General features: G+C 35.4%; 4 protein-coding genes across 4 annotated transcripts; 3 read left to right on the top strand and 1 right to left on the bottom strand.

Moving 5' to 3' along the window:
* Positions 1-37382: 37382 nt before the first annotated feature.
* On the bottom strand, positions 37383-81706 carry LOC149797080 (putative ATP-dependent RNA helicase DDX10). Its single transcript, XM_089961754.1, has 19 exons — positions 81515-81706; positions 75929-75989; positions 73452-73582; positions 71269-71427; positions 70165-70285; positions 67708-67822; positions 64850-64946; positions 63311-63415; positions 61722-61884; positions 59651-59735; positions 56715-56816; positions 54853-54940; positions 53987-54075; positions 46688-47354; positions 45131-45250; positions 43684-43845; positions 40239-40295; positions 39427-39587; positions 37383-37664 (listed from the first exon to the last, which is right to left on the bottom strand). Exons 1-19 carry the CDS (start codon positions 81674-81676, stop codon positions 37451-37453), a joined length of 2859 nt encoding a protein of 952 aa, XP_089817880.1. The 5' UTR covers positions 81677-81706; the 3' UTR covers positions 37383-37450.
* A 2679-nt stretch (positions 81707-84385) lies between these two features.
* LOC149797081 (lambda-crystallin-like) lies at positions 84386-91541 on the top strand. The gene is made up of 6 exons (XM_089961755.1): positions 84386-84532; positions 85344-85578; positions 85849-86010; positions 89432-89626; positions 90488-90593; positions 91046-91541. The coding sequence occupies exons 1-6, from the start codon at positions 84489-84491 to the stop codon at positions 91279-91281; spliced, it is 978 nt and encodes a 325-aa protein (XP_089817881.1). The 5' UTR covers positions 84386-84488; the 3' UTR covers positions 91282-91541.
* Positions 91542-98843: 7302 nt separating this feature from the next.
* Positions 98844-109233, top strand: LOC149797082 (lambda-crystallin-like). Its single transcript, XM_089961756.1, has 6 exons — positions 98844-98999; positions 100382-100616; positions 100874-101035; positions 105455-105649; positions 108194-108299; positions 108679-109233. The coding sequence occupies exons 1-6, from the start codon at positions 98956-98958 to the stop codon at positions 108924-108926; spliced, it is 990 nt and encodes a 329-aa protein (XP_089817882.1). The 5' UTR covers positions 98844-98955; the 3' UTR covers positions 108927-109233.
* A 19890-nt stretch (positions 109234-129123) lies between these two features.
* On the top strand, positions 129124-131637 carry LOC149797083 (uncharacterized). Its single transcript, XM_089961757.1, has one exon. It carries the CDS (start codon positions 129765-129767, stop codon positions 130674-130676), a length of 912 nt encoding a protein of 303 aa, XP_089817883.1. The 5' UTR covers positions 129124-129764; the 3' UTR covers positions 130677-131637.
* Positions 131638-133135: the final 1498 nt, after the last annotated feature.

A 133135-nucleotide genomic window follows, 5' to 3' on the forward strand; every position in this document is an offset into this window, starting at 1 on the left:
ATTCAATAACAAAAGGAATGATATCTTCATTTCTGTTTTTGATTTTACATTGTAAAGATTCAAGTTGTGTAAGAGAAGATACTTTATGGAAAGCAGTATTATTGATGTAATTAGGGTAATTTCTATTTAAAAAATGCTGACCTAACTCTGTCAAAGATGATTTAAAAACAGAGTCATCCGAAATAATCCTTCTATATCTTTTTGCTTGACTATATGGTATCCCATGTTTACATGATTTATGATGGCATGAAGAATATTCATCATACATATGAATATTCGTGTTTTTAACATGAACCACGGTAGTGATGTCATTATTTTCATTTTTCACGACCTCTACGTCCAAAAATATGTTACGTTAGTTTTAGACACATTGAATGTAAATTTTATTGTTGGATGTAATTTGTTTGAATTGTCTATACAATAATAAAGGTCTTCTAATGAATAACTCCAAATCATAAAGATATCGTCTAAATATATTACACAAACATCTGGTTTTAAGAGGCATTTATTTAGAAAATCATTTTCTAATTTTCCATAAATAAAGATGCATAAGCAGGTGCCATAGGACTACCCATTGCTGTTCCCATTTTTATAAAATCATGTCCCCTGTTTACAATTAGCAAAGAATATTTTTATATTATTCTAATTTGCAGAATAACTTAATAAGTGAAAATATAAACTAATTTCATAAAAATAAGTTTACTAATCCTTTAAAAATGAAACTTCATTTTTAGATTAATTCTAAATATATAATGATAAATTATTTATAAAATACTTGATAGTAAGTATTACGCACACCATAAGTTTTTATTATATAAATTGCGTTCTGATGTAGTATTTATCATTCGTCAATAATATATCAAGATTTAATATATATATATATATATATATATATATATATATATATATATATATATATATATATATATATATATATATATATATATATATATATATATATATATATATATATATATATATAACACATGATTCTATTGTTAGAAATCGGTATAATAATGGTGTAAGTCATATCAGTGTAATAAAAACGTGCCACTTGACCTTAACTGTCAAACTTCCTTTATATAGTGGAATGGTTGAAAATGGCAAAGATATTAAGACAAGTGATACAGTGTAAATGTGCATGTCGTTTCAGGAAGTTTGAAATGTTTTGGTGATCTGCCAATAGATTGCTATATTTTTCTTTCGTTGGCAAAGTGAAGACATTATAAAAGACAAAACGTCTCGCGATTTGAGCGTACGTATTTAAACGAACTTGTGTTTCCATTTTCTATTTAAATCAAACTTTGCATAAATTGGTCATATGATTGCTTTATTGTATGCAATCTGGTAGTTTAATGTGCTAGATATTCTCTTTTCTTAGATTCACACGGTGAATTACTCATTTAGATTATTGTTTTTTTTATTGTCTACATAACAATTCCCTCTACCAGAAAATATACATTTTGTCATCATGAAATATGATGACGAACATTTTCTCATACTTGTGTTACTAACAGGATTGTGGGTGGGGGCTAATTAAAAATATGTACGTTCCCAATTTGGCATGTAGGTCAGCGTTTTTGCTGTTTTTGTTTTGTTTTCCTTTTTAAAAATATATTAAATAACTTATTCACATATTTTCTATTTGCTTAAATCTTGATATACCATCATTACATTTCGGAAGGTAGGTTTTTACTTTTCAAGGATTTCTTCAGTATCACTGTCTAAAGTTCAATAAAACATGAATTGATGTAATTTCTACAAACGTACAAAACTGTTTTCTTAATCCCTGGAGATTATCTCCCAAAAGAGTGAAGAAATGTGCTATTTGACCCTTTTTCAATCGTGATTATTTAAGAAAAACCCTTATATGAAAGTAATTACTCCTCAGCGATTGGCTGATGAAGTGGACTTGAAATTACCTATAGAAGATATTCAACTGATAAATGTTTATTCTTGAAAACTTCTCGGGGTATGTAAAGGTGAAAGTCCACATTAGTATATTCAGATTGATCAACTACAATTACTGTGATAAAATGCCTAGTTTCATATAATCCATCGAATATTCTAAATCTACTCTTTATTACCTAGATTCAACTTCCTGTTGACCACAGGTGTATAAGTGGAATAACTCATGAAAATCGGACATTGAGTGAATAAACAAACACCCAAAAACGAGCATTCAGATTGGCGTTAAACGCTTACTTCACAACTCCTTATAATAACATGTACAGGACATTTGATTGACTCTCTATTCATGAGGAAACAAGGGCCGGATAGAAATGAAGCAACCCATTGCTGGAAATATTTCTTTCACAGCTTTATATATCATATTCTAAAATCACTGTAATTCCCAGATATGCATGTCCGTGATATCGAAGATTTTTACTGGCACATACTCTAAGTTACCGGATATCAGTTATAGATTATATTATATAGCACTGTATCAAATTATCTTTGTCTATTCACCAAACAGTCAAATAAACATCTTAACCGAGTAAAATTCAAATGCCATTAGTTATATTTTACATATTGTTTCTTTCTCAGACAAACGATGTCGCCGACTAATATTAATTCAAAGGTGAACAGATCTAATTTAATCATCGCTTCCTTGATAAACAATCAACAGAGCAGTCACAGACTTCCCAACTGTTTAAACACTATAGTCACAGAACACAGGACAAAAGAAGTGTGAAAGCTCGTCTCCAGAATATGAAGAAAGAAAAAAGGAAAAAAGAAAAAAGCACCAACTCTGTGATTGCCTAAGGGTTTGTACTATATATTAGTCCGTCAAACCACGTTTGTAAGCTATATCATGTTGCTGTGTGTCAGCACATTATACTTTTGAACACAATGTGTGAATATAAGGTCCAAATTAAGAAACAAAAGATACTTAGCTCAGTTATATACTCATCCTCAAGGACTTTTGGGGACTTGATCCTCCAAGACTTTTGGGGTGAATTGAATATATACAACTTCATCATACGATTTCACCAAAAATGCCAGTCGATTAAGTGTTACATATTTTCGAGGTAGTAAGTCTGCTTGTTGTCAAAAAAGATTTTTTTTTTATAAAAAAAAACTGTAGAGTGGAACAAAATACGGTTGTTGGGTGACATTCGGCTGCATAGTGTTGTAAAGAATAAGTGATTTTTTTATGAATAAATAGTTATAGAGGGAAAAACTAAATCATGGAAAGTTAATACAAATATTACAGTAGCAGCAAATGCAGACACATTTAATAATCAGGTATATCAATGTGGTTTTTTTGTTACAATTTATTATACTTACTATGATTGTCTTAATATTAAATTCCACACATACATAGCAGCCACGTTAATTTTCAAAGGGAAAAAATGTCCGTTAAAAAGCCATTCCAATTACAGGGTCCCTGATATATCTATCTATCTATCTATCTATCTATCTATCTATCTATCTATCTATATATATATATATATATATATATATATATATATATATATATATATATATATATATATATATATATAAAAGTAATTTTTCAGTGAATATCAAAATTAGACTTACCCCTTAATGATCCTATCAAGGCTACAAATATTACTATAAATGTTGTCATTGCGGATAATCCTGACATTGTCCGCTTATTTTGATCTTGTCTGAGTCGACATTATTAAAAAACGACTGAACATTCAAAGCAGGTTGAATGGCTCTTTAAAACTGGCCGATTACGAACTTGAAAACACCGCTGTGATCTGGTTAAAATTAGACCTGTATAATTGACATTGGTCTTCCTTTCTCGTTCATTATATGCTTGATTGCCTAACAATCCCCTTGAGCTTTCTTTCTTATTGTTGTCATAAAACTGTAAAAGAATGTTTGTAGATCTTTATTTCAGTCAGTAGGAGAAGAAGCTTCGAGTTCTTGTTACGTTGATTATTAAATTATGCTTGTATTTTAGTATAGGTAAATGACAGGAATTCCTTTTACAGCCTTCAAATATTCTTCCTCAAATTAAGAATTTCAATATCTGTCTTATTCCTTGCTTTGGACCCATATATATTTCACTGAATGTTAAAGTAGGCATTATGGAGTGAAATTTCCCGATTTCTTCTGAAAACGATATTTTATCTCTGAGAAAACTCTGAGGATTTCCTCACGTTTTAGAAATTTCAAGAATAAAAAAACTCGAGGGTTTTCAATATTAATAAAATCATGTTATTTTTCAGTCTTCGGGCAATATCTACGTCTTATAAAAACGAAATTATTGCTATAAATATCCTTAGCTCGATAATGGGAAATCTCTTTTTAATGAATACTTTGCGATATTTAGTGAAACTAGAAGTTAGTTTCATTGATGCCCGGTCGGCAGAGCATACATCAATCTTGTTCTATTTTCATTGCGGGGGTGGGGGTGGGAAATAAACGTTGTATACGTAACAGCTCATTTCAACAATAGAGGTGTACGCTGAAACTATAGTACACAATGTAAACACATTCTAGCTCATGTTAATGAGTTATTTTTCAAGGAAAGGACGGCTAAAATGTAACAGAATGAAATAAACTAAAATAACAAGTACAGTAATTGAAACAATTTTTTTATAAATATATCTGTCTTATTCTCTATTTTATCCGTGTTAATTCTAACTTCTTATCCACCCCATTCCTTCAAATATACATTCCTTGATATGGTTATATCAAGCATTTTTTTGTAAATACTCAGAATGAATGAAGACGTTTTATGTGTGATAATGAACCAACTATAATAAAAATAATAATAACAACTATAATAATAATAATAATAATAATAATAATGCAAAACACATTCCGCGCTCGCCTGATTTGTCCCGTCCTTACATACACGATCTGTCCCGCGAGCGAAGTCCCCAGAGGTAAGACTATGTTGTATCTCATAACTCATCTTTTAATAGTGTGTTTATGATTACAGAATGTGGATCTCAATAGTTTCATAGTTATGACTCAGGATTTAGGTCCCTAGGGGTAGGGGTGGACCCAGGAGTCAATATTAATTGCAACGGTGCGTATGCTTTTTCATGCATAGCATTCACATATGGTTATAGGATAGGAACACCAAATGTTTTAAAGTTATGCCCAAATCGAGTTCCTATTTTAAAACAGACCCAGGGATCAAAGTCAGTTGCGTATCTCAATTCGTGTTTTCACGTCCAGTACGTCTGTATACAGTTCCAGAGTGTGAATATAAATATCCTTCTAAGTTGTAACATGGGAACCACATCTGTATGCCCACAGAACCCGACCCATGTGTCACATTCAAACCCCTCTCACATGTGGTTGAACACGACCCATGGTTTTCGTTCGGAGCTCCTCTGACATGTGTTGACATTTGAGACCGTACATACGAACACATATAAATGTGGGAGCTAATTTAAATTTCAAAACCGTAGAGGACATAAACAGACTTCCCCCAATTATATGTTAATCCATGTCTTTTCTAGAATAACAAAACATATCATCATCATCATCATCATCATCATCATCATCATCATCCATACAGAGATAAATGCATATAAAGATCTGTGCAGACATAGTACAAATATATTCATATGAAAGCTGAAAGGGTGCGGGGTAGTGCAAAGAGATTATATGATTATAGTGAATTACTTGTAAACAACACATTTTCAGTGTTTAATTGTATTAATAGTATAGCACAGTTTCGTATTTCTTTAAGTTTTTCTTTGTTTATTTGCTTTGTATTTTTTCAATTTTTGTGTGGAGGAGTGTGTCGTTATTCAAACAGTATGGCGATCGTTGGCATAATTTCTCGATATATGTATTAGTTCTATTTAAAGTTGATCCTATCGTTCTACAAAGCAAAGGCCCTTAACGACCTGTATTCCTTAGTGTACTGCAAAGATCTATAGTTCATACATTGTTATTTTGTAAAGGAATCGGGTTACCGCGAGAAATAATTTAGTGCGCATGAATGGGAGCTATTCGTTATCAGTGGTGAAAAATAAAATAGGTTTCACTGTCACATAATGAATAACTAAACACAAATATCTCATGTCTTGGTCCAGATATGTAACAAACTTCCACGCAACTGCTAACTGTAATACTGGTTTTAAAAAAAATGCGTAGTGGAGCAGAAAGATTGGTAAAGATGAAGCATTACTTGATTGTCAGTTTAATTTTTATTGTTACCATTCTTATGAAAATTAGCAATCTTTACCTCAATATCAGTCCGTATCAACCTCTGAATTCGATACTGGAACGCCATCTATATTTTAAAGACATTGAAACCTCTTAATGTATTATAACATTGTTAAATGGTTGTTTAATTGTATGCATGCATGCATGTATGTATGTATGTATGTATGTATATATATATATATATATATATATATATATATATATATATATATATATATATATATATATATATGTGTGTGTGTGTGTGTGTGTGTGTGTGTGTGTGTGTTAGTAGGTAGGTAGATAGACAGACATGCGTCCAACTTCTCTATCTTGTTACTATTACTGCTGCTTTTATTGTTGTTGTTATTGCTATTATTATTATTATTATTATTATTAGTATACGTCTGCAAATCCTCTTGATGGTAATCTGTTGTTTATATCTTCAAGTAGATTGTACTCGAGATGTGTACGCTTCAAATTTTTAGTGCCCTCGATCGGCATGATCTCTGTGTGCATCTGTTTCAAAGTTCTCACATCAGGTCAAAGGAACTTATGTCCGTGATATACGTTATGGACTACCCGTCCACCAGTATTACACCTGATCTCAGGTGCCGTGCCTTGAAATCTGTATGATGGATGTTGAAATTCTATAGGATTTTCGCCTTGTTGCTTTCAGTCGCTTCTCTGCTTTGTGAATCAACCACTTGCGTATGCATCTATGCCATTATTTCTTAATGTGTAGGGAAAGAGGTAGCTAATAACACCCATTTTTATACTCGTGCTTAGCTAGCTTGTTGTACTCACCGATCAGGTGATTGATAGTCTCATTTGTTTCCCTGCATATTCTGTACAGTCTTTAGATGTCTTGATTTTGTACACTTGTTTCCGCATTGTTGACCATGAGTGTCTGATCCTGTGCTGATATTATAAATCTTTCTGTTTCGTACATCAGCTCTCCCAGTTGAAACCACATCCAGGTTGTTGTTCTGTGTTCAGATGACACTATTGGCTTGTTGATCTATTTTTGTTGAAGTTAGTCATCGTCATCGTTCTCGTGGTAGTAGTAGTAATAGTAGTAGTAGTAGCATTATCACGATCAATCTTAGCATCATTTTCACCTATATCGCCCGCTTGAGGTAGTGCGATATTCTCATTTCAAAGTATTCCTAAACACCAGGCCAGGAATCGATTAGAGATTCCATTTAAAGCCCTAAGGTCGCTGTGTTTTTTAAAATAAACTTCAAAATTCTTCCAATCTAATTAAAGTTTGGAAGAAAGGAAATTAATTGTTTTAAAAAAACTACTTGACATTAACCGTTCATAAAATAATGAAGATATTGTTTAAATGACATCCAAAAATTCAGGTTAGAATTAAGAGGTTCGACCTCTTAAGTCAGTCAACAAAGTCGCTCGTAATACCGTTCTTTTTTGGGAGTGCTCTAAATGTAGTGATGTGACACGTTTGACAAATTCAGGCAGTGAATATTCTAATAACAACAACATTTGTACGTGACGGACAAATGTATTCGAGAGAGAATGAAGAGAGGCAGGTCGGCTTTTTATAAGCAGATCTAAGAAGAAAAAAACGTGCATGAGATACAAATAAGACTTGTGTAAATATTGATGATCAGCTGGGACTCTGAAAATACTTTGAAAGGGCGAATTTGGGATGAAGACAAACAAAGCTGTTTCAGATTTCCAAATTAATTGATAAGCATTACGACGCGGACTTGCAAAATATAATGTACGTCATTTAAGTCTTTGAAGAACAAATACTCTTAAATTCTAGGACGAATACTGCATCATATCAAACGCAAAATGAGAATAGCTTATCATATAAGGATGACATGTCGTATCCAAGACAGTGCGGTATCAGCTTCTTAATGTTCAAAATGGTGACGTCATCAAACCTTGTTGTTCAAGCTTTCGACTAAAATCAGTTGATCCATGTATGTCGCCGATCAACATCGCTATAATTCGTACGCATGTGCAAAATGGGCGTGTTTCTAAGCTCAAGGGAGGAAATGCATGGCTCATTTTGTGATGAAACGTCGATATTATCTTGTTTTGATGGCATCCAATGATATTTCTAACCAATATCTTTCAAGATTCAGTATTATTGAGATGATTTGTCATATGCGACGTTTTGCACTTAACAGCAGCATTTGGGCTTTAACTGTATCTCCGACTGAAACTCAAAATCGCCTAAGAATAATTGTGGCTGGTGAAAATCAAAGGCATTCATAAACATGAAAATAAACAAACACATTTTGGCGAGAAACTCAAAGTCGCCAAGGTTCTATTTGACCTTTTTGCTTACCTTTGATGTCAAAATTAAATTTTGCGTTTAATGTTCTGAAACAGGTGGACAAGCGTATACGATATTCAGGATATATGCATAAAAATTAGAAAGCAATGTAGATTGTACTGCCATTTATTTGTAAGCACATTTCAAGACCTCCCCAACCCCATAAAATAAAATTACAAAAAACAACAAAAAATGAGATATTTATCAAGACAGAGGCATAAATAAATTAGCTACCAAAAGAATATGTATTATACTAATATGAACAATATATTAAAACGACTGAGTCTATTGTGCACTTGCTCCGATAATAACATCGAATGTTAAAATAACATTTTCTCTACTATCTATATTACACTTATCAGGCCACTTCTTTCTTTGATGACTTTATGCCATGTCCTGCCCTTGCAATGTTATGCTGAACCTCTCCAGTTTCATCATCCGAACTTTGGCACATTTCTTTGTTTGCCTCATTGTCCTTGGAATATATTTCTACTAAATTGTCATTTTTAGAGTCTGATAACAAGACCTGTAAGTACCTGATGTATTCAATGGCACATCTCAACGTTTCGACTTTACTTATTCTCTTTTCTTTCTTTTCAATAGGCAGATGCTGTTTTAACCTGGCGTATCCTTCGTTGACGCATCGGACACGCTCCCTTTCCCGCTCGTTCCGTTTCCGGATAAAAGCCGGCTCCATGTGGCCGGCCCCGTACAGTGGCGGAAGGGGGATCATGCACAACGTCGAAAAGGGGTCGACCTTCTGCCGCTGACTCTTGGTGACAGTCTCATAACGATCGCCGTCTACAGGAGGGGATGTATTCTGGATGCACCGCTTGAATGGGTACACTTCGCAGTCCTGGGGGATTCCGAGATCTTCGCAGGTAGGGGATGATATCGGGGAGGGATTCAAGTCACGGAAATTCATGCACTCGTAGCGATACATTGCTGTCTGCTGGGGCATGCATGCCTGTTAAATAAAAAAAATAAAACAATAGTTTTAAAAAAAAGGATAACTAGTATATCTTGTCAACATAATCCTAATAAAATGAATCATTTCACAAGGATCTACACTGCTTTCATCAGTTGTCTTTTCTTTAATGACCTAGTCTTAAAAGAAAGAAAAGCAGAAGGGGCCATAAACTTATACCAAACATAAAACTAAACACGAATGACGTTAGTAACATGAGAAATTATATATATATATATATATATATATATATATATATATATATATATATATATATATATATATATATATATATATATATATGTGTGTGTGTGTGTGTGTGTGTGTGTGTGTGTTTATGAAGAAAATAAATATATCGTAGTAAAATCAAAAGATATTTATAGTTATTTGTCATCGGAATGTTTTGAAATTACTAGTAGCATACTCTTTTTATTCTTAATATATATATATATATATATATATATATATATATATATATATATATATATATATATATATGTTAACAATAAAAAGAGTTAATATATATATTAACAATAAAAAGAGTATGCTTCTAGTAATTTCAAAGCATTCCAATGATAAATAACTATAAGTATCTTTTGATTTTGCTACGATAAATTTCTTTTCTTCATAAACATTATAGAGAACAAAGATAAATAACTGAAAAGAGGAAGAAGAAGAAGAATGCATAACATGAATGCTGATAAGCAAGAAATGTGATTGACCCAGTAGCTACGTAGTTTTGGGAAATTTATATTTATTTATTTGCGTACATAAGCATCATTTAACGCATTATAAATAACAAAGAAATAAGTTCATTTATCCATTCGTTTCAAGTAGATAGTTTGCCGAAATATGCTTACATTTTCTATTTTTCAAACAACGCGTTATATTGAGAGTACCAAACGAAAACCAGGTATTAATCTTCTGAATTTCCTGCTCTGCTAATTATATATTTTCAAACAACGCGTTATATTGAGAATATCAAACGAAAAGCAGGTATTAATCTTCTGAATTTCCTGCTCTGCTAATTATATGTTTTAAAACAACGCGTTATATAGAGACTACCATACGAAAGCAGGTATTAATCTTCTGAATCTCCTGTTCTGCTATTATATACATGTGTATCAGGCATTTGCAACCTACGGCCTACGACCTGTTTTTGTCCTGTTATTTATATATTGGATGTGGCTTTAAAAATCACCTATCCAACTCATGCCCTGGAGGAAACTTCCACATGCCTGATGTATATGGAAAAAAAACAACAGTTGAATAGATTGATGAACAGATACTTCATTTAATAATAGCCAAAAAATGGTAATATTTATACATCATTTGCAACATTAGTCTTTCTTGTCGAAAGGCAGTGATAATTGGCAAAGAATGTTATGTGTTTCCGTTACTTCTCCATTTAGCAATATTGATTTGGATTTGTTAATTGTAGAAAATAAGAAATCATGAATAAATAAAATGAGAAAATGATGGTAAAGAAAAAAGAAAGCAACTCAGAAAATATTGATAATGTATTGCAACCAAATATGTAAGACAATGATATTAGTTTTAAAATTGGTGTTTGCAAAAACAAAATAACAAAAACATTTAACGTACCCTTCACAATTAATCTTGAATTTCACGTATTCCACAGTGTCTCACCAGACTGTCACTTTTCTTGACTATTTCAAACTTTCTCGCAGAAATGACTTCCTTATAGCCAGAATATATATATCTACAGCATGGATCATTGCATGAATTAGACGTGTATTGCCACCAACTTGAAGAAAATCCTCTGGCGCAAACGTCCTCCTATTTTCAAGTATTATTAAAGAAGCTTCTTTTTACGACAAGTAGTCATCCAATGGGCCGCTCGTGTCTCCTAATCCGATTTCACAAACTGGACAAAGTGACGAAGGCTGCCGAATGTGCAGATAAGTCTTTGAGTAAACAGACTCGCATTTCGAGTGGAATTAGCAGCAGGGGCAGATAATCCTCCATTATTATAAGTCTATTAGAAGATTCTACGGCCATAGAAAGTCTGCGTTTTGACAATTAGCGGGCAATATGATGTAAATAGACATGCCATAATTATTGTTGTGTGAAAACAAGCTTTTGTTGCATTTGCATTTGTATCATATTTTATTCAGTTTTGCACACTTACGCGCGATAACATACACCTTTGCAACAACAAAAATATATTTTATTTTCAATTTGAGTTGCTTACTTTAATCTATTTAGAACCATAACAGTGACGACGGATATTAAAAATATCGGGTGTTGTATTACAGATGATGCCTTCATTTTTTATTTCAGTGTCTGACACAGGTCATCAAATATATATTTTTTATTTATTAAATTAAAAGTCTAAATGAATTTTGCTGAATTTCATATCAATTGCTGAAACAATTAAGAGTCATGTGATTTTTTTTTCTTCTAAATTTAATACAGTTCTGCAAAATATATGTCACCTGCATAAACGTTTGCAACAAAAATCACGTGCTACATATAAACTTTTCAGTAGAATAAAAATAGAATTTTCAGTTGCAAATCTTATGTTCTGTCAATGGTATTTTGTCTTCTCTTTTCCATGTCATACGTTTCTACTTAGGACGTGTTATAGGTTTTTTTTGTATCATATTGATTGTGTATTTTTGGGGGGGGAGCGGGGCAACAGACAGATGCGCACCCTCCCCCATTTTCAAAACATTAAAAAAGTGTTTTCATGTGTAGATGTGTCCCCCTTAGGTGTTTTGCATGTAAACTTTTTTCCAAAAAGAATTTGGATCAAAATATTTTAGTTAAAAACCTGATTTTTGGTGGGGTATTTTTTTTTTCCTAGTGTTCTCTACATGGAGGTTCATCCGATGTTGGATTCAATCTCTTATTCGGAATCCCTTCCCTTATTTGTTCAAGTGATCTTTGCCAAGGATCTCCTATATCATGTGTGTGTTATGTGTATATTGCTATATTGTTTTTGTGCTATAGATTTTTGTTTAAGTACTGCATTATTTCCAAATTTTTCCTCCCAGTTGTCTTTTGTTTTCATTGGATGGAGATATGAGGTAGGGGCTCCAGCCCGCATTTGGAGGTACCCTCCCCTAATGGACGCTGAACCGAAGACATCCTCCCCCATCTGTCCACCCTATGTGACGTCATGCTACTACAGGACTTTTGTTTATTTGTATTACCTGTCCACATGCCATCATAATACCTATTATATAATATATGACCTGTGCTAATACGTTTCTGTCAAAATTCCCATCGAGGAAGAGTATGTTGTTCCTCCGGTAATTTTCTCTCTTGCAAATTTCCTTAGTTATGTTTAATCTCTTCAATTTTTCTGCTCGCACACTGTCTTATCACGTAGTATTTGGTATAAATTGCCCTTTTGCACAGCGGGCATTTAGGCATTAAATTTATCACGTGTCTACTTGGAGCCACTTCCCCCGTCAGCCATGCATTATGCAAGTATTTATAAATCAGACTTTGGTTCTTTAACGATTTAATTTTGGACCAATGCCCCCCTACTCTAGGCCAGTTAATTCCACAGTTCTCTTGTTCCACTTTACATTTAATATTTTTTTGTGACATCCTCTCTTATCCATTCATAAGTGTCCTTTTTAGGCTTATCAAATAATTCATTTTTATCCCTACTTTTGGTTAAAAGTTCTTTAAAAGCTCTAAATTTCCTAGGTACTTCTAATTTTTGTCATGAGTTGATTATATTTATATATATCTGGTCGGTTTCTTAGAGCGAAACAAAGCCAGTATGTATACAGAACTTCCCATGGTGTCATTGGTTCTGTATTTAGTGTTTTAAATCCGTTGAAAATATTTGAAACTTTTTAAAATAATGGGTTTGGTAGTTCTAAACCTCTTTTATTTATTCTATATGTTTCTTTTAATATGTAGTGGGTTTTAAAACCCCAAATAAAAATTTATTATTTCATTCTCTATTTTACGTAGCATTTTATTTTCTATATCTATCGATTTTAATGTATAATTAATATTAGAATATAAGTAAGTTTTGGACACTTGGGCCCACTCCATTATGCATAGGGGCGTTGGTGTCCAGATATCTATAATTTCTTTGATTTTTTAAAACATATTCTTGTAGTTATCTATCTCATTGTTTTTGCCAAAACACACTCCTAGTGCTTTGACTCTATCCTGCACTAGGTGTGGTACGATTCCCTTGTGGTTCCCGCGCCAGTTTCCTATTTTGAGAATTTCTGTTTTATAGCGATTTATTTTTGACATAGAGGCTTTCCCAAATCTGTTGAATTCTTCCTCTACGTATTTAAAAGATCTGCTTTCTTGAGGTTATATTTTTGTACAGGATTTCAGTCCAATTTAGGAAATCTTTTCCAAATCTAAATTTTTCTAGAACGTTTTGTATATAGTTGTGTTCTAATCTGTCAAAAGCTTTTTCTTGGTCGAAAAGTACCATGTCATCTTTCTGACCAGTTTCATTTATATAATCAATTACTGTCTTTCTGTTTAAATATTATTTTGGATATCCCTACCTTCCCCCCACAAGTTTGATTTATATTTATGATTTCTCCTAGTCCCTTTTTTACCCTATTAGATACGATCCTGCTTAGGATTTTGTAATCTATGTTTAGTAGGGAAATGGGCCTCCAATTTTTTAGGTCTTCCCTATCTCCCTTCCCTTTATATGTTATGGTAATTATACTCTCCCTCATGGTTTTTGACATTGTGCCTTTCTTTAATAAAATGTTATTATATAAAAATTCAAGGATCGGCGATATCTCACCTTGGAATTTTTTTGGTAGAATTCCGCGGTGTGTCCATCCCCTCCTGGAGATTTCCCTTTTGCTAATTTATATTTATTTACCTTCATGGAATATTTTATATACGTTTGACAGAATTTTAACAGCGTTACCTCTTTACCTTCACTCTATTTGGACTTTATGTTTGCGTTTATTTATAAGTGTTTATCTTCCTAAAGGTTTTTTGGATTATTTACTTTATTTATATTCCAACTTTTACATTTTACCATGTAATAATTTATGTTTATGGTTATTTGGAAGGTTTATATTCACGAAAAGATGTTTACAATTCTTTATATTAATATTGTTAAAACATCGCCTTTAATCGACACCATGCAGCCATTATTAGACTCATGTGCGGTCAAGCCCTAACCAATGCATGCTATTTTTTTAAAAGACTAGGAGGGTGTAAGTATGAAACATAGTTTTCAAATTTAAAGAATGACTTAGAATTGATAACCTAATGTAAGCTGATATACATAGAAAAATACGGTTTGCTGTGTGCACATATTTACTGGAACAAAATGGAATTATTAACGCCGAAGGATTCCAAATCTTTCCAGAGTGCTTTCCAAACGTTTATACAGGGTAAACGGTGTGTGGTTTTTTTCCGCTAATGGTCGATTGCTTAGGATATAAATTAAATGTCAAATGCCTACCAAAAGGATATTTCTTTTGTTTTTCTAGACCGGAAACAAAACACTGTACTCAGCCAATCGACACTTCATATGTTTGTATAAGGGTGACGTCATACATTTGCACTCGTCATACACGTCAAAACCGAATTGATAGGTTCAAATTTTCATTTAGAAAATTTTACTGATGATTAATATACTCAGATTCTACGTGAAGAAATTAATTGGGGGGCCTTTGGGGTGTTTGGGGCGTTCTTATTGGCTTTTTTCTTTTTTGTTATTTCTTTTCTTTTTTGTTTTTTGTTATTGCTTTGTTTTTTGAAACTTGATTAATAGGCTTTCAAATGATGAGATGCGTCTTTATGGATGTGACTGTTTGGAATCTTGAAACTTTGCATTTTTTTGAAATAAATCAGTATGATGCGGTAATAAAAGAGCTGTACTGACAAGGAGATGCAAATTATTTAGATAAGGCTGAGGTGTTATCACTCTTACGTATCCTGACAATAGAAACTGAAGAAAAGCTGGGTTCGATGTTTACAACATTGACATATGTCATTGTGAAAATTGAGTGAAAACATGTTCTGAATTTTTTTTAACTAGTTTATATTTTTGAGTTAACTTTAAGCTTTGGATTTTTACTCCTGGTGATTAATTTAAATTAGAGTGCGAGAAAATATATTTAAAATAAAGAAAACCGAAACATTCATGTCATGCTATACGTCCGTATTGTATGTACACCTTCATGACTTTCGCTGGTAAATTAGACTTTGAAACAATGAAGTACATTTCAATTACTCATTGTGTTGCGCATTGAACTTACACTTACACTGAGAATACATATTGTATTATATGTATTGCTTGGTCATTTTGGTGACATGACCGTTATTTTCATAGTGTTAACTTAACATGACACCTATTAATGTTAGCACTCTTTGGAGTTACATTTTAGGGTCTGTCAGATTTTTCTAAACGTTTTCTCGATTTTTCGCTTACATCCATGTCGTCCTTTTTATACAATACTAGTAACTCGTTAATGTTATTATTACGTAGCCGTCACAAGTTATTTGCCCAGCGACAAACAAGAAAAAAATCAAACTTCGCATAATCTCCCTGCTGCCGTCAAATATGGATCGAAAGACTAAGTGTAAACACGCTACGTGCATAATCACATTCATAATGGATGAATTAACGGCAACATGACAGAATATCTTAGAATTTAAGCTACTGTGTAACCAGATCTTTCTCTTGAATAGTTGCAGAAGAAACACGGAATTCCAGTCACTCAGAAACATACACAGAGCCAACAGATGGGCAAAATGAACAAAATACTACCTATGAGGTCACAGAGGTTAACTCATAACTTCAAACAAGAAGAAAAGAAAAATAAGCTGTAAAGCGTATTGTGGGTATTATATAATTACAAAATGTACTCTTAAAACTATGCACATAATGAAATGTCAAATGTCGGAGAAAATCAGGTATACTTAATTCAGAATCGTCATACAAACCAGTTATTGCAAGCTAAGCTTGTCTGAAGCAAAACATGATGCGGTAATGTTTATGTACCTGATGCGATCTCTTTAACTATTGTTGGCTGGTGTCTTAATATAGCGAGAATTTATGAACAAATTTATTATTATTATTATTATTATTATTATTATTCAACTTAGAATCCTAGTAACACGACTTTTCAACTCTGCTGGTTAGTTCACAATGCGATTTCTCTGAAAAAAGGTGAGGATGATTGGCAGATGAGTGATACATCTTTTTAAAAACATATTATTTCTAAACAATAGTTACTTATGAAGAGTGCGGTATAATTGGGTCTTATAAGCCCGAGTAGCCTGAACTAGGCCGATAAATCAGCCCCTCACCGTTGATGATATTGATTTTCGGGTTGGGGGCTGATATTACCTATTCATTTAAAGCTGCATATATTTGCAGAATTTTGGCCGCACACATCGGTGTACATTTTATACACTTACCGGTATTTCTCCTGGCTGTGGAGCTATCGGCCTCTAAAGTTTTCTTTTTGATGACATGTACATTATATTTCCTGAGCAAATCATATGTATGGTGACTTGTAAATTCACGCGGAATAGCACAACCATCTATCCTGTGGCCATTTTGAATTTCGCGCTACACATGGCTGTTACCAATTAGCGGTATGTGTCTAAAGTGTAAGCAGCTTTGTTCCGGTATGATGTGCATGCACCAAAATTGCACATTTTAATAAACAGGTGACATCAGACTGACAATATCGTCGATCAGTATCAACACAATTTTTTTTATTTTTGGTTGGGGGGGGGGGGGGTGATTTATCGGACTATGCCGGAACCACCGTGTCGATATGGGCTGAGCAGACGACGAGGTCCATATCATCCCGACGGTTCATGCCCTGGTTCGAGGCACTCCATACTCATTTTTATAAAGTACTTAATAAATAGTCCCATTAGTTTAACGGCGTTGCTGTGCGTCACTAAATAAAGATATTGAAAATACTTGAGTAAAAGAAGTCACTTCTTCCTTATATGACCAAAACTACTTCTGACTACGACTAAATATATGCTGATATAACCACCAGATGCCGATAAAGAATGCAGAACTTTCTACCTCACACCAATGGTGGAAAATAAGTAGATCTAGCTCTCATCGAAATAAAATTGACTATCATGCAAATAAAATTGTTTATCATCCAAATAAAATTGTATATCTTCCAAATAAAATTGTGTATCCTCCAAATAAAACTATCATACAAATAAAACTGTCCTTCATACAAATACAACTATTATACAAATAAAACTGCTCCGGTGGCCTAGTGGTTAGAGCGTCCGCCTCGGATGCGGGAGGTCGTGGGTTTGATCCCCGGCCGAATCATACGAAAGACTTACAAAACTGGTACTAGCAGCTGCCTCGCTTTGCGCTCAGTACTAAGAGGTTAGTGTTAGGACTGGTCGGCCTGGTGTCAGGATAATGTGACTGGGTGGGACATCGTGCTACATGTCTGCGGCATGATGCCCCAGTACTAAACGTCACTATAAACTGCCACACTGCAGACATCGTAGCGATATGACTGAAAAATTGTTAAAGCTACGTTAAAAATCAAAATCGCACACACACACACATCATACAAATAAAACTATCTATCATACAAATAACACTGTCTATCATACAAATAACACTATCTATCATACAAATAACACTGTCTATCATTCAAATTAAACAGTCTATCAGACAAATAAAACTGTCTAGGAGACAAATAATATTGTCTATCATACAAATAACACTGTATATCATACGAATAACATTTTCTATCATATGAATATAATTGTCTATCATACAAATAAAACTGTCTATCAAACATATAGCACTATCATCCAATAAAACTATCATACAAAAAAATTGTCTATCATAAAAATAAAACTATTATAGAAGCAAAACCGTCTATCATAAAAAAACTATCATACAAATAAAACCGTATATCATACAAATAAATCAATCATACAAATAAAACTGGCTATCTTACAAATAAAATTGTCTATGATACTAATAAAACTGTCTATCATACAAATAAAACTATCAAAAAATAACACTGTCTATCATACAAAACAACTATTATGCACAAAAAAAACTGTCTATCATACAAATAAGACTGTCTGTCATACAAGTAACACTGTCCATCATCCAAATAAAATTGTCTATCATACAAATAAAACTAATACAAATAAAACTGTATATCATACAAATAAAACTGTCCATCGTACAAATAAAACTCTCATACAAATACAACTATCATACAAATAAAATCGTCTGTCATAACACATAAACTATCATACAAATAAAACTGTCTATCATACAAATAAAACTGTCATACAAATAAGACTATCATACAAATGAAACTGTCTATCATGCAAATAAAACTGTCTGTCATACAAATAAGATCATCATACAAATAAAACTGTCTGTCATACAAATAAGATCATCATACAAATAAAACTGTCTAACATGCAAATAAAACTGTCTGTCATACAAATAAGATCATCATACAAATGAAACTGTCTGTCATACAAATAAGATCATCATACAAATGAAACTGTCTGTCATACAAATAAGATCATCATACAAATAAAACTGTCTAACATACAAGTAAGATCATCATACGAATGAAACTGTCTAACATACAAATAAAACTGTCTCTCATCTAAAATAAAACTGTCTATCAAGCAAATAAATATATCATACAAATAAAAGTGTCTATCATATAAATCAAACTATCATGCAAAAAAAAAATGTTTATCTTACAAATAAAATTGCCTATCATACAAATGAAACTGTCTATCCTGCAAATAAAACTGCCTATCATACTAATAAAACTGTCTATCATACAAATAAAACCGTCTATTGTACAAATAACAGTTTATCATGTTAATAAAACTATCATACAAGTAAAACTGTCTCTCATCTAAAATAAAACTGTCTATCATACAATTAAAATTATCATACAAATGAAACTGTCTATCATACGAATAAAACTGTCTATCATGCAAAATAAAACTGTATATCATACAAATAAAACTATAATACAAATAAAACTGTCTATTATGCAAACAAAACTGTCTATCAACCAATTAAAACTAACATACTAATAAAAACTATCATACAAATAAAAATGTCTATCATACAAATAAAACTATCATACAAAAGACTGTATATTATACAAATAAAACTATCATACAAATAAAACTGTCTATCATCCAATTAAAACTGTCTATCATACTAATAAAACTATCATACGAATATATATATATATATATATATATATATATATATATATATATATATATATATATATATATATATATATATATACACATATAATATACAAATCTATTATACAAATAAAACTGTCTATGATACAAACAAAACTGCCTATCATACAAATAAAACTGTCTAAAGAACAAATTTAATAAATAAAACATATATGTAACTGATGATTTAAATTGCAAGGTTCAAAAATGGAAAATAAATATGATTCGTACAAATACTGAAAATGGACGGCTAGTGATCGCAAGTTGCTGGTGTTAGTACTAGAGAGAGAGAAAAATGAGAGAGAGAGAGAGAGAGAGAGAGAGAGAGAAAGAGAGAGAGAGAGAGAGAGAAAGAAGCTGACCTTTGATCCAGTGTTGCGAATTTGCAGTCAACAATACTTTCAGGTAAACTCTGCACTTTACATCCACTCTGAATGGCATTTTTTATCCTTCATTTGGAATTTAATCCAACACAAACTGCTCCAGAATGAATCTTTATCCTTTATTGAGGTATTATCCAAGACTGATGGACCACAATTTCAAATTTACCCGCCACCATGACGGAATCAAAGGGGCAATCCTAACGATATTGTAACATTAGTCTGAATTTTTCGGCTCATCTTTTTATGATGATATCTACAGTTTGTATTGGTGTATTGTGTCGTTGTTTCCAAATATTAATCTTTCATTATGTTCCATTGGCTGCATGACATTACATACTCTCCAACAAAATTGCGTTCAGTGTTGAACGAAAAATCACCCAGTGTGCGCGTGCGCCTCCATAGTTGTAAAGTAGCATATATTACTGCACGGTGTTCAGGGTTCATTCGTTAGTGGAACGGCTTGTTATAAGTATGTCATAAGAATAGTAGTGAAAAATATTGGGTCATCCTTGGTTTGGCGTATAGTACCCTCGCAAGCTTTGGCATTTGCCGTCACGTAACTTCGAGTCTAATATTTTTCAATACCGAGTTAATAACCTAGACCTATCGCCTTCCTCATAAAGACTATCGTTTTATGCAATGAACGATCTTTACTTTCATTCACCCAGTATGCCCTGCAACGCGATGTGCGTGACGTAACGTCATTTGATAATATAGACCCGTCTGTATCTGATTTTGGAGTAGATGCTATACTAAAAATAGACCAATACGGTATGTATCGCAGAATAGTTGATATCATATTTAATTTTTTGAGAGTATCTTAACACCGAGTGTAAGTGCTTTACATGATTCGGTAAAATTTGGTTCGAATTAAAAGGCACCTACCAGGGGTATTGAAAAAGTTCCTAATATGATTGTGCTGTATAAGAAGAGTTCTATATTAGTACTCAAGTGCATCCTCTCAATGTACTCCCCATGCACCTCTACATATTTTTCAGCCCGATAATCCAATTATTAAATTGCCATTTTGTATTCAATATTTGCTAAATTGTTCAAACCAATGAAAACTATACTATCAACCGCATGGTGGCTTTCAAATCGTTTGCCTATCAACGAATCTTTGATAGCAGGATTCAGTCAAAGCTAACTTAGAGTTAAATCTGGACTGTATGTAGGATGTGGCAGTGTTCGGATGCTATGCTCCCAAATGAAGCATACCACCATGGCGGATTTAAATGCCGCTGCTGTGATCTTGAGAAGATGGATATTTGGCGAGTAGCTCTTTGCCTAGTTTAACCCTAGTCTGTATTTTTTTTTCAGGCATCAACAAATGCGGATCCATCTTGCACAATATATTTGAGCATCAATGCTTATTCAACGTATGAGAAGAAACAAAACAACTAATGAATTAATACAAATGATAACGGAAATATCTTCCATTGTGACTCGAACGTCTTCATCAATTGATCCCTTTACAGCAGCCACGTCCTGTAATAACAGTCCCCCACAAAAGTCAGCCAGAATTTGGGTCATCCACCATGGATTTGCAACCATTTCTAAAACTACGAAATCACCGCGAAATTGTGGGATATGACAGAGAATAGAATACATAAACTTCTTCCAAGTCGGCCTTGATATCCGATAGACAGTACCATAAGAGCGCCCGGATTTTAAAGTATGATCCTTGCACAGAAGTAGAATTATTCTTCTAATCCAAAATGTTTACGTCACTTTCATCGACCTTTGTAACGTCACAAGCAGGTGTCTGGCATTCTGCATATTTAGTTGCAGATCATTTTTATATGGAACGCTATTTTGCCTATCGATCGACATTAAATTTATTGACAAGTTCAAAGAAACAAAACAGTTATAACAAAATATTCAGGACATTCCAAATGTTCTTCGTAATCTGGGTTTTGCTGATGATGGCAGCTGGAATTAAAAAGTAAAAAGCAATTAAAAGCCAAAAATAAAAACGTAAGCAATTACTAAGCGCATTATAATGTTTAATAGGACACTGTCAATCACAATATAACAGCGTCATCGTATTTGCAAATTCAAGTTACTAAGCGTATTCGTGACATTCAATTTTCGACGCATATACCTGTTTTGCTACTACAAAATATTCACATGGACACATATAGTATGCTCAAAATTAACAAATGTATTCTGAAAACAGTTGTGGTGAAATAAAACAAAAAATATTTTAATTATTTTTCCAAAATATTCAATAGATAAATAGATATTTTGTTTACATACGGAAATGGTATATTTTGTTTAAATCTCGTCCCAAATATTCGGTAGTAAGTTTCCGGATACACCGTTGTATTTACATCAGTCAGGAGCGAGTACATCGGATGTTAACTATACAGAAAAAAAGTATGGAATATTACGAAAAAGCCCACTCGCATCCATTATAAGTATATCTTTAATTTGTAGACTTTTTGTAATGTTTTATATCCTTATTATCAGTCGTCTTTTTGTTATTGCCTTTGGCTTTTCGTTAGATCGACTTCATTCCTCTACTAATGCTTAGAAAGAAGCTTTGTTCACAGTTAATAAATCTTCTCCTGGTCATTGTCAAACTTGCATGTGTCCTTAAAATGACATTGAAAGTGAAATTTATAACTAAATATAAAAAGTACATCACAACACAGACAAAAGTGAAAAATTCCATCAAAGTCTGTTATGAACTTCTGGAGATATTTAAGTTTTAACTTTGGTCCGTCTAATTAATGTTCCAGAGTTTTGATGACATCATAAAAGAGATTAACGATTCTGAACGTAGTACAATAATTTCTTATAATAAAAAATTAAAGGTAACTTTGTTTCAATTTTTCATAAAAAGGTTTGGATGATCATGTACTACATTGATATAGTTATATGAATTATTTTCGCAGCACCCGACATTGAAATTCAACTGATTTAAATACAATTACAATTTCGTCAACTCTCAATTTGATACTTGAATGATTTTTTTCATATATCCCTGGACGCGTTTGAAATGTTATGATGACTAAAGTATATTAAAATCATAGATTTTTCTCGCTCGTTTGCCGACACACCGCAATTTGTTTTTAAAAACTAAACTGGGACTCATATTTTTGTTCAATAAGTTAAATAATATGTTTTCTCATTTACAAGGTGTTTATTTCAAGATGAATATAAAAGACTGTAGCAGAAAATTTTAAATAGCTTATGTAAACATTCCACATCTATGACGTCATCAAAATCAGGACAAGGGAACAACTTTTGGATGAGTTGTCTCCTCTAAATAAAATCGTTAAACGCTCGTGACAACACAACTTTACATATTTTGAAGAAACGTTCACCGTTGTTTTATGCTCTGGTGTCTTTTCACTTTATAATGTTTGTTTGTTAATCTTTTTGTCACTTTAAGTTCAAATAGATTATATCGTATTTTCTTTATTTCCAGTTATCAAAATCTGTTTTCTCAAAGAATTATGTCAATAATATTTCCATCTTTTTTCTACATGGATTCTGTCCTGCAAATTATCAGATATTTTTTAATAATAATAATAATAATAATAATAATAATAATAATAATAATAATAATTAATAATTAATAATTAATAATAATTGATTGTTCAAGAGTACAGTGAAAAATCATGTTCAAAAATGTTATTTGGACGCCTCGCTGAGAAACAAATAACTTATAAATATGAAAATAAAATGAGAAAAGTTTCTAGTAATATCTTTTCAGAAGAATAATATTTCTGTCAAACTAAAATCTGAATTCCTCAGACGGAAAGAAAACTTGGCACTACTTCAGAGTATATTCCTGTAGCCATCAAACAGTTAACTGTAATACACTGGCATTAACGAAATTGGCTTTAGCAACCGTTACTTTGTAAGAAATGCAGATAAATAAGGAAAACAATAAAAGGGCTAAAATTTAAAATATAACCGTTTTGCTGGACTTAAATTTAAAGACAGCGTTGACCAACAACCTCAATTTCAACTTCAAACTAAACTGAAAAATTTAGGATTTGTACTTAAAAATTAGAAGTTTAATAATGAGGAGTATAAAGCATTTAATGCTATTAAGAGGTACCATCAAATTCTAAACGTGGAAAAGTTTTAATTTCCATACAAGATTATTAGCTGAACCATCGGTGTGAGTGTATATGAACATTGCAATGAAATCCTAGTGTTAGATCCTTGTAGCTTTAGAGTTTGTATTCAACCTTACAAAGAAAACAACATGATTAAGGTTTTTTCCCCTTTTATTTTGGTTACATTTGTGCATGTCCCTCTCCCAATCGTGCCAGCACGAAGGATTGTGTGTCATGGTTCTCATCCACGATGAAAGGGAGGATCACCTGCAGTATAAAATCAGGCGATGTCATGGGTTTAAATCCGAACCGGAAGTACAAAGAACTCTCGAGTGACAGGAAAGTATGTTAAGTTTAGTATGTGTTGGCTCTGTGGTTAGGACATTGGATTTGTGACCATAAGGGCCCGTTTCAATTCCTGACTGAGTTCTAATTCCACAATCAGATCGACCTGGATCGACTATCGTGGAGTATCATTGGCCTCAGCATGATAACATCTTCCTGCAGTGCTATAAAACTAAAAACAAAACTTTGTCTCTCAAAACTTTTCATTACAAAACGTTTAATACAACACGAAAAGCGTGGTCATAAGAAAACCGCTAGCAAAAGTCACTTTCGTTACAATATTACCTATGTTTGATGTTACACCTTATGTATTTTACGTCACACCCTGTATAAGAATAAAATTAGAGTACTCCGAATATAAATTTTGAGTCCCTGGCCCTGGGTTATAATTCAAATATTTAATTCATCCATGCGTCTGGAATGAGCTGTTCACCCACCCTTCATATGCGTTCCGAATGAGCTGTTCACCCACCCTTCATATGCGTCCCGAATGAGCTGTTAACCCACCCTTCATATGCGTCCCGAATGAGCTGTTAACCCACCCTTCATATGCGTCCCGAATGAGCTGTTCACCCACCCTTCATCCCTTCAGAGACATTATCATTTCACCCTTTTTTGGAAAAGGGGCTTAAATAGCCTCGTCAGTCCCATTCCTTTATTTCGCAACTTTCTCTTCTACACGTTGAAATCTGCATGTCCTTTTCTTCGCTATGCTCCAATTCCATATTTATAGTTCTATTTTTACTTTTCAATTGATAATAAACGTCACTTTAACCTTTGTCGTTTTCCTGAACGTACTTGTTCGTTTTATCTATAGCTGTTGAGGCTCTCTGATTGCTCTCGGCGTAGAGATTAGTTCGCCAAACCATTAAAATATTAAACAATTATTGGTTTTGGAATTACGGTTAAGACCAAACACAAATGTGTTTCCGCTTCAAGAGGCCAGGTGCGATGACAAGAAATGATTCAATTAACTGTTAATTGAACAAATTACAAGCTTAATCGATTGTATTGGACTTCATTTAGACAACTATAAAGAGACCGTGAGGTATATAGTTAATACGCTTCGAAACGAAAAAAGTAAAGCTTTATTGGCTTAAAGAAGAATCCACGGGAACGAAAACATTCTCTTTTAGAATGAACAGTTACGTTACCCCCAAAAATTGTAGTTACATGTTATTATGTGACTTTTATCAATGGAGTTAGAAACACAGAATATCCTCTCTCTCTCTCTCTCTCTCTCTCTCTCTCTCTCTCTCTCTCAATAAGATACGGAATTACAGATAAAAATAAATACAATTGATCGCCACCGATATTCAGAAAAAAGAAAGCTGTTTAAACTTTCCGAAAAAACAGTGGTGGATTAAGTCTGAAATCTGGAAGTAGAAATGGCTAATTACAAGAAAACACTGCGTGAATCACTTACTTGAATGCTGTTGATGTTGTTGTTATAGGATTTAATGCCATTTTGCAGCACAAAATAGAATATACATGGCTGCCAGTAGAAATGGCGGAGGAAGAACCCGGGGAAAACCCGGAATGAACCACCGACCCACGAAGCTACTGGCAAACTTTTTCACATATCCACATTGGCCGTACCCGAGACTCGAACCCACGCAGACAGAGGTGAGCTGGCAGTGATTCGTAACGGCGAGCGCTTTAGACCACTCGGCCATTCGGGACCCCTGCTTGAATTAGCCGAGTAACACGAGAACGAAGCCTAAAAATGCAAACTGATAGGAGTCTATATTTATCACTAAATCCTATATTATTAATCTAAAATCTATGAAGGAAAATTGCAATGACTGAATCAAAACCAAACCTTTTTAGGAAATAAACCGTATATTTTCTGCCATTTTATGATTCAGACGTCATGATGCTGATCCATATCACACTGAACATTGAGCAGTCATGTCCTAGCTAGAGAATGCACGAACCAGCTAGTATGTATTACATGCTGAAAAAAATAATAATAAAAGAAGCTAACACTGGAATTACTACCAGAAATAAAATGGAAGCTATAATAATATTGTTCCATGATAGCGATTTTACTGGCTAAAACAGAAATTGAAAGATGAACGTTTGCCTAGTAGCTTTTGAGCATACATTGTTACAACGAAGCAGCTGTCAAAATAATGGGTGACATTGTAAAGATCATTGTATATCAGGACAATGAATACTGCAAGATATAAATACTTGCAATTTTCTTATGTTGTGATAATATATATATATATATATATATATATATATATATATATATATATATATATATATATATATATATATATATATGAGTTAGCTTGAAAATATGAGAATTATTTGTATGTATGTATGTATGTATGTATGTATGTATGTATGTATGTATGTATGTATGTATGTGTGTGTGTGTGTATATATGTATGCATGTATGTATGCATGTATTATGTATGTATGTATGTATGTATGTGATAACTGACAGATGGATATGTAGAATGACGAATATTATAAGATCACGCCTTATGGCAGGCGTTTCAAATAAACCCGATTGGGTCAAGTGCTTACAGTCTTCTAGGAGTTCAACACGATGTTTAGGATGGAAATACAGGTACCTGAGTATTTATTTTACCAACTCAGCTGTGTTACAATCCAGACATTACAATGCAAGATACACGTTTGTTTCTCTTCTTTCCAGAATGGTTTTGATAACGGTACAAGATATTTAGTTTTAATTTTTTTTTTTTAATTATTAACAATGAGGTTAATTCAGTGATTTGGATTTTAACGTAGCTTTAACATTTGTTCACTCTTATCGCCACTATATTTGCAGTGTGTCAATCTATAGTTTTTTCATTATTTGCAATGAGGTTCACTCACTAGTGTCATCCTTAACGAAATATGATTTACAGTGATATTAATTCACTAATATATTCGGCAAGAAAAGATGAAAATTATTTATTCGTGCTATAAGGCAGAAGTGTTTCATTTGGGCTGAAAACATTCAATTCAAATTATTCCTCTCTGGAAATACAAAGTGCTCTATAATATTCTTAAAAAGAGACATTAACTTGGAATTGTAGTGAATTCAAACAAGGAAGCCTTGGATTACACTACTGTGATTCAAGAAAAGACTGTTGGCCCATCGTTACAATTCAGGACATTGGTACGTTAATACATTAGAGACTACATGCCACTACAAGCACATCAACACCTTCAGCGTTGGAAATTAATTGGAATATCAATAAAGTTTATTGAGAACATTATTCATTAGGGCTTGTCTTAGTAATTCTAGGATTATTTGGGATTTAATTCTCAATGTAATTTCTTTTTGCATTTTTGCTTTGCATTCTATAGCAGTAAATTATTTTTCTGAATTTTGCAAAGTTTGTTGCTTCTCACTCTTTTCTATTATTTGAAAAAAGACCATATAATCGTAATAGTTTATTTACATGTCAATTTACATAATTATTTGCAAACAACGTTGAGAACATTGATAAAAACAACTGATATTGATTGCAGAGATTATAGACGACACTGCTTGACGTAACCTTAAAGACAAAAGTGTTAACAACAATGACGGTGAACATGGAGTATATAGGTGAATTACCTAATGGCAATTGCCTTTGTTTCCATTGAAGACCATTCGCCAAATGAACTAGACCCAGACTATATGCATAAAGTATATTACATGATTTCCCTTTGTTAAGCTATAAAATAAACTGACATGTATAATTTAGTTTGCAAATTGCCTTCTATTAGAAATGAAATATATTAAATAGAGCCATACTAATTGTTATGAAACTGATGAAACTTTCCCTTTACGTTGAATCATAGAACCCATGTATTTTGCATTCAATACACATTTTCCACTTCACCCTTATCGTACCCCATACATTAAAATTGTACTGATAATGTTTTCACGAATGCGTCTAGTCATGCATATTGTCGATAATAGCATTGCTAAACTTGTAATTTGTGACACAGTTACAAATAGCCGACAGACTGCTTTTTGTCCAGAAGCTATGTCTGGAGTTAACGACGGTAATTTGTTTTACTTGCTGTTTGTCATGTTAAATACGCACTGAATAATGTATAGCTCATGGGAAATATCGCAATTGAAAAAGGGATTACAGAAAAGTATCTTACTAAGAAAGAGCATCACGGCCAAGTGGATTGATTTAGACAGGTCGGGAGAAGAATTGACACGAAGATGCCATGGTTGCGAACTTTGTAGTTTTTAAATAAGAATTTCGTTTTTCGATCGTGAATATAAACGCAGGTTATAAAATATCTAGTAGATAAAACAATAAAAAGCTTTCGGACTATTATTACGTCGTCTTACGTACTAAAGTTAATCCTTCCGCACAAACCTGTAGTAGCCTACCGGAGACCAAAAAACCTCAAGGACATCCTAGTCAGGGTGAAGCAAACGCTAGTCACTAATCAAGACTACCCTAGTCAATCTGGTCCTTGTAGCGATAAAAGGTGCAAAACCTATCAACATATGATAGAGGCCAGGGCATTTTCTAGCACAGTGACATGAGAAAAACTAAACATACACGGGCCAAACAAAACGTGCAAAACAGAGAATGTAATTTATCTCATCACATGCAAGATCTGTAGCCTTCAGGATGTTGGAGAAACTGAAAAGCTACACAAAAGGATCAACCTTCATAGATCTGACTGGATGACAAAGAAGCTATACAGAAGCCCGGTCACAGAACACTTCTCCTCCCCTGGGCACACTTTCAGTGATATAACTCCTATAGCAATTGCTCACAACCCCAAATGGAGTTCCGAAACTAGGAAAGAAAAGGAATCTTACTGGATACGCCGCCTTAGAACATTGAAACCATGCGGTTTAAACCAAAACTAGAAAAAGACAACCAAGCACAAATAAAATTATATTCTGCAGCCGACACATTTTCTTTTAAATAATTCCCTATATTTGCTTAATCGCCTATAATTACTACTATAACAATGACATATCCAGGATATAATTTGTGCTTACATAAATTTATATAAAACAACAGATGTCGTTATAGCTTATAGATTTCTAGATCAATAAAAATATTTTCCAACATAACACATTAAAAGGTTTAATTCCTGTAGAAACAGCCACGTAACGTTTTGCAAACACAACGTTTTTGTGTTTTATTTGTTTGTCTTGTCCATGTTTTGTATTTGCCTTTGCAAAAGACTAATTAAGAGTTGAAAGTGCTTAGGCTAGTTAGATACTGGTTTTGTACTGTTGGTTGTCAGTTTATTGTACACACACACACACACACACACACACACACACACACACACACACACATATATATATATATATATATATATATATATATATATATATATATATATATATATATATATATATATATATATATATATCCATCTGCCTGGGTAAATGTAAATATAAAAAAAGTTACAGATAGTCAAGATGGTGGCCATTTTGTTGGCTAATACTTTTCATTAAGGTCCAACTCGAGACCAAAAAACCTCATCTGATTAAAACCACATGTCAAAATGACTTTCTGTTTAAGAGGAAAAGCGAAAAGAAGACCTTCAAGATGGCCACGTAGTACAACACGTCCTATTAGCACCATTTTAGTTCAGAATCAACGAAAAAGTATGAGGTCTTTTAGAAAACTACATGCTGATATGAACAGTGCTTCAGGACAAGTGATGCCTTTAAGTTTTAAAACCTAGCCAATGTGGCAGACACATCAGACATCAGAACGGCACCATTTTCGTTTAGGACTAGCTAGACATCGTAAAGTCTTATAGTGCAAAACCTCATCTCAATATGACGTTCCGTTCAGGTTAGTATATAACACGATTTCCAAGATGGCTGGTGTGGCGGCTATTTGGAACTCATGTTAACACGTCCATCCATTCAGGATAAGTAAAGATAACAATATTTTCAATATTAGCACTGTGTGGCGGCCATATTGGATGTCACATAGGAACCATATTCGTTTTAGACCAATTGGACATTATAAGACGTCTTTTGGTAAATACCCCACGCAACTTTATCTTTCTCTTCAAGTGCAGTTGTGATAACAAGATTTTTAAGCTGGCTATCCTATCGGCCATATCGGATGTCAGATTGGCACCATTTTTATCTGGGACCAGCTAGACCTCGTACGAAGTGTTTGAGTGATAACACCATGTTGACATAACCATCCATGTAAGAGAAGCAGCAACAACATTTTCAAAATGTCATTGTGGTGCAGTATTGCACGTCCGATCGGTACCATTATATTTTAGGACGAACTAAACGTCCCTACACGCAGTTCAATGAAAACCCGGTGTTGATATGCCACTCCATTCCAGAGGAGTAGCAATGACAAGATTTTGAAGATGGTTGCCATATTGGTGAAATCGGCACCATTTTTCATTTAGGACCAACTGTATTATGTCATGAATGTGTGTGTGTAAAATTACATGGCAATCCTCCAAGTAGTTGGGGAGGATCAACTTTGATTTGTGCTAAAAGACGATCAGACGACGGACGAATGACCATCTCATGGCGTTTTGTGGTCTACGATTGGTAGAACTAAAGTGCATCAGCTTTTATTTAGAGAACTCTAAATGTACTTGCATCTCTCTTTAACTAATAAGCTCGCAATCATTAAATCTCAAGACCAACATTGTGATTAAAGCGCTATTTTTCTATCTATGGACGCAAGAGGGAGAGATAGAGAAAGAGATAGATCCGGGAACTGGAAATGTGAACCATTTAAACCATAAGACTGTGCATGTGCTTGTGTGTTGTTGTTGGTTTTTTTTGTTTGTTTTTATTTGAATTTTAATGTAGCGATACACAATTTTAGTCATATCGCTACGATATCTGCAGTGTTGCTGCTTATAGTAATGTCTAGCACTGGGGCGAACGATAAGAATGAAATTAAGTCTGAATATTGGAAACTTGAGAATCAAGCTCGCATTTTTCCAAGACGTTGAGCATGAACTTCATGTTACATGTTTAACAAAAGTAGACTAGATGACATGGCTTCCGGTCAATGTCTTCAGTTAAACAGTTTTTATCCTCCAGTTCGTTAAAAAAGAAAAAATACGGACGGAGGAGTAGTTACGCTTATCAGTGTAACGACAAATAAGCGGCCTCGATTTAGTTCATAAGATTACATAATCTTTAGTTAGAAATAATTTACCATTGAAATAGACTGCTTGTCTGCCTTTAATACATATCCCCAAATAATCAATTAGGTAACAGATTATGGCCAATCTTGGTTAGAACCGTCAATGTAGTGTTACGTAAATTTATTTTAATGTATATTTGATTTAATTTAATTGTCTGTCTGTAAGTTTCATTTTATTTATTTTAATTTCATTACATGTCAATGTAATGTAATTTTGTTTACTATGAATTTGATATTTTCCAGAAAATTCAGTTTGACCTGAATCTTTTCATAAATACCTAATAATAGAAACAGTCTCTATTTCTAACCTAGTTCCTGGTCTTGATTGAGGGTCAAGTAAACAACTTTTTATTATTTTATTCTCGAGTAAAATGATTGGTTTTTATCAAGGTTGTACCAGGAGTATGTGATTTTGTATATGTAAACAACCTCTATTTCGCAATTCTGGGTTTTCCGAAGTTGCACAGTAGTCAGGTTCTATACCGATGTCTATAGAGATATTTCTCAGTTGGGGCTTTTTATTTACACTGGAAAGTGTGTATTTGTGACCAGTTTGGGAATTACATTTTAATTTTTATTCCGATTATTTGCATTCTAAAGGATAAATCCTTTTCCTGGAAATATTTGAGTGCTCATACAGAGATTCTTGGGCAAAGATATTTATTCAAATTTTATTCCAATTGAAACACCGGAATATTATTTTCTGTGATTCACAAAGGACTATACACATCAGCTTTATACTTACTACAGTATACGTCATCGCCTTCCATCTTGGATTTTTCGTCGGGACACGAACTTGAATTTATTAGAACATTTCATTACTAGGACTTCTAAACTTTAATTCGTGGATTATTCTTGGATTAATTTTGGATTTGATTTTTAAAACCGTAAGTTCTTATTTTGTCATTTTTTACATTGTTCTTTTTCCAGGGAAATAAATTATTTCAAAGCTTTTGTTTTTACTCTTTCTTTTATTACTGTTTATTCGAGCCTAAACATGTAACATAAGAGTAGCTATGAATTCCTCCTCAAGAGTTCTGTTAGTGGGAGATTAAGAAAATAAACCAAAACCCCAACTATATTTTTCAAAATCGTAGTTCTAGAGTCTTACAGACCACAAATAAACACAATTTCCCCAATGCTATCACAGAATCAGCTAGAGTGAAACATAACTCCTCAGCTGGTTCAACACAATATGTTATCAACACTATCGAAGTGGGTACAAAAGCCTTTGACCGTATTGCCAGTGATCACTAAAAGTGGGTACAAATGCCCTTGACCGTATTATTTGTGATCATAGAAATAGTACAAGTGCATTTGACCATACAATCAGTGATGATTGAATGGCTTTTGTTCAATCAATTTTGCAATTAAACTTAATAGTTATTTCGAACGAAATCTTTGGAATCATGGACTCATAAGAATGCATAAAAAGACTATAATAAACTAAATGATCAAATCAATAGCTTAAGTTGGATCATCCATTCCAAAGAAATGGGTCATGATAAGACCAGACAACTAAATATGGTACAATTCGGCTATCAAGATTGAACGTGTAAAAGGCTATTCGTACCAACAAATAAACAGACTGAAATAAACATATTTTCAAAAAAATAAATAAAGTTAATAATATCAAAAACAAGGCTCAAAATATATTTTATTTTAACTTAGATGCAAACCTAAAATTCTTAAATATAAACAATCCCAGACATCTTTGGAGAATCACTGGATATTTCATCACATGATTGGCATCAAAGAACCATATACCACCTCTACAAATTTCAAATAAATACTATTTGCACATGAAAACACTGAAAACTCTTAACCTAAACTCCTTATTTGTGTCAATATCGACGATCACGAGATTTAAATGAAGACAGTTACATGATGTTCTGTGACGATGACTGGTGACCCTTTCGACATTAGGGCATTAAAGCCGCTATTAATTCTTCGAGGTTCGAGATGATATAAAAATGTAGTTGTCATTGAAACAATAGTTGACCCGAGGTAATTTGTCGTCAGATGTTGAACATGTCCCTCAGTCTCTACTCGAGTCCTACTCTACTTGTTCAATAGATCTCTAAAAAAGAAAACCATGTCAATGTCATGGAAATTAGCCTATATACGTTGTACGTGTCTTTGCCAACCATGCCAATTTCATGGGAATTAGCCAATGTACGTTGTATGTGTCCTTACACACCATGCCAATTTCATGGAAATTAGCCCATGTACGTTATATTTGTCTTTGAAAAAGGTAACGAAAGCATGGTACCAAACACTAGACCTATCTTACGCAAAAGCTACAATGGCAGACTGAAAGGATTGTTTATAAATTTTCGCATAACGTATTTAATGCAGATAGCCATTCTTATAAGAATCAAACAGGCTCCTTATTGTTTCAACTAACTGAGATTTACCATACTCTATGTCGGGCAAGAGAAAGAAACAGGGTGGAAGGCCTTGACGCAGTATATAACTACTGCTTAAAGAACCAGTCGGTGGTATACGGAACTATATGCATCTGACTTTTCAAAGAACCACAACGTTAATTACTTCGCATAGGACAGTATGGGCAGCGTGAGTAAACACCAATTTACGTATTTCGCGCTCGGGAAGTCGTACGCATTTATCTGATACAGGGTAGAGCATCTCAGCGGTAGCTTTCGAGCATACATCTGGGTACTCCTGAGCATGCAAACGCAAAGGCACAACTCGACCAAGGACTGATGAACAAAAACCGAAAAAGAAAGTATTGTTAGCGCATAAAATAAGACAGCCCACGACGAAGAAATCCCAGTTTCGATTCGAAAGTACCTTGAAGAGCTCAGATACTCATGATACATTAAGTCGTAGCGCTTGGGCTGAGGGTTGGGATGGGTATGGGGGGGTATACGCGCAGGAATTTTAAAAGTGACAGCTACGAAGGTTTAACAACGAACTTCTTATGGTGGACGACGGCAAGGCGCTAGGCACCAACGTAGGTGTTAATTCGACATGGATCCCGAACACCGCTGGTGATGACGGTGCTAGCAGGACTACAACACCACAACTGCAGCCAGGGAAGCATGAATAGGTCGGTTTTGAAACGCACTCTAAAATGTACTTCCACCACAAGCTGAAAGCATCAAAAGAAGCCAAGACCATCAAGCCAAGACATCAATAGTTGTAACAAGTGCTGTGTAGGGGCTTGTGGCGTCTGGTTTATCCGCTCTTGAACAGCAAGCACCATGGCCCGTGCTGTAATTGCTCGAATGTTAGCGTGGAAAGCAGTAAGGATCATAACGTCGAGAAACAATAGATGCTCGGCCAGCAAGCCATCTACAATCTAGAGATTATAAGAAGAAATGAAACAACTGCGCCATCAATTTTTTTGCAGTCCCGCTAATGCCTTTTCTACTCGAATTCCAAGCAACCCAACCCATGGCTGTAGATGCTTCTTCCCTCATTCTTTTATTCTTCTGCGATAAGATTTTGGTGCAAGGACGAAGGGAAGTAGTGTCTGTAAACAAGCACAAAATGGGACTGCTTATAATAAATCGCGCTTATAATAAACTCAAGCGCCGTTAGAATAAAACGAGGATGGTACACTGTTCGCGAAAACTTACTCTCAAGTCCTCGTCTACTGTTCCATCCCCTGGCGTACCATATGATCCTTCATTTGACCCTGTCGTTTATTCTCTAGGGCGATGTGGTTATCAAGTTCTGTAAGCTTACTACATTGCGTTTGAAGTTGAGACCCAGGATCTCTGTCAGGTGACTGTATTCCATGATCTCCAATCCTAATGCAATGAGCTCATTTTCTGTTATTAATAATAACATCATATTCAAATATTTTCTTGGTTACTGAAAAATCAGTTCATTTATGACCAATTATCTGAAAATGTACTTTCCGCATAAAGTTAAATAACAAGTTGCACACTGGATCAGACTCCAGGGTTACATAAATATTCTTCCTCAAACAATCTTATGACCAAATTGCTCACGTAAAATCACCAGATCGGTAATAGCACAGTGAAACCTTTTCACACCGACATTCCTTGAGACCGAATGAACTTCTTGGTTTAGAATATTACTGGTTTACCATGGATTTCTATTTCCACACAGGAATGAAATGCGATTATACATCCTCCTATGTAATATATGTTTATATCCAATATAATAGTTAGTCAATAATAATTAGGATCTTATTACGTCTGTTGTGTTTTTATAACACTCTTAATCGCTTTAGAATGTTAAAAGATCCTTGGCTGTTTACATGCTCTAATGAAAGCTCAGTTTATTTGGGTTCCATTTAGTGTAAAATTAAGATTTGGGACCAAATAAAGAATAAAGCAGTTTTGGTTTACTGAGTTATAGTTTATGGAAAAGGAGGAAAAGTCACTGCCAGAAATATTAAAATTTTTAAGGGGATATAAGGTTTTTTCTGTACTTTCTATGGTTATAATATCTACACAATATCATTCATATACTAGATAATATGCCTTGTTAACAGGAAAGAAAACTTATCTTCTTTCATTTAAAAGAAAAATATGCAAGTGGTATATTCAATATGCAGTGTACATGTATATAATCTCTATGTGTCGGTGTGTGTGTGTTTATATATATATATATATATATATATATATATATATATATATATATATATATATAGACATAGACATACACACATCATTTTGCAATTGAGTAAAGATTTACTAAAGAATCTGTGTATTGACATTGGGAGTGAATTCCTGAGAATCCTCACATCCATGCCGGGTGTATCTAATACAAAAATGCAGTTCTAAAACTATTGCTGCTGTTCACAATCTTTTGGGAAATCATTATCACACTTCTTTTAATGAGCAACACTTCATACTGATTAAGTTAAACATGAAAATTGGCTTACAACATTCAATAATTTCTGAGTGCATGGATTGAGCAGGGAATAGGCTAAGGGAAATGATGAGACAACAAAGGGTAAATGAAACATTTAAAGTTACTTACAGCAGATCCAGCCTTATAAGGCTTTACTTATCATTGCAACAAACCATAATATTGATTTTATCTTCCATCCCTCTATCCTTGTTGGCAGGTTTTCTTTGCCAGTTTTATCAATTTATGCTTGAAGAGCTGGGGAGGGAGGAAGAGAGATCTGGATCAGTCAAGGAAAACCTGACATGCAGACTGATCAACCGAAGACTGCATTTTTCTTCTTTATCTCTGGTCTTTGTATGTTTGTCAGTTTTACCATCAGAGGTCCACAGAGAGAGAGAGAGATCCAGATTCACTAGGGTAAAACTGACATTTGGACTGACCACATACGAGAGATAAAGGCCTTCAGGCACATAATTACTTAACACCGACCTACGTTAGATCTTTCTTATAGGTTATATAAATGGAAACAAAACAAAGCATCAAACAGATTACAGTACATTTGTGCCACCTAGACAAGGAATTTTTGGTACAGCTCACTTGTATACCCAAATGATTGCAACTTTGTATCCATGGCACCATGTAGGGAAATCCTATAGAAACTGTACACTTACCATTATAATAACTTGAATTCTTCTAGACTGGTATAAGTTGAAGTTCAAGGTTTTCAACCAGCTAATAATCTTTGTTATCTCTCACCCAAAAAATTTCAATAAATTTCTGTCAATTATGGCATGATGAAAGGAGTGAGAGAGAGAAAAAGGAGCAAAGAGGAATTCCATGAAACTGTGTAACATATTTAACTTATTCCTGTACAAGACCATAAATATTCCAGAGCAAGGTGATATAAATGAAAAACAAAGTAAAACCAAAATATATCCTTTTTTATATGTTTCAATCAACATAATCGCTAAAGATAACAATTAAGTCATTAAATATCATCTCTTTCCCTGAAGAAGTCTCAGTGCAATTGCCTCATCAGTCTGCAGGTCAGGCCCTGTGTCCTCCATCATATCCTCCTCTTCCTTGTCATCTGAATCTTCCTCCTCCACCTCCCAGACACCAGGTTCTCTATCAATGTTCTTCTCTACATTCCCGCCTTCATCATTGTCCTTCTCATGCCTAGATATCTTCCTCTTCTTTGCTTGAGGTCTAAAATAAGGCAAAAACGGAACAAATTCTGCTGCAAAGTGGACTAGTTTTCAAGGGAGGAGCCATCTGGCTGTGAGAAACATGAAGTCAACTAGACCTGAAATCAATTATCTGGCCTCTACTAATTTAGACAAAAAGTTCCGGAAACTCCTCATCAAACTTAGTCCTGCAGATTTTGCAGAAATCAAATCATTGTCTTTACTAAATTGTTTCTTTTTTCTTTTGCATTGAAAATGGGTAGCCATGTTTAAATGCAGATTAAAATCATCATTTATTGAAATGTTTTTCATTCATGAATGCTCCCTGTCATTTTTTTCTAACAATTTGATTTATGTTGTGTCAATTTCATATTTCTCAAACTAAAGAGTATGTTTCAAGAAAGCAAAGAGAAGGTTTGTCTATCATTAACATTTTATTTTACAATTCAATCGGACTAACCAATTTTGTGAAAAACTGAATCACCCTGAAAATAACTGTTTATCATATATCATGCAAATGAATTTCTATCTTTATTTCTTTCTAAATGTATAACTAAACAGTTATTAATTCATCGATACCATAGTGAAAGAAAATCAAAGGCAAATACTGGAAATGAGACTGACACAGTGGCAAGACTATGATACAATGTCACAGCCCTCATGTGATGACATTTTTGTCAACTAATGAAATTAATTGTTTCATTTAGTATTGTTTGGTAATGTAGCCAAGCAAAAGTGACATAATACTAGTAAGTGGATATTACATCTTTCATTACTTGTGTTTTCGACCAACTGAAAAAAGACTTTACATACGTGAAGTACAAAAATATTATTAGCTTTGGGTGTAGATGCATGCACATGGAAGATCATATGACTATTAATTCAGCCGTCCAATCTGGGTGATTACTGCATACACATTTATAACTCAGGTCCGACTGCAGACAATTTAGACACTGATCAGCCAATGCATAATGGAAATCTTCAAACTCAAGTTTATAGTTATGTTTCGGAGATTAAAAATATAAGCTTTAAATATAATTTATTTAACATTAATTGTGCAAAATACCATATTTACCTGCATAAAAGTCAAGTGCAACTGTAAGCTGCACACACTCAGATCTGCCATTGCATAATGCATCTGGAGTTCAGGTCTCTGTTGTTTGTTCAGCATCGTGCAAGGGTCTGGGTCTGTGCAGTTGGCAGCTGCACTTGACTTAAATGCAAATATATATAGGTTGTTGTACAATCAATGTAAACAAAGTAGATTTAAGGCTAATCATTTTAATCTCGGGGCCCCAAGTGGTCGAGTGGTCTAAAGCGCTCTCCGTTACGGATCACTGCCATCTCACCTCTGTCTGCGTGGGTTCGAGTCTAGGATTCAGCCAATGTGGTATGTGAGAAAGCTTGCCAGTAGCTTCTCGTGGGTCGGTGGTTCTTCCGGGGGTTTTCCAGGGTTCTTTCCCCACCATTAATACTGGCTGCCATACATAGCCTATCATGTGCTGAAAAATGGCATTAATCCCCACAACAACAACAACAACATTTTAATCTCCTAAACATAATTTAAAACTTGAAATTGTAAATCTTTTTACTGGCCAATAAAAATGTTAGTTAAACCATGTGATCAAATCTATGCAAGGGCCAGCATTAACACTGCCACCAGAAGCCAGCAGGCTCTTTACCACTTTACACTGCACAATAATTAATGTTACCAATCTAAGTTAGCCAAAACGGAAACCGGAGCTAGTACAATACTCTGGTGAAATTAACAGGCCAGCACTTACTCCTGATTCTCCTCATCCTCTGTGGAATTTTCTGAAGCCTCATCTCCACTCTTTTCAGGACCATAAATTTCATCTGGGTCAGGGATAAAGTCCAGCGGATTAACCTCACTCTCCTCCCCTCCCAAAACCACTTCATCCCCCTCATCCTCTTCCTGTTCATCCTGAAAACCAATGTAAATATAAATGATGAGTTCAGATATTAAAATATGAGATTTCAAGGTTAATAAAAAGAGATTTCCATGGAATGCTATGTCTCAACTGCTTGTTTAATGAATGATTGGGGCACCTATTGTTATATATTATAGTTCAATTTACCAGATATACTCACTTAGAAGTGCAAAGAACATAGACCCTGATGTGCCATTGCTTAAAGCACTGACAGATCAGATTATATTTCTAATGATTACTCCTAATAAACTGCAAAGACCAAGAACAGGTGGAACATTAAGAAATGGCAAGTCTGTGTCTGTAGTTGGACTCAACACTTAGCATATTTGGTAGCCACATTTCCATTTTGACAAAGGAATAATACCTCCTCTCAGTATTAATAACACAAATGCAAGTAAATTCTGCTTGCAAATGTTTGCAGCCTATACGGAATATAAAGTTCATAAAAAAATTAACAGCATTCAAGTGTATACTTTTATATTTTTATCCCAAAATTAAATTAAGTATTTGATATTAAAGTAACTACAAAGAAACAGCAACTTTGACTGTGATGACAAAGCATATGATGTATAAACATTGACATTTCTGCTAGAATTCAACTTTCATCACCACCCACTGACTGAATTAAATCTAGTCTCACTGACCTCTCGATTCTGTTGCATCTTTGCTCTTCTTTCCTGCTTTTTCTTTAGTCTCTCTTCCTAAAGATAATGAAATGATAGGCATCAACACATTGTAATCATACATTAAAGAAATCGGACATTTTCAATTAACAAAAAAAGCTTATTTGCTTTCATTATTTACAGTTGATCGGTAGTGGACCACAAACCAGAAACCTAATATATATATATATATATATATATATATAGATATATGTTATGCTGCAGAAAGCAAGGTCAGGAGGACCTTCAATCAAGAGGCTCAATTCCTTTCAAAAAATAAAGTTGTGGAAAACAGAGATTGAACTCAATCAAGGTTTCATTAACATAGAGCTGTATGAAAGATCCTGGTGAAATCAAATAATCCATTGTAAAGTTAAGTGGTGGAAACAAAACTTAAGTTGACAGGGAGCAATCTGGGGCAATAACTCTCCCGATGACAACACAGAAGACTTGAAATCGAATTTAGTCTAAGTCTAATCAATATAAAGGTACACCCCACATTTGTTGTTGTTTAAATTTCAAAATTTCCAGAGAGAGTTATCTTGCAGAAACAAAACTGATGATCACCAGTTCAACAGCTGGTTGATCAGGATGACAATATAATTACCATAGATTCCACAATATAATTACCATAGATTCCACAATATTTTTATAGCAGTCTCCATATTCAAATTTAAGTTGTTTGTACAACTGGATATTATGGGTGACAAAAGTATACAGTGTTGCATCTCTGTTAGCCTCTAAGCGGGTCAGTGATCATTCAAAAAGTAGGTCATATGTTGGTTAGCAAAGTAAATACTGGTACAAGTACAAGACTTATTCTTAAACCTAACATGACACAAAAGTACCTGTGTGAAACCAAACAACTTACCTACAATTATATCCATCAATTACTAGTGTATTTGTCTTTGAAACATACAGTCAATTTCTTGCAACAAAGTTCATAGGATAAAAATATAAATAAAAACAATGAAGCATTAGTTCTAAAAAACTGTCAAATGGAAACACCTTACTATCCTTCTTGCTCTTCCAGTTTCTATTTACTTTTCTGAAGTCAAATATCTCATATGAAGGGCCCTCCCGCATCATCGACATCAGTCTGTTTAAAGTTCAGAAATAAGTCTGTTTTTTGCTTGTGACAACATCAATTTGAAGTCCCTTGCACAATCTCCTGCTTGCAAAGGCTTAATTGGGGTAATTTTGGCAGGTGTCAACAAATTGGAATACACAGGTTTATGATGGACATCAATAAGTTTCCACAGGACATTGAAATTGCCTCTTGTATACATCTGATCACACCCTCTGTCAGGCATCCCCATCCATTAATGCTCTGCTTATTCTCAGATATCTTTGCAATAGTTATGCGCAAGCACCACAATTTTATTTTTTCCCATTAGGGTTACTAAGACTTTTATAACTTACAGTAAAGGAGTTGCTATGAAGGTAATCTGCATAGAAAACCTATGATTTACTTTCCCACTATGAGCTTTACAAAATCATATACAACTGCATCAAAAGCCTTCATAATAAAAGCAATCAGATGAAAAAATCAATACTCAAGATTTCTGTCATCTTGCAGCAGCAGCTGGTGGCTGGTCTTTTCCCAGGACAGTCCTTTGAGACTGGTAAAAATGTATTGAACAGTAAAACCTGAATTAAACAACCTCAGCTATAAGTGACCAACTGTCAATTATGACCAATATCATTGTACAAACTCATTTTCAGTATGTAGATGCAATGTCACATGACCACATTTTAAACACGAGTAGCGGCATAGTATTTATTTTAGCACAATATGTATATAAACACTGCTATTAATGACCACACCATAAAGTCTAATATAGGGGCCCCAAGAGGCCAAGTGGTCTAAAGCACTCATCTTAACCAAACAATGCCATGTCACCTGTGTCCATGTTGGTTTGAGTCTTGGGATTGACCAATGTGGGTATGTGAGAAAGCTTCCAGCTGCTTCCCATGGGAAGTGGTTCTTACTGGAGATTTCCCAGGTTCTTCCTCTGCCAGTTAAACTGGCTGCCACATTTAGCCTATCTTGAGCTGTTGAATGCCATTAAACCCCAAAACATCAATAATAGCAAAACAATCAGCTATAAACAATACAGCCCGTCATTGATCATTGGTAACCATGACTGATAAGTAGAACCTGAAAATAGGGTGCAGATTGTTCTGAGAGCCACAAAAAAGCAAAATATTTGAGTTTGGCTACTGTTTTCATTTGATTATATGGTGAAGTTGTATACTGAAAACAATAAACCTGACTATATATTTGTCAATGCCACTGTAGTGCCACAGTCATCAAAATACCTATTATAGTTAATCATTCCATCTTTAACAGATTAGTAATCACTGACATATAGCTGAAAGGTTCCTTCTGTCTCTTGTCAAAACCATTACTGTAATGCAATGGATGCTGCCTGATATCATTTGGCTGAGGAGTTAAAATACATAATCATGATGCAAATGATGTCATGTTTCGCATTTATTCAGATACTTGATTTTTCTGGTTCAGTTAATTTTTATTGTTATCGTAAAGGTCTGGTTTTTGGTTCAGTTAATTTTATTGTTATCATAAAGGTCTGGGTTCTGGTACAGTTAATTTTATTGTTATCGTAAAGGTCTGGGTTCTGGTACACTTAATTTTATTGTTATCGTAAAGGTCTGGGTTTTGGTACAGTTAATTTTATTGTTATCGTAAAGGTCTGGGTTCTGGTTCCGTTAATTTTTGTGTTATCGTAAATGTCTGGGTTCTGGTTCAGTTAATTTTATTGTTATTTCTAAAGGTCTGGGTTCTTTGTCACTTTTTTGAAGGGAATCTTATAAAACTGTTACCTCCTGGTGAAAATATAGCAAAAACTACAATATTTTTGGACAAACTTAAAACAATAAAAAAAGATTCTGTCCTAACCTTTAATGTATAATGGGGTGAGCTGGCAAGCCCCAGCACAAACACTTTCAATTAATTTCTTATATGATTTGTATTTAAACTGACTTTAACAACATGAGAAGAAATACAACTGTGTTTCCAAAGAAATCTTGTTCTCATTCTTTTTATGACCAGATCATTCATAAATAGACAGAATGATGTGATGTGATTTACACCCTGCTTTATCATAGAAACCAAACTGTGACACCATGTTATGTAGTAACAAACCTTGTTGTCAAACAGCACTCAATAAGTAACTGACAACGCACTTGATCATCCCTCCCAATGCTTTTATAAGTGATGCTAGTGATACACACTAAAAGCTCATCCGAACATGCTTGTTTTTTCTCCACGTCTTCATCATCTCCACCTTAATGACCATCCCAATGACATGCCCTTTCCTCAGCCATGTCAGAAATTGGTCACAATCAATAATGAAAATAAGTGAGAGGCTAAAGAACTGGATTCCCTTATACACCAGGGTACCTTATGTTTCTTCTTAATCTTTTCTCTGAACAGCTGCTTGTCAACCCAATCTTCCTCCTTCATCCTCCTCCGGGCCACCTCAATATCTATACCTCCCACTGCCTCCTCATCACCCACTATGTTCCTGCTGGCCTGTGGTGTCTTCAGTCTGTCATGAATGGCCTAAAGGTGAAAGGTATTTTAGAAAATTGTACTTTATATCATGTTTCTTACAATGCATTTTTTATGGAACTATTTTGTTGTATCGAAATACCAAGTAACAAAATCCATTGGGGTGTGTGGGAGCTAAAACATATTAGTTTTTCTTTACTATTAGTCTCTCTTTCTTATATCCAGATAAAAACAAGGACTTTTTAATAAGAAGTCAGGCATATTTTTATCAAAATGAAAAATATATAATTTTCTAATATAATCTCCTAACTTGGACAGATAATCTTAAACAATCTAACATTGAATAAAAACTCAGTAAAATAAAGACTAGAAATCTGTCCATAAAACAGAGATGCTGCAAACTAAAATGGTTTTTAAAAAAAAGGGTTCAAGCTCTTTGGTGAACCATCCCATCAGAACTTCTTGAAGATATACACCTATGAAGGTCACAATTATGTTATGTACATGTCTGCTGAGCAAAGCCAAGTCCATCAAAAGTTGCAGAGTTTATTGTTACTGTTTTGTTTCAACATAATTGACTTTATCATGGCCAAGAAATGTGAGATAAGTGCCTACATTGTTCCGAAGCTGCACAGTACTTTGCTCATGCATTAAAGATTTTAAGATGGTATGACAAATGAATAGATGGATGGACAGGCATGACTGAAGCCATATACCCTAGCCAATCATGGCAGGGACAGCGAAAGATGGTGGTTAGATTCAGCAATAACTAAAGTTTTGCTCTACAAGATGGAGGCTAGATAAAGCAATAGCTACAGGTTTGCTCTACACATTGAGGAAACAATTAAAAGATCAAATTCTATCCTGTGCTATAGAATATGCTGATATGATTATTTTGACATTACTCAACACTGATTAGTCCATGGATAAGCTCAACCTTCTATAGTTTACTTTTGCAGGGTAAAACAAAATATATTTACTAATGGGTTGGAAATGCTTGGTTTCCTTGTAATAATATTCATGCCAAAATTTGTCCTTGATATTTAAAGAACAGAATTCATTTCACTCCTAAACATTTTTAGTGTTGATGCACAAACAACTTCAGTCAGAAGTTCTTTCCAGTCATCGATTCCACGTACACCAACAATCTGTCACGATGATCTAAAAAGTGTGTTGACACCCTTCCAGCTTGGATAAGACACACACACACATATATATATATATATATAGCCTAGTTTGTGCAGTAGTAACATTCTTACTTTTTACCTAAGTAGTCTCAGGTTTAATACCTGAGCCGTAGCATGCAATAGATGGTTTATATCTAGATACGACTCACCTCACCCTCCTCATCAAATACTACTTTCTTATTCACTTTCAAGTTCTTTTTCTTAACTTTCTTCGCAATAGCTGCTTTAGTAAGTGCCTTCTGTTTATCTCTCTTGTGCCGATCTTCAACCTGCAAAAGTAAAAATAAGTAAAAATCGATCTCAATTTGGAGACAACTATTCCATGTGATTCATTAATTGGTGATTAACAGCACATTAACACAAACAAGATTACATTGTGCTGACTGCGAGTCCATCACGCTAACTTCTACAGTTCTGTTTACTTTATATTCTATGTATTTATATATCTCTGCAAATTCAGGAATGCTACAATTACAGCACAACAAGTTTTAGTCATATTTTAAAGTCTTATAACAATTCCATAACATTTTAAGACTTTTACGTGTATTTAATATTTTATTTGTGATTCTTCCAATGTTAATTTTATTCCTTACTTAATAACTTCATTTTAATTGCTGCTGCACAAATGAAGTTCTGTCTTCATTTGTTTCCTTTAAGAAACAGTATTAAGAAAATGGATAAATTTAACTAAATATATTTCTTTGCCACTTTCTTATCCTTTTGTTGATGACTGTTAGAAACTGCATAAACTCGAGTAAAAAAAATGCCCGTTCTTTATATATTTTTGTAGGGAAAACCCACATGACCATAAATTGTATTATTATACTCAGGTGACTTTGATTGCATTCCATCATAAACTTAATGCTAGGTGCACATTTCTTTGTGGCAGATTTGATCCTGTGATAGAGCAACAAGTGGGTTGGGGGTGTCATTTTTTTAATGATCTTTTTTTTTGCAGCACTTACATTCTGAAGGTTATTTCATGTTAAAGCAATAAAGATTCAAGTTCCTTGTGACACCATTGTCACACCACACTAGTCATTCTAGGCTGATCCAAGAGAGTAAATCAAATGGATACACTACTTGTTACGAGTTCAACTCCTTAACCACAGTGGCCTGAATTGAAACATGACACTTAATGGAGGATGGGCCAATTTTACGACAAGCTCTCATTTGGTCAGTTTTGTCCAAAACGTGTCTGAGAAGACAGCATGATGGACAGATAAATCAAGAAACAGGCAAAGATTTAGATGGACAGTGTACTACAATATTGCAGACTTTTATTAAAAATGTAAACAAAATGAAAACTTAGATTGATAATATCTGATTATTATAATCAGATAACTGTAAATATGAAAACAAGAAAACTGAAGGTTAAGTTTAAGCATAAATTGCATTTAAACTTTACTATTATAATGCTGAAGAAAACAAAATAGACCTAAATATTCGGGTGTAAATTCTTCAGCCTATTTGTCACTCACTTCATCTAAAATTATGCCAATGTTCATTTATTTCGACAAGCAGCTGCAAATTTCAAGAACAATATTGGTTTAAAAAATATTCTCACAATGCTGGGTTTCAATAATGATGATTTAACTGAACATAAATTTATTCTTTTTTCTGACTATTAAGAAATAATGTTAAAGTAAAACTTATTATAGTTTCACAGTGCCATAAAATAGGACTGTTACCATGATGATCATTACCTGAGAATCATCTGTTTCTGACTCTATATCAACATTGCTCTTTTTCACAGTGAAGAGTTCCTCTTCATCTTCATCCACATCAAATTTAAAAGTTCCTGTTCCTGTATTTTGTGCTGATACATCTTTTCTACCATCAAGTGTATTACTTCCTGCTGTTATTTTTGAAGTCCTAAATTCTTGAAAATGACCTGAATCACTGGTGTTTGAATCACCCCTATCTGAATCATCCCCATCTGAGTCACCCATGTCTGAATCATCCCCATATGAATCAGATGCATCCTCACTAAAGTCTGAATCACTTTCTTGCACAAAAGAACCTTTTCTCTTTATGGAGTCTGACAACTGTTTAACACTTTGTTTCTGTTTAAATTTGGCTGGTCTATTTTGACTCTGCTTTGCCCCTGTTAGCCCCTGTTCAATCCAAAGATTCTCTGACTCAGACCCAGACTCACTGTGTTCAGACTGAGACCCAGTCTCACTGTCTGTTACTTCCTCTTCATTTTCCTCCTCCTCTTCATCCTCCTTCTCTGAGTCTGAATGAATCCTCTTCAACCTGCTTTCCCTTTCACTATCCCTGGTGCCATTCTTATTTGTTTCTTTTTCTGCCAGTCGCTTCTGTTCTCTCTTGAGGAATCTAACCTTTGGTGCCACTGCCAAACCTAGTGACCTATTTGAAAAAAATGAGACACAATAAATGTCAAAAATGAGTAAACTTACACTATACCTTTATATGAAAAGTGCAATGCCAACATTATATCACAAAAGCTTTTAGCTGGCCTAAACTATTATAAATTACCAAAATTAAATGTAACATTCACACATTACTTGGGGCCCCAAGTGGCTGAGTGGTCTAAAGCGCTCACTGTTATAGATTACTGCCATCTCACCTGTCTGCGTGGGTTCGAGTCTCAGATTCGATAAATGTAGGTATGTGAGAAAGCTTGCCATAGCTTCCTGTGAGTTGGTGGTTCTTTCTGGGGTTTTCCCAGCTTCTTCTTCCACCGATTATACTGGCTGCCATGTATAGCCTATCTTGTGCTGCATCAAACCCTATGACAACAACAACAACAACACACATTCCTTATTAAGCACATACCCCTCTCTTTGCTTATATACAAATATCCATATGTCATCATACCTGCTTGATTCATGGTGATGGAGGGAACTGCTATAACCTGCCTTGAAAATCATGATTCTATTCAAAATTACCACAATACATGCCCAGGTGTCTAGTTACAATTTAGCTTTGTGGATTAAATTGTTGCATGTAATTTTACAGTGAATGCACATTGAGTCTGAAATGAACCTCAAAAGTGTAAAGTTCCCAACATAGACAATGGGTGATTACTCTTCTGTGTAAAGACAAAGGATGTAAATATTGTGTATAACACTGTTGGCATGCACTTATTTTTATGAGCTTTAACTCTACCTCAAAAATAAATTTTAAGCATGTACTATTAAATCAAATTTGCTCAAAATACTTAAAACCGCAAATATGTGGACAGGATATTGATGCCTACACCGTGGCAATTTAGATTCAAATCCTGAGTATTATCACTCATGCTTAACAAAAAAAAAGTAGGTTTCAGTGATCCACTTTAGAAATGGAGTTGGTAACTGATCATGATTTACCTCTTCATCAACTTTTACATTTCCACCACATGTCACTAAAAAAATCAACAAATAAGATAATCAAATCCAAAAAATACCTAGGAACAAGGTGCATGGGTGTATTCATTAATAGGTGGTATCCCTAACCATTGTTCTTGATTGTGGCATTATGGGTGATATACATATACTCTAAGAAACATTTTTGCCATGATCACAGACATATTAAAGATATCAGTAAGTCACAGGTACATATGGAGATGGGAATGGGGTTACTAGAAGTACTGGGCTCATTAAGATAACCACTTTGCCACAATCAGTCATGCAGATAAGTAGAAAAAGCAATGACTTAAAGTTTCTAAAATATGAAATACAAACTAAAGTGACCAAGCTGTGAGATAATACTGCCATGTTTATTTAGATACACAACCTCACTGAATTGTACTATTGGAGAATTGACAATAATTGAGTTATAAGAACTTAACAAAAATGTATATTTTAAACTGCATGTATACATTTATATACACACAGATATAAACACACTTATACACATTAGAGTGATATGAAAACAGTCAATTCTTAATGGCAATACAACATAAAGAACAAATTTCTTCCCAATCTAACAAAACTCTGGTCAATTTCAGGAGTGAGAGTTCTTTTAATTTTTTAAAAAAATCATCCTGTGTCAATAGTAATAATGATTTTGATAATAATAATAACAATAACAAAAATAATAATAACAGCTTTTTAAATAATATATAGTCTGAAGATCTCTTATTTAGGGGTATATGTGCATTTACAAAACAATTCATTAAAAAATGCAATTTTTTGTAAAAATTATGTTAACTTTTTCCAATAATACTTACCTGATCATATTACATTAAGATAACTTTTTCTGCTACCTCTGAATTAAACCCTCCAAGAAAGACTAAATACATTTTCGTTCTTAAAAATTATATAGACAAAGGGAAACAATTCTTACAGGTTAACTTCCCTTTCTACCTGCTGGGTGGCAACCACTATACTCAGATGTGCCAGTTTTTACTTAAATGCATGCATTATGGGGAGGGTGGGAGAGATTATTGGAGAAATATTTTTCTAGATAATTTTTGCTTTCTCCTTCAAAAACATGACATGATCACATTAGGAGAACAGGACACTGAGCGCCCTACTTTTGTGCACCCAGTAGGATCATGCACTACTATGAAAAGGATGACGTTTTCTGAATGATAGTTTACCACAACAAAAGACAATCTGTTTATAATGTGAGGGTGATCCAAGTGGGATTCTGCACTTAATTATTCCCTCACCATCAAAGGTCTTCCCAGCAAATATAGTGAAAGTGAATAATTTATGTCCAAGTCTAAGGCGATGTTTTATAACTCGGAGTGGTCACTGTTTGCGCAGTTACCACTAACCCAACAAGAATCAGGTCTCTCCTCAGCAGGGCTAAGTCATGCAAATGGAAACCTGAGAAGGCAGAATGGGTGTGACAGTCAAATGATTCCACTATGTCCCGCATTAAGACATTACAATCAAGGCCAGGCTCATTTAAGTCACTCATCTTTTAAGAGCTGAAATCTTCATTAGCATACCTGATCCTACGAGAGCTCATAGTACACTAATTTAATAACTCCCTTTAACAACTCTGTGGGGCTATGTATTGCCTTCCTGCTTTCTAACTGTAGGAAGTCTTTTACAGTTGATATCTCACATAATATCTTTGGGTAGATGCAGGTTCCTGCAGTTCTGATTCTCTCGACAATCCATCAAGGAGAATGAACAAAAAACTAGTGCTGGTTCACTAGGAGAAGGAATGACTCATTAATGTTGATTCCCTAGTGACAGCAACCTGTTCTTAGGAAGTGGGTGTGAGTGATGGTGTATTGTTGATGATTGATGGGAGGTCTGGGGAAGGAGAAGCTCTGTTCCACTCTATTCCCTCCCTGACTGCCTGCAAAAATAGTGGTATATTACTGCCTACAATACAGTTCACTAAGAGAAACAAGAAGAACCCATTACTGTTGAGAACAACCACGGCAAATTCTCTGGTAACAACTGTACTTTCACATCTACATTCCACAAAAGTGTCATGCAGAGGTAAGAAACTGCTCTGGAAGTTAAAGGGCAATGCTTGTGCCTCTTGCCCTAATTCAAAACCCTAACAGAAGTGGCCAACTGAAAGGGAGGGAGTGCATAGAAAAACATCAATGACCATAAGTGACATTTTCAGCCAGAAGAAACCATTACAGATGTGCAAATTCAAGGAGGGACGAAGTCAACACAATGTTATTACTCCAACATGTTGTTAAAGACTTATCTGTGCACTTTATTAACATCTTGATAAAGTATATCTTTGTACATGACCTTTTACCAGGGGGAGAAAGTTGCATGTTAGAAAATCTTGTATTACTGGAATCACGAATGCTGCAAGTGATGTCCAACTATTTTTAAATATTGTAGCAAGATTCTGAATGATGAACTGTTATCATCATCTACATACACCAAGTCACTGATGCTTTAGGTAGAACTGACTGAAGGTGGAGGATGGCATTAAGACAGAGATAAAATTGCTGCTATGATCAAAATTTTGTCTGTTCCACTGTCAGATCAGCATGTTCTGGCATTTCTATCTCATTACCTTTATCAGTGGGAAATGATGATGAAGTATCATCAGCATGCATCATCATTTTGCCCGTTGGATATGAATTTCATAGGAATAGTCAGTCCGGTTGATCGGTTATTGGCGTGACAGATCAGAGGTAAGATACTACTGATCATTATACACACAATTAGCTTGTTCATCAGGCTGGACCAATTATTGTACAAAAAAGACAATATATACCTTACAGTCCAGCCAGCTTGCAGAATGGTTGATATGACTGGCTGGTTATGCAGTCTGACTGGGCAGCCAGCTTGCCAGATTGAGATAACAGACTCCTGATCACTGTAACAATACAGTCATACAGCTGGACTGGTTGGTTGACACTTGAAACAGCATACCAAAGACAATTAAGCATTGCAGTCGGTCTGGCTGTTGTGGTATGGTCAGTACAGACAAATGACAAAAGTCCTTATTTAAGGGTCATTTATGTAAGAAGTACAGCAAAATCATAAGGGTTGGCAGGTCTGTACAGAGAGGCAACAATTTTTTCAGCGGCTTATAAACATTTATGTCTTGCGATAGGAATACATAAATGGTACCACTGTAAAGACAAATCTGTGTCAATGAAAATATGCTCATAAACTAGTTTAGTCTCACATAGGTGATTATACAAGTAAACCAAACAGTAAGTTAATGATAAATTTCATGGTATTCAATTAAAATATTAAGATAAGCATTTAAAGAGTAATATGTGTTCTGTTGTTTATTCAATGTCATGTTGTTAAATATTATGCTTTGAATAAATGTAATATTATGTCACATTTCAGGGAAAGCCACATGTATGTAACAATATTTTTACAGGTGTTAAAAACTAAAAACTTTAATGTACAGTTTTATGGTCTGCCTTATGGAAATAAATATGAATAAAAAATGTGCTTTGTCTGTGATTAGACCAGATTAATTTAACGAAAGATCAAGACAGTTCACTGAGCAGTTTGGCTAGCAAACCATTTACCTGTATCTTCATTGAAATAGAGGTATCATTTTACCTGAACTAACACGTCACATGATATACTTTATCTAAAATTGACTCCAAAAAGCCAGAATTTCTCACTTTTTGACCAATAGAGTTAATACTCTGTCAAAAATCATAATTTACATCAATATTTAAATGCCATACATTGACTGTATTTCAGATAATGTGACTCAAGTCCAGGCACCTTAGAGTTGATTTGGGTCAGTATCTAGCTTAAGGTGTACATTCATATTTGAATATTTTGCTACTTCCAAAATTACATAGTCACTATAAAATATCTTAAAACACTCAAGAGGTGTTCAAGTTCCATCAAACACTCTTGCTGGGCCTATGCACTCAGAAAATATGTGAATATTACAATATAACTGAGATTTGGTCCACTGACAAGATTCAGGTGTAGTAAACATCAGCAAGATCAAAGCCTTCAATGTGCTCATCATCAAAACTATTGTAAACAATTTCCATCCATTTTCATCACAATTGTTCCCTTTCTTCTTTGTGTATATCTACAAGATCAGAATTCCCATATCTTCAATTTAGATTCATCAAATGACAAGTCTGCCATTTCTGATGTTCTTAAGTGACCTTGAAGATAAACATTTATTGATTGGAAAACTCCTATTTCTTGCCAACAACCTATCTAAAAGTCTGAATGTATCTAAATGGTATCCAAATAATCATACTACAAAATAATTATTTACAAATGGGGGACCCTTGGAACTGACCAATCAGAGAATACAACATCAAACAAAGCATATATGTGACACAAGTCAACCGGTCTGCAGTGTTGGGGGAATAACTCCTGGACAGCTTTGCCATCAGCAGTGTTGAAAGGGTTAACAACATGAAATGAGATACTAATTATCAGCCTATTCATTTTGTCAACGTACTCCAAAAAAAAATCCATCCAACTATCATGACAGCAACTATTGCTCTAGTTGCTGAATAAATTAAGTCAAAGGATTATCTCTAGTTCATATTTAGGTTAATTAAGATCTGTACGTTCTTCTACGGAATGCCTTGAGTGGTTCCTATCAATCACTCATGGGTGTTTCACTCTGCAGTTTGACAGACAGTACATGTAACTTGATTTCTGGTCAGTCTAAATAATCGTTAGAGCAAAGGAGTCGAGCCCATGCTAAGGCTTATGGTACTTCATAAAGTGAAAGCACAACACTTTCATGTTCATGTTAAGCACATGTAGAAATAAAATAAAATAATGTCACTCTACTAAACCAGTTTCATTTCCTTGAGACCAATGTATAACTGGGCATGTTGCTTTCGTGGAAAATGCATGGTGGTTGGCAAACTTAAAATATTTCTTTTACCTATACTGTTACCCTATATACTCATTTATAAGTGGATTCCAGCTGCAAACAACATTGATCCTGATCTGCCATTGCATAATGTACCAACAGATCAGGGTCTCTGCTGTTTGCTCTACTGAATTCTCCCAACAAACTATATAGACCCAAATCTGCAAACATATTATGTAATGGATGATCTGGGTATGTGTATTTTGCTGTTGCACTTGACTTGTATGTGAGCAAAGATGGTATTTTTCAATTGTTCTGTTGCTGAACAGCCTTTGTTTAAAAGTTAGCAATATGGCTCAAAGATTTAGTTATCATTAACAGTAAAAGCACTTGATGCATTTTGTAATGTACAAGTACAAACAGTTCTCATCAACTTCATCTTTTCCTAACAATGTCACATTATAATATGAAAACCAGCCATACTATGTGAAAAAAATTAACATAAAGATAACTACTAAACAATGCTTATAAGTAGGAGATATCAAAACAAATTGCTTGGTGCATTTTTCACACTTCTTTCAAATTTTGCAAGATAATGTTTATATTCGAGAGTAATAATATTATTAACTTTATTAAAAGTTTAACACGTTCCAATGGAAAGGTCCCAATTTTGGAGTGTTGCCTATATTAGAAGAATAATGATATGCATTTCTACACATATATATCAGACATTAATTTAGGTACAATCACATTAATAATAACTTAACTGCCAACATGCCTACTAAAGTTCTTACCTGGCAAATTCTTCTATATTCAAGTCAAGTACTTTGAAGACGGCCTTGTTGCTCATTAAAAAAATTGAGCGGAGGTAGGAAACAAAAGCCTAAAAATCAAGGATACATGTTATCACATAAGAAGATTTTTTAGTAGCATAATCTTTATCAATCATATTTCTCTAAAAAAATGGTTTGAAAATTGTTCTGTATAATTTTTAATGTTTAATTCAATACAGAACCATAACTTAGAAAATCAGTGAAGGTATTTAGAGATTAAAAATGGACTGACACTGCTTTACGCATAAATAGTAAACAACTCTGAACAATTATTTAGTGGTCATTATTTTATCTAATAAATATAAGATATAACATGGGGGATTTCAATTCAAACATTTGCTGGGGCAAAAAGAAAGACATTAAACCTAATGGAAAAGCTTGAGGGTTTAAGTTCTTTCTTGAGGAAGAGTTTTAACTTTGCAAAAAGCAAGTTATTCTTATATTACAAATCACCTGATAAAAAATAATTATGAAATTTGTACCAAAAGAGTTTTCTCAAACGCTCACAACAAAATATTGTTTTCTTCAATGTGCCTGTTGTTGTTGGACTAAAGAATCACAAACCTAGGCATTACCTTGTAATAAATAATTTAGAAATACTTAAAATCAATTGAGTTTGAAATTAAAGCTATGCAAATAAAATGTAATAACTGTACCAGATAGTTTCATTATAATGAATTTACTCAACACTAATGCAGTGTTAAATATATAAAGCATTGACTCAATCTCAACCCAATTCATCTGACAATCAATTTATTTGACAATTAGATTTACACACAATTAACAAACTTAGAATGTATTATTTGTAATTATTTTGCCACATTTACCCTTTGTGCCATTTCCTTCAAGGATGGGTCCGCAGCACAGTTTGCCTCCAGTTTTGGTTGAATGCTTTGTAACTTCTTGGAATTCACTCTGCAAGACACAAAAATTAAAATTCTCAGAATACTTTAATTTCTACACTGCTTGACAACATTTATGAAGATACAGAGACAAGTCCTCACAAGCAGACAATGTGATCTTAAGCAGCAAGAATACCATGAAATAATTTATCTTGATTCAGTCACAGTGATTTTGACCTCTGACCTTTTGACCCCAAAATCAATAGGTTTCTTCCTTACCTCAAATCCACAAAGTCTGGTAACTGTAAATGATTGACAGTTTGGTTATTGTGAGAAAAACATTTTTATTGTTTTGGTCACAGTAATCTTGGCCTTTAATTTCCCCAAATAAGCTTTACCTAAGTTTATATATGTAGATGGCAGACAATTTAAGCTACAGCGTGGAAACAAAATTGATAACAAACAGAAAGTCCAAAGAAACTCACAGCATCATATGCTCTGCCTTGTGTCAGATGTGGGAAAACCAAGCTTCTTATTTTAGTCACAGTGACCCTGACACCTAACATTTACACCCTAAAATCAATAGGTTTCTTTCATACTGTAGGTGCCAGCCATCCACAAAGTGCGGTACAGGTCTATTATGTTCAATTTATGTTAATGGACTTATTTAATGTCCACAAAGATTAGTAACTGCTTATGGTGAACATCTTAATTTTTTTGTTCAGAAATGAAATTGGCAACAGATTGATGGATTATTGAGGGCCAGATAGATGGCTGGAAAACACTGTAACTTAATATGCTCTGTATAAAGACCACTGTTACTCTTTCCTATACAGAGATTGTGTGGTTGACATTTTGAATCCTTGGAATTTTTTAACACAATAGCAACAGCTTCTTTCAGATTCAAAGTGTAAGTAATCCAAAAAACTTTGGTGATGGTACATAGTCAAAAACTGAAATTCTGTGTAGAAACCAATATTTTCTCTTTCATTCAATGACCTTGACCTTTGAATCCCAAAAGCAATAGGCTTCTTTCTTACCACAAGAGCAAACCAAACAAAATGTTTGGTCCATGTCTGTGATTAAGAACTAATATTACTGTCAAATATTGTTCTTCTTTCAGTCAGTGGACTTGGCCTTTGACCTTTTGAACCTCAAATAAATAGGTCAATATGCCTCTTCCTTCCCCATGTGCAAACCATCCACCAGCAAGTTTGGACCAGGTATGTGAAGCAGAACTAATATTATTATGCATGCCATCTTTCTTGTTTCAGTCACAGTAACCTTTGCCTTGACATGCTAAACCCAAAAAGACTGAGTTCTTCCTTATCCAAGGTGTAATATGTCACTGTACATGGCAAAGAACTCCAGTTATTGTGCAGGAACCATTTCTCTTCTTTCAATAACAGTAAACTTCACTTTTGACCATAAAAACAATCTTTCCTCAAGTACAATCCATCCAGAGAAAAAAACAGTAGCCAAAGATGGAGGAGAACTTGAGTTATTGCATGGAAACCATATTTCTTCTTTCAGTCAAATGATCTTCATCTTTGACATTTTCAACCCAAAATCCATATGGTTCTTCCTTACCCTAAATGCAAGCCATCAAAAAAAGTTTATTAACTGTAAGATGTGGAAAACTTGAGATTTTGTGCAAAACAAAAATTGGTGACAGACAGATGGACAATGTTATAAAATAATTCACTCTGCCTATTTAGAATTTCTGGAACTGAATAAAAATAAAATCAACTACTTTATTTTTCTGAACTTGAATGTCTCCTGTATCATAAATGATGTTAAAAAAGGACTATTTAAAGTGAAAAAAAAAATGTAAAATGCAAGTTTACTTTATCTTATCTATTGGTATTTTTTTGGCCTTCAACTGTTCTACCATGGCCTCTTCCTCTGACGGGAGTAATACAAGCAAAGACTCTCCATCCGTTTCATATCTGTGAAGAAAAGATAATGAAATTAAATACTATTGTCAAAAGAAATAAACTATATTGTAAGACTAAACCTGGCTACATCCAAACTAAACTACATTTATGATACAAAAAAGGTATGAAATCACTGCAAATATGTCTGCCATGCTTGCGAGAGGCTGTGAATCAAATAAATATAACACGAACGTAATTTAATTTTTACAAAGGGACACCATAACTAACTGTTATCAAAATTCACTAACAATAAAAATCAACTTTAACAAAAATGTTTCTTATATTTTTCTACATCCATTTCAGTTTATTTTCTTTGCAATGTTAAATATCCAATTAGTTACTCCCTGTTATGCACACATGGGAATCTTCTGGATCCATTTGTTTTTAATATTCATTCCTCGTAATTGTTGAGTTTTGGCAAATAAAGTAAAAATTATTTTGACTGGTCATATTTCTGCCAACAAAGTGGTCACTAAAGACAGGTGGTCTGTCATAGAGTTTTCAAGTTCAAAATTCAACTTCAATGAAGGAAACTAATTTTTTTCTAACAAAATGTGTTTCTTCGAAAATACTTACCCAATCATAATCCCTTCGGAGAACTACCTTGTAAATTGAAAAGTCCCAGGTTAAAACTTTACACCTAGAAAGCTAACAGATATCTATAAACCTAAATGGCAGTTAGAGTGATTTTGCCTTGCTACTGGGATTGGCACCAAATCCCATGAAATCAACAGTCATGACTGCAGCGGAAAACAAGACCTCTATATGGATGTAACTAAGGGAAAGCAGGGAGGGAGTATGTGTATTATGATTGGGTAAGTATTATTGAAGCTGCTCCTGAAAAAAGGGAAAAATGTTCCCTCCCGCAAATCCTGCTGAAGTCATGAAGCTGATGAATGACCTAGAAAAGTTAACATTTTGCACAACAGGTAAAGGTTCATCGCAAATGAATTGAGCCTTTTAGGATAAAAGATCTCTGTTAATACAGGAACTGTGTACTCAGCTCTCCATCCCACTGCACAGAGAATAGTTTTGCTCACATGCAATGTTTGTGGCAACTGTCCTAACTTTGTGAGCCGATATGCGAAACAAATTCATTGGTGTGTATTTAGTCTAATATGCAGAACAGATATCCCATTTTACTGAGGACAAAAGTGTCCATTATGATACACCATCCTTGTCCTATCTGAATGCAAAATCTCCCTTGATACAAAGATCTCCCTCAATACAATGGTTCAGTCTTCATGAATACCACTTCTGAGCTCGCAGTGGGTCCTGTAGATGACCTTGAGATGAAGCATCCATAATAGACTGGAATTATTAACAATATTTGATTCCCCATGAATGATAGCCTGCTCTTGGCAACAAATGCAGGGGGATTCATGAGTGATACTGATCCATCTTCAAAACCTAAGGTTTTGGATAAGTATATACATTTGGTCATTCCAATCAAAGCATCAATTATCCAAGCCTTTTGGATCAAGGACTGGTGAGACTAAGGTTGGGATTTTGGCACCCCATCTTGTCATCAAATGGTCAATCGTAGGTCGATCCAACCGAGTATCTACTGAATGAAATCTGAAGGATTAAGAGACCATTCCATCTGCATAAGTTCCTTTCCATTTATTGACAAATTTGGATATTTAACAACGGCTTGATGCAACCATATCAAATAATAAGTTAAACAAATGCCTTGTCTATTTTATTTGCATTACTTATGAAATGCTGAGTATCCTTTTTGTGGGACTTCATTTCTATTTTGTGTATATCCAACAAAGGTGAGTCCTGGCTGAAACACTAAACTGGTAAACAGACTCAATTTTTTCCCTCATGTTTTTTGCATCTTGGTTTTGGAAAAATCTGCACTCAACATGCAGACTCTACTTGACAACTGTGGTTACACATATCTGAGTTTAATACACCACTGTTCATTGAGAGGCCCGAGTGGCCGAGTGGTCTAAAGCGCTCACCATTCCGGATCACTGCCATCTCACCTCTGTCTGCGTGGGTTTGAGTCTAAGGCACAGCTAGTGTAGGTATGTGGGAAAACATGCCAATAGCTTCTCGTGGGTCGGTGGTTCTTCCCTGGGTTTTCCAGGGTTCTTCCTCCACCAGTTATACTGGCCGCCATGTATAGCCTATCTTGTGCTGAAAAATGGCATTAAACCCTAGAACAACAACAACAACAACCATTGTTCATTGCAATGCTGAAACTCACATTTTAAAAAAACTCATAATTGCTGGTCACATTTAGCAGGTGGTCAATCATGCCATTACAATTATATAACAGAATCACTCTGTTCATCACAATTCTCATCAAAAATGCTGCTAAAAAATTACATTTCTTTCAATACTATAATTTGTAAATGTATTTAAAAAGCACAGAATCCTACGTTTTTCACAGATGCATCATTAAAAGTTTGATCTTTTTCATTCATAATTTGCAGCACCCATGAAATGTATGAAATTGCGATCTCATGAATAAAAGTGAATGCGTCACAATTATAATTAGAGTTAGCTTAAGGTAAAGGAATTTCAGTTAGAGTATAACATTATTACATTAAAACCTGTCTTGAATGAGCACTGCTATGAGAGACCACCTGTCTTGATAGACTAGGTTCTCCATGTACAGCTTTATTGATTATACAGTGTTATGACCTGTTATGAGAGACCACATGTCTTGAGAGACCATTATCTTTTGGCAAAATAGGTAGTCTTTCAAGGCAGGTTTTACAGTAATCTTTTATGATCTGTAAGCTATCCACATTATCCTAATAACAATGATAATTTTAGCACTTGGATTACTACATCAAAATGCAACAAAAAAAATGACATAGTACTCCTACCTTGCTGTTCTGCCAGCCCTGTGGATATAGGTGTTTGCATCCTCTGGGCAGTCAAGCTGCAGCACCCAGTTCACAGCAGGAAAATCTGTTGGAAATAGAATAGGTTTTACAATAAAAATAAAGAAATAAAAAAATAAAATATGATGCAATTACTGCTGATACTTGTTTGTAAATCGAGTCAAACTTCAAACAACAAAGACTCCCACTATCACATAATGCACTGGCAGATCAGTCTTTTTGTTGTTCATTATATTAATTGCTCCCAGCAAACTGCATAGACAATAATAATCATTTGAAAAACTAATAAACTTACCAAAAATGTTCAACTTGACTTCAATAATTTCCCAACAATTTCAGTGTTCACATCGTAATTAAGTCACAATAAGTTGTTAATTTTTGCAGCAAATATACTATACTTCTCACTTTTCATAACAGATCTGTAAAATAAACACCCAAGTACATCAACTATATACAAATAATCCCATACATTCACCTGTGTGCAAATTTTGACAGAGGGCTACATCTGTTCTCTCATGCAAGAAATCTTTCTTCTTATGGTAATTAACTGCACTTTTTCCAGATGCCTTCTGAGCTTCAATTTTTTCATATGCTGCTTCTTTTGTAGGTGTTATTCCAAACTCTTCCAACCATGATTACCGTAATTCAGATCTTTCTTGCAGAGGTCACAAAATGCAAGTTCTCTAGCGTTCAGTTTTGTTATAACTGAGCAACTAAATTTCCATCAACTTTTCGCTCCAGCCATTCCCATTTCCGAATGTTTTTTTAATCCTTTATCTACACTTTTCGTGTCATGGTCTCTCTCAACAACTCAGGAGGCCATGGTTTGCAAGCATGCCTCTTCTTTCCATTGCCATCAGTTTCCATTATACCAAGATTCATTGGATGAATGTACACTTTTGACCAATCAGAATAATCATTATGAGAGTCATGTGCTAACCAATTTATGGAACAAATAATTTACAAGGGTCGTTGTGGAATGGGACTGGATAGACCATTTATTTAAAACTAGATCGGAGATATAAAAAAAAGACTACGTCAAGAAAATTCTAATTCAAGTTAGGAGAAAAGTGGAATTCTGCTTTAAAATGGAGAAAAATCCTGTATATGGACTCAACTTGTAAGCGAGTATCAATGGTACCCTTTGACCAAGTAATACATTTTTGAAAATAAAAGTCCAATGGATCTTTACTTCAGGAAAAAGGAAAATGCTCAACCTACTCATTTACATTTTTAATTCTTGAAAACTCTGATTTTTTATAACTTGTCTCATTCAGTATAGTGTGAAAATTTCATGACAATTAAGCAGATGAATATGATATATATTAACTGCAGAGTTGTATTTACGGTTGTTTCCAGGCAAGGTAGCTTTAAAAAAATATATGCCAGCGTACTCTGATTGCTCTAACAGTTTAATATGACAATAATACAAAATTCTACATTGCATCTGTGGGTAATTAATCCACAATGAAAGTACCTTCTCTGGGTCTTAAGAACGTTTTACTGAAACAGCCCTTATTGTATCATGGAAAAAGTACTTTTTCAGCAAATCATATTTAAATCAAAATTTATGGAACCCTCAAAGGCACATGTTTGCATAAATAATTTGTTACCTTTCTGCAGTGAAGTGATTAAATCCAACTGCATGGTCATGAATCCAGACTCACCTCAACATGGGAGCATCAGGCATAAGTTATCATATATTAAACAGATATGCTTCTTCTTAAATACAACACGTCAAAGTCATACATTTCCTGTACTTAGTTTTCAGTTTTCTCTAGTTCAAACAATTCCACTGACCAGGTTTCTCATCTAAATGTATACAAATATATATTCACTCTTCTACACCCATATCCATGCAAATGTATATCCACCACGCTACACCTATGAATATAACTATCCTGCTACACCCATATGCATGCAAATATATATCCTGCCTGCTGCACTCCATATATGCCTTTCAAAAACTTAAAACAAAACTTAAACAGTGATGACAACTCCATGTGAGAAAATGAAGAAGTAGAGCACAAGAATTCTTCTACATTATACCCACCCAAACCCCTGGCAGCTATGTCTGTGGCAAACAAAACAGAATGCTGCTTCCAGACAAACTGGTTGTAGACTGCTACCCTTTTCAACTGGTTCATCCCTCCATGTAGAGCCAGAACTGGGATCCCTGGCCGCAGTCTGCAAAATGCCTCATGTACATACCTCACCTGAAAATACAGTACTGCCTCAATTATCAAAGCTCTCCACATTCAGGTTGCTGCTTTATCCAATCCAATAATACACCAATGTAAATATTAAAAGATCCTTTTCAAACATGCAACCAGCTTATAAGTCTTTAAATAAATATATATGATCAATAAAACAAGTAATGTTTTTTTATATATACAATAAACCAATATGTGCCTGCCCTGTTTTATAGACAAGGCATACTCTGGAAAGCACAGACTAAGAAACCAGTTTTCTGCATCTGAACCACTCTCTTTCCTATGGTGACCCTGACCATTAACCCAGCATATGTAACTTGCTTATTTTACGTATTAGAAAATCATCCAAAAAATGAGTGTCATTAAGACACTGTATTGAAATTTATTTTACAGAGACAATTTCCTTTTTCTAGACCCAGAACTAAAATGATTTATTCTTGCTCTAAATGTAAGACTTGAACATAATTTATTCAAGATACATGGTAAAGAACTAAAATTCTTGCTTTCTAATAATACAAACCATTTGCAATGTTTGGTCAAGGTACAAGGGTTAGAACTAAATTTACAGCTCAGAAACATTTGTATTAAAACAAAAAGGACCCTAACCTTTAGACTCCAAATTTCACAGATTTTTTTTCCTTACTGTAAATACAAGCAATATATAAATCTCATAAAGACAAATAGTCTAAAACTAAAACTGCATCATGATGGCTTCATAATGAATCATCCCAAAAATGTACTAAATCATCAAGGGGTATAGCAAGTATAAGCTGTATGAATTTTGTTTAACAAAAACATTAATGTACATTTTCTATTGACCCCAGGGTCAAAGGGCAAGTGAGCACGTTGCATAATGAATGGTCTTAGCTTCCTAATGATTCACCCAAAATATTAGCAAAGTTCATTAAGGGTTTAGGAAACATATGCAAAAAAAAAAAAAATCTTCATACATATTTTCTATGACCATGACCTTGACCGCAAGGATAAAGAGGTGAGCAAGCATGTCACAGAATTATCTGTATTAGCTTCATAATTATTCATGTAGAGTATAATGGAAATCTAGGAAGGGATTTAGGAAATATATGCAAATGAAATACTTTAAGCAAACACTGTGACTGTAGAGACAATAAAGATGGTGGAAAAGTTATTGCTAGGTCTTGCTTTCAAATCACATGGGCTTAACAAAATCAAAAATACCTTTGCATCCCAAGTAAAATTACAAGAACAACAGTCTTAGGGGAAAAATCATCGCTACTTACAGTGCTGAAATGAGTAATTACCATTAGGAGCAAAAGGCAAACTGGAGGGCATTGATGGCAGAAAAGAAAGCAACCAGGAAAGAAGTGAGTTACATGTCTAATGAAAATGAGGCACATTGTATTTTAAACTAGCTATAGCACAAAAAGATGTATGTAAAGCTGGTACCTACTTGTTTACAGCTCATAAGGAAAACAAGAACTTTGCTTTTTAGATGATTCCTGATAAAGGACCACAGGAAGCTCAGTTTTTCATGCAGCTCACAGACCACATAGCTCTGAAAAAATTAAATTAAATACATTATGTTCCAGACAAATACCTGCAGTATTAGATTTATTTCAAACTTATTTAAAATAACTACATAGTTTTAGCTAACTTATCTTTAGGAAGAACATTTAAATTTTACTGAGAAATGCTACTTGAAATTACACCACCAACACCCATCCTGGTTATGGTCCTAGAAATAACTTGCCTAAGATTCTTTTTTGTCAAAATCGAAGTCCAAGTCATTACTTCTCTCTGGCAACAGAAAATGCTTTGCATTTTAAATTTTCAACAATGTTCTCCTTCTTTATCAATAAAAGTTCATTTACAATTGCTAAAGCTCTATTCCTTGCACAGCTGTATTTGATGGCTATTTTAGAGTCAGGGAACATTTTCAAAGACAACATGATCTGTAATTGTAGATTATGTTCTATAATAAATTCAGTAAAAAAAGTTTCTGCATTCATAATGCCAGCATCTAAGTTGGAGAATTCTTTGTAGGCTTAAAGAACAAAGTAATTTTTTGATGCAAACTTTGCAATGCAGCTAAATCCTTGTGTTTCTCGGAGGAAACATATTTCTTGCAATTGTCCGCTCCAGGCAACTTGATCATTTGCATCCTGAATTTCACTTAAATTGTAGTTACATCCATCTGTTAATTTTTTTTCTTCTCATGGATGTTATTGTTTCATCTTTCAATTCTTCCCCCCCCCCCCCCCCCCGGCCAAATGTTGTTCAGCTGGAATAAAATACAGTCAGTCAGTTAACCAGAACCACGCATACCTTTTTTATATAGCCTTACTCCTCCAGGTCCTCATAGAAGATATTCTGAATAGCGCAAGACAGATTATTATCTTTATCTATATTGTGGTTAAATTTTTCTTCATGATTTTTTATTGTAATGATCATTTATAAACGACATATTACATAACTAATTTTGTCCATGATCATAGGTTTTCTATTTTGGGATAGTGATAATGAACCTGCCTACAGTTTTGGGGTATTTTTCCATTGGTATGATTGAGTACTACAACATGTCACATGGGGATGAATTGTGAGACAAAGTCATAACAGACTTGTGGACATGTATATGAGGAAATAAATGAACTATTATTCTTATTCCTATTTTTTCACGGTTTTAATTGTATTTTCAGTCTGCAGACGCATTTAATGTCATGTTTAGATTTATTTTGAGATGAATTATCTAAATCATTTATTGGAATTACAAAGTGCTCATATGACTTTTTGACTTAAATAATATTTTGAGAATATTGTAAATTCAATCAAAACAAGTTCTTAACAATGCCTTTTTCTGTTACTTAGTTTAAGATGATTGAGTCGTAACACTAGTTACTTTTGAAACAATTTTCAGATTTTACACTTTCACTGATGACTGCATGTTTATGTATAGTTCAAAGAGGTAATGGAGATTATCTTCTAGAGATACCTGCTCCAGATTTGTAGGTGTGCTGTGTTGTGCATTCTCATGTACTGACACGTACATTGGATTCTTCAAACTCAGACGGGCCAGATCCTTCACTGACCTAAAAAGACAGAAGAATACACATACACGTACAACTGTCCATAACTTTTTCTGTACTCCCTGCTTTTTCATAACCCTTTATAACTACTTCCCTAAATATCATATACTTTATTTCACTCACATATAATCAACATTAATAAAGATGCAGCAGTCTAAGATATGGTGAGGGTTTGTCGAGACTTACCATAAAAAATGTTTTTGTTTACCCCTATGTTTCTCCATTATTTAATTAATCAATATCTTTTCCAATCCAAAGACTAAAAATTTCCAGACCTTGCCTTAAGAGCTTCAAATCCAATGAGCAGTCATATTACTGGTTTCCAACAAAGACAGCTGTAATGTAAAACATTTATAATAAGACATTTTCACAATTGTTTAGAGTCATTTTTCAGGACATTTTCAAGGCCTGGGAAGACAACTTTCAAATTTTAGACCTTTTCCAGCCTTCCAGACCTGCATGAACCCTGTTATTGTGAACACTGTAAATAAATCCCATGGAAAGTGTACACATATTACGATGACCCAGGTTCTTGTATCTTACTTGGTGTAAGTTCATGTTCAAGGACTTCATCCAATTCAAATTCTTTTCTCTCCTCAGATTTCCATTTATTTTTGTCCCTATGTATAAGAGAGAAAGATAAACGAAAAAGAAGAGGGGATTTTGATTTAATTATGTGCCATGTTTAATCCATTTAGAAAACGGGGATCATTAAGATTTGTTCTCATTATTTTCATATCTCAAACATGATTAATAAGTGGAAATTCATCAGTGATCATTCCTAATACTGAAACCATATTTATATATAAGTATATTATATTTATGCACCATGGGTGATCACAACCTTATATTCCAACAGTACTGATATATGAAATTGATTTGTACCAACACTCAATTATTTAAATCCCCTTTAACCAAATCATTGGTTTATCCAAACTAAATGCATGATCTCAAAAATACTGTACCATTTTAAGTATTTGTTTTAATTGTCATTTCTCATTTGCATCATTTTCAAAAATCCTGCACAAGTCTTTGGCATCTACTGCAATACATGCTCAACCAACCTAACTTGAAACATCAACTCCTGCAAGGGACTGCAACTCTACTGGTAAAAAGGAATGTCCAGCAATCCAAGAAAAGACCCTCCACACTCTTTAACTGGCAAATAGTGAAAATATCTGATATTCTTGAGATTTTCAAGGTGGCCACCATGGCAGCCATAATGGTCTTAAAATTGCTATCATTTTCATTTAGGACAAACTACCTATCATAATAAATATTTTGCATTCCGGCGTAGCAATAGCAAGATTTTCAAGCTGACCATCATAGTGGGCATATTGGATGTAATATCAGCACCATTTTCATTTAGGACAAATTTGATATCATAAGGAATCTTGTGATGAAAACAGCATGTTAATCCGACAAACCATTTCAAGATGGCCATCATAATTATTTATTTAGGACCAATTTGATTATCATATGAAATCTTCATAAGAAAACCACATGCTGATATGATATTCCATTAAGCAGGATTCACAATAGCAAGCTTTTCAATATGACTGCCGAAAAGGTCACACTGGATTAACATCTGCACTATTTTTCATTAGGACCAAGTAGGCATAATGAGAAAAACTGGTGCTGATATATTATCATCCATCCAGAAAAGTAGTGAAACGAAAATTTTCAATCGCAGTCAGATCGGCATCATTTTCATTTACAACTATCTAGACATCAATAAGGATTATCTAGACATCATTTAGGAATATCTGGACATTATGACTATCTAGACATCATTTAGGACTATCTAGACATTAGGACTATCTAGACATTAGGACTATCTAGACATCATTTAGGACTATCTAGACATCATTAAGAAGTCTTCAGTTGAAAACCCATATTGATTTGACCATAAGTTCAGGAAAAGTAGCAACAACAAAATTTTCAAGACAGATATTTAGTGGTCATAGTGGATGTCCAAACAGAACCGTTTTCATTCAGAACCAACTAGACTTCATAAGAAATATTTTGCTGAATACCCCATATCATTATGACTTTCTATTTAGAAGGAATATCAATACAAAGATCTTTTAGAAGGCTGCCACAGTTGCCATACAGGTGGACAGATTGGCACAATTTTCATTTGTGACTAAATAGGCATCACAAGAAGTCTTATGGTGGTACAACTTTATGTTTAGAAGTAAAGACAGCAGGATTATGAAAATGGCTGCTATGGTGACTATACCAGACTAATAGATCAGCACCAATTTCATTCATGACCAACTAGACATCGTAAGGTCTTTTGGTTAAAACCACATGTTGATCTAACCATCCATAAAGGAGGAATAGCAATAACAAGAATTTTAAAATGGCTTACATGTTGGATATAAGATCTGAATCATTTCATTTAGAGATTATAGCAAGTCTTTTAATGTAAACCCCATGTTGCTATGACCGTCCATTCAGAAGCGCAACGATAACAAGATTTTCAAGATGGCCACTGTGCTGCCCATACCAGATGCCTAAGAAGAACATTTTTCATTTGGAAATAAGACCTTGGGAAGAACGTACAAGCCTTTGTGGCAATCCTATTAAGATTTTCTGGTCTATTACCAGCAGTGCTATAGAAAGTATCCTATTAACAGTTTTAAAATATTGTCTTGTCTTTAAAACCTAAATGGATGATGCAGCAAGTTTAATTACATGAACTAATAAAACTTGTGAACTAAGGAACTTTTATATTCCTGTAAAACATTTGCGTCCAAACCTTGTCTGTGTTGCTGAGAAAAGGAGAGTCTGTCTTTCTGAAGGAAGGTTCTCAATGATGGCATTCATCGTCTGGGCGAAACCCAAGTCCAAAATTCTATCTGCTTCATCTAAAACTGAAAATCAAAAAACAAAGTAACATTCTAATATCAGTATGTAAGACAAGTGAAAGACAATACCAATTATATTTCACAACATAATAAGGAAAACTGCATGGCCCAGGGTTTACCACTGTAATATAAATTGTATGAGTAAATAACTTACTGGTATGTCTTCCAAGTATCTTGTGAAAACAACTTCTTATAAGAATTAAAAAATTATAATATGTGATAATATTAATGGGAGAACTTAATTACATCAAATAGCCACCTAAAAACATATGCAGGGTTTTAAACATTTCTGCTAAAAATATTTAAAGAATCAAACAAGACAAACTCTCAATCAGACTTTCTACAACCACCCTGGTAATAAAATCACTTTTCCTAAGTAATACAAATGATTGTATTACAATGTTTTTACTTTATTTCTGGTCATTAATAACATTCCAATTTTTGTTTTAGAAAGAGAAAACCTTTGCTGCAGATGACAGATAAATTTATGAAGATTCCTTCATAGACAAACCAAATTTGCATATTATTATGGACAAAAATCATTGTTGGTTCCTGTATAGCAACACTATCAGCACTTTATTCAACTGTATCATGCAGAGGAAATGATAGCAAAGTATCTTTCCCAAGGACACAAATAAGGCAACTGAATCAGCCTGGCCTGGACAAGTATCAAGCCTGCAATGTATGTATTCAGAGCATGAGAATAAGAAGGTATGCATCTAATTTAAATACAAATTTCCTGGTTAAACGGCAGAATTACAATGAAATTTTAGACACTGTGCAAGGTGTGCCACATACTGAATTAAAAAACAAACAATATACCCACCAGTTCCTTTACTAAAAGCTAAACTAATCACAGGAATACCATTGTTGTTTTGAAATATAGTCATTGTTCATCAACCTACAAATCTCTGCAACTATGGAACTACAGCCCTCACTCACTCACTATAAGACATTTCATTATAACATGAATCCTGTTATAAGGCAAGTATGGTCATGAATCCCATACCATTAGGTAGTAATTAGTCCTACAATGTAAGACATAGCACATGTTGGTTTTGTTTAAATAACGGCCTTGTATAGCGTGTTCAAATGTCGTTGATATCAGTGTCAAGGTCTTACCTGCATGACTAGGTGGTAATATAATTATAGGTTACTACATTTGTATGGGAAAATATGAACGAGTTTTTTCGAAAAATACTGCATGACTTTGTGAAGTGCAGTATTTTTCAACAAGAATAAAAAGAGTCCAAATTTTCCCATCCAAATGCAGCAATCTTTTTATTATAAGTTCATTCTGTTTAACTAGCTAAGGCTTCATAATAAAAGACCATCAGACTTGCAATTTTGGATTCTGAAAGCAACCCAAGCCAGTCCAAGATAGCAGTCTCAGTGTGTTCTTGGGAGAGGTAGTTAGATCCTATTTCCTCCACGTGTCTGAGATTGCCAATGTGTTAAAAATGCAAAAAAAAAGCAACCAATATACTGTTCGTTAATTATTGTAATGGTATTTTATAAAATAAAATCTACAAAAATAATTTAGAACTAAATATATATTAATCAAACTCCAATATATCCTAGCTACAGAAAAATGCATAATACAAAACTTATTCAGATGTATGAAATTAAGAACAAAACGACAAGGGTTTCTGTTATACTAAATGCTCAGACCACATTGATGGTAGGCATTCAAAGATAAAAAAAAATTAGTCAAACCTGTCAACAGCAATGACTGGTGGAAAAGCTCAAAGTGGCCTTTGTTGACAGGTGACCTCTGAAGGCAGGTTCAGCACTCAAACATGGTTCATGAAAAATGCATGTACTACGTACCAAATAGCATAAGAATTATTTGTAGTAGTATCATTATTATTATTATTTTGCAAGTATTATTATCAGTACTAGTAGTATGCTATCAAGATATATGTATTTTGTGTAGCTATTTAGCAAACCCAAAACTTAAAAAGATAATGAAATACAAAGATCCCCACAAGATTGGAGTATCCTCACTCTAATCCTTCAGGTACATTGCATCATCATTAATTCTACTATGATTGTCATCTGCGTCAAAGTTGCCTTACTCATCAAACAAATTAAGTTTAATCTGCATGCTTAGAGTGGTCACTGTAATATGCTCCAGTGACCATGGAAAGCATGGTGAAACCACTTCTTGGTTAAGTACCACATGGCCACTTACTGCCAAAGACAGGTAGCCTCTGATTACATGACATTTATATAGAAAATTTGCTGGGTGGAAATCAGAATGAACATTGTGACCAGGTGACCACTGAACTTAGGTGACAATTAGGACAGCCTTGACTGCACATTTAAATGACAACATATCAAGTTACCCAGAATTTTAAGTGAATCTGCCGTGAAACAAGCCGTTTCATCCATATGCTGCAGAAGTCGTCCTGGAGTACAGATTACAATGTTGGTTCGATGGATCCTCTCTGATTCTTCTTGTAATTTCTAAAATCAGTTGTAAAAAAATCAAATTAACTACCAAAAAGAACCAGGCATGTAGTATAAATCAAAAGTTAGCATAAATAAATTCATGAAAGAGTCTTTAAGTAATATGACCTAATCTACATGCTGACTCAGAAAGCCACTGGCAAATTTACTTATGATCTTATACGGAACAACAAGATTGACTAATTTGAAGCCCTCGAAAATACCAGGTTTATAATATTTTTCTTCTCAAACACATCTTTTTAAAATCAGACGTAACAAATTAAGTGGACCAGTTTGGTCAAGTAAATATAACAAACAACTAATTTATGATAGATTTTGTAACTGTGTTAGGTAAAAATGTCTTTAAATCTATATCGAGGCAAAATCTATGAACCTTTTAATAACTTCCTCTACTTCAAAACTCTTCAACTGAGAACAATGTTTTTTTTCTCTTTTGAATTATTTCATATCTAAATTTTTTATTGAAGTAAATCAGGGCATCTCGCTTATTACTTACAACTACATCAAGAATAGGAATTTCACAATCTGATTAAAATCAGATCTCCACTGTTTTATACGGAAATCTGACAGCGACCTCTTAGGGGTCATGTTCTGGCAACCTATGTTATTACCATAATAATTTTATCAGCCAAGCAGATGAAGTCTTATATCTTTGCATTTGGAGACTGAGTAGTGTGGATGAAGAGCATGATTTTTTTGTACAGACTGATTTGATTCACTTTCAGATTTTTGAAAGCTGCATTTCCATTGGCTAATTCAAAGGTCACCAGAATTTGACCCTTAAGCGGTCGTCATCAGATCTTCACATAGAACAGTGGAAGAGGAGATCTGATTTTAAACAGATTGAGGAACTTTAATGTTGTGCACAAATCATAGCATATTTAAAGCAAAACCTCATTTATATCAACTGGCTGTGGTATAGTAAGAATGTACAACTACAATGATTTGAAAAAGAACACTCAACGTCCTTGATTAATTACCTTCCCTCCAATTACCAAACCAGCAGAAAAATCATGGAATCGTCCAATCTTGCGTAACACTTCAAATATTTGATAGGCCAACTCCCTGGTGGGTGAGATGATGAGGGCGCCAAGACCATCCAGCTGACTCCATTTCAGCTGGTATAGTTGCTCCAGGACCTAAAAAATAGGTGAGGGTTTTCTTCTTCAACTTTATCATACAATATCATTGTTCTAACATGTAACAAACCAGTTTCATACTTTTGATACCAGCTGGAATTTTACACCTTTTAATGACCTTGAGGTTTTAAGACTTTGGGATGAAAGTAAAAAAGCATTACTTTGCTTTTTGTGAATTGTTTGCATACAAATTGTTTACCGAGGGAAATAATGATAGGACATGTTGCTACTGTCAGAATGACCCAGTTTAATAATTTGATTTACCTCCATTACAGAGTAGCTGCAGAGTTTATCATTTTTCTTGCCATGCATGTCCACCAGCCACTTTCAGGAAGCATAGTAACTCTTAAATCTAACATAACGTTTATACCAGTATACCTAGAAAAATGCTTGCTACACCATCATGATATTAACAAAAACTTTGTACAATTTATATCATTTATTCATATAAAAACCATCAAGTATCACACATACTTAAATAGGTACTAAAAGCAAATTTTAAAGTAAACTATTCTTCTCCAAGAATACTTACTGAATCACACTACATCAGAAATATTAACCTGCTACGTCACAAATCCAGCCATACTAAATGTTGAAAATCATCCTTTTCTATCTAATTAAACAAAGAGCAATAACTCTTGCATATCACACACACACACACACACACAACGTATTGCTAGTTTAGCGGAGTGAGATATTAATGAGGATGCTCACATGGCAGGATGGTTGGGAGGGTTTTAAAGTAATGTAATTGGGTAGGTATTCTTGAAGAATAATAATTTATCTAAACATTTGCTTTCTCCTTCAAATACTTTCCCAAATCACATGACATTAAGGGAATAGATAATAGAAGGAAGGAATGCTAAGCATACAACCTCTACCTTGGGTGTCCTTCTAAAGAATGATGACTGGGTTCCCCCAAAAAATGATGACCCCTTCTCTTAATTATACATGCCGCACAGCCTAGGGTCACTTGATCTGTGACCCATACATATGGTTAAAAAGATAATTACTGAAATCAGCTTGACTCTGTCCTTTGACCTTTTTAACAATTCTTACGCTAGAAATGTTTCTCTTCCTCAGTTAAACTTATGTGCCATATCTGAAAATTGTGCAATAAAAAAGATTATAATGTATGGCCACTTCATCCCATGACTTAAACCGTTGATGATTTGGTTAAATATCCCCATGGATGATCAGTGTAACCTGGTGAATCTAGTTCAAAAATCTTATTCACTGACACATTATGCAAGGGATTTTGCAACTATCACTGTGACTGCTGCAAACTTCCAATAGATATTTTATATCCAATGGCAATCTTCCTTGAAATTTCTCAGGACACAGATCCATAGAAACAATATATATATATATATAGACACTACCAAATCCATGCACTTTAACCAATGACCACTCACCTCATATTGACCCAAAGTTTCCTTATAACCTTGTCCTTTAAACCTTTTAGCCATTAATCTATATGGCAAACAAATTTCATGACACATAAAGTAATTAAGAATGTAACTTTTGCACATATAGTACCTCTTAAATCTTTGTGACAATCAAGCATTTTAGTGTTAAACTAATACAAACCCTCTTATTTATCTACACAGGCTGACAAGAACCCTGGCAAGTTGGAATTCTGAATAAAAAGAAACCGAGAGATGCCCTTCTGACTCTAATGCCATTCCATGCTGCTTCTAAGCAATCAAAAGTGTATCTTTTATCAGATCATTAAAGCGGCTCATATAAGCTTTTAATTTCATTATTAAATCCTCATTTATCATTAATATTCTATTTTTTCAAATCACAGTGACATTTTTTTTTATTCTATTAAAAATATAACAATGTCTCTAGCCATGTATCTCCATAATCTAAACCATTTCATTCAGTGCCGAAGATGCCCCTGAAATATCTCTCAAAATATTTCTTGCCATGACAATTCATTGCATCAAAAATAAATTGAAAACCATAGAACTAACATGAGGCCATGCACAAAGTCCCAGAAAATAAACAAATATGCTTACTGGTATCACAAAAGCCAAAGTTTTCCCTGACCCAGTTTTGGCAGCTCCCAGGATGTCATTGCCCTGAATTGCCAATCCTATTGCTTCTCTCTGAATGTCTGTTGGGGTCTCGTACTTGGCATACTTCAGACCTAAAATATTCACAACAGCAAAGTATACATTGTGAATTGCAAACTTTGTGTAAGTTAACCTGTTAACCCAGGAAACAGAGCTTCAGATGGTACACAACAGGCATAGGACAAATATCCCTGAGCTTCTAAAAAATTCTGGATGATCCAGAAACATTTTGTTACATGATCATGAATGACCAAGGCATTTAGGTGGCTGACTTCTAATAATAACTTATTGTTGTTGGTGTATGTAATAAAGAACATGTAAATGAATTAAATGCAATATTGTTGTAGTTTCAACAATAAAATCAAATTCAATTGTAATCTTTATTCAGAAAACTGACTAAAACAAAAAAACAGGAACAATTTAGTTCTAAGAGTCAAGTAATAATAATAAACAGGAATCATTCATTATTTGCAGGTGCATTAATTACCACATATGTACTGAACCTATCATGAGATCATTTCATGTTGAAAATAAAATATGGCACATTTATTTCACTTCTTTTTTTACAATGGCAAACAAAAAGCCTCAAATTTTGGGGTAATTCCAATAAAACAGAATGACGAAGAATTGCATGGAAATATACAAAGAATGCATTCTTTTCCTATGTAATTATGTAATTGAACAAAAATGTTTTATTTTACCACATGATGAAATATATTCTTTATTAACACTGGAAAAAATGTTCTATGCATAATATACAAAACTTGCTTCTGAATTAATGCAGTGAAGATTAAATTCATTTATCTTCCCACCACTCCTTTTGTAGGTTCATCTCAGTTTTAGTCAAATTCATTGGCTGCTATCACAGTGATATTACAAATATCAGCAATTTGAGAAAACTATTTCAGATGATTGAGTTTGTTGCAAAAATTACATTTCTGACATTTTGTGAATTATTTTACCCTATTTGAACACAAAATTCTGAGTTTTGCAACACATCCAGTTTTTCACACTGCTGTCAAGATAGTAGAAGAGACATAACTGCATAAAGAAGCACTTGGTGATGAGGCTGTCAGGATAGTGTGACTGGGTAGGACATCAGGCTACATGTCTGCGGCATGATGTCCCAGTGCTACACATCACTATAAACTGCCACACTGCAGACATTGTAGCGACATGACTGAAAATGTTATAAAGCTGCATTAAAAATTCCAATACAAACACAATAAAAATGAATATTACATCCTTCATACAGATCTGGAATAAAAACACACCCAATCTTTTACTCAGCAGCAATCTGCATAAATAATGTCTAACGTTAGGTTAATAGATACATGTGCAGACATGGATGCCAAAATAATAAATCAAACTTCGGCCAGAGCAAGCTGAACAGAACAAAAAACACCCCACAATATTGGGATTCAGGCAAATATCTAAATAAAAGTTATCTAGGTCTGAGAATTCAATGAACATACTCATCTCCACATTCAAGAATTCATCACACTGAGTATTAAGTACAGTTAATGAACAAGGACAAAGTATTTGGTTATTCTCAGATAAATATGCTGTTTTATACTGACTGGCACATAGCATAATCACTGCATTCAATTTCCTGCTATATCAAGTAACAATCATTAATATTAACAAAGCTGTATCTTATAACTTATACAACTGATATCAAACACCATAATCAGATGCTTACAGTAGGACTTTTTAAAATTTATCAATGATATATTTTAATTGATTTACTTGCTAGTAAAAGCCTTTTACCAACTACACCTGGTGAGACTGCGTTGTGGCAGACCTGCAGTTACAGTATGGCCTGGCAATGTGTTACATGCAGATTCTAATGCATACAACATAGTGCCATTAGTCATGACACACAACTGCTGCTCCAGTGACAATAATAAAGACAAAAAACTGTAACCTTTCGTTGCTTGTTCATTATAAGTTATTTATCACACATGTTTGATAAAATACACTTGAATGAGTCTCTATTCAAAGATGATGTTGTCAAATAAAAACTGGCCTCCTTCAAAATTGAAATCCCAAAAATAAAATGTCAGATGGGGGAAGTTGGTGAAAATCTGGAAGAAGCCTGTGAGAGGGTATTATAAATTACAGACAAAGCAATAATAAATTTCACGGTTTCCACATTTTTTTCCTGCAGTGATTAATTCTACAAAACTAAAACTGCTCTTATTCGATTTCCTAGGTTTTATCCAAAGCCAATTTTCAAAACCAATCCTTCAATGAACTCTTAAAAAAATTAAAAACATGACTACCATCTTAACTAGGTTACAAAGCGAGTCCAAGCACAAACAATGGAGACCCAAATCTGTCAGCACATTATGCAACAGCAGATCTGGGTCTGTACAGTACAGTGTGATCAATCTTGACAAAAAGTACAGAATACCAACCATCTAAAGTCTTCTTGGACAGTGGTAAATCAGTAAAATTCTTGATTTCTGATGAAACAATCTGAAAGAGAAAATATCCCACATAAATAACAAAACTGACTCAAAGATAATATGTAGGGAGTTTATGAAATAATTTTGGAGATTGAGCAACAAGATGAAACGTTAGTATCCTTGAGTTCTACTCCAAACAAGATGAATCATCCAGTATCTCTGAGTTCTACTCCAAACAAGATGATTCATCCAGTATCTTTGAGTTCTGCTCCAAACAAGATGAATCATCCAGTATCTCTGAGTTCTACTCCAAACAAGATGAATCATCCAGTATCTCTGAGTTCTACTCCAAACAAGATGAATCATCCTGTATCTCTGAGTTCTACTCCAAACAAGATGAATCATCCAGTATCTCTGAGTTCTACTCCAAACAAGATGTTCATCCAGTCAACAAACCTGTTATGTCACCATTTTCTACAGATTTATTATGTCAATCCTGATTCCAGATGATGATTTAATGTTGAGACTATCTTAAGTCTGTACATCTAGCAATAAATAAATTTAATGTTGAGAATGTCTTAAGTCTGTACATCCAGAATAAATAAATTTAATGTTGAGAATGTCTTAAGTCTGTACAGCCAGCAATAAATAAATTTAATGTTGACTGTCTTAAGTCTGTACATCCAGCAACAAATAAATTTAATGTTGAGACTGTCTTAAGTCTGTACACCCAGCAATAAATAATTTTAATACTGAGATTGTCTTAAGTCTGTACATCCAGCAATAAATAAATTTAATGTTGAGACTGTCTTAAGTCTGTACATCCAGCAATAAATAAATTTAATGTTGAGACTGTCTTAAGTCTGTACATCCAGCAATAAATAAATTTAATGTTGAGACTGTCTTAAGTCTGTACATCCAGCAATAAATAAATTTAATGTTGAGACTGTCTTAAGTCTGTACATCCAGCAATAAATAAATTTAATGTTGAAACTGTACATTCAGCAATAAATAAATTTAATGTTGAGACTGTCTTAAGTCTGTACATCCTGCAATAAATAAATTTAATGTTGAGACTGTCTTAAGTCTGTACATCCAGCAATAAATAAATTTAATGTTGAGACTGTCTTAAGTCTGTACATTCAGCAATAAATAAATTTAATGTTGAGACTGTCTTAAGTCTGTACATCCAGCAATAAATAAATTTGACCAATTCTTGAGCACACAATACATGTCATCAAACCTTCAGCTGGACTGTATTTCAACCCTGAATAATAAATAGGCCACTTACGAAAGAAATCTGAAAACTGTGTGCTAGAGATGGTATTACCAAAAGTACTTTGCATTATTAGCAACACAAAATATAGCATTGGCCTAGTCTTTAACAATAGAGAGAGAGAGAGAGAGAGAGAACAGATGTACTATTATGACTATTTGGTCTTAAACTACATGTAAGTAACAGAAAACAGCGAAAACCAGTTTTGTAAAATTCAACAAATAATTTACTTCCCTATAATTTAAAAGTGAAAATTACCCCTGGACTAAAAGAACCAAAATCTGCTTTGGAAATTTTATTTAATATTTGTTTACTAAAAAATAGACTGTAGTATGGTGTGTTGCTTGAAGATGAAATAAAAAAAAAAGTTAAAGGAATATTGATTTGTGTTTCTTGTCTCAGTTTCTTCAAAAATGTTTTGATCTGAACTGCAACTAAGCTAACTAAACAATAAATTAATATTGAAAGAAAGTGCAATCTTTTCCTTGATTCCTTCTAGATGCACACAAAATTAAAGAATGGCGTTGTAAAGGCACTGAGAATTGCAATAGTTGTGACATCACATCAAAATTATCACAGTTATCAACTTCAATAATTTTTCATTCATTTATTATACTACTATTTCACAATGAATGAACATTAGTGGTCTGATGACATATTTGTGACACAACAGTACACTCATTATTTCCTAGATTACTGCAACAGATAAAAAAAAGTATTGTTATTGGGACTGCATGTTTAAGTGCTGGAACTTTAACTTTTCTTATGAAAGCAGTCCTGGTCTTTCAAAATCCTGTGAAGAGCTCTGTATGTAACAGGGATGATCAAATCCCGTAGGCAAACATCCATGACTATTCATTTTCAAAGTCAGACATTAGGTAGAATTTTCCAAGACAATACTCTAGGACAAGTCATTAATTTTCAGACTTTAAACAATTATCTAATTTTATGTTGCCTTCTGGGCATAATGCAGTAAGTAGTCATTGATAACTGTCTCATATACACAAGTTCTAATACTGTTTGAGTGATTATTGGGCAAAGTGAACAAATTAACAGCCAATCAAAGTGCTTAAAAGACAAAAAAATCAGTATTATTAATTAGTTGTGTTTAAACCTTGTTTAATTGTTTGCTCCACACAGATACCCATGAGCAGATAGCCCTTTGATATCAATACCCTTAAATTAATGCATTGAAATTAATGAATGCCAGTTTGCTTACATACATGACAAGTGTCAATTTCTTTTATGAACTGAATTTAAATGACAGAAAGTAGTCTTTAAATATTTTATAACTGATTAAAGTGGAGATCAACTTTAACACATGATATATCACTGGTTGCCAAAGAAATTATGGTTTTATGCTAAAGAAGCAATCTGTGTTTGGATTTAAATAACAAAATGTATGTTACGATCACTTTAGTTTGTTGTTATGACCACTTTAATATGTTGTTATGATCACTTTAGTACAAGTAGTTGTCAGCTGATTTGAAATTTTCAATTTGGATAAATGGAGTTTACTAAATAATTCTCACAAAGACCATCAAGAGGATAGTTCAGACAAGGAAACTCCAAGAAAGTGGAAGGATAAAACAAAATGCTGCCCAGTCTAATGTAACTCTTTGTACAAAAGTACACAAGCTAGACACTCTGGTAACAAAAACAAATGGAAAACATGATACAACTAAGAGAAAAATAAATCTTCATCCACACTGGCTAGATAATTATCAATAACTTGAATTCATTGACTCAGATGGAAGGGTATTTTGCAGTTATTACAAATAATAGCAGTGGTCTTACTACCAGGCAAAATGGGCAATTAAGTCACCTAAAAAAAGTTAAACTTCATGTTCTGTTAGAAAAGCCAAAAATGACATTCGTCCTGTGAATTTTCAGTTGTAAATTGAGTGACCAAAGTTTGTGACATTTAAGATGCTCTTTTGACCCAGCAAGGTAGTTCAATGTAGTTCCAATATTGTGTAGTAGGGCCAAGCGAAATGTATGGCATACATCAATAGCTGGTGATGATATGAATGGTACAGACATTCATACTCTGGCGCATTCACATGCGTATTCTATAGTAGCTCCTTGACCATAAACCCTTTCCATAGCAAATTATCAATGCCCAGTTTCCCTAAATTGTTAATTGATGATGAAAATACACCAACCTGTGCCTCAGAACTTAAACATCAATATGTAAATAAGAATTTGTGCTTTAAGAATAGAAGAAAAATGTTTTAACTTTTTAGGGTGACTAACTGCAGTGTCTGCATTATTTTCATCATAAAATCAGTTTGAATGTATATGAACCTTCATGAGACAATAATCGCAGACGACGCTGTATCTAGGAAGTATTTCAGTAAACTGTCAGTTTTTTTAAAATCATTGTTCAAATAAATCAAGGAAAATATAAAATTCAAAAATCTTAATTTGTTTGCTGCACAAGGGTAGATTCTGCCTGACAGCCTGCCAGAACTGCTAAATATTGGTGCTATATGGGTTAAATGAGAAGTTCTCCTTAAACCTGACATTACAGAAATGGCAGAATGCATACTGATTTCCATCTGAACTAGATTCAAAACCACACAAATTTCCAGTTTTCATCCATTATTTATTTTTGTATCGTATTCTGGATATTTAGATTTTGGTGGTTTAGCACTGGAAAATAACTTATATTTTAATATCACAACAATCATTAAATACCAAAGATTTACATCTCTAAACGTGCAAATAATTACAGATGGAAGACATAATCTTACAAGAAACAGTTTTATTTTCATTTCATGTAATTCTTACCATTATCAAACCAAATTTATAAAAAACAAATCGGTTAATATAAGTTCAATATCAAGATTCACTAAAGACTGACTGAAAAGTTACTATTAAAGTAAAATTTACTTTTTATGACACAGAAAATAATACAAAAATGTTTACATAAGAAATAATATACAGGATGCTGCTTTAGTTATGAAATATATAAAATTATGTTTCATGTAAATTTCTACAAATTATAATAACAAAAGAAGCACCTTGGAACATCACTAATGGCAGATCCACATCAAACTTTATAACATTGTATGCCATTCTAAACAGTTTTACACCGCTCCGCTGGCCTAGTGGCTAGAGCATTCACCTCGACTGCGGGAGGTCATGGGTTCGAACCCCAGCCGAGTCATACCACAAACTTACAAAAATGGTACTAACAGCTGCCTCTCTAGGTGCTCAGCATTAAGAGGTTAGTGTTAGGACTGGTCAGCCTGGCTGTCAGGATAATGTGACTGGGTGGGATATCATGATACATGTCTGCAGCATGATGCCCCAGTGCTAGACATCACTATAAACTGCCACACTGCAGACATCGTAGCAATATGACTGAAAAATTGTTAAAGCTACATTAAAAATGCTAATCACACACACACTAAACAGTTATACATATGGCTAACACATATTGAGTAGCAGACTGAATGCTTATTACAGCAAAAAGTTGATTACTTTGTCAGAATAGTGATGAAAATTTTTATGAGGCATTACAGATTTGACAAAGAGAATTACTAAACTGCAGTGTTTTTTCATGGTATGTATCTTTGTTTCATTTAACAAAATGAGAATTATAGCATTTTCAACAAATGTTTATGTTTGTGCGACTCGATGCTGATCAGTGTAAACAAAGTTTTGTTTGTGTGATGTAAATTAGAGATGCGTTCTCTCAAGAACATTGCATCAAAATAGGAGAGCATCAAATTAGAGTTTGAGATGAAATATACTAAACTGGAAGCAAGGTGTAAACAAAAATTAGAAAAACATTTGAATAATAGTTTTGAGCACCAAATTTAAGGGTGATGCGAGACATCCTTTGCCTGAGAAGCAAAGCCTTCACAGCTAGAGTATTCATATTGCCTTTCTGTATCAGTCTGTATGCTTGATGTCAGTAGTTTTCATTACTGCTCTGATTGCCACATTGCTGAATAATATTTACAACACCAATCATGGGATCAACTTGACTACTTTACTGGGCAACCAGAAAAAATTGCAGTTCAACCATTTCAAAAGTTGACTGACCTGGGACAACAATTAAATTTTCAAAAATTGTAAATCCCTCATGTTTTCCTTCTATTACGTGTTTTTAAGCTACATCACCTCGAGCAAAGTACAAGTACTATATTTATTGACCGAATTAAGTACAATAATGAACAATTAGTAATATTTAAGTCTATAAACTGAAAGATATCCGGTTTTCCCCAGACTTCTTGTATGTGACACGACTTCCGAAAACTAGTATAACCCCGAAAACAGGTGCATTACTTGTATATAACAAATGCTACCTGATTATATCGTGCTTTTAAGGATAAAATTTCCTCATCAACAATCTGCCATGATTTCTTCTTTGATTGATATAGTTGTTTCTTCTGAGCTTTTCCTTTGTTTCCGCGATAATTATTGCCTTTTTTAAAATTGTTGTGTCTACCTCGTGCCGTCTGCTTCATTTTCGAGACCTACCGAATATGAGAGTCTGGTATTACAATCTAGTCTGGTTCCCGATCCGTGTACAGATACAAAACATACATGGTCAAACTTGAGACAACCGGGTCATTGTAATCACTCCTGCTTATGAAGATAGTATAATGCCATGCCCTCTCTCTCTCTCTCTCTCTCTCTCTCTCTGGACATATTTCGCGGGTCATTAAACGTTATTTACTACAATTTTTTTAAAAGAACAAATATTTATAGAAGAAACCTAATTAAGTTGGTGAAAGGTTTTAATTAAATAGACGATACTGGTAGGCCGAAGTAAGAAACGAACAAAACGAAACGAAATAAAAATGTACATAGGCCGACTATATAATCCGATCGGAATCAATACTACAACACAATACGAAACGAAATGGTACTTACTTTTTAAGGAAAGTACAGGATACGTGTGTGTGTGTGTGTGTGTGTGTGTGTGTGTGTGAACAGTATTTTTAAGGAAAGTATGTGTGTGATGTTTGTTTGGGTGCCTGACCAAGCACATATATGTTCTTTTTTAATGCCGTTTTCGAACATTGTGTTATTGTATTAAGGCACAGACGTATGTACGTATGCTTGCATATGTGTGGGACTTATATGTATGTATGTACTGGACATATAGGCTTCTAAACGTATCATACATTTGTTAGAAGAAAAAACCTTTTTAAAACTATTGTCGCAGTTGCCTTATTAAGTTGGGCCGAATATTCTTTCGAGTTTGGCCAAATTGTCTTCCAAGTTGGGCCGAATGATCCTATTTTCGGTCTAAGATGGGCCGAATTGTCTGCTAACCATAACACAATACGTTTAGTTCGTACCGGTTTATAACATAGTCGTTGCGGTTCGTTCCGGTTTTGTTATGGTTTATTGTGGCTCGTATTCGTCAGGTTATTCAGCCTAATCGATGTAAATTAGTTAATATGTGTGCCCAAAAATTTTCATTAAATCTAAAACCTCACTGTATTAATAATCCTTATTTATTATATGCAAGTGAAAGATATAAATTCAAAATCTTCAAGTTGACATAGAAACTATGTACACTATGGTGAATTGTATGCCTGACAGCGTAAAACAGCCTCCAGAATGTTAGAATATATTTAATTTACAAAATAAAAAACAAAACAAAAACAACAAAAAAGAATTATCTGAAATCTTGAGGGTTGTTCTTGTCAAACTATCATAACGCAAATGCACATTTTTTATATTTATGCATCTTTTCAGTTGTTTTTAACATTCGATATATCAAGACAGTGATGTGCATTATATTATATAACATATAACATAATGACACTAATGTATATGAATGGAAGATAAACCAACGCAAATACAGACGATTGTATACATGAACAACATAAAATTTAATTAAACTTCAATCATGTTCTTGTAAAAATAACAGACATGATCGCATATTATCTTAACACTGAATATCCTAATATTGAGTTTAAACACATATAACACATACATGTCATAGCTGCATGTCCCAACTTTGTCAAATGATAGAATTATGCATGTAACTGTTATTTGAGATATTAATTGTATCAAACATCTCCTTTCAAGAATCAAAAATTGTACAAAGCACGAATTCAGCTGAACCAAGTGGACAAAAAAAACATATAAAATAATGCATACTTTTATTCTCTATTCAGTTATTTTTGTACTCAATACCGTTATCACACTAGTGATCAACTGTTGGCATGAACTAATCTCCATAGGTCAGGTTATGAACTGTTAGTAAGATGCAACACAGTGGATACATCTGGTACGATTGCTCTGTGAGATAGATATCTTGCTTGCGAAAAAAAAAATATATATGATTTCACGCAGGCCCACGCGCAGAAATATGTATCCGTGGGTATGCCTGTATGTATGTATGCATGCATGCAAAGGACACACAAGGAATTTTGACGCTTGCTGATGATGCATTTTTTTACGGACAAGTGTAACTAGTGAAGCCGGACGTTTAATTACAAAAGAGTGTGTGTGTGTGTGTGTGTGTGTGTGAAAATTGGTAGTTATATGTTAACAAACCAAACTTTTATTTAAAACAAAAAATATGTATACTAAGAAGTTAATTCTGTGCTAAATCAAAATCTGCTTAAAAGCTGCATAGCTATGCAAGATTTAGACAGCATCATTTATTTTCATTCCTGTTTGTGTGTGTGTGTACAATGTATTTGTGTGTCTGTTCGCGAGCGCGCGCTCATGTGTGAATATATATGTTTAAGGCTATTTAAGGCTACAGAGGAGATACGCACGTTTGTAAAAGATTGGATTTCACAGAAAACAATGACCAGGGACGACCTATCATATGAAAAATGCAACAAAAATAATGAATATTTTTTTTAACCAGATCATTATCATTTCTACGATAAATCAAGATGCATTTAATTTAATAATAAAAAACAACACAACAACAGATTTGATATAAATCATGACTATTAAATTAAAGATAGTTTTCTCCATTTAGTTCTATAAAACTACATATTTCGGGGTGGATAAGTACATTTGCAGCCGGGGTTTATGGGTGGTCCAGTGGTGTAAAATGATCACCTTTACAGTTACTTAATATCTCACCCTTGTCCGCCTGGGTTAGAGATTCGATCTCAATCAACACGGGTGTGTGAGAAAGCTTGCCAGTAGCTTTGCATGGGTCGTTGGTTCTTCCTCCACCAGCTATACTGGTAGCTATTTATGGCCTATCATGTGCTGATAAAGCCAACAACTACATTTGCAGCCCTCTACATTCACCGCTCTTAACTCAATACAGTGCATACGCGGTCACGAAACAAGATGGAAGCTAAACTAAAGACGGAAATAGTGGGCGTTGTAGGAAGGTATTTGCTGAAACTTTTGCAGTGAAAATCGTCCTCGTTTATTTATCATTTCGGAACTGTGTTCATGAAGCTAGACCATTTATACTGTAAAGGCTTTTTTCTCAAGTACCTTCGCATTCTCAACATAGCCTTGTTACGTGGTATCGGCACAGGAACTAGTGCCGTCAAAAAAGAATCTAACACGAGCTATCTGCGTCAGTTACTGTTCTGCTAACACGGTGTGCGATTTCAGTAGACCTAACGGAACATAAGATTGTGGTTGTTGTATAATACCAAAAAGAGTTGTTTGTGTTTTGAACTTTGGACCAAAACCTAAGATTTTCATAAACAAATATATTTACATATGCACCGAAAAAAAAATTGTTGTTTGCTGTGGAATAGAGTAGGTTGTGGAAAATAAGGTGATCTTTTAAGTCTGAACGTATACTGTGAATTCAATAAGCGTGTTTATGTATGTATGCATGTATGTATGCATGTATGTATGTATGTATGTATGTATGCATGCATGTATGTATGTCTTGGTTTTTCAACCGATTTAAAATAAACGAAACTTCATGTATTTTTATGTCCATTGTAAAGCAATTTCAGCAACCTATTCGCCGAGTTCTCTACAGTTCAGACCATGTCATCACAATGTGTTCCTTGATGTGGACGAGATTAAATAATTCAAATGAAGCCATCTTTGACAGGCGATTTGTACTGTAGCTCTATGATACGACAGGGATATAAACCCAGGACCACATTGATGTAAAGCAAGCAAATTACCACTCCGCTATCAGTATTCCAATGAATCAATCTTCCTTTATTGTAGCGGCCTGATAGGTAGAAGCTGGGCCATGCTTTTCGCAGCAGCTGGTTATCAGGTGAGGATATATGACACAGATCCGTCCAGAATGTCCCAGGCCTTAGAAGAGATCAAACTTCAGCTGCAGGATCTCGATAAAAGAGGATTGCTTCGTGGTGAGCTGACAGCTGACGAGCAGATTTCTCATATTTCAACCGCTGCAACACTAGAGGAATGTGTCAATGATTCCTTCTACATACAGGTATATTTACATGAATCTGATCTTTTGAGCCCAATACCAGTCCGCGTCAGTGTCGAAAGTAATCATGGGTCACGCACTCTGCAGCAGTGTTGCGTCTCAGTCTGAATGGATATTGTTTTTTAATATTTTTGATGTCGCATGTGTCTTGTTACGGACACTGATAAACTCGGACATTCCTCTACATGACTTGTGAACCAATAAATGTGTATTACTAATTCCATATATGTTAGCTTTACAGTACTTAGACTCGTTGCCACTGTATATTTGTAGGAGAATGTTCCGGAAGATGCTGAGTTGAAGAAGAAAGTCCACGCAGAGCTTGACAAATACATCCGAAGTAACGCCATTTTGGCTTCATCTACATCTGCCATCCTTCCCTCAATTATCTCGGAAGGCCTCGCCCACAGGAATCGTTTCATCGTTGTTCATCCGGTCAGTATTAAAAGGAATTCACCAACCATTTTGCACTTTGATAGATGGCCCTAGACACGTTGTCATAGACTGGTCTTATTTAGAAACAACGCATGACTAAATCATTATGAAAGCGACAGGTTTCACTTTAATATTGAACTTAATTTTTATTTAATTTATTGCGATAACAATCGCGCTTTGAAATTATATATGTGGATGTAGGAAAATACATCACATAAAACTGTTACCTAGAAATATATGTTAAATGACTTAAGATAATAATTTTGAACTCATATTCGAACGTACACGAACCATCAATTATAGATAAGTAGTAGATAACAATCTCTACTTTCAAATATACGGCATGATATTTCGGCGATAATGATCATCGCATTCAAATAATACAGTACGATATTTTTGGCGATATTTTGTATTGCTTGCAGCTCACTATAAATATTTAATCTGCACTGCATCACTGACAATACTCAACAAATCTAGATTTCAAGGATAATTTCTGGATAGCTATAGCACTGGACAACAAATTTTTACAAAAGTCATGTTACTGAAATAAAATTAGTCAATTCTTATCAATTTTTATGTGCTGAACACGAATATGACAGTCAAATTGCAAAATTGGCTCTAGTTTTTTTGTAATCTGCAAGAAATTAATGTTTACATAACGAAATGCATTTCAATAGTAAAAGGTCAACTGTAATAGCCTACCTATAAAAAATCAAGTCATTGACTACATCTTAGATTTCTTCGCCTGTCTCTTGTACAGCTGTTCGGGAGCATCTCTGAGGAGTGTCCAGCAGTAGTCAGCCAGCATTGTAGTGGACCATTTTCCCTGGTATCTTTGTTCCATTGTTGCGATATCTTGATGAAAACGTTCGCCGTGTTCATCACTAACAATACCACAGTTGCTAGGAAAGAAATCCAAATGGGAATGAAGGAAGTGAATCTTTAGAGACATATTGCAGCCAAGTTTCTTATACTTCATCAACATGTCTTCTACTAGTTCCTTATAGTTTTCTGCCCTAACATTTCCGAGGAAGTTTGTAGAAACTAGGCGAAAAGCATTCCATGCTTGTTTCGCGTCACCTTCCAGCAAGTTGTTGAACCGGTCATCTTTGAAAAGCTCTCGAATCTGAGGACCCACAAAAACTCCCTCTTTAATCTTTGCTTCGCTGAGTCGAGGGAATTTTTCATGCAGGTATCGGAATGCTGGCAAAGTCCGGTCAATGGCTTTCACGAAGTTTTTCATCAAACCTAGTTTGATGTGAAGGGGTGGTAGCAAGATTTTCTGAGCCTCAACCAGAGCTGGGTGTTGGATATTCTTCTCTCCAATGGCTACATTCTGCCTGTGAGTCCATTCCTTCCTCATGTAGTGCATTTCCCTTGCTCGGCTATCCCACTCGCATAAGAAACACATGTATTTTGTATATCCTTGCTGCAGTCCCATTAAAAGGGCAACTACCTTCAAATCACCACAGAGGTGCCAGCTGTACTTGTTATACTCAATGGAATTCAGTAGCTGCCTTAAGTTATCGTATGTCTCTTTCATGTGGACAGCATACGCTACTGGAATAGATGGAAGAATGTTTCCATTGTGCAAAAGCACAGCCTTGAGACTCAGTTTCGAAGAGTCCACAAATAGTCTCCATTCTTGTGGGTCATGAGTGATTTTTAAAGCATTCATGAGGCCCTCAATATCGGAACAGAATATCAGATTACTTTCCTTTCTGAAGAAAGGCTCCAATTGCTGGTGGCGCTTTCGATATGCAGTAATTGTGACATCTTCTTCTAGAAGATTCCATTGTTGGAGTCTTGATCCTAGCAATTCTGCCTTGTTCTTTGATAAGTCCAAATCACGAATCAGGTCATTTAGTTCTTCCTGTGTTATTCTGTGTGGGGTTGATGATGCACCACAGTGAAAATCTGGATCACTGCATGCTGATGGACCAGGAGAAGAACAGGTCGACTCACCTTTGTCTTCGTCAGATGAATCAAGAGAATATTCTGCTGGAGGTTCTGGAATAGGAAGTCCCTCACCATGTGGAACTGGTCTCAATGCAGACGGAATGTTTGGGTAGACTATTCTCGACTTCTTTCGCTTCGTTATTCCGCCGGAAAGAGGAGGAACCAAGCAGAAGTAACAGTCATTTAGGTGGTTGCTTGGCTCTCTCCACACCATTGGGACTGCAAACGGCATTGATGACCTTTTGCAATTCAACCACTGTGAAAGCTGTGTTGTACATGTAGCACAGCATATATGCGGAGCCCAAGGCTTGTCTTGGTCACCAACCTTGCATCCGAAGTAAAGATGATATGCCTTCTTCACTTGAGAATTGATACTTTTCTTCTGGTTGGCAAATGTTACTTCCCCACAAATATAGCAAAAATTGTCCGCGGTATTAACACACTTTCGAGGCATTACTGTTCTTTATTGTACGTAAATGGATAAAATAATAAGTTTTATGTAACAGTAGCTTGAACTGTCTCGCACAACGTCTAAAATATTTTAAATGCTGAACCTATCTGATTGGGCTTTATATAGTACACTGCTTACGTCAGCTTCAGCAGCCGCCTGGCATTAGTATAATAGGCCTACACATGTATAGTACACTGCTGACGTCAACTTACTTCAGCAGCCGCATGGCATTAGTATTGCATTGCATCAGAAAATGATGCAATCAACTGTGGATGATGTGAGCATGATGGTATTATGCAATGTTACATCATTATTCCGGATGTTGCTGCAGTCCTACTGGAGAAATTTACACAGTGAAACATAGAAAATGAGGTATATGAATATCTTCAAAACGAGAGCCAATACAAATTTTTCACGGTTATATTCGTGTTCGGCACACCAAAATACTACAGATTAGGGCCTTTTCAAGTCAGTAATGATTTCACTGTTGACCAGTGTAGTTAGTTAACATAAGTTATCACTAGGTCATGACATACGGACATGCTTTTACTATTGAGATATATTCATTCTCTCTCTCTCTCTCTCTCTCTCTCTCTCTCTCTCTCAAAGAAAAGACAAAAAAGCATTGTTTACGGTACGGTTAACGATTTTGGAGTTAATTTTAAATGTAAAACTGTGTACACTGTTGAGATGCATAGATGTGAGTGGAATGTCTTTCCCAATCTGTGATAAGTGTCCCAATCCCATGCTTTGGTTAAGAAGAGACTTTATCACAGTCCTAAAATCCAACATTATTTTTATTCATTCAGACTTAAGTGATAGCCATACAACGTTTGGGATCATATTATTTTTGTATTGCTATTTCGCTCAATTTTAATAATATGGATATGTTATAGTATCGTGTATGAGATTAAGTTTGAGTGCTATTTTTTTTAGAAAGTTTCAAGAATACTTTGATTTTAGCCGCCAATGTTAAACGTACAATCTCTTTCCATGGCACGAATCCACCAGACCAATCCCCCATTCTATGCCCCTATGGTAGAGCTATGTTCAGCCCCTTGGACAGACCCTGATGTCATGGAGACCACACGAGCCCTGATGAAGGAGATCGGACAGCAGCCAGTAACTATCAATAAGGAGACAGATGGGTTTGTGCTGAATAGGTTACAGTACGCCATTCTGGGTGAAGGCTGGAGGCTTATCAGGGTAAAAACTGATTAACAACTCCATACCATTTTGTTGAAATATATTTCTTAGACTACAACACTTCTTCATATTTCAATATTTTAGGACAGTTTGCATAAGCCTGCCTATTGATGGAGCGTCATGGACTCAGACTCGCTTTGTCCGTTAAATCTTCCTTTCTCGGAGGATAACTTAAGTACTACAAACGCATACCTTCTCCCAAAGTTACGGATAAGTTCTTCTTGACAAGCAAAGTTAACTCGTGAAAGATGGAAAATTATTTCTGCACAGCTAATTCTTCGTCACAGACCTTGACCAATGGTTGTGGACAGTTTGCACGCGGTGAAATGCGAAAGCCTACCAAATTTGGGATCAAAAGGCCAATGGTCAAGATTAATGACTGTGTACTTTCACTAACGTATGTGGACGATTAGCATGCAGAATAATAAATTAGTCTATTGATTTTGGGGTCAACGGGTTAAAGGATCAAAGAAAAAGATTCTTGACAAAACGTTCTTTATGGCTTGCGCTTACGGTCTTAAAGAAACTAATATATTACGCTATATAAATGTCAGAGGCAAGGATCCGTCATTTTAAGTCTAATAAGACACTAATTGTTATGCACAATACATTTGTTCAAGACCTTATACCTTGACCAAAGGTCGGGTCATTGAGACTTGCTTGTCGATTGTCTCTTGAGTCAACACACCCTAATACTGCCCATATAAAGAAGTATTCAGTAAGAGGAGGGTTGGATGAAGTGATGTAGATTCGATTCGTCACATTAGGTCCTTAAAAAACAATAATTCGGTCGTTAATGTCGACAACTGGTGTTATGCATTAGAAGTCTTCACGGTCATCATTTGCTTATTTTCGTTTCAGGATAACGTGATCAGTGTCGAAGATTTTGATGTTGTGATGAAGCACGGTCTGGGAAGGAGATATGCCTTCATGGGGCCTTTCGAGACAGCCTATCTGAATTCAGAAGGTATGCTTAAGAAATTTACCTGATTTAGACAAATTTCAAGATGTCAAGAACTTTATTTAAGTTGTCTTTCTCCTATGTTATTTCCTTTTTACATGTTGTCATTTTTACGTTATGATCTCTTATCATTTATTTTGTCAACTATAAGACAAAATAATCAAGTTGGGAGAAAGATTCAGCAAACGAAAGAAATTACAAGTTCAACTTTTAATCATAATGATTTTGTAAAGACAAATATCTTGTGTATTTATAGAAGAAAAAAGAAAACACTGAGATCTTTAATTTTGATTTTCTTACATACAGTTAGAAACATAGGATAGTGGGAGAAATAACCAGAATGTATGAACTCGAAAGTTTGCTGTCTTTCGATAATCAACAAAAAGAAAATATTAAAGCATGTCTAGCGTGTTTTCAAAATTTTATTTTCTATTTTCATATATTTTGAACCTTTTTAGGCTGGAAGGTATACTCAGAACGCTACGCTGACATGATTTACCGGATCCAGAGGTCGTTTGGAGAGCCGGAGAAGATGGTAGGCCCTACTTTGGACAAGATCCAGAGTGAATGTGACAAGATGGTTCCCATGGAGAAACTGCAAGAGAGACGTCAATGGAGGGATAGGAGACTGACCGCTTTGGCCAAATTAATCAAAGACATGGAGGAGGAGGATAAACAAGCAGAAGGACAATGAACTTAGTCATGGTTTTAGTAAACGATTTGAAGCGTTATATGATGTGATAATTTGTTTCCAGCAAGTCATCTAAAACTACGCTTTAAACTTTGAGAGTAATAAATCAATGTTCACATGAATCATTTCTGGTAAAACTGATTAAGATGCAAATGAAGGGAAAAAGTAATATATGTAGCCACAGATAAATCTTATAACTGCGAGTGCTCTTGTATGTGTCGAGTGTCTTGAAGGTCCAGTCATTAAAAACAAAACTATCTCGACTTTCTCTATTTTGTATACGATGTATTCACATGGTGTATTATTATTATTATTATTATTATTCATGAAAGACATCTCTGGAGAAAGTGATCTAAAACGTGGACATGAGGACGAGTAAAATCAACACAGTAGTCGTATCACTATGGGGCTTTGGAGTTTTCTTACCGATCTAGGTCAAAGCTTTCTATACCAAATGCCTTTCCCTTAAATCACACTAGTGTAATTTACATTCGTGAACGCGCGGTGAGTCTATCGTGATTGTAACCCGCTGTAAGCCTCAAGCGACGTTACTACAGAGATGCCGCAGTTGGGCCAATACTCTTAAAAACATGCTGGCAGACTGATTAATATATACTAGCAAACATGCAAACATTTACTCGATTTTCACTGCCTGTAAATCAGGTACCTGTTATGGTTCACTAACGCCTCGGTTCCATATCTGCACAGGAAGTCGTTGGTGGTTTTCCATTTCCGCCAGCACTATTTCCAATTCACTCATGCTAATCGTTTTATCCTTAATAGCAATTTAGTATAATTTATTAATCGTCTTGAGATTATTGTGTGCTGCCACGAAAAGTTTTAACTTCTATTGGTGAATGTAATCGTATCGAAATTATTTTAGCAGCGCCACCATTCTCAGAGGTCACTATTGATATGGCTCCAACAGCGATTCCGATTTAATAGTTGCCGTTGACGTAATAGTTGCAATATCATCCAGTTGGAGATCATATGGCGCCCGTAGATTAACAAGCAGGAGCCGGTATGGGGGCTAACGGGAAATCAGGCTGTAAGCAGTTTTCTTCCATAAGAGAGTAACTTCAATTTGGTTTGGGCTGATTTTACATCGTCTTCACACGAATGTTTTCTTCAATATTATTACAACAATCATCGATTTCTCCATCGTTACCATTGGTGCGTGGTTTTAGAAACCTATAGAATTAAGAATTAGAAGAATATTGTACAACGACAGAAAGAAGCAGAAGTATTTACTCAACAAGAAAAAGAAGAGGAAAGAAAGAAAGAAGATGAAAGTGCAGAAAGTGGTGGGGATAGAAGGAAGGGAGTGAAAATAAAAGGCTGTGTGCTGCAGGCCATTTGTGGAGAGTTAAAGTATACGGGACAAATTCTTTAGCTCATCCAAAGAGAAAGAGACTTTCACGTGCCAGTATTACAACATCCAACCACATCGTCACTCTGATGCCAATAGCAGTACTAATACTACCACTACTTAGAAAAATTAGTAACATGAAGAATAGGTGTGTGTGTGTGTGTGTGTGTGTGTGTGTGTGTGTGTGTGTGTGATTTGGATTTTTAACGTAGTTTTAACAATTTTCAGTCATATCGCTACGATGTCTGCAGTGTGACAGTTTATAGTGATGTCTAGCACTGGGGCATCATGCCGTAGACATGTAGGCCGACCAGTCCTAACACTAACCTCTTAATGCTGAGCGCCAAGCGCGGAAGCTGTTAGTACCATTTTTGTAAGTCTTTGGTACATCTCGACCGGGGATCGAACCCACGACTCCCGCATCCGAGGCGGACGCTCTAACCACTAGGCCACCGGGGCGGTCTATGAAGAATAGGACGTAGCCGTGGAAAGGGTTTGAGACAGTTGTTACTAATGATGTCAAGTCCGTAAGTTTAGAAAAACACCCTACAGTCTTTTTCAGGGCTATGTATAATCGCGTAGAATAGAGAAACTACCCAATGATAGCATAATCAAGTAAAGCGTAAATCACTTTCCCCATAATTGAATTGTGTGTGTGTGTGTGTGAGAGAGTGTGGTTAAATATCTTATACATACCGCATAAAAGAATGCCCTTTCTCATGACAGACATAGCAAGTATCTTGATTTGTATCTCGAGAGTAGTACGTATTTTTATCTGAAGTATACCGTCTAATGATACTCTGTAAGCCGCTGACCGGCCATGCGACCCTCCAAGACGTATTATGTTGTCCGAAAAATGATTGTCGTCAAAAGGTTTCATGAGATAAAGCAAAGGTGGTGCGTCCCTTGGGCCATCGAAAATGTAATCATGCGGCCCTCGGGTTGGTTTGAGTTTGAAACCCCTGGTCTAAACGTTGAAGGATCATATACTCTTAGGGTGAGAAGCTCTCTGCATGTATAGGTAGCGAGTGTGTGCAAAACATAGCCAGATCAAATATTGGAATCAGGATGAAACGATCACACTTTATTGGGAAGAATCCAGTAGAAGTAACCATGAAGCTATGACTTTTGATGTCACCTCATAAGGTAAATGACGTGCTAACCTAAGTACATGCAGGTGTTTTCGAAGATGACATGACAACTTCTGCAACAAGACCAGGAGAGTCGAGATTCAGCAAAAAAGAAAGTCTTTAATTAGCTCCAGAAGATTATTATCACATTTGAGGGGCGCAAAACTTTACTTGAAGAAAACTTGGAACCACAGCGTATACCTTCACGGTGAAATTGAAATAGTTCAAGCCTCATGAATGAACCCAGTTAAAGCAATTAGAGGCAAATCAACCTTCTCAATCCCTAAACTCCTAGGTGCTATAAAGAATAGACAAAAATAAGTAAAATAGTCTCACACTTCGCAAGAGTGAGCAGCAATTCCAACCATACTACCAAATTCCATAATCAACTGAACGGGGTAGAACACAAATTTTCCCAATTGTTTACAGATAGGGAAGCCACATAAGCCCCTTAAATATACATTTCACCATTAAAGAATGGAGACAGGCTATTAGCCGGAAAAAAACCCACCTCTTCTTGGGAGGACACTTTATTATATAAAATCTATATCAAAAAGCTCTCCAGAAAAAATACAGAACTGGCGAGTTTGGATCTGCTGAATGCGATCTGGAAATCCCAGTAAATTGGAAACAAACAATACTTATCCTTGTCCCGAAACCCGTTCAGACCAATATCGCTCTCCAACAATATTTGCAAAATCATGCATACAACGATTAATAAAAGACAAAAGCATCATCTAGATCAAAGGATAAAAGTATAAATTCAAGAATCAAAGCGGGTTTCGCAATAAAAAGTCCACATTAGACCAATTCGCTTGGAATGAAGCATAAACTGGGCTTCAACGAAAAGAAGAGCTGTGACCGTAACTTAATCGCGGTTTTCACGATCTTGAAAAAATCTACGATCTCATATGGACAAAAAGCTTAATTGCTAAGTTAAGCCACTATCGGTTAAGAGACCGTAACTGCAGATGGATAACCAACTTTCTAACAGGTCAATAATTAAAACAAGAGCGGAAGACCAACTCTCAGACAGTTATGAACTCGAAAATGAGACACCTCAGGGCAGTGTTCAGAGCCCCATCCTGTTCAATATCAAGACCAACGTTCTGGAACAGTCGCTAGACCAGTCACTTCTGGAACTATCGCAGTTCGCGGACGAGAGCGGAATCTTGAGAGCGGGGAACGAATTCAGTGAAGCTGTAGTGGGCGGGCAGCAAGCGAGACCAGATAGGATTGGTCGATGGGCTCATAGAATTGTCTTTAGACTAGCTCCCCAAAATCCACAGGAGTACTATTTACATCAAAATACAAACTACGGAGTGAATATCCAGCATTATACTTAAATAAACACAAAATTTAAGTTTGAAAAATTGCAGGGAATGCTATTTGAGTTCGTGAGAAGATGTAACTAGGACCTTATGAAAACCGATAGGGGAATGGATCAGGGAATCCTTCTCACTCTATATCGAACATTAATTCAATCAAAAATAGAGTGTGTATCAGTTTTACACCTTGGCTCACCCCAACCTGTTAAGGAAACTGGACATTATCCAGTATTAGGCTCTAGTTATCTGCACCTGAGCGCGGGGGGGGGGGGGAGAGCTACAAGTCCATTTAATCAGCCACCCCTCAAATTAAGGCGAGATGAGCTTTTTCTGAGGTATGCAACAAAAATATCATTCCATAAGATGTGGCACTCTACCAGGTCTGTCATCGAGAGATGCAACAAACCCTTTCGGTGTCAAATGGTCCCGAACCGACAAGGGCGAAATAGATTAATGAGTTGCTGAAAGAACTAGGGATCCCAAATATCCAGGCAGAGCATGCAAAATACCCTGACCATTCCGCATGGACATGCCAAACTAAGAAAATATATCTAAATGCACTAACATACCGGACAAAACATGAACAACCTATAGAAATAAGGGCTAGGATCCTCTCTCAGATGGACACTAAATAAAGAGGATTTACCGAAATTTTTACAGATGATTCAAAATGTTCTGATCCAGGATGCAGTACCGGAAGAGGGTATCACACTGGTGGCGAGACTGCTTGATAATTGCACCATGTATACAATTGACCTCTGGGCAATAAACGAAGCACTTAAACGGAATCAAAATACCCAGACAACGAGGGCAGTTATAATTAGCGGTTCCCTCAACGTTCTGTGCTCCCTTGAATCATGCAATTCCTTTAGCAGATATAATATTTCAAGTCAATCTAACACAGTGAACCTTGGAAACCATTTTTTAATTTTTTTTAAATCTCATTCGATAATCAGTAGAATACATTTTTTCCAACGATCATTTAAACAGTTTCTGGGACACCTATAAAAAAATTTAGCCGCGTGTTAGGTTCCTCATACTCTGATCAAATATTGTGTCGTATTGCAGTATACTGAAATTATTAGGTTTTAATTGAAAATGGAATTCGTTTGATAAAAGTATTTTATAAATTGCTCAAACTTGTGTGGTTATGCCTAACGCATGGTATTCAAGAATGCTGTGAGATTTTATAAATGTGTTAAGAGGATCGTTCTCGTAAAATTACCAATGAAAGCTAAATCTTAAATTTGAAACATAATTTGTATGAACAATAGCAATAACTTTTTTTACAACTGGGATCGATTAAGATATCCTTTCTCGGAGAAAATTATTTTCCATTAACTGTGTCCTTGATTAAAGTAGGCTAAATTTAAATACATATGTCGGAGGTATTTAAAAAAAAATTAGCATATTTTTGTACCAATAATTCTTAGAAGGTAGAGTCTTCTGATCTCTTTTCCCATCGTTTTATTTATAGAGAAAGAATTTATAAGCTTTCATCTTAATATATTATGATGGTACATCAAAATTTCAAAAAGCCATCCTAAGTTCATTGCATTATGCTTAGATAATACACAATAGCAAACAGACATTTAAAAAAATTTTTTAAAAAAATTTAAATTTTAAAAATGATCGAACAACCTCGACGAATTTACTGGTATAAAACGCGCGAGTAAGATGGATCCAATTTTATATTTTTAATTCAGTATTTATCGAGAAACAATTTTATAGTGTATTACCATTAAATGATTATCGTATATACTCGTTTATAAGTCGAGTCTCACTGAAAACTGCACAAATACGGATCTGTTGCCCAATTATGCACAGGTAGATATGAGTCTGTGCAGTTTGTTAGGAGTAATCAATAGAATAAATATGATAGACTCTGATCTCATGGCGCATTATGTGAAAGAAAAGCAGTGTCTCTGTTGTTTGCAGTTGAACTCTGTTATGAATAAGGATAAACCAAAAGGCACTAAACTTCTTTTTTTATTGCTTTTTGTTTTATTGCAATTTGTATTTATCTACAGTAAGAAAAATATAAATGAAACGTACTTGTTTTCTCAAATAAGAAAGAAAAATATGAATTAAAAGCTGTACATGTACGTTAAAACTAAATATATATATACTGAGCATCAATCTGTCAAATGTTTAATTTTCCACAAAAGTTGCTCTCTCTCTCTTTCTCTCTCTCTCTCTCTCTCAAGACTAGTAGGTAGATGGATACATAAAGACAATTTCATTTGAAGTCACTAATTTCATTAGAAAAGTTTCCAACCAAAAACGTGAGTTTACTTGCAGATATGTGAATCTCGCCCTTCTTAGATCCATCCATCCATCCATCCATCCTTCATACATACATACATACATATATACATACATATATACATAAGTACATACATACAACTTTCTCTTGCTCGTATAATTTTATCCACAAGCTGTACAGAGAAAAAGGGAAATACGTAAATAAAATTATATATTTGTATGTACATATGTATGTGTATATATATATATATATATATATATATATATATATATATATATATATATATATATATATATATATATATACATGCCTTGTGGCAGCATAGTGCATGCCCTCTTACTGGCCTTGTGGCAGCATAGCGCATACCCTCTTACTGGCCTTGTGGTAGCAAAATGTACACCCTCTTACTGGCCTTGTGGCAGCAAAGTGCATACCCTCTTACATGCCTTGTGGCAGCAAAGTGCATACACTCTTCCTGGCATTGGGCACCAAAATTCATACCCTCTTACTTGCCTTGTGGCAGCAAAGTGCATACCCTCTTACAGGCCTTGTGACAGCAAAATGCATATCTTCTTACTGGCCTTTGGGCAGCAAAGTGCATACCCTCTTCTGACCTTGTGGCACCAAAATGCATACCCTTTTATAGGCCTTGTGGCAGCAAAATGCATACCCTCTTACATGCCTAGTGGCAGCAAAATGTATGCTCTCTTACTGGCTTTGTAGCAGCAGCATGAATACCCTCTGACTGGCCTTGTGGCAGCAAAAATATATACCCTCCTACAGGCCTTGCAGCAGCAGAATGTGTACACTCTTATTCGCCTTGTGTCAGCAAGATGCATGCCCTCTTACTTGCCTCGTGGCAGCATACTGCATACCCTCTTACTGGCCTTGTGACAGCAAAATGCATACCCTCTTACTGGCATGGTGTCAGCAAAATGTACACCCTCTTACTGACCTTGTGGCAGCAAAATGCATACCCTCTTTCTAGCCTTGTGGCAGCATACTGCATTCCCTCTTACTGGCGTTGTGACAGCAAAATGCATACCCTCTTACAGGCCTCATGGCAGCAAAATGCATGCCCTCTTACTGGCTTTGTGGCAGCAAAATGCATACCCTCTTACTGGCCTTGTGGCAGCAAAGTGCACAACCTCTTACTGGCCTTGTGGCAGCAAAATGCATACCATCTTACTGGCCTTGTGGCAGCAAACGGCATAACTTCTTAATGGCCTTGTGGCAGCAAAGTACATATCCTTTTACTGGCCTTGTGGCAGCAAAATGCATACCCCCTTACTGACCTTGTTGCAGCAAAGTGCATAACCTCTTACTGGCCCTGTGGCAGCAAAATGCACTACCTCTTACTGGCCTTGTGGCAGCAAAATGCACTACCTCTTACTGGCTTTGTGGCAGCATAGTGCATACCCTCTTACTGGCCATAGTATTAGACAAAATAGGAGAAGCTGAACGTCAAACTAGTCTTCTCCCTTGTTTGTACTTGAGTTTGCATAATTCACGTGGGTAAGCATATTTGTGCAGTTCCAAATATTCAACGTCCTTCACTCGCGATAGTGCATACTACCAGATAAGATGGAAGCACAAATTAAGACGGGAAAAGTGGGCCTTGTTGGAAGGTATTTGCTTCATTCTTTTCCGTGTTAAGGATTCCATTTGTTCATTTGTTATGTCAGAATTGTTTGAACAATGCTAAACCTCTTGTACATCTTATCCTTGTCCTCCCTTTCTATATATTTTCATCACATTATACACATAGCCTTGTTGAGTGGTATCGACATGGGAACTATGTACCGTGATAAAGCACACAGCCTTATTGAGTGGCATCAACATGGGAACTATGTACTGTGATAAAGAAGTATAAAATGAGTTTCTGCGCCATTTACTTTTCAAGCAACATGGTGTACTATTTTAAAATAAAATGACACGTGAGAAATTATTCCATGTAATTTTGATATAAGTATGTGTCCGATTAGTACAGTGTCATTGCAGCATATTACATTTGCACTTCGTAAATATTTACATTTCAAAATTTCGTTCATACGTTTGTACATGTATTGGGTCGATGTACCATAGAATAACCTTGACATGAATATATTATCCGCTTGCGACAAACGTCTAAGGAACCAAGACTGCTGTTACTTTTCCGTATGATGCATACACGTAGTTTATGTTTCGAACATTGTTATAAACAGAGGTATTAATGCATTATGCACCAAAAATGGCATGCATTTGGGAACAAAATTGAGTTTATTACTATGTTGATTTTTACACAAGACTCAGCGTTACGTCATAAACTCAACCAATAAGTCAAATTAAATACATTTTAGAAAAATAAATCCAGAATCGTAGGTGCTTGAATTGCAAACAAATCTTTTTCGTGATATGTATGTCGCCACGGTAACACGCTCACTTTGTACCTCTCCAGAATCAATGTCGATTCCTGATCATGAATGGTTCAAGGTTATGTGGGCAACCATCCAATATTAGCGGTTTCCACTTAGTCCCCCCGTAAATTAAGATTTAAAATGTAAAGAACGCTTTGATAGATCAGCTGTAAGTGAGATTTAAGCATTAATTCTTTGTTTTTAGGCCTATGCGTTCCCAGATTACGTCTATAGCGCACGCGTAAGTTTGTCATCGGTGGCAGATGCGATTTAACCGACTCTCCAGTTTCGTTCACCTCAAAGACCACCAAACACGAGAATCTTGTCCGACAGCATAAATTGTTGGAAATAGCTGTTTGAACCGAAGTAAAATAAACTGTACTTATATATTTTACTTCGATTGTATGACAAGTTCTACAAATTTATATCTGACAACATTTCGAAATGCAGTCCTTGATGTGGAGGTGACTGACGAATCCGGAGAGAACAGTCTAATTTTTATACTCTTGTACGTGTTGAATGCAGGGACGATAAACAGGGACGCATTGGTATAAATCGAGCATGTTACTTCTTCACTATCCATGTTCAAATCAATCAGTCTTCGTTCATTCTAGCGGCCTGATAGGCCGAAGCTGGGCTATGCTCTTCGTCTCAGCTGGCTATCAGGTGAGGATATATGACGTAGATCCATCCAGAACGACCCAAGCTTTAGAAGAGATCAAACTTCAGTTACAAGATCTGGAAAAAAGAGGACTCCTTCGTGGTCAGCTGACGGTTGACGAGCAGTTTTCTCATATCTCAACCGCTGCAACACCAGAGGAATGTGTCAAAGATGCCTTTTACATCCAGGTAAGTTCCGAGGAATTGAATCTATTAAGCCCAGTTCCACTCCGCGTCAAGATCTATAATCCTTCCAATTCAAGAACTCTGCAACAGTGCCTCCTTTTAATGGAGCTGAATATTTTTAACGGCGCATGTGTCACGGTACGATCATTTGCACGCGGTCACGCTTCACAACTTGCGTCCCCATTAGTGTTATGACTACTCATTACCGATAAATATAATGTTTACAATACTTACACAAGTTGGCACTGTATTATTTGTAGGAGAGTGTCCCTGAAGAGGTGGAGCTGAAGAAGAAAGTTCACCTAGAGCTTGACAAATACATTGGAAGTAACACCATTTTGGCCTCCTCCACCTCTGCCATCCTTCCATCAATTATCTCAGAGGCCCTCGTCCACAGGAATCGCTTCATTGTTGTTCATCCGGTTAGTATTATGTAAATGAACTTGTCTTTTACTAGTTGACAGCTGAAGTGTTTATCATAGACTAATCACATCTAGAAACAACGTATAACAAATAATTAATAGTTATTTTCTCCATGAGGAGTTTAATAACAACATAGTGATATGGTACAGACACGATAATGACAAGTACATGACATACAATAAGGTATGTAAATCACAAACACATGCATACATAAACAAGGATACAAATTTGTGTGTTTGATTAGTATACCATACCAGCGTCACCCGACAAGGAATGGTTCCGGCCATATGGCGACCGCTACAGTCTCCCATCATAGTGAGAAAGGCAATATTGTCATCCCTTACAGGAGTGATTGTCAGACTTTCATTTTTCGAGATAATTGAGTATAATTCCAAATTAGCGAAGATAGCTTCAAGTAAGTTAGACGGTGCTGTTAATCAACTCAATCCCTTTTTGAAGCCCAGATGCTGAGTATACAGAAACGTTAGCATTTTCGCTTAGTACCATTATTAAATCCACTACATAAACATTTGTCAAAATAGTTTGTACAAAATAGGTAGCAAAGATACAGCCCTGTAGTTGTCAGGGTCTTTTCGCACTTTGCCTTAATAGATAGGTACACTTATGCCGACTTTCCAGTCACATGTTAAATACGTTTCTTTTCAGTATCGTGTTGAATACATTTGAATAGATTTGTAATAATTTCTATCAGTTCCTGCCACTATGCCATATATGTTCATTCTGTACACCATCAACCCCCAGCGCTTACCTAACTTAAGTTAATTTATGGATGTTGTTTTTTGTCTGCGAAGGCAAACTTTTCATTACAAATGCTTCTTTGGGATCGGCTTCTTATACAATGAAAAGCTATAGAATGAATGGGTGTGTATGTATTTTAATACTCTGCATATAAGTTCGCTATCCCTTGTGGACTGCGTGATCGTTCTCCTTCACATTTTAGTCTTTAGTGCAAATGAGCGGCCTAAAAATCACCATTCACAATTTTGGGTGCTGAGGAAATAAATCATGACTTCTTGATCACCACCTTCAACATGGCAGTAACAGTTACAACCAGCGAATTCATAGGATAAAGAAGCCCTGGGTCACAGTATACATACTCGAGCATTGTGATGTGAGGAGAAAACTGAAGAGGAAGAGAGGAGACATTGAAGGAGCAGAAAAACACATGGAGATCAAGAAGTGCTTAAAGTGAGTGAAGGAAAGCTAGTTAGAGGACCAGTGTAAGGAAATCAAGAAAAACCCGAACAACGGTAAAAATGCATACCAGTTGGTAAAATACCTGACTGCATAGAAACGGGCGATCTATCACGATCTAGGACAAGGCTGGTAAGAGTCTCACAGAAGACCAAGCTATTCTTAACAGATGGACGGATTACTGTTCTGAGCATTACAATCAGGAAACGTCTGGAGAGAAAGCTGTACTAAATATCCCGCTGAACAAAAATTAGGTTGACCACCCGATCCTCAGGGAATAAGTAGAGACTGTAATACAGGCACTAAAGAAACGGAAGTCAGAAGGGACTGATAATTTACCGGCTGATCTTTTCCAAGCAGGAAGAACTCCGTGATAGATGTCCTCACAACAATTTTCAACAAGCTCTGGCAAACAAGAGAACGGCCCACATGGATCCAGTCACTGATCGCTCTCCCTAAGAAAGGGAATCTGCAGCTGTGGCAGAACTACCGAACAATCGGCCTCATCAATCACCCAAGCAAGATATTGCTTAAGATCATCCTCAGCATACTGAAACCTGAACCAGAGCACACCATTGCTGAATAACAGGCTAATTTCAGAGCAGGACGTTACACTGTTTAACATATCTTCAATCTCTGTGAAAAGTATATGCTGCTTCAACACGACCTCTATCATGTCTGTATTTACTTCAAGAAGGCATTCGATAAGGTATGGCATGCAGCCTTGTGAGCCACAATGCGGATATACAACATAAACGCAAAACTAATCAGCACCATAAAAATCTGTATGACAAGGCGACTAGCACAGTTATCGTCAATGTCAATATTGGAGATTGGTTCAAAACCACAGTCGGAGTCCGACAGGTGTGGTTCCTCTTACCCACTCTCTTGATCATTTACCTGGAGAAGATCATGTCCGATGCCTTGGAAGACCATGCGAACAGTATTGGTGTTGTAAGCAGAACGATCGCCAGCCTGAGTTCGCTGATTATATTGTTGGCTTAGCAGGGGATAAACCGGAACTGAAAAACTTAGTGAACCGTCTCCATCAAGCATCACTAAAGTGTGGGATAGAGATCAGTGCTCAAAAGACCAAGCTGATGACATAAAACCCGAGTGGCATCAAAATGGAAGGAAGATTGAACGGAGAGAAACTGGACTCAGTGAAAAGTTTCAAGTATCTAGGTGCTATCGCCTCTGATGAAGGTTCCAAACCTGAGTTTCTTTCTACGATTGTAAAGACAACAGCTGCACTGGCTAGACTGAAGCCTATGTGGGGAGACAGCAACATCACACTTGGATACAATATCACGCTTTTGCGCTTCCTCGTCATATCCATATTCCTGTGAGAGATGGAACCTGACAGCGGAACTCAAGAGAAGAATCCATGCCTTAAAAATGAGATGTTATTGAAGGATTCTGTACATCTCATACTTAGACAGCATTTCTAATGAGAACGCGCGCATTAGAATCTAAAGTGCAGTTGGATCACATGAAGATCTGCTCACCACTATAAAGAAACTCAAGCAAAGATGGTACGGACACGTCTCACGCTCATCTTCCCTGTCAAAGAAAATCGTACAGGACACAGTGAGAGGAAAGAGAAAACAAGGCAGACAAAAGCATAGATGGGAAGATAACATCAAAGAGTGGACAGACTTGGACTTCGCAAAGTCCCAAAGAGCAATAGAGAAAAGAGTAAAATGGAGATGGATTGTCGCACAGTCGTTAGTGGCGCCTCTACGACCATCTAGGTGACGGGAGCAATGAAATGAAAAATGACAAGGTGTTTTTGTCAAGTACGTTTTTCAGCAATTGGCTTTGTACCGTGTGCAGTAGGAATGGGAAACTTTATCATATCTGGCATTAAGTTCTACCACGAGTATAACTTCACCAACGGAGGTATAATGTTCGAACAAAAAGACTCTAGATTAGCAACACATTCGTGTTTGAAATGAAGATTGTCATCAGCAGGAGGGCAGACGTCACAAGCAAAAGTGTAACTATTGAGGTCATACTTAATTAAATTTCGACGATTCCATTGTTTTCACTATTTATTGTTTTGACAGAATATGCAAGATGTTTCTTATACATTGCGGTCACATCGCTTTTTGGACTTTTGGTATTAAAGTCTTGCCGGCTATTTTCTACTTTATTATAGCTTGTACATCTATCGCGTAAAATATTGAAGAGTTTCTCTGAATGGACTGTTAGGTTGTGTTGATACATGACCGCATTATCAATATATGATAGGTTTCAACTTTATAGTTCACCTAATTTGTAGTGAACTTATCGAGGTAGGTATCAACCATGCTTTAAACAATACAGATCGCTTTTATGAGAAAAATACAGCAACATTTCTCACATAATTTCTTTCATCCTTTTCAATATATGTTAAATGCATGAATGTCAGAGAATGACTGAAGATCATACCTTTGATGTCAAAGTTAAACGTATTCGAAGCCACCCAAAGTAAAATAACCATCATCACTTTACAAAAAAGCTGCAAATTATTTTGGCGATAACAATCGCCGCGTTCGAAAAAAATATATATTTTGACGATAGTATTCATCACACTAAAACAATGTTTGGTTTGAACTTTAATATTTTCAGCAATATAAATTACAACGCTCAAAAATATGGTACAATATTATTTATTGTTTTACTCTCATTATGCATATTTCTTTGTTTGCATTGATTAATGACGATAATCATGTACTCAGGATTTTGAGGATAAATTATAGATTTCGTACATTTGTTTAATATTAATCCACATCAGATAATATTATACGGGTATGCTGTCTCTGCCTTGATAATACTTTGCAAATGTTAGATAAATCTCCCTCTTTCTGTCTGTCTTTGTCTATCTGTCTCATAAAGAAAGGTAAAGTAATTACATGTATGTATGTATGTATATATATATATATATATATATATATATATATATATATATATATATATATGATAATTAATTATTGTCCCGTACCAATTATGGTTTTTTAACAAGGGACTGAATATCGTGCCCAGATACGCCATCATAATTAATTAGCAGCTATAAAACTACATGGAGCTTCGGTAGGTATGCATTATGGGTAAGTGTAATTATCGTATCTGAGGATCTTATGCTTAAAACCTATAAGAATACGGAGTATAAATTGCCCTTCTTAAACTTACAATGTCTTTCATTGACATATATCCAAAAGACCAATCCTCCATTCTACGTCCCAATGGTAGAGTTATGCCCAGCCCCATGGACGGACCCCGAGGTCCTGGAGACCACACGAGCCCTCATGAAGGATTTAGGACAGAAACCGGTCACTATCAACAAGGAGATTGATGGCTTTGTCCTCAATAGGATTCAGTCCGCCATTTTGGGGGAGGGCTGGAGGCTTATCAGGGTAAGAATTGTTGGATTGTTACACAACATTTTGTTGAAAGACGTTTCATCTAGACACCATTTTTATATGCCCACCTTTTTGTGGAGTGTGCTTGTGCTATGACCCGATCTGTCTGTCCATAAACGTTTGCTATTTCCTATTTCGCAGTATTTTAGGTAAATCTTTCTTGACGAATGAAAAATGTATCGATTTTGAGATGAAAAGGTCAAACGTCAAGGTAACTGATTGAAAATAAAATAGTTTCCGCACAATAACGTTAGTTCTGTTGATGGATGGCAAGTGGAGTAAGGAAGAAATCTTTGGATCTTGAAGTCAAAGATTAAGGTTACTGTTGCTAATTAAAATGTGAAATTAGTTTATGTTTACCTTCACCCAAGTTTGTGGATGACTTACAACTTGGATAAGAAAGAAGTCAGCTAAATTGGGGTGAACGGTTCAAAGGTCAATGAAACTAACTGGAAGAAAGAAATATTATTGTTTCCAGACCATGTATCTGAATCAGAGTTTGAGTAGGGCTTACACTTATCTAAAAGACATGAATATTTCGGGTCAAAAGTCAAATGTTAATATCTTTATACAAGTTCGGTATTTGAATAAAAAAGTTTTTATTTCGTAAGTACCTTCACCAAACATTGTGTGGATGGCTTGTACGTACGATAATAAAGAAATCTATATATGTTGAGCTCTTCACGTAAGAGGTAACATTCGTGGTAAAATCTAATAAGAAGATAATGATTTGTGTGTGATATGTTTAGCTTACTGTCCAGGTCAATAAATTCGAAGGTCAATATTCACAGGAGTAGAGCAAGTTAAACTGGTAATATATCTTGATATTTTCAGTTATCGTGTCCGTTCTGAAAGACTTATTAGCTTTACTATATATCTATTAAAATTCTTAATATATCCTATTAACTTTGTGAAATAATTTATTAACTATTTAAAATGTCCTAAAAGCTATGAGATATTTTGTAAAACTTACAAGATATATTTTAGAATTATACGGGCTATCTTATTAATTAATCATATTAAAATTAAGTTATCTAATATAGTTGGTATGAACTTATTCATTTGTCTTACAAACATCTCTTGAGGAGAATGTTTAAAATTATCACTGGTGAAATATTTATTTTTTCTAAAATGTCGCAATTGACGATTAGGCATTTACTGAAGAGCTGTGGATAGGTTTGGAGCACGTCTTGTAACTAGTCTATTTAATCACCGTCCAAGTGCATTTCTACATACGCTGTTCGAATTGACTATTTTCGTGTAATGTTCGTGTCATCCCCAGGAAAGACCAAACAAACCCTAAGGAAAATCTGCTGTCTTTCATAGTTGCATGTTTTATATCCTAGCGGTGTGTGCAATTCTTTATTTTCAGAACTTTACTTTCACTTGGCATCGTATTACCATTGTACATTATTTGCAGGAATAAAACGTATTAAAGGTGCATGTGAAAGTTCCGGTATGATAATAAATGGTCATTAATGAGGAAAATTGTATCGGCAAAGCACCTTGAGTAAGTATTTTGGACTCAACACATTAGTTTCGTATAAATCAACTGTAGTCATCACAATAGGTTCGTATAAACCGACTGTAGTCATCACAACTGTTTCGTATAAAATTATTGTTGTCATCAAACTAGATTCATATTTACAGGTTTCGCATTCGTCAAATGGGCCCAAGACAAAATATTAATAACGAGTTAAAACGATAGGAATTTTACATCAACTGTCTTTCATACTTACATGTTTAGAATTATGACGGTTTGTTCAATCTTTATTTTTAGAACTGTATTTTCAGTTGGCACCTTATTAACATGCATATATACATGCTTGCATAATACATACATACATGCTTGCATAATAATACATACATACATACATACATACATACATACATACATTCATTCATTCATTCATTCTTGCAAGTATAAAAAGTACTAAAGATGCTTAGGGAAGTTAAATGAATTATAAGCAAGTATTAGATAACCAATGTTTTAATGATGAATATTGTATCGGCCTTGCGCCTTGAGTACTTTGAACTCGTCATAAGAGGCTCGTATAAACCGATTGTAGTCATCATACCAAGTTAAAACAAACCGATTGTAGTCATCACACAAGATTCATATAAACCGACTGTAGTCATCATACAAGATTCATATAAACCGATTGTAATCATCATACAAGATTCATGTAAACCGATTGTAATCATCATACAATATTCATATAACCGATTGTAGTCATCACACAAGTTTAATATAAACTGATTGTAGTCATCACACACGATTCCTATAAACCGATTGGAGTCATCACAAAAGATTCATATAACCGATTATAGTCATCACACAAGATTCATATAAAACGATTATAGTCATCACACATGATTCATATAAACCGGTTGTAGTCATCATACAAGGTTCATATAATCCGATCGTAGCCATCACACAAGATTCGTATAAGCCGATTTTTTTTTATAGATTTATCCATATATTTGATGGTATACTTAGCAGTTTTTACAGTCACCCGTTGTTTTCTACCGTTTTAGGACAACGTGATCAGTGTCGAGGACTTTGATATTGTGATGAAGCACGGTCTGGGAAGGAGATATGCCTTCATGGGGCCTTTCGAGACAGCCTATCTGAATGCACAAGGTATGCTTCAGAACATCAGAATTAGACCTCTTTGACGAATGTCAAGAGACCGCTTTGGTTAACCTGTCTTTCACCAACGTATTTGGTACATTACTCTGATTGTAAACAAGTCATTTGCACTTTTGGAATTTACAAAATGTTATTTTTACATTATTAGTTGTAATAATTTATCTGGCAAATTATTAAGTAAAAATGTAATGCTGTGAGAAAAGTTCATATACGGTAAGAAAGTCGTAGTTGCAATATATTTCCTTGAAAGATTAATTTCGAGAGTATGCTGGCTTACAATGACCAATAAAAAAAAGACTCAAAACATGTCTTGATTGTGTACTTAAAATCTCGTATTTGCTTTTCATACTGTAATTTTTAACCTTTGTAGGATGGAAATGCTTGTCAGAAAAATATGCTGACACCTTTTACCGGGTCGAGATGACGTTTGGGGAGCCGGAGAAAATGGTAGGTCCAACTGTAGATAAGATTCAGAATGCATGCAACAAGAAGGTCCCCTTAGAGAAACTGCAGGAGGGACGTCAATGGAGGGACAGGAGACTGGCTGCTTTGGACAAACTAATCAAACATATGGAGGAGGTGGAGGAGGAGGAGGATACACAGGCAGAAAGAAAATGAACTTGGTTTTGTTTTCAGTAAACGATTTTGAGCATTTCATGATGCGATAGATGTTCAGAACGGGAAGGACGATAAAGGCAACAATGAACTTGGTTAACAGGAGTGTGCTCTGTTACTTGTTGAATGTCACGAAAGCTTTCGATGAATTGTACTTAAAGGTGCCGAAGAAAAGTTGATTCATGTTAATATAATACTTTTCAAGACTAATGGCATTTCTTAAAATTTATTAAATACATTTCGAAAACATAAATTAAAAGTGCAACATTGTATACTAACTAAAGCTACACATAAATAATTTTGAATGCTTTATTTGTGTTTGTGTTTCCAATAGTAAAAATCAGTATCGTTTAAAGTTTCCCGGTTTCAAGATGGGTTGTGCCCTTCGTGACTGAGAGGGATGTTTCAACTTTTATGAAAACTCCAAAACAACCCTAGCTCTACTGTTCGAGTTGAACTTAAAAAATTCCCGCAATTTCGAAACCCCATCAGTTTCTTTTAGGCATTATGGGGTGTTCGATTTACTTTCAAGAACTACTTTCCTCTGCAATTGATGAGTTTGAGAATCTGCATGAACTAATTACCTCCAGTACAGAAGAGTTTGACAACGGAAGTATTCGAATGGGCCGATTGACGTTTTACAAAAACACACTTTCGCACATTTTTACAAAGAATGTTACTTTGTTAGTTCTCATTACAATTAAGACGTAAATCATTTGACTAAAGTTATCACAAACCATGCAATATTGGATCCAATGTGTGGAACTGTTTTGTTGAAGATTGTTTTTGATTTTGTCCATTAATTACCACGAAACTGTTGGCACAGATGGAAGTGTAACCACCAATACTTTAATGCGTGGGAGGGGGTAGAGTTGAGCGGTGGATCGTTCACTCTCTAATAACAGCAACGGTACAAAACATTTCCTTACAAAAATGCACAAACTAACATCGGTATCGTACTAACAACAGGACGAGGAGTAAATAAAATACTTGCCGTTGAATTTTGATCTCACTGAGATGGATCACTTATGGCAGGAGTGCGTATTTGATGGATCAATCAGACTTGTCAGAAACGAGAGAATGGCAATGTTGCAAACAAATATTGTTAATACTTTTCACCCGGAGGTTGTAGACGAGTCAACAAAACCCACTCTATGTGCTCTTGAGAATTTGATCGAAGAAAATATTCATGTTAAGGAGGCAGCGACAAATGGCCAAACTCTTCTTTGAACGACGATTCATTATAAAGGCGACTTGATTACAGCGTTGCGCAAGGAATGCAAAATCTTAGCACGTTTACTCATATATTACCTAGCCCTCCCATCCCGAAATATACATACTGTGTTTCGGAATAAGACAGCGTGGGTCTAATTGTAAAATAACCACTCCGAAACAGGTGAAATTCAATCTCGACATTTATGTGAATGCAACCTAGAGATAACACTACTGCAGTTTTGACCATTTACAGCTGAACGTCTTAATCTCACATCACTAAATAATTCCAAGATCATTTACTTATGCCTGGGGATAAATTGATTCCAGAGAGTAAGCCCCCCTAACGTATGCTACGCCTGCGTTGTTAATAATAAATAATTGTTTATCCACTTTCAAACAGAGTTTGCCTTTACATAGCTCAGTGCATGATTCAAATTCGTATTTCCAGAGCTTTAGCCTTGATGTGCACCATTTGCTATAGCTTGCAGTTTAATTGCAGACAAGAGTAACGGAATATTAAAAGCCTTTATCATTGTTCTATATGACCTCCTACGTAAAGATTTTTATCAACCGTTATATGTAGTGACAACGATACCGACAAATTCCTTGAGAAAAAAGTATTAGATGTCTTTTGATGTGGAGGTGCTATCTCTCACAAAGTGAGTCTCACTATCAGATTATCGGGTTTGATGAATGTAAAGGAGAAAGATCTAAAGTTAGCAACCTCTCATTTATCACTCGAGTGTGAGAAGTATCTCATATCGTTTATTTGTATAATGTAGTGTAATATTTCTCAAGAGTCTTTACACATATCGACTTCCATCAAGGCGTACGTAAGAGTATAAGAAAGACGGATCTAAACAATAACTTTGCTGAAGTGTACACAGTAACTAGGCCACCATAATCTGGTGTAATACCCAGTTGGTATATCTCACGATGTTTGGAAGCAACGACCTTGAAGGCCTGTTTCTTTCACTTGTATTGCAAGTCAGGTATACTCTTATTTATATGACGTCTCTGAACACATACATAGAGCGACCTCCAATATTTATTTAGACACTTCGGCAAATTTATGTATACATTTTATGGTATATACTTTACATTGGCCATTTACTTCGCTTTTTTACAACACTTGCGTAACCGAGGTGTATCCAGAGGTGGATTCCACTTCGTCATTGTAGAAACATTACCTGAGTCTTTTGACACCTGTAGTGCAACCACCTCTTGTGTGTTTGCATTTCAGATGATTCCAAGCTGACCTCGAGTTGGCAATGGTGTGTGAAGGTGGTCCCAAAGGTCAGTTTCTATCTTGTCCTTAACAAGATTACATGTCAGAGGGTACGATGGTCTTGTAACACCACTCTGACACAGCTATTCGTCGACAGGGGAAACAAAATTACCATCAGTGTTAGCACCCACTCTCCATTGGTCTAACAACCGGTTGGTACATTCCGCAACTTTACCACCACAGTCATGATCAATCACATATATGTAAAGATAAACCTAATCTTACACACCAACGCCATCAGCGGCTAAGTTGCCGGGTAAGCATGAAATGCTTCGAACTGAATTTTCTCTTTAACTATCAACGATAGTGATATTTTGTAAACGTAAGATATTGGGCACCACTGTCGGGTTCGTTACATATAATTACTGATTATTTATCAGTTGTGTTAATTTACTCCATCCAAAATAACAATGGGATATAACAAATAAAAACGATTCAGATTCGCACACTGTTAAGATGTGAGATCTAGGTTTATCAAAATCACTTACGATATAAAAAATAATTTGATAATTTATTATTATAATTTCAGGTGTTTCCTCTTCTTTGTTGGTCAGTAGTTTTATTTGTGCTGTGAGTGAACATACTACACGTGGTGGTGCGGACACGTTCATCCACGTATTGTTTTGTTGTAGCAGTTGAATTATCATCACGATCATTGATAAACGCACCACACACCAGAGTCTCTGATTTTACCGTTTTCAATGATTTCAGTCAGATACGTTGCGATAGCACCCTTCAACGTCATAGTAATGTTTTGATTGTTCAAGTTAGACGATGGTAATATGCCAGATTTGTCTTGAAAATTTGCCAGGGTCAACACCAGCATCAGTAGACTCAGTGGCAAACATGCTCAGATGTGCATCACGACCACGTCGGGATGAGTAACGTCAATAAATATTAATATACATTTTGTGTAATATTAAATGTACTCTAATGTGAAATCAATACGTGCTTGCTATGTTGGTGGACAGGAAATTGTGCTTTCTGCCAGTGTATGCAGCGCTTCAACAACAAAATGACCGCATATGGGGCCGTCCAATCGAGTTTTCAACGACAGGTCGAATAAAATAATGGCTGTTTTCCACCGTCACCCTTGTGGATCAAGAAGTTGTGGAAGTTTCATTCTAAGAAGTTGTACCAGACTGAGATTTGAAAGTATTCGTATAAGATAAGTCTATACTAAAACCCTGCTGAGAGAAAGATTTAATGACAAGTGAAACTGTGATTCAAGGAATAATCGTCCGTTGTCGAGCAATATCTTACAATATTTCCACTTTTTTTCTCATCAAGATAGCTGTCTACATTACTATGTATGAACTTCTTGAATTCGTCAGCTAATATGAATGTCTGAGGTTACCTTAATCTGTATCAATCTTTATGGTTGAGCAACACCTATCCAATAGTCGTTATTATTCTCACCCGAATTCAATATTGGTTTGTCCACTTTATTTTCTACAATCCTTTTAGATATGCCACTCATGACCCTTCAATTAGAAAATTCTTAACCATATAATTATCAGGACTTTGTTGCACTGAGTGCCAATCAGATGTAGTCGTGGGGGGCAGTCGATCTGCTGCAGGAGCCTGAAGAGTCCGCTCCGACTGACCAGGTCAAACGCCTTCGCCATGTCTATGAAGGCGATGTAGAGGGGCATCTGCTGATCTCCACACTTCTCCTGCAACTGGTGCAGTGTGAAAATCATGTATACAGTAGACCGGTTTACTCGGAAGCCACACTGGGATTCTGTGTAGACTCAGGAGGCTATGGTCTGCAAGCACGCCAAGGCGACACGGGCAAAAGCCTTCCGACGATGCTGAGCAGGGAGATGCCCCGATAGTTTTTGCAGTCGCCACGGTCTCATTTGTTCTTGTACAAAGTGACGATGTAGGCGCCACGCATGCACTGGGGGATATGTCCCTGTTCCCAGTAGAGGAGGAGGAGTGAGCGCAGGGGCTCGAGCAGTTCTGACTTTCCTCTCTTGAGGACTTCAGGCGGAATACCGTGGCTTCCACAAGCCTTCCCACAGGCAAGTCAATCGATGGCTTTTCCGAGCTCTTCTATGGTGGGTTTTGTGTGTAGTTCCTCTATGACTAGCATGTCTGAGATGACGTCAAGGACGGTGTCGGTGGCGATGTTCTGGGTTGCATACAGCTCGAGATAGTGCTCAACACATTGCTGTAGCTGTTTTCTCTTTTCTGTGATCATTTCGCCCGTCTTGGACTTGAGGGAGGCGGTCTTGGATGTGAGAGTGGCCAGTAGCCTTCTTGATACCTTCGCACGTGCCTCTTGTATCCCCGGTGTAGGCAGCTGTCTGTATACTGGTGCAGAGGTTCAGCCAGTAGGTGTTGACTCACCGGCGGGAGGTCTGATGTGCGTTGTTCCTGGAAATCCTGACCAAAATATTTTTCTTGCATCGTTAAAGTAGCCTTCACTTTACAAAGTTCATATTCTCTAGCAAGCTTTTTCAAAGACTCTATCATTCCTTGGCAGAAATTAATACAAAGTTCTCCATTTTAGATGACATTGCGAATGCTTCTTGGATTCCATAAAGATTTCTCAAATATGTGAAATTACAATGTCAGGGATACTTCCTAAACCAAATTAACTTAAATTCGTCCAATGTTTTGTGAAATATTTGAAAGAAAACTTGTCGTAAACTTAACCAACGAAAGTACAGCTTGTTTTCTCCATTGCATTTGTATTAAACTCCATATGTAGCCTCGGGTCTCGGGTGGCCGAGTGGTTCTCTCTCTCTCTCTCTCTCTCTCTCTCTCTCTCTCTCTCTCTCAATATTGGTATGCAAAACAGCTTGCCAGTATTTTCCAATTCACAACTGGTACTTCCAAGGGTCTTCCCCGGTTCTTCCTGTATCAGATATACTTGCCGCTATGTATAGCATATCACTTGCAGATAAAACCTCCAACAACATTATTTGCAGCCCTTTGTGTTCATCGTCCTTAACTCACTACAGTGCATACACGCTGGTTCGGAAAACAAGATGGAAGCTAAACTTAGGGCGGAAAGAGTAGAAAGGTATTTTCTGACATTCTTACATTGTAAAATATCCATGTATGTTTCTCATGTCGGAATTATACCATTTATACTGTCCATACGTTTTCTCCATTTACATCTCATTCTAAGCATATTCATATTGCGTGGTATCGATATGAGAACTAGTGCCGTCCAAAAAGAGTATAACTTGGCTTATCTGAGCTAGTTTCTGTTCAACTGATATTGTGATGCGATTTTAGAATATAAATAACAGAAACTATTAATAAGTTTTTGTATAATGCAGAAAGGGTTGTTTATTTTCACAATTTGGACCAAAAACTATGGCTTGTCATAGAGAAAGATATTTACATACATTCACCAACAACATATATTATGGGACAAAGTAATGTGCGGATAATCCGATTGTCTTTAAAAAGAATGAACGTTATACCGTGAATTGATTACATTAAATACATTATCGGTAAAACAAATCCAATATCGTATGTGCTGGAATAACAAATTTGATCATTCTATCTATGTAAAGGGACGTGTATAGTGCAATAAAAACTGTTCGATTTACATCTCTATCGATCGAGGATTCCGACAAATTCACGGATGTGTGGTACAGAGTTCGTTGTTCAATAAATAAAATTTCAATTCTGAAATGATATTATTCTTCTGCTTTTCCAAATTATGTCTCAAATATCATACACACAAGCGAGGGTAAATAGTTCCTCTGAATGACCGAAGCTTTTCCCCCAGCTCTCCAGTTTTCACATCTCCAAGACCACTAAATGCTGTTAAAATTGCTGTTGCAACTGACGTACAATAAATTAAACTTTCTTTGTTCATTTTGCCTATATTGTCAAGCAATTTCTACAAGCTATACACTGCAGTCTCTTCAACTCAGACCATGTGAGCGAGATGCTTTTCTACTACGTGCATTTAATTTTACCTATCATCATGTTAACATTATTATTTCTTTTAGAAACAAAGAATAATCGGAGAAAGGGCCAGAATTTATCAACTCAAAAGTCTGTTGGTTTATATTAATAAATAAAACAAGTACTAAACAACATCTATCGTGTGTTCTTTAAATCGTTTTGCTTTTCATGATATTATAACCTTTGTAGGATGAAAGATATACTCAGAACGTTATGTTGATATGATTTACCGGATACAGAGATCGTTTGGAGAGCCGGAGAAGATGGTAAGCCCTATTTTGGACACGATCTAGGGTGAATGTGACAAGATGGTTCCCATGCAGAAACTGCAAGAGAGACGTCAATGGCGGAACAGGAGATTGACCGCTTTGACCAATCTAATCAAAGACATAGAGGAAGAGGATAACAAGCAGAAGGAGAATAAACACTGGAACACATGCTAACAGTTACTCTATTTTCACTGCCTGTAAAAATCAAATACAACTGAGCACGATGTAGTCGGAGATTTTCCATTTTCATCAGCACCATTTAAAACTCGTCCATGCTAATTGTTTTATCTTCGATTGCCACTGAGCAGAGATAATTAGTAGTACCGAGAACTACTTTGTGCTGCCTGGAGAAGTTACAAATAGACACATGTGAAGGTAATCGTATAAAACTTTTTTTAACATCGCGACCAATCACACCGGTTACATCTGATATGGCCCAAACAGCAATTCTGATTTGTGTGCCAATATGGTAGCCGTGGGCGTGATAGTAGTTATATGAGCCGAGTGAGGGTCATTCTGGTTAACATGCGAAATCCGGTATGTGGTCAGTGGGAAATCATATAACAAAATGATCCTCGAGTTTATCATGGATAGTATCACGGGGTCAAGATTGTTTATAAGGTCAAACGGGAATGGTAATTTTAAACGTTTTATCTGCAATCCATTCACACACTGTGCACTCCAGCAACCGATTTTTGATTAATATCCAAGCACACTATATATATATTATCCGGAAACCGCTTTTTATTACAATCCAAACACACCACTTAAACTACCCTGCACCCGCTTTGTAATTACTAACAAAAGACGCACCTCTACAATCCAATGAACAGAGTAGGAATGTTTATGCACACACATTCACACATATAAATATACTATCACATAAAATGGTAAGAAATGTTTATAGACACGCTCCTATACCCTTACATAAAAACACGCATTTTGCAAGAGAAGGGGTAAAAGGTGAAGTTAAGTTTTACTTGTCAATAACATAGACACAGACAAACACATACATAAAGAATGAATGAAACACATTTTTGTAGGGGGAGGCAATTAGGATTAGTATAATTCTTTTCTGGAGATCTGGACCGTTGGGTTTTGTTAGCTAAAGGCGATTAACATAAGTGGCATCGCTTCATTGGTCTTTTTCTTCTCAAAATTCGTCGCACGGTGGGTCCGTGGAGTATATGCTCATTTCAGGCACCCTTCTCTCCCATATATATACGTCTCTTCGATATCGTTGTGTTTGTGATGCTGGTAATGGTCCACGTTCACTTCACATACATGCGGTAGTCTTAGGTTAAACAGCATAACCGAAATGATAGTTGATGACTCTATACTAATCCACGACTTGAAACGTCCTGAGAACGGATGCAACGATGGGAAAGTGTGTTTCTGTATATTGCGTAAGACGTGATGGAAACCGATTTAAATGTTCTATCAATCCAAACGCACGTTTCGAATTTCATTCAGAACATATGGTCTCTCTTCCAATCAGAAATCAGTATACATGCGCACCAGCATTTGTACGATTTACCACTGCACAGAGGTTTAAGTACCATATTTATAGCTGAAACAAAACGACACAATTGTATTGGAGTGTGCCTGCTGAGAATACCTTGTACACTCGGTTGAAAGTTTAGCGACTACTACTGCAGCTGTAATCAATTTTCTTCATCCAGCGGAGGATAAAGTTAAATTTGGATTTGGCTGATTTTATTTCGCCTTTTACAAGCATTTTTTTCTTGCCATGGTAATACTGCCTTCAGCACCTTCTGCATCGTTACCATTGGTAGTTACGTTCAGAAAGAGACAAAAAATGGAGCATTTTACAATGAGAGAAAGAAGCAGATGTAGTAGTACTTAACAACAGCAAGAAGAGAAAACAAGAAAAAGAGAAGACGAATAAGAGAAGAGAACGTAGTTTGTTGTTGTTGTTGTTGTTGTTGGGTTTAACGCCATTTCTCAGCACACGATAGGCTATGCATGGCGGCAAGTATTAATTGGTGGAGGAAGAACCCGGGGAAATCCAGAGTAGAATCACCGACCCACGAGAAGCTACTAGCAAGATCTCTCACATACCCACACTGGCCGAATCCTAGACTCGAACCCGCGCAGACAGAGGTGAGATGGCAGTGATCCGTAACGGTGAGCGCTTTAGACCGCTCGGCCACTCGGGGCCCCTAGAAAGTAGTTTAAGTGTGAATTACATACAGAAGGAAGTAAAAAAAAAATTTAAAAAAACGGTGAACGATAAAAGATATTTTGACCGAGTTATATTATCTGAAACATTGTAGATCTATTTGGCTAAACCGAGAGGAAGAAACTTTCCAGTGTCAAGATTTCTAAACCTTCTATTACTACCTACACCGCTTTTAAGAGTTCATGTCTTAGGAGCCACCAGAGAAAGCATACGGTTTCTTTTCAGATTTATGGGATTCCTTGTTAGAAATATTGAAACGACAATGCCAAGTTAAAGACGATTGTCTGAGACTCTCCAATACTCATAAAATTTTGAAGTATCCTGTCTGAACCGAATTTAGCACACCGGCAGAAATAAAACCATCCAAATTCATCGACAAAATTCAACACGTTCAACAATCCCATGACAAGTTTAACATAACCGGTGTCTTCACGTGACAAACATTTCGCCTTCTAGAGGTAGAAGACAACAAAGAAAAGTGTTATCGGTGGACAACATTAGCAATACTAAATGCAATATCGTCCAAAGTGACAACTCACAAGATCAAATGCGCTGAACCCGTGCTAACGTCGTGGGGCTGACGTATGCCGAGAAGAATGAGAACGCAGAATGGAATTAGCATGGGAGAGTATTAGACAATCGGACTGAGTCAAACAGTGAAAAGATGCAGAGCACATATTATGCAGGTGCAGGCAGGCATATCTTAAGTGAAATTAGACGTGTTGGATTCTCACTATACTTTGAAAGTATACCCGCAATCGGGACCAACACAAGAATTATGGAGATGTTGGGCTGTTTAGCGTCCAATCCATGCATTCCTGAGGGAAAAGAACTACTTAGTTGTTATATTCCCAAGCAAACCTTCCACGTATTACGGACAATATCGCATGAAACAAGTCCAATAACAGAAATGTGCCTGTGAATTGTTAAGCGTATACCAGAACCTACATTTTCCATTGTCCCAACAGTATTATTATTCCAGGAGGATCTGAAAATAATATTTCCGGGACCCGCACTCTTTTCCGATTGTGTCTACTGGATCTTAGACCCTACCGACCACACTTCAAGCGAAAAGCATAATCAGCCTTATGGGGACTGTCATCCGTATACAACAAGCATTTCTTACAATTTCTTAGGATACGTCGGACAATGTCTTTTGAAATATTAAGAATAAGGAACCGAATGTCTCATAGTTACCATGAACGGATCCATTCGCCTCTACAATAATGTGGAATAAGTGCTGTTAAAAGATTTCATGAGTTATTGAGCCATGACTTGGAGTATAATGCCTTAAACGTTCGGAGTGACAGAAATGGCCAAAGGTTAATGTTTACACTTTTTGAATGACAAAGCTCAACAGCATTTACTTGACGTTCACTATTAAGGCCCAAGCGATATTCATATAGAACAACGAGAAACATTCTACGCTTGGTACCAAACTCGCTCTTCAAACTCGTTCTACTCTCTTAATGAAATGCTAAACTATTCTCGATCTGATGTTGATATTGTGCGTCGTTGCTGTGGAAAGTTCTACAAAATTATTTCTGGATCATGGAGGTATCTTTCATTAAAAGGAAGCTTCTACCATAGCTAAAGTGTGTGGATTATTGTACCAAAAAGTGTTCATGCTGAAGTACAAACTAGCATCATACCCACTCAGTTTTACCTCTCTGCCAGACGTCGATCCTCCGCCAAAGTTTTGCGCTGACCCCATAACTTGTGTAAAAGTGAAGACAAATGGATATAACATGCTAGAAACGCTTTTTAATTCATATTCATAAACCTTCGTAGGATGGAAGAATTTGTCGAAACGTTATGCTGACACCTATTACCGTGACTAGATGTCGCTTGGGGAGCCGGAGAAGATGGTAGGCCCCACTTTAGACAAGATCCAGAGTGAATGTGAGAAAATTATCCCCATGGCGAAACTGCAGGAGAGACGTCAATGGAGGGACATGAGACTGGCCGCTTTAGCCAAACTAATCAAATACATGGAGGAGGAGGATAAACAAGCACAAAGACAATGAACTTAGTCATGATATTTAGCAAACGATTTTGAGCAGTTTATGCTATATGTTCAAAGAAAACAATGAACTTAGTTAACAGTTAGTTCTCGGTCACGTGCTGAATGTCATGAAAGCTCTGAATGAGTCATACTTAAAGCTGCCGCAAATGCATTAACAAATGTTAATATAATATCTTTTCGAGACGTTTTGCATTTGTTAAAATGTACTAAATGCATTTCAGACAATTAAGTTAAAAGTGCAACGTTGTATGCCTGCTAAAGTTACAAATAAATAAACTTTTGATCGTCTTATTTTGTGTTTTTGTTTTCCAGAGTATCGATCATATATGGTTTATAGTTTTCCGATTTCAATGAGTGTTGTTCGCTCCGTCCTTGATAAAATATGAGAGGGGTGTTTTCATAAAGACACCAAAAATAACCCGCTCTATTGTAAGAGTTTACCTTAAAATGTTCCCATATTTTCGAATACCGATCACTTCTATTTCGGTATTATGGGCAATAATAATAACTACTTAACTCAGCAGTTGAAGAGCTTGAGAATTTGTAAGTACTTATTACCTCCAGAACTGAAGAGTTTGACAACGAAAGTACTCAAATGGGCAATTTCGCGTTTTGCAATATACATTTATACAAACAAAAAAATAATATTTTATTCAAATTAGAATTAAGATGTTATTCAGTATGCGTAAATCAAGTAAGTTAACACACCCAGAATATTGGAGTCAAGCGGAACTTGATTGTTTTTATTTTATCCATAATACCGCGAAGCTGTTAGCATAGTTGGCAGTGAGCCATCACTGTTTTAGTGAGAGGGTAAGGCTGGAGGGGAGTGGCGGTAGTCTGACACATTTTTACCTGTTTTAGCCACATTCAATTAAACCAGATAAAATTATTTTATTTCAAACATTTTAGATCATTTCCATGAGTGTTTTATGTACATCAAGGGCACTCTCGATTTTCTCCAAAAATAAATTAGATCGGTGAAACGAGTGAAAAGGAAATTAAAGAAAATAACTAAATAATCAAGTGTGAACGAAACAAATCTGAAAATAAATTTTTTAAAACAACATAAAATAAATGTTAGCGGAACCAAAATTTAACACTACATGACAAGCAGACAAGTTAAAAATGAATATTGGTGTGCTTTAACAGTTTATAATTCACTGATTTTAGTCTTGCTTTTGTAATCATTTTTGTATGTACAAGTTAGACTGTATACCTCGGTTTGTTGCAGAACATCAATTATATAAATGAATGTGTCTTTGTGTGTGTGTGTGTGTGTGTGATTTGGATTTTTAACGTAGTTTTAACGATTTTCGAGTCATATCGCTACGATGTCTGCAGTGTGGCAGTCTATAGTAATGTTCAGCACTGGGGAATCATGCCGCAGACATGTAGCATGACGTCCCACCCAGTCATATTATCTTGACACCAGGCCGACCAGTCCTAATACTAATCTTTTAATGCCGAGCACCGTAGCGAGGCAACTGCTAGTTCCATTTTTAAAAGTCTTTGGTATTCGAACCCGCGACCTCAGACATCAAAAGCGGACGCTCTAACCACTCTGCCACCGAGGCGGTCAAAATGAACGAATATAGACATGATGTCGCACTCAATTACCATACTCAGAAGCGTAAAAGCCTATCATACTTGCCAGATCATGTGTTGTGTAATACTATATCAAATTTGATATTCATTCGTTACATTTTGCATTCAAATATTCCTGCGCTGTCGTTCCTGTCCTTATTGGCGTCCATGTAGAAAGGTTGTTGTTGTTGTTGTTGTAGGGTTTAACGCCATTTTTCAGCACACAATAGGCTATACATGGCGGCCAGCATTAATGGTGGAGGAAGAACCCAGGAAATCCCCGGAAAGAACCACCGACCCTCAAGAAGCTACTGGCACATGTAGAAAAGTGATATATCCTACTGAGAGATACTGTTGAAACTATAAGCTCGTAAAATACATGTGACCGAGATGAGAGTTGCACTTTTAAGAAACAAAATCCGGAGTTTACAATGCCATTACAGGTGAGAAAACCACTACGAACACATCTGCTTGCTAATCAGGGGCGCTCGCAAAATCAGTTTCTGTTTGGGGTGGGTGACAAACGCTTAGTGGTCAGCTATTAAGTTTTACGGATGTATGCCAAAACACCTTTAGAGGTGAATTCACTTGCCCGTAGGTGCGGGCGCCAATGCTGATAATTCATTTGAATATTGATATCCGACAAAATGCAGCTTTAGCATGGATCCATAATCCGATTCAAGCGCACTTGATTTCGTAGTCGAGCTTACGTTGTATGTAAAATATTTGACTATTTGAATAGCACAGGAGCTATATAGATATCTCCTTTTAGAGAATATTTTTATGTATCGCCAAACGGATGAAAGAAACAATGTTACACATGTCCGTTTGTCTGTGTCTTAGAGCGTCAGTCCCACCTTGGTAAGATATTGAGTTAATATCTGTTCCTTATGTACTGTGTTTTGTCGCCACGGAGTCGCACATTTTTTTGCGTGTATGTATCTTGGTGATTACTAGATGCTTCCATCAAGAGTAGGTGAGTGTGACCATTTTCGCACTTCACTCACTCAGCTAATCTTTATGTAAAGTCATATTTTGCTTCAAGATATAAATCCCAAAAGATCCCTCATCAGCCTAGTCAAAGGGCTTGGCAAGTGGGTAAACTTTAATACTTCCTTTGCAGCCAAATACGTGTATGTTACTGATATTACCCAAAGCTAAGCTAAGTAGGGGTGCAACGATACGCCCAAAACCGTATTGCGATATACCGCAGTATACCAAACACGTATTGCAACGCGTAATGCAATACAGTAATACTTAATAAAAACAATAAAATAATAACTGTAACATTTAATACTTGAAAAATACAACATCTCCAAGTGATGTTACCTCGTATAACTTCATGTGGTAGTCAAATGAAATATAAAATTAACATAAAACTTAAACAAGTCTACACACGCCTGAAAGCAGTCCAATTATCAACAAATAAAAATTCATATCTATTTCTAGTCATTCTGTGTTTTAAAATTCCGACATTGCACTTTTTGCTTTTTTGTTGGGAATAATTTTGAAATCCATTTTTAAAATAAAAAATATTTCTGAAAAATAAAATTTGAGTCTGACCGCTCCAGTGCCCTAGTGGTTCGACCCCCGGTCGAGTCATACCAAAGACTTATAAAAATGGTACTCACAGCTGCCTCGCTAGGCGGTCAGCATTAAGAAGTTAGTGTGAGGACTGGTCGACCTGATGTTAGCTTAATGTGTGTGGCTGGGTGGGACATGATGCGACATGTCTGCGTCATAATGCCCCAGTGCTAGACATCATAATAAACTGCACGCTGTAGACATCGTAGCAATATGACTAAATATCTTTTAAAACTATGCTAAAAATCCCAATCACACGCACAAATCCAGGTCCAAATGCCTGTCAAAAAACTTAAAAGCTGAGTCGGCATTCAGATATTTGGAGACAAGAAAAGGAAGTTAATGTGACGTATCCACTTTCATCTGACTGACACTGTATTTCTCACGGAAAACTTCAGACGCTGCCGCTGTTTCAATGGTTTGCTTATGAGGCAACTTAGCGGACAAATGCTGGTCCAATCAGAATGTTGGCGTTGAAATTTAATGCCACATGTCCAGAATTCCAATTTCACGTGTTGAATCAAAAATGCTTGTCCTTAAAGTTACATTTTCTTGGTCATGATTTTAGATTGTATCTGTTGAATTAAACAGTAGTAGTTGAAAGTTATATTTTCTATGCCAAGGTTTTAGACTGTGTCGCTTGAATTACACGGCGGTGGTTGAAATTTCAATGTCATACGTCAAGAATTTTTAATTTACGCATTGGTTCAAAGAGTTTATGTTGAAAGCTTCATTTCATAAGTTGAGTATTTGGATTTCATCTGTTGAATTACACAGCCCTGGTAAAAAAAAAGTTCGATGTCCAATGCCGAGTGTTTAGATTGTATCTTCTGAAATACACCGCAGTTTGTTGAAATTTTAATGTCATATGTCGTTAGTTTCAATTTAACATGTTGAATCACGTTGATTATGCTGAAAGTTCTATTTCGTATGTTGAGTTTTTAGATTGTATCTGTTGAATTACACAGCGGTGGTTGGAAATTTTATTGTGCTTGTCAGAATTGCTATTTTCATATGGTGAAATGATGTGTTGGTGTTAAAAATAACATTACACAATGTCCACTTTAACAAGTCAAAATAACATCGAGTATTAAGATATATCATTTTGAGTTCCATTATGAGGCACTATTACAGTTCATTCAATTACAGTTCGAAAGTTACCATTGACAGGTCGAGAATTACTATGAATTTCTTCGCTAGAGGTCGCTCTTTTGAACGGACAGCGTTATTTTTAAACATGGAGGCTGCTTCTTGTTGCTGTGAAATTTAAAGGATGAAATCTAAATACTCGCCATATGAAATGGAACTTTCATCACAAACAATTGCATTCAACATGTGAATTAGGGATTCTCGACATATGATATTGAAATTTCAACCACCGCTGTGTAATTAAAAATATACACTGTAAAACGTCGACATAGAAAATAGAACTTTAAACCACCACTGTATAATTCAACATATAAAATATAGAATTTCGATCTACAAAATGGAACTTTAAGGTCATGTAATTTGATCCAACACGTGATATTGGATTCCTCGACATACGACATCGAACTTTCAACTGCAACTTTATCACTGAACCAGCTTTGTCCGCAACATCGCCTCATATTTGCTCTCCTTTTATTTCTTGAAGCGAAATCACCAATGTTACACGATTTGTTGCATTATATTCTTGGTATTTGATACCAAAAATAAATTATTTTAGAGGAATTGATATACTTACGAACACGGACTCTTGAGTACTGTTCATTTAGTGTCATTACAGACAGAACATAAATATCTAAGACAAAGTGAAGTTTATAAATTAGTATTTATAACTGGAATAGTATCCCTGGTCTTGACTGGCCATCCCCCTCCCCCAATAAACTTTGTCCGAATAATGGTACTCTGCATATTGCTTTACATTCTGGTGCAATCTCGTGCTAAGAATATTTTAAGCAAGGAAAGAAAATGTGGTTCTTGAATTAAATTGGAAAACATGTGAGGTATACAAAGACTTTTTGGATGAAAGCAAGACTGAAAAAATCGCAGTAAAGAAAACCGTATTGCCAGAACAGCAAACCACATTATACCAGTTTATCGTTGCATACCTATTCATATAAGCAACACAGCAGCAAAAAAGACAACAACAATGGAATAACATACAAAACTGGGTGTCTTTCAGAACAGTATCGGCACACTTTCGTGTACTGCAACCCTGCACAAGCTGCTAACTACGAAGGAAAGTTCAAACATGTGTCGTGCTGCAAGAGTAAAACTAAACTTTCTATCCCTTCGCGACGTACAATAGTGCAGGCAAGAACAAAGTACACATTACACAAACCCATTAGGTGCAAATTACCTATAAGTCAGTCGGTATTAGCCGGTATCGATCATCAATAGCAAGCAGATTTGGCTGTTTCTCGCATGACTTCCTGCAATCGAGGATACGAGTATTTATTTTGTGTGATCGATGTGTTTTCAAAACGTGCTTGAGTTGTAACATACAACAAAAACGGTACTGATTTGTTGCTAGCTCCTAAAATATTGCTGAAGCCAAATGGTTAACGCCTTTCTGAGAAGTCAGACTGACAAAGGCATTGAATTTCCTAACCAAAAGATTCAAAATAAATTGAAAATATGACACCTGTATTTTTTACAACTCAAAATTCTTAAACCAAAGAGAGTGTATTCGAACATTTCCAACGAAAGAACGCATGTTCAAATATTTGACACATTAACAGACACTTGAACACGTCGACCTGATGCCACTTTTTTTAAAAGCAGACGATAAATCGTATCGTCACAGTATCAGATATGCGCCAGAAGAAGTAACTTAAAAAACGAAGTGGAAGTATTTAACAAAATGTGTGATGCCCCCTGAAGCACAGAGAAGAAAACAGTAAGGCAAATTTATAGTGCCCCTCGTCGTCACGCTAAACTTGTGTTGAAAATGATTGCAAAAGGGATGTTTAATTTACTACAACTACTATTTAAAACATTGTTTTACTTATATTCGCTACCATTCTTTGTATGTATCCTGTATGTACTCATCCTTAATTTACTGGCAGCAGAGTGAAATAACTCTGGGTGAACGTGATACGTATTTCTTCCTTATTTGTCAGCACTGGAAGTGGTATAGGCCACTTTAAATGGAAAATAGTTTTAACAATGAAACTGGTGTGTCTCCCACCATGTTGAATTATACAGCGTATGAGTACACAAGCATTAAACTCAGTCCTTCGTTCAGTTCAGTTGGATGTTGAAATACTTGAATAATCTGCTGTTATTGTCGTTATTGTTATTGTTTATGTCTTTCGAAAACAGAGATTGGGATGTATTACCGCCTAAAATAGTAAACGAGCAAGGATAACATTTGATAAACAGTGTTTTGCTTTCAAAAATTTCAATTTTTAGACCATGACAATCGTGGTTGTCGATAAGCACACTCTATGCCGTGAGGCTGATCGTTGAATATATTTTCCAATTTGCATCAATAAGCCATCGAGCGATACAAAATTAGCAGTAATATATGAGATCTGAATCTGAAGTTAAATTTAAAATAGTTATAACAAACATTTAAGCGTATGCTGTCTTTTAAGCACAAAAAATATATATAACGATTTTCCTATTCATTTAATTTACAGCCTTGTCTTGCTCTCGTGAAATATCCGCGACTGAAACACTCCCTAATTTGCGCATATGATAAGGAATAGTAACCACTTTCCTTCCTATTGCATAAAATATAACGACCGTTTTATTTTTAGATCTTACTGCTGGTAAATTTCCACTGACTACACTGTGGCCAAAATTTAATGTTAAATACTCATAGACTCCACAACCCACCCAATCCCCACAACTATACGTCCGAATAGTAGCAGTACATCAATAGTCTAACTGTAACATAACAATTCCGAAATAGTCAGACGTCTTAACATCACATCAGTTGATCATTCATTTATTATTTAATTCTCCCTGAGTACAACATGAGTAAGCCCCCTAACGTGTCCTACAGTACTTGTCTAATAATAAATGAATTACTTATCCACTTTTAGAGTTTGTTCTTACATAACTCAGTGCATGATTCTAATTCGCATATCAAGGGCTTCAGCCGATATGTGTGCCATTAGCTGTAATTTACAGTGTAATTGCCGACATGAGTGGCGGAATGTTCCCAGCATTTACCATTGGCTCCTATGACCCCTTACATAAGGGTTTTTATCAGAATTTAGATGAAGTGTTAAAGATAACGACAAATCTGTGAGAAAAATACCGTATTAGACGTATAGTGGTATGTTTGTGCAATCTCTCACAAAATGAATGTAGTATAGCGATCTAAGTATCAGGTTTGATAAATGTATAGGTGGAATACAGACCTAAAAGGTAGCAACCTCTCACCCACGGATCGAGTGTGAGAAGTATCTCGTATCGGTTTATTTGTATGCTGCAATGTAATATGTCTCAATATTCTGTACACATATCAAGTTTTATCAAGGCGAACGTGCAAGATTGAGAAAGACAGATCTGAACAGTAAAAAAAAAAAACTTTTCTGAAGCGTACACAGTAACTAGGCCACAATGATCTGGTGTAATACGCGAGTTTGGCATATTTTAGGATGCATGGAAATATCAACTTTGAAGGCCTGTGTCTTTTTCTTTGGGTGTAAGTCAAGTATACGCTTAACTATATCACGTCTCTGACAACATACCTAGGGCGACCTCCAGTGTGTATCTAGACACCTCTGCAAAGTTATGTATAACTTTTATGGAGTGTATTTTACCATAGTCGGTTACTTCGCTTTGTTACAACACTGGCAAATAATTGAACTGGGATTGGATGATTAAGTGCTATTTTGGCACATTGATATAGTCGCAATACTCACCTTCTGCGTGCTAAGTGTCATAACGCAATGCTTTTACCTGCTTGTCCGACTGATTCATCGGTTATATTCTCCAAAGTAACGAAAACATTGATTGTAAAAGCGTAGAATAATTAGAACCAATCCATATCTTCTGTACGCATATTCGTCTTTATTTAATGTTGCAATGTGTGTGATAGAGAGACGAAGGCTGGGGGGTTGGGAGGCACTTTGGGTAGAAGTCTTGACCTACAAATGCATCCTGAAATCAATCCTTAAACTGTCTTTTATATGTGTGTAATTACTATGTGTATAATTACTATAGCTATATTAGGCTACGTATTAAACAGCTTAGACCTATCTGTGAATTTTAAACACAAGTAATTTTATCCATTACAACAAAGGGGCCACACATGTCCAGGAGGGGAGGGGGCGGAGCACATGTCCCCCTCTCCCCGCCTAACTACGCTCTTGGAGAAGGGGGATGGGTATGGAATGTATATCATGTTACATTAAAGTCATTTTGTTACCCTAAAATGTCACTGTTATGATATTGCATTTTATAGATAATAGTATCTATAGTTACAAAGTCCGCGTAAAGCTTGCTAGAAATGCCTTTACACAGCACGGATTCCCCACCAAAATGTACCAGAAATGACCTAAATGCCATCCTTAAATAGGTGTTACAGGACGGACGGACGGACGGACGGAAAGCTGTAGTATTATATCCCGCTATCACTGCCAAACATGGTGCGGCATACATATTTATGAAATTTAATTTCCAGTTTGGAATACATATAGCCTTATCCACCATTCCGGTTCTAAATGGTTTGGAAAATCAAACAGTAGAAAATGTACAAATAATTTACATACTTGATTTATTTTTAAGAGTATACTCTTTATTTACAAATATATTTCAACCGAATGCATTAATATTTTTTTGTGTATTTCACGCATACTGTTCAATGCTGAATAATTTTCAAAATAAAAATATATACGGGACAGATAATCATGTGTATGAATAATGCTTTATTTTGTGCCGAGTATGATATCCAACAACACCTCACACTATAACCTTCAGAATTAATAATTAACAACTGGCTTTCAAAAGGATTGAAGTATTTTGAATTAAATGGCAGTCCATTTTATTGTATCCATATCGCTTAATACATCTGACATATATCGCTTTATAATGCTGTATGTTTTACCTAGCTGGCCTGATCCTAAAGCCTTCATTTGTGTGCAGATCTTTGGCTTGACTACAGATCATCAATACACAGTCTAATATTCACGCAATGCAATACACGACTCGTGTTAGAACCGCCTGGATAACGACTGTTGAAACAAATTCTATATAAAATCTCCGTCTCAACGAACATAATTGACTACATCAACCAGTCTTGTTCTAAGAGCCATTTACAGAAGAAAGACACTAGATCTAACTTCTAAAGATGAACCGTTCAAGCGATGGATTAACGTACTCCCGGTCGCGATTTTAAGTTGCGTTTAGTAAAAGGACTATAAAGAACTAATTGACAGTGTTTTCTGCTGGTGATACGGTTCTCTGGAAAAGGTGTTCAGACATTTTTCAATCAGGATCCATAAATAGAGCGGTTTAAAATGTGGTTTCGGTTGAACAAATCACTTCTTTGTCTGGAAATATTTTGCATGTTTTAATATTGACATTTTGAATTGAACCTGTAGAAGAGTGGAAACCTGTTCATCAATTTTTAACTTTCTTTAGGTTTGACACGGCGGATCTCATTACCTATAAACAGTCAATGCGTACTGTAGTTTCCTTCATTCAAAAGTGGTAGAGGTCTCGGTGTTGCAGTGTTATGATGGTTTTACACCTATAGGTGTTTCTTTCTCCTAGAAAGATTCCTTGGAAAAAAATGAGGTTATTTCAGTCTCAAGTTGTTATGGAGGACTTCGAACCCCCTCCCCCGTTCTCTATAGAACGAGAGGCGACTCGGTCCATGCCGGTATTTCTGAGCCAGTTTCGAGATGGCAAGACGCGGCTGCCAACGCCTGAGAAAGTCGCCATTATGGAACTATCCAGTAGTTTTGAGAAAAGAAGGCTCGGCAAGCATCAGCAAATACTGACAGACATTACACAGAGGTGCCGCGAGCAAGAAGTCAATGATCTATCCTCTAAACTTAGCTCTAAGGTCAATCTGGCAATCACAGGGACCGTAGGAAAAGAGGTAACTTTCTACTCGACTACATTCATGGGTTCTAAACAGCGTACGGCTGTCATATTCCCAAACGTCATTGGAGATATGCCGCGAATGCACAACCAAAGCATGCATTCGTCGCTGCGGTCTGTCTACGAGAGAACTTATAAACATTTTCCCGCCAGACGAATCATCCGACAACAAGCCAAGTTCGAATTTCTGCGACCTTCTTTACCAAAGATTAATAATAACAACATTCCCATGTCAACACAATCTGAGCCAACATTTGGCAAGACAAAGTTATTAGAAAGGCAAAGAATCAACGGACCAATACAGCTTGATCACTACATAAGTCCAAAACCTGACCATCTTGCTCCGTTGGTGATGCCATCTCTGACACTCGATAAGGAGAAGGACGGAATTGAGTCATATTTTTCCACCCAAAAGGTAACGCTTGGACAAAAAAGCAAAACAAAAGAAACACTAGACCAAATTCAGCACAGCAGCACGAGAATGATACAGCCGAGGAAACCAGACTTTGAGGAAAATGTCATATCCAACTTACATCAATTGGAGTTAGGTGGCGGCAACTCTCCACCCCCAAATTCAGAAATTAACCCGGACCAGTGATATCATCTGTATATACGTCATAACCATGTAACCAGGTGCCCAACCTGACATTTTGGAAGTGTTATCTGTAACTTATATAATGAGGTATTGCACTACACGAATAATAGACTGCATTGTAATGCATTAAATATCCATCATCAGATTGGAACGTTGACAAAATGTATGCCAAATATTGTTAACAACGTTACAAGGAAATCAACATTTACATATTTTGCTGTGAAGCGTGCATAAATGTTTAATTCTCGCCGAGACACCTGTTAAAATTTGAATATGTTCTGCATTGTTCCGATGGGATCTGTGTTCAAAGATGAACAAGCACAGAAAAATCGAACCCAATAATTATCTGTGTCCAAAGTCACTTTTTAGCAAGAGGCTGCCCTGCACAAGTGGGAATTATATTTTAATTAGAAACAAATATATTCTTGTAACAGTTAGTTACAAGTTTGTGCGATATGATGATGTGTTGCAAGTGAGTAGCAATCGCATAAGGTCTCGTTATTGCTTTTTTTGTTCATTACAGAAGGTAAAATTCACTTTAATCGGATCTGGACATATTTTCTGATCGGATGAGAACCTGACTTTGGAGGATATTTGTCCCAGACTTGTAAATTTCTGGATAAAACTTTATTTAATTGCTTTGCTTTCAGTGGATAAAAACAAAACTTGAATCAACACGAATCATCTCCAGTTGATGATTACATGAAGAAGGACTGAACTGTGTATTGTTGGTTGGTAAGAAACACTAGCTGTGCAGTTGTTACCTATATTTGTTCACTTGTAACCTGATTTATAGGGTCAAACGAAAATTGCCATTAAGTTTTTTTCAAAGGTCTTATTTTTACCGTTGTTTCCTCCTTCTGTTCTAATTTTAGATTTGTTCTTTTTTCGGCTATATTGTATTCTGAACCTATCACGCCCTGATGAACAAGAATCTATTAAAGATGGTATTGTTTGTTGTAAACTTTTTCGATCAACATTTATCTGTTGTGTGTGTGTGTGTGTGGGTGTGTGTCATTTATTATCTTTAATTTACATTAGTAACCTAGTCACTGCTCTCTTTTAAACTGACATTCAACTGCTGTCACATTTGCTATGTCATATAGTCTTGTGACTAGTGGAATCACTTCCGAAAATTACAGCTGTACTTGTAGATGTACTTTGTTATTGACTCTTGATATGCAATGTGCTTGCACACCTTACCCTTTGATCTCTATGAGACCTTCAAAATGACTTGTATACATCAATATGATGCATAAATTATCCTTACAGTCACTTGATCACCTCTTGGCGATAGAAAGTGTTCTTGGAGTAATAAGCCCTGTTTTGTATCACGATGTTTCAAGACCCCGCGAACTTAATGTACTGTGTAGCATGCTACATTCCAATTTAAAACTTTATACACAGGACAAGTGGAATGTCAGATGTAAAATCAATTGCTAAAATTAGACACGCTACAAACAATACCGTATACGTTCTATGCAGCAAATTAACGATAAAAACATTTTCTGTTGTTGTTTTTTCCGTAGGGAACCCAATGGGTTCGCACTATACTATTACAGTTTGATTTTTTTATCACCTATTCTTTACTACGAATCATAGATGGTAATGTAAAACTGGTACCTACCTGAGTTCACTTATTCGCTACACCAACTTGTTCTGTTCATAAAGTCTTTAAAAAATTAGTTTGGAAGATGGTATAATAGGCAATAGGTAAATAGCTAATACTTCAGTATCTTAATTATACTTCGTCCTTTCGGGAAACATTATTTATAGTAAATTTAAGGGCAAAAATGTTTACGAATTAGAAGCCGCTATATTGAAAAACAAGTTCGATTGGAGGAAAGTGTTTGCCTGTCAATTTGCTATGAAAAAAAAAAGTTTGCGAACAAGATATAGCACACGAAAGACACCAAAAATAGAAGCTTTTAATCTGGTCTTCTTGCTTAAGCGGCTTTGATTGTATCCAGTACTTTTACTAAATGCTAAATTCAGCTGACATGTACAACATGCTCCAAAGTCCGTAACGAAAAGTGATGATAACTCTTCTGTCCTATTTTAGGCACGAATTCTCAAGCCGTTTTCAGCAGAAATGTGCATGTACGCTCATGCTTTGAAATTCGTCTAAATCTTTAACTCTGTTTAGACACAATGCAAAACTGGAGCGTTTTTTATGTTACAAACATCCCTACTAAAATGCAGTGTGCCCCTTATTTTTACAGTCTCTATTGTTGAGAAAACCCAACTAGCTTAAAACTCTAAACAATATAAATGGTTGGTGTACATCTATGTTGCCAAAATTACCAAGCAGAAAGAAAATACAAAGTCTGAAAAGTCGCGAAAATTTCAGTTTATTTTGCCTTAAATTTAGTAAAGAGTTTGAAAGGTTTCGACAAACCAATGTCATTTTAAAGTGTTTAAAGTTAAATCTGAGTATTTTTCTCCAGAAAGAATTAAAAAGC

The sequence above is a fragment of the Sinohyriopsis cumingii genome, chromosome 6 (genome assembly GCF_028554795.1).
Source record: "Sinohyriopsis cumingii isolate HCF-2022 chromosome 6, ASM2855479v2, whole genome shotgun sequence".
NCBI classification, from domain to species: domain Eukaryota; kingdom Metazoa; phylum Mollusca; class Bivalvia; order Unionida; family Unionidae; genus Sinohyriopsis; species Sinohyriopsis cumingii.

What these genes read in the sequence shown, in the direction of transcription:
- LOC149797080 (XM_089961754.1), bottom strand. Translation starts at nt 81,676, where the DNA reads ATGAAGCAGACGGCACGAGGTAGACACAACAATTTTAAAAAAGGCAAT. An exon ending in CATAGCTGCCAGGGGTTTGG is followed by an intron (nt 59,736 to 61,721) that starts GTGGGTATAATG and finishes TATTTCCAACAG; the next exon opens with ATTTTCCTGCTGTGAACTGG. An exon ending in AGATTAAGAAGAAACATAAG is followed by an intron (nt 40,296 to 43,683) that starts GTACCCTGGTGT and finishes CATTATCTTTAG; the next exon opens with GAAGAGAGACTAAAGAAAAA.
- LOC149797081 (XM_089961755.1), top strand. Translation starts at nt 84,489, where the DNA reads ATGGAAGCTAAACTAAAGACGGAAATAGTGGGCGTTGTAGGAAG. An exon ending in ATGATTCCTTCTACATACAG is followed by an intron (nt 85,579 to 85,848) that starts GTATATTTACAT and finishes GTATATTTGTAG; the next exon opens with GAGAATGTTCCGGAAGATGC. An exon ending in AAGGCTGGAGGCTTATCAGG is followed by an intron (nt 89,627 to 90,487) that starts GTAAAAACTGAT and finishes TTTTCGTTTCAG; the next exon opens with GATAACGTGATCAGTGTCGA.
- LOC149797082 (XM_089961756.1), top strand. Translation starts at nt 98,956, where the DNA reads ATGGAAGCACAAATTAAGACGGGAAAAGTGGGCCTTGTTGGAAG. An exon ending in AAGATGCCTTTTACATCCAG is followed by an intron (nt 100,617 to 100,873) that starts GTAAGTTCCGAG and finishes TATTATTTGTAG; the next exon opens with GAGAGTGTCCCTGAAGAGGT. An exon ending in AGGGCTGGAGGCTTATCAGG is followed by an intron (nt 105,650 to 108,193) that starts GTAAGAATTGTT and finishes CTACCGTTTTAG; the next exon opens with GACAACGTGATCAGTGTCGA.
- LOC149797083 (XM_089961757.1), top strand. Translation starts at nt 129,765, where the DNA reads ATGAGGTTATTTCAGTCTCAAGTTGTTATGGAGGACTTCGAACCCCCT.